The sequence below is a fragment of the Vicia villosa genome, linkage group LG6, assembly GCF_029867415.1.
Source record: "Vicia villosa cultivar HV-30 ecotype Madison, WI linkage group LG6, Vvil1.0, whole genome shotgun sequence".
Taxonomy (NCBI): Eukaryota; Viridiplantae; Streptophyta; class Magnoliopsida; order Fabales; family Fabaceae; genus Vicia; species Vicia villosa.
Genome location: NC_081185.1, coordinates 96,215,762 through 96,342,551, shown reverse-complemented (window position 1 = coordinate 96,342,551; position 126,790 = coordinate 96,215,762). Strand labels below are relative to the sequence as shown.

Genomic DNA, 126,790 nt, shown 5'->3' with positions numbered 1-126,790 from the left:
TGTTATGTGCACAAGCTTTCCTGACATTCTGTCAAGAAGAATTGCTGTTGAAGGATTCATATCTTTGTATCATAAAGAACTTGATCAAGTTGTCAAGTTTTACTTGGAAGATTGTGTGAGGAAGCAATCAGACGTTGATCCTGCTTGGATCCGTGGCAGAGTACTTCCATCCAAAGATGATATTCTGAAGAAGGATAAAAAGGAACGTCAGGCAAGGCTAAAAAGAAAGGCACAAGAAGATGAGGCTGAGAGAGCCAAGAAGTTGAGGGTCACCTATGATCCTGACAAGGTGGACTCTAAAGAACGAAGAGATAAAAGGATCAGAGATTCCTTTCGCAGAACCAGATCTTCTTCTTCTTCTGTACAAATCTCCAGAAAGGTCTTTACTCCACCTCCTTCTGTCCCTAAACCATCTTTCCAATCACCTCCATCTGAACCAAAAGTAAACTTCACCCTCCCAAATCCTTCTCCATCATCCTTCTCCTCTCCCATTCTAAACCCCACACCTTTAAGTATTCTTCCCCCAACTCCTTCTGATAAATCTCTCTCACCAATTCCCTTTATAAACACTCCATCCTCGTCTCAATCCATCATTCCTGATATTCCATCCTCATCAATCATTCTCTCAGATATCCCCTCTTCCTCATCCACCGTACCTCCAACTTTTATATCTCATCCCTTACCTATCGAAAATTCCGAACCTTACTGTCTTCTCTATCCTGACTACAAATTCACCTTCAATCCGCCTGAACCTGAACCCTATACCTACCTGGAACTTTTCAGACTTGAGGTGATTAGCAGTCTAGACCTTCTGAAGGATGCATTCCTAAATGGTCTGGATGATGTTTCTACAAGAAATCTCTGGAGAAGATTTCGCAAGGATTTTCAAGTAGAAGCAATAGCAGTACAGAAAAGACTAGTGGCTGCTGCCCCTGGTTACCCTGGTTACCTTCTGGAGGGAGATAATGGTATATACTACCATCCTCTCAGAAATTGTGTTGCTGCTGAGGAGAAGCCCTTTGTGGATGAATTGGAAGTATTAAGACTGGCTGCTGAAATGGAAGCAAATCCATGCAGGGATATGGTTATATTTATTCCTGACTATCCTGTTCTGCTAGGAGACTTCAAGACTCTCTTTGACTATCTGAGGGAAAACCCGTCTGAGAAAGATCCAAACTTGGTCATTCCAGAAGTTGTTGACCCACCAGTAGTTGAAGGTCCTTCTGCTCCAAGGAATCTAGCTGCCATTCTTCAGGCACTTGAGAATGGAGACTTGGAAATTCCTGCTGCAGAATATGGAGATGCTTCTATGCAAGAAGCAGATGCTGAAGATCATGTTGCCAAAACTGTTCCTGTTGAGGAAATCCCTGCAAATGATCTATCTATGGAAGCTGCAGATCAACATGCCATTCCTGTGGTTGAAAGCGGTGAAGCTTCTTCTGGTGAATCTTCTCGTCTTGCAAGGACTCTAGAAGAAATTCAGAAGAGACAGGATGAGCAAAGCTCACTCAATGATCAGTATAGTGCTTTCATGGTGAGGCAAGAAGGACACAATAATATGGTTCAAGAGATGCTGACCAAGATCTTGTCAAGACTAGGGCCATCTTAGATTGAGTCTGTGTTGTTTCTTTCCTTTCGTTGCATCTGTCTTTGTGCATCTGATCTTTCTTATCTTCATGTACTTCTGTACCTGCTGTCTGCACTTCAATGAAATCATCTTCTTTCTCCGTGTGTCTCATTTTATTTGTCGTTTTATGCATCTGAATCTTTTGAAATATTCTTTTTGATGTTATGACAAAAAAGGGGGAGAAGATAAATGATAAATGATTTGATTAAATCTATCAGTTGCTAGGTAAAGTTCCCACACATTCACTAACAAGAACTGCAAGTTCTATATGGTTTAAGTGTTTTGCAGGTATAAAGAAGTGAAGAAAATCTTCAAAGCAAAAAGCAAACACAGAAGCAAAACCATGGAAACTGAAGCAAGCCGAGTGCTGTCAAGCTTCAGAGATCAGAAGCAAGAAAGAAGAATGAATCAGAAGCACTATCAGAAGCACTGATGATAGAATTTGATCCATATTTGTCTATTTGATCTGACAAAATTCTATTTGCTCTGATACATATAATGTTATGGCTCTGATACATTATTTGCTCTGATACATTATTTCAGCCTATATGGCTCTGATTCATATAATGTGTTCAAACATACATTTTATGTTCTAACTCGTTCATGCTGACTTTTGTCGTTTAGTTTTTGTTCTGTAACATTTCAGGATGTAGAGATGCTCAGATGATGCTCTGGTACATTCAAAATGTTCTGATACAAATCTAGCATGAAGTGATGTTGGTAGGAATTCAAAGCTCTGAAGCTATCCGAGGGAAGCAGAAATCAGAAGCTGCGAATGTTCTAAAGATCCAGAAAATTCAAGTTCTGAAGCTGTCCTGAATGGAAGCAGAAATCAGAAGCTGTGAATGTTCAGAAGATCAAAGAAATTCAAGTTCTGAAGCTGTCCTAGATGGAAGCAGGAATCAGAAGCTGTGAGTGTTCTAAGGATCCAAGGAAATTCTAGTTCTGAAGCTGTCCTATGGAAGCAGAAGTCAGAAGCTATGAATTCTCTGAAGACAAGAAGCTTATATGATCGTCTCTACCGAAATAATCAGGGAAGTCTTTTATTAAAGTTCTTCGAGTATTTATTTCAGGGGGAGATTATTTATCTCAGGGGGAGATTGTTAATCTCAGGGGGAGACATATTCATATGCTTATGCAATAGCTGTGTAATTTGTCTTTTGCCAACTGTTCTTTCTGATCGCAAATTCATATCATTTATATATGTTTTTGTCATCATCAAAAAGGGGGAGATTGTTAGAACAAGATTTGTTCTGATCAATTATCTTAGTTTTGATGATAACAATAATATGAATTTTGCTTAAGATAATATGGTACTCTAATCCAATGCAATTTCCCTTTCAGGAAATATATATATAGAGTACGCATAATTCAGCGCTCAGAAGCTTTGTCTCAAAGGGTTCAGCATGCAACATCAGAACATGGTCTGGCAAGACATCAGAAGATGGTCGAAGCAGAATCAGAACATGGGTCTATGAAAGTATCAGAAGAACATGAGATCAGAAGCACTTCAAGGTCAGAAGATCAGAAGATGCTATGCACCAAGCTGTTTGACTCTGATGATATTCAAATGTTGTATTCACAAACATCAGATCAGAAGAAAGTACAAGTGGCAGGCTACGCTGACTGACAAAAGGAACGTTAAAGCTATTAAAGGCTACGTCAGTAGACACAGCGTGAACAAGGCTCGAGGTAGTTGACAAAAGCGTATAACATTAAATGCGACGCTGTACGGAACACGCAAAGCATTAAATGCATTCAACGGTCATCTTCTCAACGCCTATAAATATGAAGTTCTGATGAGAAGCAAGGTTAACGATCCTGAACAATATAATTCAAATTAACTTGCTGAAACTCTGTTCAAATCCAAAGCTCAGAATCTTCATCTTCATCAAAGCTCACTACATTGCTGTTGTAATATTTTAGTGAGATTAAGCTTAAAACGTTAAGAGAAATATCACAGTTGTGATTATCGCTTTTAAGAAGCATTTGTAATACTCTCAGAATTACATTAAGTTGTAAGTAACTAGAGTGATCGTGTTGATCAGAATACTCTAGGAAGTCTTAGGAGTGAACTAAGCAGATTGTAACTAGAGTGATCGTGTTGATCAGTAGACTCTAGAAAAGTCTTAGAGGGTATCTAAGCAGTTGTTCCTGGAGTGATCAGTGTGTGATCAGAAGACTCTGGAAGACTTAGTTGCGGACTAAGTGGAAAACCATTGTAATCCGTGCGATTAGTGGATTAAATCCTCAGTTGAGGTAAATCATCTCTGCGGGGGTGGACTGGAGTAGTTTAGTTAACAACGAACCAGGATAAAAATAACTCTGCAATTTATTTTTATCTGTCAAGTTTTTTAAAGCTACACTTATTCAAACCCCCCCTTTCTAAGTGTTTTTCTATCCTTCAAAAATAACCTGAAAATTCATGCAGACCAACACTCACCAGAAGCTGAAATATGACAAGAGAAATGTCGTAGTGGGCAAAGGTTTTGAGTTTGCATTTCAAACACCTGAGAGTGCATTGATATCGTCTTCTCTTCTATTATCGTCACGACATGTATTAGTACTTTTCCATTGGTGTCAACCTCACAGCTGAATTACTCTGCATTCATAAATAAATTCAATCTTTATTGGTTTAAATAAATGTGTTCTTTCCTGAAAGGAAATCTCATAACAGAAAAATGTACAAACACAAACATGAAAGAGACAATCCTAAAATTTAAGTACTCATAGCATATAAGATCAAATGAGTACCAATAAAACCAAGAAAATATTGGTAGTTTACTAATTACCAACTGCAGCCATAAATCACTCTACCTGGGATCATCATTCTTTAGCACAATATACCAGTCATGAGTGAGTTCCACCGTCCACAGCTACTAAAAATTGTTTGTTCATTTGGCTGAAATTTGAAGTACAAAATGTAAAACAAAATGCAAATATTAATTAGAGTATATATTACAAACTCAAAAGTTGCTTCAATTCCTTCTGGGCTATAACAAAATCATAAAAATATAGTGAACCTACTCAAAACAACATGCAGAAAAAATACATAAAAGATTGTAAATTAGCCACAAACTAAACTCACTGTGATCTTACACTACTAAAGAGATACAATCATACAAAAAAGAAATGTGATCACTAATAGAACCTACACTGATTTCACATAATAAATCTTGTAGCACTCTCACTAGTAAACGCAATTCAGAGAAGCGAAAATTGATCAGTTCACCAACAATGAAAAGATTGCTACTGCAATTCCAACAACAGTTCAAACACCGTCAACGTCTAATTGAGAGCATTAGACATGGAGTATGCGATGTCCAAGAAACCTATTCCTTTTAAGAGTCCCTTACCTGTTAAAAGTTCAAAATCCAACAATAGAAGGAATCCAGTAACAACCGCTTTAGCGTTTATTATTTTGTTCCTTATACTGAATCCAAATCCCAATTGAGTCTCATCAACCACCATTTTAACCTAAAAAATTGTAGAAAAGGAATCAGAGGTTTTAGAATGCAATTACAATGAGTTCGGAAATAATCGATGAGAATGATACTCTTGTTATGTTACCTCATCGGCGTTGACATCGGTTGCTGTTATACCGGATTGCGCCTTCCCACTAAAGACAATTTCAGTATAAGGATATAAATATATGTTTCATCTATTTTGGTAGGGTATACAAAGAGACTCCTCAAAGCAGGTGTTTGAACTCTCAATACAGGATTGTTTGGAAACACCAATTTATAGGCTCTATTACAAATCCGACAACATTTCAAATCCAAAGCCAAATGGTAATTCAAATGCAACTTCAATTTGTTCAGAAAATGCTCATAATCGATATAAAAAGATGTTACTAGACCTCAAATATTATATTCACAACTCAGTTTGATAACTTTTACCTTGAAATTTACGCAACAGCATCAAGAAACATCCCACAATAACTTGTATTGACATGTAAAATCTACATCATGAAACTTATTTAGAATTTCAACTACACATTTGGTTGTTTTTGACAGCATAGGCCCAACAGGAACACCTGGAGTAAAATCTCATTTCTTTGGAAGCTCTCGTACACCATGCGAACAATTTGTTTATTCATTATTTGCTCACAAGAGAGTTGGTTCTTTCAAAGTTTTTTCTACCATGGTACTCCAAACTGAAGTGATATAATACATTAGTGAAACCAAATTATAGTCATATTTGAGACATTAGAGCAAACAAAGGTATTTTGAAACATTAGACCAAATATGTAACAGCCCGATTTTATTCGCTATTATTTTAGTAATTATATTATTTGATGTTGTTAATAATAATTTATTTATTTATTATGTGATATAATAATTATTTAAGTATTTAATTATGTGTGTGTTTGTGTTATTTGACTTAATTACGTAATTAGAGAGGTTTTAATGATTTGGGCCTAAGTGGTAGAATATAACATAATAGATGGATTATGGGTTAAGCCCATTAAGATAAGAGATAGTAAGAGTAGAGATTAGGGTTGGAGAATCATAAATCATTTTGGGGAGAAAGAATAAATAGAAGAGAGAAAAACTCAAAGGGGTGAGCACTTGAGGGAAGAATAAAAATTATAGAGGAAGCCTCAATTTTCGCAGCAAGTTTCAGCATAAAACCACCTTGGCGAATCGGGCGTATCTCTCAATCCAACCGTTGGATCGTTCCGATCAAGGCTCAATTGAGTACACACTCTCCTAATCAAATGCTCCTAAAACTAGGGGTTTGAATTTCTTGGTGAAAAAGTATAAGTCAATACCTCATATAGAAACCATGGTCTCTCATATGTCTCAAAGGATCCTCATGCCAAATTTCAAGCTCTGATTCACAAGATTGATCAATCAACTCCTCAAACGATCAACAGTCGACCAATTTGACCTAAAAGTCAACTATGGTCAAAAGTTAAGTCAAAATTCCTGATTTTTGGTCAACATCAACATTTTAATGTTAGATTCATCATTTGATCAAGGGTTGATCATGATTCATCAAGAAAAGCTCCAAAATCATCAAAAATCTAAGTTTCTAAATTATAGTTTTTAAGGAGAAAGTCAACCCAACTTTGACCAGCCATATCTCTCTCATACTTTATCAGAAATTCCCGAACCAAATCTCATTCTCAAGGAAATTCAATTCTATACAACTTTGATGTTGGGTCCAAGGTCAAGAAATGCTTTCGCATAAGAGATATAAGCCAAAACATTACAGGTCCTTCTAGAAGATCGCAAAAAGCTATTTTTTGCCAGGAGCAATATCATCAAGACAAAATCTCCAAATGGAAAATATGTTCCAAAGTGGCTTGTAGAGGACACCTTGGGCTTTCCAAAAAGTCCTAGATCATCTCCATATGACAAATATTGAACGAGTTATGGCTTGCACAAGTTGGTCAATTTTGAGAAAATACACTTAGTGCAAAAGGGTGAATTTTGATTTTTTTGAACTAATGGACTTAAGATATGGATTCTCAACGTGACCATGGCCCATATGAGAGTTCTTAGACCAAATATTTTTTTTATATAATATTTATTATATTTACTTGAAGTCTTATTCATTTAAATATAAATAAATTAGGTAAAATATAAAATAATTTGTTTTAATTTAAAGATTAGTTTCCAAATCAACTATCAAGATGTCCCAAATATTTTATTCAAATCATGGCAAGGGAGATTGATACAAAAATAGCAACTTTCCATGATTTTTCCAATCTAAGATTCAATCAAATATTCACTATACCAATGATTGGATTTGTGTGCAAGCTTTCTGACCTTAATTCATCTATTATATAAGGACAACAATAGCACATGCAGAGAGGACGAAAAAGGATAGAAGGAGCAGGGTTTCAAGAAACTAAAAAACTTAAGAAAAGTGGAAGTTCGATTTTAGGGTTGGAGCCACTTTCAACCATTCTCAAGGATCAAACAAGGGTCTGGAACGTCTTAGGAAGCGCTCCCACCTTTCACCAAGCTTTGCAGCCTCGTGAACGACCATGTTCATCTCCATGGTTTGTGTTTCTTTTCCAAAATCGTATTTCTATAATTCTTGGATCTTTAATGAAATCTAACCATGTGTTCAAGCTCCTGTGACTGTTTAGAATACGTTTGAACCATTTGTTTTGAGATTGGACGTAGGAATTCGGTGTTGCCATTGCTAGGGCACCAAGATGATGTTCATTCGTTGTTGCACTTACAGGATGTTTCCGGCCAAAAAAAAAGCCATGGCCGTGATCAGGAGGTTCCATTAGGTAGATATAGGCGCCTTGGTTGTTTGGTTTTACGTGTATTTTTTAGTTTAATTTTTTGCAGAATTTGAAGGAGAAAACCGCAGATAAATTCGTAGCAGATCCCATGGCAAAATTCGCAGGTATCTTCAAGGAAGAAGATGAATAGTAGATGTTGGCCCCACGCGTGACCACACGATTGGCTGGTCAAGAGATTCCATCCTATTTTCACGCGCGTGCGTTTGCTATTGGTTGGTCAACTTGAACTGACCCTCTCTCCATTCTTCATTGGCTGACACAAAGCTTTAGGGCCCACGCGCATGTTCTTTTAAATTTCAAAGGGGGTGTTGTCATAATATATCATCCAACGGGTGCAGTCTATTGTCAACAAAATTACACAGCAGATTTGGTTGGAGACGCGTTGGCAACCAAAAGGGCTTGAGTTCGATCCTCACCCCTTGCACCTATTTTCCTCTATTTTCTTTAACAATTCTTACCTGCAGATTCAGTACAACGCTTCTCCTAAAGACCACGAAGTACTCTCAATGTCGATCGTTGGATCTCCTAGCCACACCGTCAGATCTCCATCAAATAAGATCTGAAGACCTCAACAATGCAGCTCCATGGTACACTTCCAGGAACCAGCGCATAGGATCATACACACCTAGGATTTTCCTCATATTGGGCCAGGATTTCTTGTTCTTAGCACCTACCTTTTCAGACAGCACCCCAGGTTTTGTTTAAAAATTATTTTTTCTTTTCATTCTTTTATTTCTTTTATTAACATGCTTAAATTATTAAAATCAACTATCAAAAACACAAAAAAATAGATTTAGGTATTAAATTAATAATTAGGTTATTTTATTTTTGGCTTTGATTTAACTTAATAACTTCAATTAACTTAGTAATTAGGTTTTATTTTGGTAATGACTTTGAAACTTAGATTTTTTATCTCACTTATCTTCGAACATCAATTCGTTCCCAATTCTCGCGATCTTCTTTCTCATCCCATATTCTATGATTGGCGCATGGTTGCTTATTTGATTTTTGCTATTTATCTAATTATTTAAATTCTTCTATTTAATTTCCGTCCCTATTTAATTTTTACCTTTTATTTAATTATGCTATTTATTTATTTAATTTCCGTAATTTAAATTCTAGAAGGTGTATAGGTCGCTCATTCAATTTTGATGTAATAGTAATTAGGACTTTTTACTTTCCGCAATTTATTTTCCGTCAATATATTAACTGCGTGGTTAGTAAAATAGGGAGTGATAAAACAACTAACTGGACATAGATCACTAAACTACAAGATAAAATATTCGAACTGAATCACGTGATTGCTACACACACCCACCTATAGGGTAACTCCTCTCACTGTTGCCTTTCGATCAGAATAGTCAAGTCCCTTAGAGCGTAGGGACTCCTTAGCCCGTTGCCTTCTATAAAATCATCATAGTCCCTCGATATAAAGAACATAGTCCCTTCGAGTTGCCTACGATAAATATGATCTCGTCCCTCGACGTTGCCTCGATAAATGATGATCGTCCCTTTGAATGCTAAGGAGTCCTTACATGTTGCCTAAATAACTATTATATCCTTCCTCGAGACTACCTATCCTCTTTATGGTAGGGACAGTCTTATGGCGAACGATAAATTTCGATGACCCTTAAACATCCAACTGAAAGACTTCCTGCCCTCTCATGGTATGGATAGACCCTTTCGCCCGAAAGACTTAAGGAACATGAAAGACAAAATTAGGGCAGGTGGTTCTTAATTGCTTGCTCAACACTTCAAATTACTTTTCATAATCTCTTTTCAAATCAATTCAAAAAGGCCACGCTTATTTACAAGCTAAAGTCCTTATTCAAAACATCTTTTTTTTTCAAACAGTTTCAAACAAACAAGTGAGTTAAACAATTAAGAGCCCATGGATAACCATGGATACAAAGGGTGCTTTAAACCTTCCCTTTGTATAACCTACCCCCCGAACTCAAGTCTTTTAAAAAGGTCTTTCCTGTTCTTTTTGCCTTTCTAATTAGATAAAATAAAAGTCGGGGGCGACTCTTGCTATCCGCAACATTTCAAAAAGTCAGTTCTCCCACCGTATTACACTTGGACACGGCGTTCCTGACTCGTAAAGGTAAGTTCTGACTGTAGCGATTCTCATTTTGAGGGTTTTAAGTTCGTCTGATAAGCCGATTTCCGAACTGGTTTTTAGGTGTGTCTCCAAATGATGTTAGGAAGGATTTCTTTTGGAGAAAAGCTTAGAGCTATGGTGAAAGAGTCCAAATTTACCAAGGTAGGGGTGGGGTTCTTTCATGATAAAGGGTTGTATGATAGTATGTTATGGCGGGTAGATTCTATACTTGATATTCATGTTCTTCTATGTGCAATTTTGGGTATTTGATGGTTTGTTGGAATGTGATGATATAAATGTGATAAGTTGTGTGTAATTGATAATCTATGTGCATTAAATTGTTGTACTTGTTATGGGTAAACCATTGATGGTGAAATAATGGGTTTAATTGTGGAATTGAAAATGTTAGGGTTTATGTTAAATTCTCATGAAATTGACTCTAATCATGTTTTGAATGAATTGTCGATAACATTTAATTATGTTTGTGCGAGCTATGTGATGAATTGTTGATAACATGTAATCATGTTTGTGTGTGTTATGTATTGATGAATTGTGGATAACATGTAATTATGTTTGTTGTTAGTATGTTGAATTTGTTGTTGTTGTTGTAGACCCTATGGTCAAAATTGATAGGTTGTATTGTGTGGATAAGCATGAAAGTGAATATTGTTGTATAGTTGGAAATGATTATGTTTGAAATAACATGATGTATGCTCTTTATGACAAATAGTTGTTGTTATCACGAGGATGATTATATGATGATACTTATATGATGATGATGTATTGTGAAGTTGAATATGTTGTTATTGTTGAGTTGTGGTTATTATAACGTGTTGTTGATGCATTGACGAGGCCTATGGACAATGTTGAATAAGTTGAATTGTCTCGATTTATGGACATGGTTGAGTGTAGGTCGTATGCCTAGTGTTGATCTAAGTTGATGCCATTGATGCATATTATAAGTTGTTGTTTGTTGTGTGTTGTTGTTGTCATTGCGCTGTTGTGAATTTGTTGTTGAAGTTGATAATCTCGTTGTTAAGTTGTGTTGTGAGCCATTGGCTAAAGTTGAACGGTGTGATTGTTGATATGTGACCGTTGTTCTGTTGTTGTTATGTCGTTGTTTTGTTTTCGAGTTGTGATCATTGTATGTTGTCGCATAGCATAGCATAATATTAAAGTTGGCCTGGATTGGCAATGTTCTAAGTTGGAGCTAATGCTCATTAAAATTGGCCTGGGTTGGAACGTTCTAAGTTGAAGGCTTTGCCTTATGCCTCAGAATTACTGGCAATGTTCTAAGTTGGAAGTTTACTTCGAATGGTACCACATGCATTTGCATAGTTTGAGTTGCATAATGAGTCGCATATCGAGTTGTTGTGTTGATGAAAGATTGTTATGTTAAGTTGATTATGTTGTTGTCTAAGTTGGATTAAGTTGATTATGTTGTTGTTTAAGTTGGATTAAGTTGATTATGTTGTTGTTTAAGTTGGATTTGCGATTGTGAATTCATTGTTATGTTTTGTTGATGTTTGTCATGATGATAGTTACGTTGATTCTCGTTGTGATTATGAAGGAAATGTTGTAGCTGTGGATGACTTAGTTGTGAATTTGAATATGTTATTATGATTGATTATTAACATTGTTGTTGTGATGCAAGTTACTTTGAGATGAGAAATGGTGAATAATGTATGATCTTATCTTTGCTATAAGTATTATCATACATTCTTTTATACTGTTTGATATTTTACTCCTTCTGCTGATGTTTCCCCTACCATGGGAAATGGGCAGGTACTCAAGTATAGTTGTGGAAGTTTGTAGCTTCATCGAGTCCAGTTGGTGTGTCGCTCTGATACGTAGCACTCGTGGGGATGTTTATTTTGTTGTTTCATGTAGTTAATATATGAGTTGTTGAGTTCTAAGTTGAATAATGAGAAGTATTATGATATTTTAAAGTTGTTTCTGATTCAATAAAGATGATTTGTTTATAAAGTCGCATGTTATTATTCCGCTGCATATTAAATAAAAGTTAGTTTGTTCTTAGAGCTGATATAAGTCATTTGTGATCCTCTGAGATTGAAGTGTTGCATATCTGATTATGTGTTGTTTATATGAAGTAAATGTGATATCCCAAATGCTTGTTGATAGTTTTTAAAATACTCTGATTTCTGCATTATAATTTCGGGTAGAATTTGGGGTGTTACAAAACAAAATAAACCAAATGAAATTTTGAATCTTTAGACATTGGGGATATAATGCAAAGTCGTAGTAAGATTCACGCATGGTTGGAAAAAATCCAGATGCTAAAGTAGTCGGAATTTTGCAAAAGGAATCATCCTTTGAAATACCGACCGATTCAAAACTAATAATCCTTCAATACCAGAAGGCAATTGCAATGCACCAGACTTGTCTACTACTTCCTCTGTTGTGTGCTTCTCGGGTCCAAGTTTGAAACCTTGCAAAAACAAATTCGAAGTACTTCAGGATGGAAAAGAAGCAAAAACATCAGTATATATTTAAAACTGAATAGCAACTGGAAAGCTCATACATGGTTTTTCTAACTAAATATCCTTACATTAATAATAAAACAAAAAATGGTTGTGTCATAGAAATTGGTGTATGTGCTTCAAACACTTTAGCAGCAGCTTCCAAACCCATACCACCTTTAAGTTCGTGATCCACCTTTAATAATAATAAAATGTAAACCTAAACTCAATCTTGTAACTAATTTCAAAATGAAAAAACCTAATAATGTCAGTGCCGAAAATTTGTTAAAAATACTTACATTTTTATTAAACATATTTATTTCAAAATGGAAAACCTAATCATGTCAGTGCGAAAAGTTGAAACCATGGAATTTCATGTAACTCCATATTTGTATTTCAACCAAAACCAAACTTCACCATTTCATTTTTTATTAGATCTTAATTCCTCATGTTTCCCTATAAATAGAGATCCCTCCCTCAGTTCAAAGACACCAAAAATCCCTTCCAAACTCAGAGAAAAACATAGAGAGATTTTGAGAATTCCATCAAAGTTCAAAAATCCATTTTTTTCGAATCTCCCTTTCCTTGCAAGTTTCTTGCAAACTTATGATCCAAACACCTTTCATATAACATATTGAAGCAACTGTAACTATAAAATTACTAATGTAAACACTTTATCATCATCTCAAAATCTCACTTTTTCAAGTTTGCAACTTGACTTAGTCAGAAGGATTAGGCAGTCTCAAAGCAAGACAAGCATTCCAACATACTCCTGGAGGTTCATACAAGCTAAAGAGATCATTATTTCATCTCTGTAAGCACTGAAAGAGGCATTGGACCTTGCTCCAATAGGTGAGTTTTTCTTGATTTTAGAATCTCCCATACAAGCATCATTTTAAAAATTTCTCGATTCTATTATGATTGTTGTGATGCCATGAGCTAAAACCCTATGAAAATGGCATTGATTATACTTGTATGCAATTTAATTTCATTTAGAAAATTTAGGGTTCTTGATATTTTTCTGGAAAATTCACGAGCTATAGTTAAGATAAATTTTTGATATGTACATTTTTTAAATCCTGGTAAAAATTTAAGCAAGTTTGATGTTTACACTTTTGAATTTGAATGAGAAATGAGAAAGTTCTATTTTGGAGCTTGAGGTTGAAGATGACAATGATTGTGGCACCATTTTTTCAGTTTTAAAGGTTTGTTTATCATATATTTATTTGAGTGCAAATGATAAATGGATGAGAGCGTAGCACCGCTGGTCAAAGCGTTTATTTGTGAAGCGAAGGGTCTGGGGTTCGAATTCACCTCGCCCCAAACCTTTTGTGTTATTTTACTTTATAAATCTCATACCCCAAAATTTGCCCATCACATTTTTTACTTTCAAGCTCATACAAGTATCAAAAGCTCAAGACTTGACTGAATGCACACACCCCTAATCAAAGGGTCCTCAAATTAGGGTTTTGGATTCGCTAAGGATAAAGGATGTATCAAGGCCTCAAGTAAGCTTCATATGATCTCTTAGGATTCAAATCATCTCCATGACAAGTTTCAAGCCTCAATTTACAAAGATTGCTCAGTCAAATGCTCAAATGGTCAACAATCAATCAGTTTGACCTAAAAGTCAACTATGGTCAAATCATAGTCAAAATTCCTGATTTTTGGTCAACATCAATAGTTTGAAGTAAAATTCATCACTCGATCAAGGGTTGATCATTATTCATCAAGGAAAGCTCAGAAATCAACAAAAGTCCAAGTTACTAAATTAGGGTTTCTAAGCAAAAGTCAACAGTACTTTGAATGGCCATAAGTCTCTCATGCTTTATCACAATTTCCCCAACCAAAGCTCATTCTCAAGGAAATTCAATTCTCTATAACTTTTATGTTGGGCCCAAGGTCAAGAAATGCTTTCGCATAAGAGATATAAGCCAAAACATTACAGGTCCTTCTAGAAGCTCGCAAAAAGCAGTTTTTTGTCAAAGCCCATATCATCAAGATAAAATCTTCAAATGGAAAAAAGGTTCCAAAGTGGCTTGTAGAGGACATCTTGATCTTTCCAAAAAGTCCTAGAATTCTTCCATATCTTAAAAATTGAGGGAGATATGCCTTGTCAAAGTTGACCAATTTTGGATGGAAAATGTGAAGCAAATAAGGTTCAAAATGGATTTTCTTGCAAATGGGCCTATCCTTTTATGACCCAATCTTGTTCCCCAAGTCACCAAAGATATCCAATCCAATAGCCACGAATTTTTGAAACTTATTTGATTTTATATGAATTTTTATTCATTTAAAAGTGATGTAAATCATGTAAATCAAAAGGAAAAAATCAAAGATTTGATTGGGAATACATTTGTAACCAAATCCAATCATCATTTATACCTCATAACCAACCAAATTTCGTGCAAAAGAGATTGGGTAAAGAAAGGTGAGATTTGGAGCAAATTTAGAAAGCTTTATAAATTTTTTAATCAAAATCAATCCTTCCAAATAACATGGTATCCAAGCCCATTTAAAAACCTAATAAGGTATTCTATATAACACCAACAACTTCATACAATAAGGGGACAAAAGAGGAGCGTAAAAAAATAAGGGTTCAAGAGTGCAAGAATTATCAAAAACTAGGGCAAACTCGTGTGGCTCCTTCCAGGTATTCTCAAGGCCAAAAACCCATCCTATTCTATTCCTGATACATTATAGAATAATCCCAGGTAAGTGGTAGCACTCAATCACGTGTATAATTCGTGTGCCATACTTATCACTTTTAATTCATATTTCAAGATTTCGTATTCTATATGTTACCATGTTTTAACATGTTTTGTTGGTACATATGAGTTCTGAATGACAATTTGAAGAATTTTGAAGCCCTATAGCAAAGCTTCAGTTGTTGAATCATAAGCTACCATGGTTAGGGCATAAGAGTCCATGTGATTTGTTTCGATACTTGCAGAGGGATTCACGAGAAACTAATTCCATATTTGAACTCAGGGGGTAAATTTAAGTCGATCTGGGCACTCATAGTGTTTTTCTAACGTCGTTTTGCTGAGTTTCGAATTTTTGTAGGATAGGGAGGAAAATCCGCAAGTAATTTCATAAGAAAATTCGCAGCAATTTCCGCAGGTGTGGAGGTTAGTGGTGATGAATAGTAACCTTGACTTGTTGATCACGCGTGGATCATTCCAATTGGCAGTCAACCAAACTCGTTTCCTCTCTCCAAATGCTATTCGTTGGTCAAAAAGTCAAGGGCATTCTCTCTCTTCCTCATTGGCCAGGACGCAGAGCAGGGGGCCCATCTGACTTTTCCTTTTTGATTTATTTATTTTCATTATGTTGTATTTATTTTATTAAGTTGTATATTGACAAGAAACATTGGGCAGTGTAATTGGAATGGGAAGCGTGCGTTGACTAGAAGGGAGAGGGTTCGATTCCTAGCGCCTCCCCTTTCTTTTAACTAATTTTTCTGAATTATCTAGCTTTCAGATCGCATGCGTTTCACACACAGGCAGGCACCATACGCCCTCACACTCCAGCCATCAGATCTACAATCTCCAGGATCCAACGCACAGGATTGAAGGACCATCCCATGGACCATCAGCCTTGCCACACTCAATTAAAATCCCGGTTTCTTTTATTTTATTTTTATTCTATTTGTTTATTTGTTTGTTTTATAGTTTTTTAATTAATGATTAATTTAGGTTTTAGGTTAATAATTTAATTTAGGATTAATAATTAGATAATTGATTTAATTGGACAATTAGGTTAATTAGATAATTAATTTAATTTAGGCTAATAATTAACTTAAAGTAGGATTAATTTAATTTAGCTAATTCAGGTTTATGGTCGATTTATTAATTATTTTAATCAAATCAATTGATTACGACGATTAATAATAAATGATTCAATTTTTAATTAAAACAATACATTCAAATAGGCTCATTTACTAAGGGTTTTAACTGATTCAATTGGTTACGATAATTAGTAATTATTTATTAATTTGTTAATTATGTTGATCAAATCAATTGATCAACGCGATTAACAATACTAAGGTTTAAAATACTAAACAGGGTTGTATGCCACGTAATAATTCATTAACATTTCACAAACTACGAACTACGATAATTGCATAACTGCGAATTGCAATTTAAAACACACTTCAACATACAAATTACAAAGGCGTACAACCTCTAAAAAAAACCAACATACCCCGAACTACGTAGACTATGATCCTCCATAAGGAAGTACGTAGGCACTTAGCAACAAGGCGAGTCCCCTTCCCCAAAATTTCAATAAGGTTGATATTTGCCCTATTTAACTTTCGATCACCTTTCTTTATTAGCCATAAACCTTTACCTTAACATAAAACCTTAGGAAAGGGTTAAGGGTGCCTAACACCTTCCCTTGACATGATTATAATAACTTATCCAAATCTCTAAACTGCATAGGGTTTCCTATTTGCCCTGGCAGAATAGGTGGCGACTCTAAAATCTAAATTTTTTAGGGCAGATTGCTACAGCTGGCGACTCTGCTGGGGATAAACAAAAGGCGAATTATTATGCTCCTAGGTTTGATTTAAGGTTTAGGGTACAGGGTTAATTATTAGGGTTTGGCTAAAATTTCAGAGTTAGGATTTTGGGGTTAGGTTTTAGGTTTTTTTATTAATTATTTAATTTAATTCTTTTATTTATTGGGAGGCACCCTAACGGTTGTGAATTTTGTGTTTTTTTCTGTGAATGAGATGTGTTGGTGATGAGTGGAGGTTGCACTGGGACTGCTTGTTGCTGTCTTGTTTTTTTCTGGAATTGGTATAGCGCGTTTCGCGCGCTCAGTCGCGCGCCCTGTAACTTTTGGCCAGTGAATCATTTTTAATGGTTCACTTGGCTAGCCTTTTTCCCACTTACACCAAGGCTTTATAGTATAGTATTTTATAGTTTTATTTTTAATTCTTTTGTTTGTGTTTAGACTCAAAAGTTTTCCCGATTACTTGGAGTTGCATTTGGTTATTCTATGATTTTGATAGATTCAACATGCCAATTATACGGTAATGATATTGTTCAAAGTTGTACGTAGCAAGGTACTCTTTTATCGCCTTCTATAACATAGCATGTTTAGGAGACTTTTCATTTGTACAATTTTCATATCATTAATTCTTTTTGCATAACTTGCTCATGACTTGAATCACATTAGTTCCCCCTTTTTTACCCATAAATATGAGAAAGTTTTCCATTGTGTATATATGCGAGTGACCGACATATCTTGTTTTAACTGGATATTATTATGTTTAATCTGTCGTTTGTATTGATTTTGTGGATGCACGAAAGTGATCAAAGCAGTTGTTTAATTTTGAGTACAACTACCATGGCCAAATATCAATTCACCTTGTGAGTGTGTGACCATTAGTAACCCCCTTTGAGCCTTTTTGTCAATGTCCATAATGTTTTTTCTTAATGCTTGTCTATGAGCGTTTGGTTCTCAATTGTGTATGGATGTTGATTCTTTGTTTTCTTGAACCCTCAACTATGATTTATAGTTTGGATTTTTGCCTTACCTTAGAAAGTATGGAGTATTCATATTATGATGATGGTTGTATTCAAGTTGGGGAGAGGATGTTTGCTTACCTATGTTGTGGTTGGTATGAGGTTGTAAAAAGAAAAGAAAAAAATATGTGAAAAAGAAAGAAAAAAAAGAAAGAAAAAAGAGAAAAAGTTAAAAAAATAAAATACCAAAAATAGTATGGAATACAGTGTGCTAATAAGTATTGTGTTTGGTGTGAAACATGTGGTTAAGGAAGAAAGTTTTAATCGAGATTTAGTTGCGTAAAACTTTGTGGAATGATCGCTCCCTTAGGCTTAGGCAAGTTTTTGTTTCGATTAACTTTAGAACTTATCACTTGTTTGTTATTCGAGCCGCATTACAACCTTGAAAGTCCTTGTGATTCGTGCCGTTGGATTTTCTATACTATTTTTTGAATGAACGCATAATTTTTTCTATTGTTTGCAAGATTGTTGGGTAAGTGTCAAAGTCCTCACTTTTCGGTGTTTTTCATCTACCGATGCGTTTTTGCTAGGCGTGTCGTGATTGAGCATGTTTTGTATAGAATGTTTTGTATGATTTTTGTACTTAGGATTTATTTCATTTTCATGTGTCATTGTAGGATTGTGGTAAGTTTTTACTTTGTTTGTGCGTTTTTTGTTTGAATTGTGCAATTATTTCGTTTTTCTAAACATTGTTGATTCTTGATTCTTTGAGTGTTTGACCTTGTTTGAGGACAAACAAGTTTAAGTTGGGGAGAGTTTTATAAGTACAAAAATATCGTTATTTTGTGTATATCATTTGTTGTACTTAACAATACTTTTTGTTAATACCGTTTGAATAATTACCCATTTTGTATGTAAATTCGTATACTTTGTAAATAGTTGTATTTTCATATACTTTTATACCGTTTGATAGTTTTTGTGTCTTTTTGTAGGTATTGATGCATATCTGGAGCATGAGCAATAAAGTGTCGAAAACACGACTTCAAACACGCGATTTTGAACAACTCATCAACGAATAAGGCTCAAAATAGAAGAATAAGAAATCATTAATTTGGTTGATATTTATTCATTGTTATATAGGAAATTGAATAAGTTTTCCAACACTTCGAACCGGGCGCAAATCAGAGTTACGGTTCTCAAGTTATGGCATTTTTACTAAAGCTGTTTTTTTGTTGACAGTCCAGGCCGCGCGATGCGCCCTCCCAGCGTGCGGCGCGCGTTATGCGAGTTTCAAAGTGTATAAATAGGGGAAAAACTTATTTTTTAGGTTATGTTTTGGGTATTTTTGAACTCCAACTCATCAACCTTCATTTTTTGGTAGATTTAGCTTGGAAACAACATTTAGGACTTGCTAATGGATGATTCGGAAGTTGATTTCTCATTAATTGGCGATGATAAACCGTGAGATGTTTGGTTTTCTTCTTTTCTTTTCTTTTCTTTGTATTTCTCTTTTGTTGAGTTTGTATGTAAGTTACTCTAAACACATGGATGTTTGTTACTCTTTCTACTAGTTGTATAAAGTTTGCTCTACAAATCTTAATTGGTGTTTTTCTGATCTTTTTGCTTAATCGCTCCAAATTTATGTTGTTATAGAATTATGTTTCGTGAATCTTGATTAGGAGATTACCTGTTAGCTCTAGATTCTAGACATAGGGTTTGGGGTTAACATCCAGATAATATCAGAGTTTAATGCCTCTGTGTTGTTCGATCGGTTGAGACATCGTCGAAAGAACAATATAGTTGAACATTTGTCGGTGTTGCATAAATGGACATTGATGTGAGGGATAAGTGGTGATTCTTATGAGTATTGTAGATAGAGTGCGGGGGAGTGATAAATCTAAGTTCGTGAGGAGTAGTTTAGATTCAAACCAGATAAGTTATTCTCAATCAAGAATGTATTTATTTTATGTTCATATGTTATATTTTCCATTTTTTCTTAAAGTCCATTTAATCTAAACTCATAACTAAGAATCTGTCGAACGACAATTCAGTAGCACTAATCTTTGTGGACACGATAATTTCCCAGATAAATATTTTTCAAAACTTTTGTTGCTTGCCCTCTACCGCTTCAACACTACATGAATGAGTGGATACTCCTCAAGCTTCGTGGATTGGGTTTCTTGACTTGTCTTGATAACATGTTTTGTCTTACTTGTTGGCACTTTCATGCATGTATGTCTGTTACGTGTTTGTTTACCTAATTTCTGTTTAGGTTATTACTCTTTGATTGTGATTCCTGTTCACATGCTTTATCTGTGACTCCTGTTCGCATATCTTATCATGCAGTTCAACCAATGATTTTATGGTTCGACCCCCCACCCCTTGACTCTGTACCTTGTTGAGTTGATGGCCAAACCAAATTTTAAAATATTAAAGTGTTACTCTTATTGAAATTTTTTATTCGACCCAAATTTATTTAGTTTCATCAAAACTTAAACCACATAATTAAAACAACACACTAAATTTCCTCATATTTTATTTAAGAAAATTTCTTTACCCACCTCCCTATGGGGGTCACCCCCAGCGAAAACCCCACTTTACCCCTGCTTCGGAAATGCATTTTCGAAGTATTTTTTTTTAAATTTTCTCAGACTTCGGAAGTGCATCTCCGAAAACACCAAATGGGGGGTGTTTTCGAAGGTGCACTTCCGAAAATACTTTTTTTTTCAGATTTTGGGGAGTTTCAGAAATGCTCTTCCGAATTATGCAGAAACTGAGTTTTGTTTTTATGTTTTTCGAAACAGTCTCGTATTTTTAATTAAAGGAAAACACCAAATAAAATAAGCGACATATAAACAGAAAATACTAATATGATAAATCAAATCCAAATAATATATACAAGCCGATCCAAATAGTAATAGTGTGCGAGAGATACAATCCGAAAACAAAAAAATAAACCAGGACCCCTACTGGGTATGCCTAACCCTCTGTCCCTGGGACCCCCTCTGCCGCCTGTATGCCGCCGCACGACCTGCATCAGTGACGATCCTCTCCATAACGGCGACTGCCTCTGGACCGGCCTGATCAACGATACCTCGATCTAATGCGTCCCGCCTAAGCATCTTTATCCGCTAGCAGATCGGCAGGAGATGAATGGCGTGGTCATGCTCGGCCTGCTGGTTCTCCAGGAATTCCTCGTGTGCTGGCCTAGGAGCGCCGGGAGCGTCGAGTGTCATCAGAGGATGTGACACCCGATAGAACCATGTGACATAGCCCTCCACACTGTGCCAGTCTTGGGTGACCCGAATGCGACGATACTCCTCCGGGACTACATGACGCTCCCAATCCTCAAATATGCCAGTGAGCTGCACTCGGGTCACTGTGTCGGGAGCAGCCTCAAAAGGTGACCTGAGTATCATCTGCACATATCCAAACTGTCGCATGCACCGCTCAAGAAGATACCGCACCATGGTGCTGGTCCCGCATGCCAACCAGCCAGAATATAACGATATGCCGTCAAAGGGGACAACATCAGTGTAGTCGCTGAATGGCCTCAAACAAACGTCACCGTGCATCGTGCATTCGAGGTACCCACGGTATGGTCCCAATGCATTGTTCCCCCTCTTGAGAATGTATCGAGCGGCCCTGGGCATGGCGTCCTCGTACGCGGAATCAAGGCTGAAGCCGTGGATGCGGGGGAAGTAGGAGATGATCCAGCTCTGAAACACAAACACGAAAATCAAATAAAAATAAATACGAACCATAAATAAATGTGAAACAATTAAAATGAAACGTACTGTGAGTAGTGTGCAGGATCCGGTCAACTGCCTGGTCCTCCAGTTGGAGGCCTCATTCAGCTTCTAGTATAGGTATGCCAGAACAGCTGACCCCCAGTTCCACTGGTGAACGGTAGTCAAGTCCATGAAATAGCGGAGGTAGGTCACGTCGACGTACCTTGCACTCTTGTCCACAAAGAGTGCAACGCCTACCCAAACATGTACCAGCATCGGAGAGCACAGACACGATGATACTCCACAAATAGGCCGTTATCCGCCTCCTCGGATTCGGCCGCCGCCACCAGGTGGTGCTCAAAATAAGTGCTCAGTGTGGTGAACCGGATATGAGGCCCAGATGTCGTGATGCACTCATAGTCAGCAACCTCGGGCTCCATACCCAAAAAGAGCGCCATCCACTGACTGGCTTCGATCCTCTGGATGCGGGAGTGGTCCAACAGCGCCCCCCTGACTGGCAAGTGGAGAAGACACTGCACATCATGCAAGGTGATCGTCATCTCCCCAACCGGTAAGTGGAAAGAAGACGTCTCCCTGTGCCACCGCTTCACAAAGGCCCCCTGCATGCCGTGGCTGATGGTGGTATACCCCGTCATGCAGAGCCCACTAAGCCCTGAAGCTCTCACCGCATCGTTAAACCACTCAGTAGTTGGTTTAAATAGACTGAACACCTTTTGGGAGTGGTTCACCATTTTCAAAGGCTCTCTCTCCTGTTACAAAAAAAAACAAATAAAAAAGTATGTTAAATAGACCGTTAAGAAAATATTGAATAAACGGCTAAATTATAAACGGTTAAATAATATAGTCGGGCAAATTATAAAAAATACCTCTCCTTCCCAGATACGCCGAGCGACGTGCTCGTGGTAGGTAAGCAGCACGAAAGTGTCGCTGGGCCCTCCCGGGTAGCCCTCTTTATGCTCATCCTCCTCCCCGTGTGGAGGGTCAACATCCGGTGCCTCCTCCGCCTCGTGGTATGGCACTGCCTCCCCCTCCTCCTCCTCCTCTCGCTGGTGGGAAGAAGATACCCGAGTCAGACGACTCCTCGATCCAGATGTAGAGGTACCCTCGTCCATCTCCACGGGAACTCGCACACGTCCCCGACCCTGCCCTCGTCCCTGTGTCGACACTAGTTGCGCCGCCGCCCGCTCGCGTCTAGCCGGCGCAGTCTGGGTCTCTCTACCCTGTCTGATGTGTGCTTGGTTGCCTGACATGTTCCTGAAAACAATTGAAATCGATTAATATGCGAGACAACAGAAAAAATTAAAAAAAATTGCATTTCTGATACACTTCGGAAGTTCATTTCCGAAACTGGGAATGAAGGTGTTTTCGGAAATGAACTTCCGAAACACCCTTGCGAAGAAGTTTTCTGCAACTTCCATGGCAGACCCCAAAATCCTACTTCAAAACTACTTTTATTCATTCTAAACAACCTAAATAGCAGTACCAACCTACCCCAATGTGGTTTTTGCAATTTCTAAACACCCTAATAGAGATTTTAATAATGGATCTAAAAATTGAAAAAATTGAAAAACTTACCAATTGAAGAGATTGCGATGATTTAGGTTGAGTTTGGGAAGCTTTTGGAATGTCTAACTATTTGATACACACTTGCTTTTGCAGAAATTTTTGAAGAGAGGAAGTTTGAAGTAGATTTAGGGTAAAGTGAATGGGGGAGGGGGGCTGTTTGCTAAATCTGCAAAACGCGCAGTATTTCGGAAATGAACTTCCGAAATGGTGTTTTCGAAAATACATTTTCGAAATAAGACAAATTTTGAAGAAAAAAAAAGGCGCTTTCGGAGATGCATATCCGAAAATACCTTTTTCTTGCATTTCGGAAATGCATTTTCGAAGTCAGGGATATATGTAGTTTTTCACCAGAGGTGACCTAAAAGGTTGGGAGGTGGGGAAAGAATTTTCCTCATGATTGAAATAAATCTATCAAATAATAAAAAGTAGTAACTTGATCCAAAACTTATCTCATTTGTATATCAAAGAACTATCCATTTTTAAACCTTGATTTTTTAATTATTTACCTAACAACAATTGGAATCTACTAATTAAGAATGTAATTAGAACATAATTTTTGTTATATACAAGTGTAGTAAGTAATTATAAATGAAGTGTTGATGAAGTAGACATAAAGAAAATATACAAGTTCCATTCCATAACGACCAAACCGAAAAAAGTTGTCTCATTGATTATTGTTATTGTAAACCCAAACACAAAACACACACACGCAGCATAAGAAGTATCGCCTTATCTCACACTATTCATTCATTCATATTTGGCTTTTTCTTTCAAACCCCAATCTCATTCATTCATTCCTCTTATTACTACTACCAACAATAACAACTCCCTCTTTCTTTCCCTTCATTGACGATCTCCACGAAGCTAGAAAACCCTTATAATTTCAACAACTCTCTCTCTCTTTCTATCACCCATTTTTCTTCTCTCTCTCTCTCTCTCTCTCTCTCTCTCTTTCCTCCTTGGTTTTGGATCTTCAATTTCTCATTCACTGGTAATTTTCTTATGCTTTTTTCTTCAATTGTGATGTTGTGTTTTGTTTTCATTAATCCTAGGAACATGTCTCATATGTTTCATTCATGGGTTCTTTATGAATGAATGAATCAATGACCCTTTTTTGAATTATGTGAATCTGTTATTTCTTACTCAATGTCTATATGATTTTATGGAAATTAAGCTTATTTAAGTTAATGGGCTTGTTTAAAGTTTTGATTTTGACGTTTGGATCGATGTGGGGTTTTGTTTTTTTCACTCCTTTTTGTGATTCCCTTTCTGGGTTTTGTGATTTTGTATCATTTGTTCGTTAAAGTGTAATTTTTTATGATTTATTTAATCAGATACTGTTAGTGATTTTTTGGTGTTTTTTTTTTTTGTTTTATTTTTATTTTTTTTTATAGATTTTGGTGATTTGAGGAGTTGAGATTGAAGGACTGTGTTGAGGAACTATGGCTTCCTCTTCTGCGACTCTTGCTGGTTCTACTGCTTCTGATCTTTTCAGGAGTTCGGCTTCTGGTTTCACTGGTGTCCCTTTGAGAACCTTGGGAAGGGCGGGGTTGGTTTTGAAGAGAAGGGATTTAACTGTTAGTGTTACTGCGAAGGTGAGGAAGTGGAAGAGGCGTGAATATCCATGGACTAATGCTGATCCCAATATTAAAGGTGGGACGTTGAGACTTCTCTCACCGTTCAAGCCACTCAAAGAGAAGCCAAAGCCGGTTATTTTGGAGTTTGAAAAGCCTATTCGTGATCTGGAAAAGAAGATCAATGATGTAACTTCTTATTTCCTCTTTGTGTGTTTGTGTGGATGTGTTCTTTGTTTATTTAGGTTAGAATGAATTGGGTATATAATATATGAATCTGATTCTTCAAGGTTTGATAATAGTAACAGTTTTCTTTTTATGGTTGAGAACAGGTTAAGAAGATGGCAAATGAAACTGGTTTGGATTTCACTGATCAGATTGGAGGATTGGAGGCTAAGTACCAACAGGTTTGACTGTCATAACAATAATGTGTTATTCCCAAGAAAATTGGATTACTTGAATGACAAAACTGATGATGAATACTAGATTGAATTATGTGCACAACCTTATTAGGTTTTGGATTATGCCTGTGGTTGCAATTATGTCCCAATCTTTGATATTGTAGTAAACTGTAGATGACGGTGGTTGCGATTGCAGTTATACTGTGGTTGCAAGCCTTGTTCGGCTGCAATTGCAGTTGCAGACCGCAATTTAAAACGAATCATGAGAAAGTTGTGATGCTACTGCTCTGATTGTTACTTTGAAGAATGAATCTATGTCATATTTTAGCACGTGTTGGTTCAGTTATGTCATAAACGAATTAGTTGAGCTTAACTTTTATTGATCCTTGCAATTTCCTAGTTACAAATCCTATATTCCAATTGGCTTCTTAGGTGCTTATCTTATATCCTTTGTTTCTGAAATACAAATTATCTATTTAAGCATTTGGAGATACTTTTTGCTTGTAGTTCGCCGGATAATGTTTTTCTTTACATATAAGTGGCTAAAGCTGAATAGTGATACTGTGTTTTCATATTGTGTTGGTATTTGTGAGTTTTGTTGACTCGGGCTTGTGTAAACTGTGCACATTTACTTGACCTATATTATTTGTATAAGTATGTTATGAGGTTTGTAATAGTTACTCATATTTCATTGTTTAAACATATACTCTGTTTCATTCCTTCCTAATCTCCAAAATTTCACCGGTAAAATTCTCATGCTTTCACTGGCTCCATTTCTATTTCAGGCTTTGAGGAATCTATATACAAATCTAGCTCCTATACAGCGGCTCAACATTGCACGGCATCCTCACAGGCCTACTACCCTTGATCACATCTTTAACATAACTGAAAAGGTCTACTAAATATTGTTGCTGTTTGTACTTTTTCAATTAAATATATAATTTGTTGCATTCTTATATTTTAATCGGTTGATAATTATTGAACTACTACCGTTAATAGAATTCTCATCTAAATCTTTCCTCTCTTGTTGTAGTTTATGGAACTCCATGGTGATCGTGAAGGTTATGATGATCCTTCTATTGTCACTGGTCTAGGATCTATAGATGGTAGAACCTACATGTTCATTGGCCACCAAAAGGGTAGAAATACTAAAGAACATATCAAGCGGAACTTTGGGATGCCAACTCCACACGGGTATGTTTGTTTTCATTAGAACTCTAATTTATACAGAGTAATTCACTACACACGTAATAGTGGCGCTATCCTAGTTTCACAATTTGGGCAATAATGGCCGCTATTCCAATTGCTGCTATCGGATGAGCGGCAATAGCGGAAAAAATGTTTAGGGTTTTAATTGATTTATATTTGCAATTGATTTATATAATTGATTTATTTCAACGGCTATGTAGCTTCTGCTATTTGCCTGCAATGCTATCTGCTATTTCACTTTGAGAATTTTCGGCATTGCGCTATTTTTTGTGATCTGCTATTGTTAACATTATTGGACATGAACTTGGATAATTGATTAAGTTTACATGCTGTCAAATTTCTCCATATTTGGTACTTATGGATGGTAAATTTCCAAATCAAACAGTTATAGGAAAGCTCTGCGCTTGATGCAATATGCAGATCATCACGGGTTCCCGATAGTTACTTTAATTGACACCCCTGGGGCATTTGCTGACCTCAAATGCGAGGGACAAAACCAAGTATGATGATAGTTATGCTTTGTTATACATTGCCATCCATTCTATTATTACTGTTAATCCATTTGATTGACTTTCATGCATGCAGGGTGAAGCAATTGCTCAAAATTTGAGATCCATGTTTGGTTTTAAGGTGCCAATTATTAGCATAGTTATTGGTGAAGGCGGATCTGGCGGTGCCCTTGCCATCGGATGTGGTAATAAATTACTCATGCTTCAAAATGCAGTATTCTTTGTTGCCAGGTAATTAAATTTTTATTTCCATTATTTGCAAGTTTTTTAACGTTTATATTAATTTCTTCAATTGCCAGCTCTCTTTTTTCCTTTCTTTTCAACAGTGCATTTTAGATGAATCTTCCCGAGCTTCTTTGTAATATTGCTTGCTTTCCCAATTATCTGTGACTAACTATGTTGCACCGGCACATCAGAATGGAGGCGTGTTTTGTAGCCGACACTGACACAACCCCGCTTCATTTTTCTCAAACTTTGACATGTTAACGTAAAAGTTGTGTCCAGTGTCTGTATTAGTGCTTCATAGGTGGCTAAAGTTTTCATGGTTTCATATTAACATACACCCTCTGTCCCCAACTATAACCGTCTATTGCATTTTTTTTCCGCTTTTATTAAGAAAAGTTCGTAGTGTTAGTGTAGTTAATGTGTTCATTTTATCAAACCTTAAATACCCTTTGAATATGTATATAGCAACTAAGGCAACCCAAATTCCGCAATTTTGTTAATGTTAACACTTCATACGAGATAGATAGGACTGGATACTCGAGTTATTATTTCAAATCATTTACCAATTGAAAATGTTGTGATCTGTTCTACTAGTTTAACCTTTATTTATTACATGATATAGTCCAGAGGCATGTGCTGCAATCTTGTGGAAGAGCGCTAAAGCTGCTCCAAAGGTATATATATATACAAAATCGATACTTGAATGTTTCGTTTTACAATGTATATATTCAATTATTTATTTCATCCTTGCAGGCTGCTCGGAAACTGAGGATTACAGCAACTGAATTGTGCAGATTGCAAATTGCAGATGGCATTATACCGGTAATAATCTTATTAATAATGCTTTTTTCTCTTAAATCTTATTTGTATATATCAACCATGCCGTGGTAAAGCATCTGTAACAAGTATTCAGTGCTGGGGCAAATTTTCCGAACCTTCTACTCATGCTTTGATTTGTTCTAGTTTTGTAGTTTCCTCTATACAATGTATAGATTAATAATATCATTCTCTATGAAATGGAATCTAAGTAGAGTTTCCTTTTCTTTTCAATAGGAGCCCCTCGGTGGTGCACATGTCGATCCAGAATGGACCTCTCAACAGATTAAAAGTGCAATCAATAAAGCTATGGATGTAAGTATTACTGTTATAGTGTGTTCTCCGAAATAAAAAATGTTGAAGAATATTCTGATTAGAAACCTTGGCTTGTTCATTGTGTAGGAACTCACCAAGTTGAGCACAGAAGACCTATTAAAAGATCGCATGCTTAAGTTCCGGAAACTCGGTGCAGCCGTGGATGAAACTCCGAGATATCTCAAAAAGAAAATCAACATGGGAAAGAGGAAGGGTATGCCTGTTCTGATAAAGAGGAAGGGTTTACCTGTTCCGTCAAACAGGAAGGATATACCTGTTCCTCCAAAGGGGAAGGATATACCTGTCCCTCCAAAGGGGAAGGATATACCTGTTCCGTCAAACAGGAAGGATATACCTGTTCCTCCAAAGGGGAAGGATATACCTGTTCCACCAAAGAGGAAGGATATACCTGTTTTGTCAAAGAGGAAGAATATACCTGTTCGGCCAAAGATTTCTTATTCTGAAATAGAGGTTGAAATTACGAAACTGAAGAAAAATATTTTGGAAGGTAAGGACTCCTCTTCCGCGCCTTCAAAACTCAATCTGGATAAGGCAATAAAGAAACTGGAAAGGGAAGTTGGTCATGAATTTTCTGAGGCCGTTAAAGCCCTGGGCTTAACAGAAAGGTTGTCGAAACTACGGGAAGAAACTGCAAAAGCAAGTTCAGGTAACCAACCTTTGAATCCATTGGTGAAGGAGGAGATAGAAAAATTTAATGCAAGTTTTAATCAAGGGTTATCAGCGGCTCCTAATTCCAGCAAGCTGCAGAAGAAGCGTGCCTTGTTGAGAGAATTGACTAATGTGAAGCTTTTGGTGGATAAAAACAAGGAGGCTGCAACACTAAAGCAAGAATTGAAGAAAAAATTTGATGATGTCATGAATAATCCTAGACTAAAGGAAAACTATGAGGCATTACAGTCTGAAATCCAGCGTGTTGGCGCGTCCTCAGGAAGCGATTTGGACGATGAACTGAAAAAGAAAATCATTGAGTTCAATAAGGAGGTAGACTTGGAGCTGGCTAATGCTGTGAAGTCGGTAGGGTTAGAATTAACTAATGTGAAGCTTTTGGTGGATAAAAACAAGGAGGCTGCAACACTTAAGCAAGAATTGAAGAAAAAATTTGATGATGTCATGAATAATCCTAGAATAAAGGAAAACTATGAGGCATTACAGTCTGAAATCCAGCGTGTTGGCGCGTCCTCAGGAAGCGATTTGGACGATGAACTGAAAAAGAAAATCATTGAGTTCAATAAGGAGGTAGACTTGGAGCTGGCTAATGCTGTGAAGTCGGTAGGGTTAGAAGTTGAGTTTGTGAAACCAGGTGGTGGCGTCGATAAGTCTTCAGTGCCACAGATAGAAGAACTAAGCAAAGATGTCCAAAAGGAAATTGAAACTGTGGCAAACTCGTCGACAGATATTAAGAGACTGATGGAGCAATTGAAACAGGAGGTTGCCAAGTCTGGAGGGAAACCGGATTCTGAGTCGAAGAAAATAATTAATGATTTGACGAAACAGATTAAGAATAGCCTTGCTGAGGCTGTTGACTTGTCTAGCCTGAAAGAGAAGTATGAAAATCTGACTCGTCCAGCAGGAGACAGTCTCACCGATGAAGAATTGAGACAGAAAGTTGGTGCAAATCGCAGCTTTTCTTAATGTGAGTTCAACTAATCCACACAATTAACTTCATTTGCATTAACCGCTTAAATTATTTTTGCGAAAGTTGTTTAAAATTGGTGAAAATTGACCCTTGAATAAATATTTTGTGAAATATCTCTTTTTTGTCAGAGACTGCTGCTAATGTGGAGCTGGTGCTGATAGTGGAACATGGCCAATATTTGTTAGAAACATGTTTTAAAGAATTAAAGGAGATACCGGGCGAGATGTGGCTGATATTTTTCAATCATTAGACTACAAGCGCGAATAAAACATAAAACCATTTTGTATTTGTTTGAGTTAGAATGTTGCAGTTAATTTTAGAATGACTTGCTTGTTTTCTTCCCTTTTTTAAAAATCGCAAGTGTTTTCGCCGAATAGACATAGATGAACATTGTATAAACTATTTGTGTTTGAAGGACATAATAAATAACATGATGCTGTGGTGTTTGAATGTCATATTTGCAAGAATGAATGGTCTGCTTAATTTTGATGTGTGCTGCAAGAATTTCTTGATAACAATCAACTATTTATGACTTCATTGTGACCTTTTTGCAACCTTCCCTTGAAGATATAGAAATTGAATGTAAATAATTGTTTGAAAAACTGAGTTGTACAAGACTATTCTTGGATCCAACTGGCATATTGATGAAATTCAATTAAATGGAGCGGCTTAAAGTTGTTTGTCATGAATAAATGTAGGTGATCTGTTTACCCACTTTTTTCTTCCTTTAATAGTATTAGGAATTAGGTTGTAAAATTAGTTTGAAAAATATTTCCCCATACCAATACACTTTTATTTAATTAATTTTGACCTTAGTGTTTTTATTTAAAAATAAATAGAAAACTATTTGCAAATATTTAAATAATAGAGCCAAAATTTTACATGCGCCAATAATATATTTGTATGTGTAAACCGACTTGTCGTGTACCAAAAAATTGTGTCATAAATAATTTTTTAAAAATATAAATTTTGAACTTTCCCAAAGCTTTGTTATTTGAAAAAAATTGCAAAAATAAAAATAGTGACTGAAAATGTATAGTTAACTTCTAAAATCATACTCATAACATATAATATATGTAAATGTATATAATATAGAGTAAGGGAAAATTTAATATAACTAAAAATATGTCTTTTTAAAAATGGAATCTCCATCTTTATAGGGTCAAAACATTTTTAAAAATTCTAAAATATCTTTCGAAAGTATATATTGAAACATATTTTTTTTGAAAATTTCTTTACCCACCTCCCTATGGGGGGTCACCCCCAGCGAAATTCCCAAACTACCCCTGCTTCGGAAATGAACTTCCGAAGCGCTTTTTTTTAAAAAAAATTTCCTTGATTCGGAAGTTCATCTCCGAAAACACCTCATGGGGGGTGCGTTCGGAGATGAACATCCGAAAACACCTCATGGGGGGTGAATTCGGAAGTTCATTTCTGAATTATGCAGAAACTGTGTTTTTTTTTTTATGTTTTTTCTTAAACGCAACCGCATTTTAATTAAACGTTACCGGCAAATAAAATAAACAATAGATAGACTGAAAACACTAATATGATAAATAAACAAAAAAAAAATACTAATATGAAAATATTATATACAAATCGAAATAAATAAAAATAGTGTGCTAAATATACAATCCAAAATCAAAAAATGAATAAACCCCACCACTACTGGGTGTGCCTAACCCGCTCACCCTGGGCCCTCCTCTGCCGCCTGTACCCCGCCGCACGGCCCGCATCAGTGACGATGATCTCCATCACGGCGACTGCCTCTGGTCCGCCCTGATGAATGACACCTCGATGCAACGCGTCCCGCCCAAGCATCTCTATCCGCTGGCAGATCGGAAGGAGATCAATGGCGTGGTCATCCTCCGCCTGCCGGTTCTCCAGGATCTCCTCGTGTGCTGGCCTAGGAGCGCCGGGAACGTCGGGTCTCAAGAGAGGATGGGACACCCGGTAGAACCATGTGACGTACCCCTCCACACTGTGCCAGTCCTGGGTGACCCGCATGCGACGGTACTCCTCCGGTACCACATGATGCTGCCACTCCTCCCATATGGCAGTGAGCTGCACTCTGGTCACTGTGTCAGGAGCAGCCTCGAAGGGTGACCTGGGTACGATCTGCACGAACCCAAACTGCCGCATGCACCGCTCCGGGAGATACCGGACCATGATGCCGGTCCCGCATGCCAACCAGCCTGAATATAGAGCAACCCCGTCGAAGGGGACAACCTGAGCATAGTCGGCGAACGGCCTCCAGGTGACGTCGTCGTGCATCGTGCGGTCCAGGTACAGGCGGTATGGTCCCACCGCATCGTTCCCCCTCTGGAGGGCGTATCTGGCGGCCCTGGGCATGGCGTCAACGTACGCAGGATCGATGTGGAAGCCGTGGATGCGGGAGAAGTAGGAGATGATCCAGCTCTGAAACACAAATACGATAATGTATTAAAAATAAATACGAAACATAAATAAATAAATAAATACGAGAATGTGTTAAAATCAAACGTACCGTAAGCAGAGTGCAGGATCCGACCAGCTGCCTCGTCCTCCAGTTGGAGGCCTCATTCAGCTTCGTGTAGAGATATGCCAGAGTAGCTGCCCCCCAGTTCCACTGGTGAACGGTATCCAGGTCCATGAAATAGCGGAGGTAGGCCACGTCGACGTACCTGGCGCTCTTGTCCACAAAGCATGCAGCGCCTACCACATGCATGTACCAGCACCGAAGAGTGCAGCCGCGGTGGTACTCCCTGAATAGGTCGTTACCCTCCTGCTCGGCCTCGACCGCCGCGTCCAGGTGGAACTCAAAATAGAGGCTCAGTGTGTTGAACCGGACATGAGGCCCAGAAGTCGAGACGCACTCCAGGTGAGCAACCTCGTGCGGCAGGCCCAAATAGTGCATCATCCACTCAATGGCCTCGACCCTCTGGATCCTGGAGTGGTCCAACAGCGGCCCCCTAATAGGCAGGTGGAGAAGACACTGGACGTCATGCAAGGTGATCGTCAACTCCCCCACCGGCAAGTGGAAAGAAGACGTCTCCTTGTGCCAGCGCTCCACAAATGCCCCCTGCATGCCGGTGCTGATGGTGGTGTACCCGGTCATGCAGAGCCCGCAAAGCCCTGAACCTCGCACATGGTCGTTAAACCACTGAGCTGCTGGTTTAAACAGACCAAAAATCTTCCTGGAGTGGTTCACCATTTTCAATGGCTCTCTCTCCTGTTACAAAAAAAACAAATAAGCGAGAAATAAACGGTAAAATTATAAAAAATGGTGACAAATAAACGGCTAAGTTAAAAAAAATACCTCTCCCTCCCAGATCCGCCGAGCGACGTGATCCTGGTAGTGAATCAGCAGGGAAGTGTCAAAAGGCCCTCCCGGAAAGCTATCCACCTCCTGCTCCTCCTGCTCCTCCTCCTCCCCGACTGGAGGGTCAACATCCGGTATGACCTCCTCCTCCTCCTCATCCTCATCCTCCTCCTCTCGCTGGCGGGAAGAAGATACCCGAGCCAGCCTACTCCTAGAGCCTGACGCAGATGAACTCTCCACCAAGTCCTGTGGAACGCGGACACGGCGTCCCCGTCCCTGCCCCCGTCCCTGGGTCGACGCCAGATGCGCCGCCGCCCGCTCGCGTCTAGCCGACGCAGTCTGGGACTCTCTCCCCTGTCTGATGCGTGCTGGCTGGTCTGACATGATCCTGTAAACAATCGAAATCGATTAATATGCGAGACAAATGAAAAAACAAAAAAAAATGAACTTCTGGTACAGTTCGGAAGTTCATTTCCGAAAACTGGGATGGAGGTGTTTTCGGAAATGAACTTCCGAAACACCCCCACGCAGAGCTTCTCTGCAACCTCCAATGGCAGACCCAAAAACCTAAACCAAATCCATTTTTTTGCCTACTAAACATCCTAATATCAGTACTAAGCTATCTTAATGTCATTTTTTCAGATTCTAAACACCCTAATATAGTTTAATCAAATAGATCTAAAACTTGAAAAAACAATGATAAACTTACCAATTAGTGTTTAATGATGAGTTTGGTTGAGTTTGGAAGAAGAGTTTGGCTACTTCACACTTGCTTCTGCAGAAATTTCGCCTATGGAAGTGTTTGATGATGATTAGGGTAAATGATTTGGGGGAGGGGGAGAGTTTTGCTTAATCTGCAGAACGCGTTTTATTTCGGAAGTTCATTTCCGAAATTGTAGTTTCGGAAATGAACTTCCGAAATAAGACATTTTTTTCAAAAAAAAATGCGCTTTCGGAGATGAACTTCCGAAAACACCTTTTTCATGCAATTCGGAAGTTCATTTCCGAAGTCAGGGGTATAATGGGGTTTTCACCAGAGGTGGACTAGAAGATAGGGAGGTGGCCAAAGAATTTCTTTTTTTTTTTGGTGTATTTAAAATATTTCGAATATGTACATCCAAAATCACCTTATCATAGTATTATAAAGTGTGATTTCTGTATGAGGGCATTAATGAAACATTTTGTATGCATAATTGAGAAAACCCAAATCAGGATATAATTTGAAAGTGTCGAGTGGATATACAATTTTGAATAATCTGCGCATGGATGGATTTGACATGGACGAAGGTATTTGAGAATTCGCGCGAGAGTGAAGTGAAAATGGAATGAAGTTGGCTGAATAGTAAAGCATGTTGAATGGTAGAAAAACTATCTAGCCATGTTACTTTTTTTCATTTCATACAATTTAACAATTAAGGAGGTTTATTCCCCCACAATCTTAACCGTTTGTAATGATGTTGATCAAATCTTTCACGAAGTATGATACGTCAATTTCCGTTAAAAGAAGAAGTAGATATAAAATGATCATTACTCAAAGAAATTTTTAATAATTAAAACTAAATTATGAATTATATATATTGACAAAAACATATTTAAATTTATTTTATATTTTATAATATTATATCTATACAAATACATAGTTAATTATTTATAAATTATATTCTTGCATCTCCTTGTACTATATCGTATTTCATTATTCACCCTTACAGTGAAATAATAATGGTGTAATGGTGGCCGGTAAGATTAGTTTCAGGGATCGCGTAATGGTGGCATCAGCAGGAAACAAGAGGGATCTTGTGGCAGAGGGTAACAAGGCTTTTAGGGGTTGGAACATGTCTTTTGCCGACGTTGTGAATAATAGAAGGCTGTGTTCCGAAGAGGACACAAAGGTTAAGGTGTCTTATTCTTCTTGCGTGGAGGTTAAGCAGAGGTTGTTCAATGCGTTTGTGGGCAGAGTAAATGTTCCTTGTTTCACTTATAGCTTGCAAACAAAGTTTGAGATGGAGGGGTATTACAACATCAAAGTAACACCGTTGGGTGAATTCTTATGTTTGATGGAAGAATCGGAGGCGGGCACGATTGATAACTTCATCACGGAAGGGGAATCTTGGTGGTTGAATTGTTTCGAGGAGGTTTTCAAATGGGATGAGGGGGTGCGTCCGCATTTGTGAGGAGAGGTTGTGCGGAGCCCGCGGTTTCGTCCATTGCGGAGAGTCTTTTTTCGTCTTCAGCTATGGTTGGGAGAGATGGTGCGGTTCCCAGCATTTTGGATGCTGATGTTTGTGGTAAGAATGAACTTTATTCTTCTGCCCCTGAGTTGATACAGGGACTACCAGTTAAGCAATGTTTGGCTGTTAAAGCTTGTCCTGTTCCGGTTGGGAGATGTGATGCAGGCTCCAGGGATGCTGGTGCTGCTGTCTGCAATTTTAGTGTTTCTCCTCTTTCTTTTACTGAGTCGCAAGAGGGGAGGACAGAACCGAAGCGGTGCGCTGTTTTTGTGGAGCGTCCAACATCTGGTGCGGAAAAGTCTGGGGGTGTTTTGGCTACTGGTTTGCCTTCTAAGGCTGATCCGGTAGGAGCTTTTGACGATGCCGTAAAATTGATTAATTTAAGAAAGAAGGGTCGTAGCAAGAAGGTGATTTTTAAGAATCTGTCAGACTGTGGGGGATCCCTCTATAGGAGAACCATGAGGAATTTTCCCAGGTCGAAAGGCAAGGCAGCAGCTTCGGTTTTCTCTGTTGCGAATAAACAGAGGAGAGCAACTACTTTGGGAGGCAGCAGAGGTATGACCTCTTGTAAATCTGGTTCTTCTTCTGCACTTAGGATTTCTCAGGATGACGTGGACAATATCAGGGGGGCTGTTAGTTATGGTAATATCAGTGGCAGCAGTGACATTAACAGGAACAACGGTAGGCAGTGGGGTAATTTAGACAAGGAAGCCGGTACAAAAATTTGGAAAGCTATGGAAGGATTGGGGGTGGTGTCTAAGGGGGGAGATGCCAAAGTTATTGAGAGGATTGAAGCTTTGGAGCATGAGGAGTCTTTGAGAAAAGCCGGTTCGAATGAGTATATCAAGAAGTTATCATGATTTTAGGTTCGTTAAACATTAGAGGGGGTGGCAATGCTCTTAAGAGAAGAAGAATTAGTTCTTTGGTGATTAAGAGCAAAGCGGATATTTTTTTCATTCAAGAGACTAAGTTATCTAACATGCATGACTTCGTGGCGAAGAGTTTTTGGAATGCTAAAGGCATAGGATTTTCGTATTTTAATTCTTTAGGTAGATCGGGTGGTATAATAACGTTATGGAAGGAGGAGGGGTTAGATGTTATTATGAGCTTTAAAGGGGAGGGTTATATTGGTGTGAAGGTGAATAAGAATAACAATTTCTTTTATTTGATTAATGTGTATTCTTGCGACATTGCTAAAAAAAGAATTATGTGGCGTAAGTTGTTGGATTTGAAAGAAGATTTCAACGATGGGGAATGGATTATAGGAGGTGATTTTAATGCTATAAAGGTGAGGGAAGAGAGGAAAGGTAGAGGAGTCATATCCAATGTTAATGATGTTATTGAATTTGCGGAATTTATAGAAAAAAGCTTGTTGGTGGATGTTCCTTGCAAGTGAAAAAAATTCACTTGGTATAGCGGCGATGGCAAATCGATGAGTAGATTAGATAGATTTCTCGTGTCGGAGAAAGTGTTGAATGATTGGGGGGTGATTGGGAAAATGGTGGGAGAGAGAGATATTTCCTACCATTGTCCCATATGGTTATAAGTTGACAACTATGATTGGGGGCCTAAACCATTCAAATTCAATAATGAGTGGTTTTCTCATGATTCTTTTCTTTCTTTTGTGGAGAATGTGTGGAAAAGCTTCAAAGTGGAAGGTAGAGGGGATTTCGTTTTGAAACAAAAACTTTTCCTTCTTAAAGGGCGTCTTAAATGGTGGAATAAGGAGGTTTTTGGAAGAATTGACTTGGAAATTAAAGACGAGGTGAGAGAGATTAATTGCGGGGATGTTTTGTTGGAATCGGAGGGAGATGATTTCAACTCGGACACTTTGTTTAGAAGGAAGGAAGCAACGAGCCGTTTTTGGATGAAATTGAGAATTAAAGAGAATATGTTAGTGCAAAAAGCCAATTTGAAGTGGTTAAGGGAAGGAGATTCTAATAGTGGTTACTTTCACAAAGTCATGAAGGAGAAAAGAAGACACAATCATATAGGGCCCATTAACACTTTGGATGGGAGGTTGGATAAGGTGGAGGACATTAAAGATTACATGGCTAATCATTTCTCAAAAAAAATTGAAGAGGAGGAAGGGATGGCGTCGTATTTGGAAGGAATTAATTTTGATCGTATTAGTGAGGAGGATAAGGTTTGGTTTGAAAGACCTTTTCAAGAAGAGGAGATTAATGAAGCTTTAAAGAGTTGCGGGAGTACTAAAAGTCTGGGTCCGAATAGATTTTCCTTTCTTTTTATTAAAAGATGTTGGTCTTTCTTGAAAGAAGATTTCTTGAGATATTTTGATCACTTTTTCGAAGGAATAGAATTGTCGAAGGCGGTTACTTCTTCTTTTTTGTCGTTGATACCGAAGTCCGTGAATCCGCTTTCTTTGGACAATTATAGACCGATTTGTTTGGTGGGGTGTATGTACAAATTCATGGCGAAAATGTTGGCGGGGAGATTGAAATTGGTGTTGAATTCTTTAGTTTCGCCGAACCAAAGCGCTTTTGTTCCGGGTAGGCAATTGCTCGATGGGGTTTTGGTGGCTAATGAAGTGGTGGATTTTGCTAACAAAGAAGGTAAACCTTGTCTCCTTTTTAAAGTTGATTTTGAAAAGGCTTATGACAAAGTTTCTTGGAACTTCTTGAAGCACTTATTTTTGAATATGGGCTTTGGTGGAAAATGGAGGAATTGGATGGAGTTGTTGGTTTTTAAAAGTGACATGTCGGTGGTGGTAAACGGGAGCCCCACTAGAGAGTTCATGGTGAAGAGGGGGTTGAGACAAGGTGATACTTTATCGCCTTTTCTTTTTGTCATGGTGGCGGAAGCGCTTACGAGATTGGTTCGGAAATCCATAGAGATTGGAGAGTATGAGAACTTCGTGATTAATCAGATGTGTAGTGTGGATATTCTCCAATTTGCGGATGATACCTTATTAATAGGGGAAGGATCGTGGAAACACATTAAGGCGGTTAAGATTGTGTTGAGAGCCTTTGAGCTAGTTTCGGGTCTTGGAATTAATTTTCACAAGAGTAAATTGATCGGGATCAATGTTTCGTCAAACTTTTTGGAAGCGGCTTCTTTGTATCTATCTTGAAAATTAGAAATTAGTAATTTCTATTTTCTCAGTATACCAATCGGATTCAATCCAAGGAGGGAGTGCACTTGGAATCCGCTTTTGGAAAAGATGAAGCTTCGTTTGATGGGGTGGAAAAACCGGTTTTTGAATCTTGGAGGAAGAATAACGCTTTTGAAGTCTATTTTGAGTTCTCTAGCTATATTCACCATGTCCTTTTACAAGATGCCGGCTAAAGTGGTGAGTGATTTTACAAAATTGCAAAGTAATTTCTTATGGGGAGGGGTGAACGAGAATCGAAAAATTCATTGGGTTAGTTGGAAGGGTGTGACATTGCTTTATTCTAAAGGAGGTTTAAATATTAAGGATTTCAACGATTTTAATTTTGCTCTTTTAAATAAGTGGAGATGGAGAATTGCTAATGGGGGGGGGGGGGGGCATTGTGGTTGGATGTTTTGAAGGCGCGTTATGGTGATTTAAGTATGCAACTTTTTGGTGGTGGGGTTCTTTACAATAACTCTTCCTCTTCTTTTTGGTGGCGCGACATGCTAAAGGTTGGTAATTCTTATACTTTTCTTAAAGATCCGTTTGTTGAGTGTTGTAGTTTCAAAGTGGGCAATGGATTTAACACTCCGTTTTGGGAGGTTTGTTGGCTTAATGATGTATGTTTGTCGGAGGTTTTCCCGGAACTTTTTGCTATTTCTTTGTTGAAAAAGGTTTCTGTAGCGGTTATGAGAGGGTGGAGTGATGGTATTTGGAAATGGGGGGATTTGGGTATTTCGGAGGAAGAGGCGGTTGAGGTGGGTTTATTTTCTAAGTTATTAGATTTACGGAATCTCTTGGATTCTTTTGAGGGGTGTAATATGGAGAAGGATTTCGTGAGTTGGAAAGTTGAGACGAATAAGTGTTTTACGGTATCATCTTGCTATAGTCGGTATGCTTCCCGGCGTATTCCTTTTGGTCCTAGCAATAGGAATGACGAAGTATTGGAAAAGTTATGGAAGATGGAGGTACCTTTCAAAATCAAGGCCTTTGCTTGGAGACTTTTTGTGAATAGGCTTCCAACCAAAGATCTCTTGAAAGTTAGAGGTATTGCTTTACCTGCTTCTAATTTATTATGTGTTTTTTGTGGGATACATTTGGAAGATAGAGACCATATTTTCATCAAATGTAATGTAATTAAACTTGTTTGGAAAGATATTGGTGAGTGGGTGGATTATTCGGGTTGGAAGGAGGAAGATTGCATTCCGCTTTTTATGGAATGGTTTGCCATGAGTCGTATGAAAAGAATTAAAGTAGGCAAATTGGGGGTGTTATGGTTGGCCACTTGTTGGATTATTTGGTTGACAAGAAATGGATTTTGCTTTAAAAATGAGGTGTGGAATGTTAATGATATTATGTGGAAAATCAAGACTTTGGTGTGGAGACGGTCTTCCTTAGGAGATATTACTTATTCCAATTGTAACTTTTACGATTTTTGTAAAGACCCGGTGTCTTTTTTATCGTGATTGTAATTGGTTTGTAATATTGTTTTTTGTCGGACTTGTTCCGGATTTGTGTATCAAGGTTGGAGAACCCTTAGTTCTCCCTTTAATATAATTCTTGCTTACACAAAAATAATAATAATAATAATAATAATAATAATAATAATAATAATAATAATAATAATAATAATAATAAATACTTTAAAAATAGATAATTTCTCAATCCATTTCAAGGATCTACTACGCAAAATTTTAATTTTGCACTCTGCTTCCGTAGATGCACATCCGGAAGCATCTTTATCTTACAAAAAATTTGTCTCCTTCTGTAAATGCATCTACGGAAGCGTTTAAAACATAGTATAGCACAATTAAATTCACCTTATTTTCAGTTCAACGATATTTCCGTAGATGCATCTACAAACATGGTGAAAACAGAGTCTTCCGTAGATGCACCGGCGGAACAATCTGCTATTTTTTGAAATCATGTTCATTTCACTCCAAAACTCAAATTTTATTACAAAAATGTAAAATTAAAGTAATGCATTTTAGAGACAAAAGTAGGTAGACTAATAAAAATACATCGTATAAATAATGTCGGTCATAATGTCGAATACATCATCAAAATAACATACAAAAATGAAATAGAAATAGATCATCAAAATCACTACTGTGTATGCCAGACATTATCTTGCGCATCTCCTCTGCCTCTGCGTCCACCACGCCCTCTACTGACTCTAACCCTAGCGTCAACTGCCCCACCAGTCCTGACACGATATCTACGGTACAGAAATGCATCCTCTGTCAGCCTAATCATAACATCCAGCACACGAATCTGCTCAAACCCCTCACGGAATAAACCATCTACAATGACTCCCCGGCCCGTGTCAGCTATCTCACGATACCGAGGAAGAACATCCTGAATGTGCTCCAACTCAGCCTGATGCGTCCGCATAATCTCCTCGTGGGCTAGTCTGGGCGGATCTCCATCTGCAACGGGAAGCATGTACGAGTGTGACACTCTGTAGTACCAGGTGATGTACCCCTCGGCACAGCTCTAGTCGTGCTCTGCTATCGTCGCCCGAGCCTCCTCAGGAACCATGTGATGCTCCCAGTCTACAAAGACCTTATCTAACTGCCGACGGGTCATGGTAATAGGAGCATAAACAGTAGGGTCGTGAGGTATTATCTGTGCGTAGCCAAACTGACGCATGACGCGCTCTAGAGATAACGTATAATAATGGTCGAGCAAGCGGCCAACCATCGAGAATATATTGATATCTCATCAAACAAAACCGTCTCATGATGCTCATCATAACAGTCATAACGTATGTCCTCCGCAACCATGCGATCAAGTGCGCGCCTGTAAGGATTCGACACCTGGTTCCCTCTCCAGGGGGTTGAATGCACTGGCACGCGACATGAGCTCAGCGTAGGCAGGAACCTCTCCCCGACCAATAATATCTAGAAAATGTTTTAGTATCCAACCTTGAAAAAAACTATCAGAAATATATAATAAGTAGAAGGGTATAAGATTGTTACCACTAAAAGAGTACAACTGCCTGAAACTGTCTTTTCCTTCCACAGGCATCCTTCTTCAAGTCTGTAGTAGTTGTACGCCAGTACAGCCGCTCCCCAGTTGTACTCATGGATACATGTTGTATCTGATAAGTACGTCAGGTAGACGACGTCTGTGTACGATGAGATCGTGTCCACAAAGAGCTGAGTGCCTATCAAATATAGGAATTAACATCTCAGCACCCGCTCTCTGTGTATATCCTCATCCACCTCGTCACCAGCAGCTGAATGTGCCGCAAGGAGCTCCTCATCATACCTCCGCTGCAAGAAGCTAAACCTGGCGTGGGCCCCATGGTTCCTCTCCACCTCATCAAACGCCTCATCAGGATCAGCCCCTAGCTCATTAATCAGCATCTCCTGAGCTTCCTCCTTCGTCATCCTACCGTGACCAAGGAGGGTACCCCTGATAGGTAGATGCAGGAGACATGCCACATCATCAAGAGTGATGGCAATCTCACAGTGAGGTAGATGAAATGAGGAAGTCTCTGGATGCCATCTCTCCCTAAATGCCGCCAGTATCCTGTTATGTATCGTCCCGTAGCCGAGCTGACAGAGGTCCCTCAAGCCAGATGCTGATAGTACCTCATGGAACCACGACTCGTCAGGCTACGCGAGATCCCTAATTTTTCGTGCATGGTTGTAGATTCTCTAGGGATCCCTCTCCTGAAATTTTTAAAAAATAAAAAACGGTTATTAATAAGCAAGGTCAGGAATTGAAGAAAATAACTTAATAAGTAATTACCAAAGAAAACTTATATCTCCCTCCCAAATACGCCTGACTGCATGATCTGTATACCTAGTCAAAGAGATGCATCTACATGGCCCCCGAGTACCAAATAGGCTCCGGCACCAGCTGGTCCTTGTGCAGCTCCAGAGGTGGCACCGAAGATCCTGCAGCATCCTTCAGTGGCACAGGCACAGACGTAGAAGAGGTTCCCCGATGACGTCTGCGGGGGTGGCATCTGAGAGGAACCCTCAACATCAACATCATCTCGAGTCCTCCGTAGTGTAATAGTATATGGAGAAGGCCCGACTGTAGCGTGTGTAATGGATGGGGAAGGCCCGACTGGAGCGGGTGTATTAGATGGAGAAGGCCCGACTGGAGCGGGTGCATCAGGTGCATTTGCTGCAACGACAGCTCCATCAGTGACCTGGGATACTACACGCATTCATTCACGCCGCACAAATGCGTGCAGTGCAGTTCTTCCATGTATATCCCTATTTGAGCCGTGGGCCATAATGTATGTATGCATTGTGATACAAATAACTTCGATATAGAAACTGTGTATTTATAAATAAACAAGAAAAGAAAAACAAAAATTTACTCTTCCGTAGATGCATCTACGGAAGTACCTTTGTTTAAAAAAAAACTATAAATCTTCCGTAGATGCATCTACGGAATGCCATAACGTTCATCTCTTTCGTAGATGCATCTACAGAAGGCACTGAAGCTCTGAAACGCAACAATGACATAATTCCACTGTTCCAGCCACTAAAAAACTCCATTTTTGTGGCTTAATCATACGTTTTAAACATCAAAAATATCTATAAACTATATTTCTAAGTCTATCCAATCATTTCTACACCTAAATATTAAATTCTAATTCGATTTTACATATACTCTAAAATAACTCAAAAATTAAAAAATTTACCGATTAAATAGAGCTTTGAACTTGATGGAATGTGTTGATACTTGATGTTGACAATGTCGACCAAATCCGGGAGAAAGAAATTAGAAGTTTGATATTTGGGGTTGAGAGAGTTTGAGTGTTTGAAATGTGAAGAATGAGGGAGTGGAAAGGTCTGGCGCGAGTTATAACGTCAAATGCTTCCGTAGATGCATCCACGGATTCTTCAGTATTTACATCTACGAAATAAAACAACATTAAGTAAAAAAAGGATTGCTTCCGAAGATGCATCTATGAAAGCTGGAGGGCATTTTTGTCAATTCGGTGATGCGTGAGAGATGCATGAGGTGAGATGAGAAGTTGTCTAAAAATATATGTATAAACTTTTTTTATTTTTTACTTTAATTAAGGGGTACCAATATAAAATTGTGTGTTAACCAACTTCATAACTTTATTAACCAAATTTATTTTACTACTAAAAATTATTTTTAGGGTTAATCACCATTTTGTCTCCTGTTATATAGGGTGAATTCCAAAAACAACCCTGTAAAAAAACACAGATACCATCTCTGCCATTTATAAATTATTGTGTTTTTCCCTGCTGGATTTGGTCAACAAAAATAATGATGTAGCGCTGTTATGTTATGTTAGCTTTTTTATTTTTATTTTTTATTTTTTTTATGACATGGATTATCTACGTTGATTTTTAAATTTAATTGTTAATTCTTTTACCATAATGACACATGTTGCATTTTTATTTGATAACAATTCATACTTTAAAAAAGTTCAATAATCTGAAATTTGGTATGCCAACCAAGTTCCCTTTCACTAGGCCAATTGTTCCTTTTATTTTTTACACTAGGATAAACTTAACATAAACATCTTACTAAACTGGATTATTATAAACTTAATATATCTTACTTAATTTATTTCCACTAGGATAAACTTACTTAATTTATTTACATTAACTAACATATTTATTTATTTATTTATTAAGTATTATATTAATAATTATATTAACTAATATTAAAAGTATTAAAAAATAACACTAACTAACAAATTTATTTATTTATTAAATATTATATTAATAATTATATTAACTAATATTAAAAGTTTTAAAAAAATTATAATATTGTAAAAAACATTAATCTTAAAAAAAAGAGTAAAGGAATTAACGTCTTATTACTGAATACATAAAAAATATTATTTTAAAATAAATATTAAAATATATAAATGGTATAATATATTTCAGTTTAATATAATAAATATTAAATAACCAATCGTTAGTTGGTCCAGTGGTGATTAACGCTGGACTTGGTAGGGAGAACCATGGTTCGATCCCCTGCAACTGCGATCGGGAGGGGGATGGAATCACTTGATGCCAGAACTCGCCCCTGAATCAGACTAAACCGGTGGTATAAAGCCAAAAAAAATTTACTTTCAATTTATTCAATATAATAAATTATTCAGTTTTTTATATCATATATTTATTCAAATATTTAAATATTTACTTTTAGTTTATTAAATATTATATATATTAAATACTTTAATATTTCAGTTTATTAAAATATATACTTATGTTCAATATTTTATTAAATAATAGTATATTAAAATATTATATTTACATTCAATATTAAATATAATATTTATGTTCAATATTTAAATACAATATTTTATGCTTTAAAATATATATTAACATGAATTAATAGTATATTAAAATATTATATTATTTAATATATTTTTAGTAATATATTTCAGTTTAAATAATAAATTAATTTTAAAAATTAAAATAAATATATGAAATGTGGTTGAATAATACTCATGTAAAATTAAAACTAAATAGTAGTTATGTAATACTATATAGATTTTGATGTAAACTAATAAACAAAGAAAATAATCTATGGTAAACTTATGGGAAAAGAGGAAAACAATCTACAGCACATTGACATTGAAGCCATGAGAAAAGGCCCCCAATTAAATATGCTACAAAGAGAATCCTTGATTAAACATGCTACTGAGTAGGAAATTAAAAAGGCCATGGATGACATTAGTGATCTCAAATCTCCAGGTATAGATGGATTTGGTCCTAAAGCTTGCTGGCACATTATCAAGAATGATGTTATTGCTGCAGTTAGGGAATTTTTTGATACAGGGCATATTTACAAGGCTTTCAATAGTACAATGGTGACCCCATCCCAAAGAGTGATAGCCCTAAAGGTGTTAAGGATTTTAGACCCATAGCTGGCTGCACCATTTTTTATAAGATTGTTTCCAGAATTATGACTAATAGGCTTGGTAGGATCTTACCTAGCATTGTGAATAACTGCCAGGCAGCCTTCATTCCCGGGTAGAACATTCACAATCATATTCTCTTGGCTTATGAATTGTTGAAAGGTTATGGTAGGAAAGGAGTGGCTCCAAGGGTGATGATGCAACTAGATTTACAAAAGGCCCATGACATGGTAAATTGGAGGGCCATGGAGATTATTCTGCAGGAGGTGGGGATTCCTAGGAAGTTCATAGATTGGATCATGGCTAGTGTGACTACAGTATCATACAAGTTTAATGTGAATGACAATTGACTGACTTTATGCAAGCAAAGAGAGGTATCAGACAGAGAGATCTATTATCACCCCTGCTATTTGTGATCATTATGGAGTATATGCATAGAACAATGCAAAAGATGCAGCTTGATACTAATTTCAAACACCATGCCCAATATGATAAGCTAAAGTTGATTAATTTGATTTTTGATGATGATGTGCTCCTTTTCTGTAGAGGGGATCCCATCTCTGTGGAGAAGATGCATAATGCTTTCAAAGCTTTCACTGATTCCACTAGTCTGGTTACCAATCCCACCAAAAGCACAATTAATGTTTTGTGGAGGAGTTGATATGCATATGCAGCAGAGACTTCACACCATTACTAGTTTCAAGGAAGGTGTTTTCCCTGTGAAATACCTTGGAGTGCCTCTTACCCACAAGAGGCTAAATATTCAGCACTACCTTCCATTAATTGTTAAAATTGTGGCTCGTATACATCACTGTACTAGTAAATTGCTGACATATGCAGGTAGAGTCCAGCTTGTGAAAAGTATTATAGCTGCCATTGCTCAGTATTGGATCGGCTTTTTCCTCTTCCAAAATTTATTCTTAAGAAGACTAATAGTATATGTATGAGCTTTATTTGGACAGGGACTGATCATAGCAGGAAAAGTCTCGTGGCTTGGGATACTGTGTGCAGGCGCTATGCTCATGGGGGATTACAGGTTATCAATCTTCAGGTGTAGAACAAAGTGTTGATGCTTAAGTGTTTATGGAATTTATGTAGATTGACTGAGAATCTTTGGGTCCAATGGATGCACAATTACTACTTTAACAAATCTGATGTCATGAATTATGAGATAAAGAATAGCAACAGTTGGATATCCAAGAATATTTTGAGTCAAAGAGGTCTTATTCCCGAGCTGCAACAAAAATGGGTTGAATCCATTCAAAAGCAGAACTTTAAGGTGAGTACTTTCTACAATTGCTTGATTGATGATGGGAATCGAGTAACCTGGAGAAACATCATAAGGAATAATAAAGCTAGGCCTCGTGCTATAATATGTCTTGGGCTGGCTTGTCACAAACGGCTGGCAACAAAGGTTAGAATGGCCAGATTAGGTTTTCTTCAAACTCAAGAGAGAAGTGTCATACCCCAAATTTGTCCTACCCCTAACTTATTTTAGCTGGCTTAGACTTCTCATTTCATAATCTCATGTACATACCTCCCATTAGGTCATATAACACATCATGCATCATTAACGAATAAGGCACTTGGGGCATTGGATCAATGGCCATAGAAAGATCTAGGGTTTCACAGTGATTAAGGTTTCTACACTATGCAAATTTGTTCAACTGAGGTCTTTCTGGTCTACTCTGTGTGCTTGGGATTATCAGATGGATCTAGGAGCAGGGTCTTAAGATCATCAGGGTTTTTTGCTCAGCATTTGGGTTATGTTCATCAATTAAGGAGTGGACCAAGTTATCACTTGGGCTGCAAGTCACTTACTTGGACTTATATGCAAGAATTGGATTTTCTATGTTATTTGGGCGGATCGTTTCAACTTTGAAAGCTAGATGATAAAGCATTGATTTTTGTAAAAGTCAACTAGGAACAGTTGACTTTTTGACCAAAATCCAAATTAAACCTTGAAGGTTTTCATCTTATTTCATAATTCATTCAAAATTTAGCATGGAGCTCAAATGAGTGAAGAGTCGGAATTCAAGTCCTACAAATGAAGAAGATTCTTTTCATACACAAAATCATTGAACTACATGAATGGTGTTCAAGAAAAGTCATTACAAGTTACATTCAGAATCCAAGGCGTTTGAAATACTTTACATGTGAAAATTACAACAAAAAAGAGAACATAATCAAAGCCTATAGTTATTTCTCTTGAGATGCCCCATGCGATCAATGTCCACTCAGCATGCTGCCTTGTTAAAAACTGAACCAAAAACCAACCTGCAAAATCACCACATTCAGAAAACCTTCCAGTCAAACAAATCACCACACCACAATGCAAATTCCAAATATATACAAACTGTTCCAAAACTACTTCATACCAAATCTGACAAAACATACCCTGCAATCGTTAACAAATAGCCTGCATATCATACAAAACACCATCAAATCCTGCATGACAGTAAACTCACTCAACCATAACTTTTCCTAACTTCTAACTAAGCCTTTTCATAACAAAATCCAAGTAGGAGAAGCTGCATCAGTGGGTTGAGAGAAGAAAGCAAAACAGTATGCAACAACTAACAATTTACCTTCACCTACTTCAACATCAACCTTCAAGTTCAATTCAGTTCTCAATTTTAATTACCCTGCATTTTCACCATACAATTCAAACATATCAAGAAACCTCACCAAAAATCCACACAAGCTATACAAAATTCAGAACCTCACACTTCAAACTCAGCCCATTTAGTGTAACAGAAAAACAGTTTTTTGTGTAACTAACTTCACACCACTTCCTAACCATTTTGTAACAGAATTGAACATCCCTAACTAACTAGCCAACTAATAACTATCTTCCATCTAACAGTTTTAACAACCTTATAACCTATAACAACTAACTTTCAGCAGACTTTTGTTTTAACCTCTACACTACTAACAGAAACAAAACTAACCAAAACAGAAATAACAACCTTCTAACTGAATTGAACTCCCTATAACAGAATCCGAACCTAAGTAACTACCTCCCAAACCTCACTCCAAACCTAACTCACCCGAGCCTACACTCTATATAATCACCCAGTCCCTCCATAATTCAAACTTCACGCATTAATCTCCTCCACTGAAACACACAATCTTCTTCACTTCACTCATCTCCACACTTTCACTCTCCCATCTTCATCTTCATCTCTTCACTCTCCACCATCATCGATCCATCACCATAGCAAATCATAACCGAATTCTCATCTTCATCGACCCTTCAATCTTCAATCCCTTCATCGATACATCTTCGACTCACCTTCAAGAATTATCTGCATCCAACGTTCTTCATCATCATCACTGCTCAGCATATCATCACCTTCACAACGCTACAACAAACGACAACAACGGCATCATACCGAGTTCACGATTCACGTAAAATTAAACAGAAGAAGAAGAAGGAATCGAAAGAAGAAAAGAAGAGAGTAAAACACGAACAAGGACTCGAAGTTACCTGAATCAACATCTCCTTTCAACTGCGTTTATTTCGCGATTCAAGCACTTACAAAGAACACGGAGCTGGTTCTTCTGCGATTGGTCTCCAATTCAGGTTCCTTTTGATTGCTTTCCTAACAAATCCGGGTATATGCCTGAATATTGAGGATTGCGACGTGATTTATGCCTCAAATCGCTTAATATTCGTTCGAATACTCGACCGTTAGAAGTTAGGGTTCATCTTCCCCCTTTTCGGATCCGGACATATGAGACTCCCGTTCAAGAAATTATGGGAGATTCAGGTTCAGGGCGCAATTTCAGGTTGAGTTTATGTTTAGGTGTTGTTGATTGAAAGGGTGGAGACGGTGGCTCACGGCGGGGAAGGCCATCGGCGCCGTTTCTTTGAGAAGATGAGAAAGAGAGAGTCTGAGGGAATGAGAAAGATGAATGGTCACATAAACTTCAACCCTAATTTCCCCTTTCTTTTCATTTAATTAGCTTAGTATTAATTAGAGTTGATTAGGATTAATTAGGTTTAACTAGACTAATTCTGAAAATAAAATCTGGATCAACAAAACGCACTGGGCCGAATTTCTATCTCACCCCCCCTTTGGCCCATGTTGTTCTCTTCTCTTTATCTGAAAACATAATTGGACCAAGGCATAATTGTCATGGGCCACGAATTGCTAATGCATACCCCCCTGAGGCCCACGTACGTTCCCTATCTTTTTTTTCCTGGCTCACAAAAACAACTTTGGGCTAACTGTATGTGGGCCCGCGCCCTAATTCTCAGCACACACCTGAATCCAATTTGCACCTCCCTAATCACATGTTTTTACTATTGTTAGAATTTAGTTTTTGATATAGTTTTTTTTTTCTTTTTTCTTAGTAATAAAGATAAAACATAGTAGATTTTAGAATTAATTTTAGTCTTAGAATTTTCTCATAAAAACCTCATTAAAAAAATACTAGTTTAGGCTTAGTAGCATTTAGGTTTTTACTACAATTTAGGCTTGAATTAGAATTCCCTTAACATTAAAAAACTCATAAAAATAGTAATATTTTTAGGTTAATTTTGTATTAATGCTTCATCTTCTCTTTTATTCTTTTGTGTCATTTCCAAGTTTTTGGTATAATTGTTGTGTGATTTGTTGCTAGCTTTTAGCCACATTTTAGGCCTTCTTTGTTAATATCATTAGTATGCTCCTTTTAGGATTCCATTACCATGTTAACTTTAGATTAGACTACCTTGTACATAAAACATTAGAATTTAGACTAGAATAACTCTAGGCTTAGAAATTAGGCTAGTCCCCCTCTTTCATTCTTTTTCTTTTTCAACATTAAAACACTTAATAACTATCAAAATAAAATCCCTCTAAAAAATACAAAGAAAATACTTAAAAAAACTTTAATAAAAAAGTGAAAATCATTAAAAAGGGAATGGAAGCTTGAATCTCCCTTGCTTAAGGGAATCATTCGAGTGCTTGGATCTCCCTTGCTTAAGGGAACCATTCGAGCGTAAGTTCCCAACTTCTAAAAAACACAAACCAAAGAGTAACTCGAGTTTCCCTTGCTTAAGGGATTTCCTCAAAACACTCAAAGTCTCTCTCATCTCTCCTTTCTTAAGGGCATTGTTATCTCCACTCTATTGCATCCTAGGTCGATCCCTTATGCAAGAGCGCGAGCGTTAACTCCGCCCAACTAAAAAACACAAAAACAAACAAAAACTATGGAGCCGAACTACGGCGCTCTGATTCTTGAAAAGGATACGTAGGCATCAAGTCGCGGGGCTTGAACGAGCACACTTGTAAATATTTCCTTCTTTTCCCCGTATTTCTTTTGCATGCATTCACATATAGGTAGACATAGTACACACCCTTTAGATAGAAACAAACATAGGTGGATACCATCGAGTACGATGGGCGCGAGGGGTGCTAATACATTCCCCTTGCGTAACCGACTCCCGTATCTTGATTCTCTGGTCGTAAGACCCTGTTCCTTCCTTTGTTAGGTTTTCTGATATTCCTTTCCCTTATGGGATAAATATATTAGTGGCGACTCTGTTCTTTTTTCGCGAGCGTGCGACAAGAAGGTGTAGTATGTGTAAGATAGATGAAGAAGACATTGAACATCTTTTTTCAGTGCCCTATTACAAGAACCATTTGGACCAGCATTCTAGCTTGGCTTGAGATAAAGCACCAACCTCAGAATCGGGATACTGAGTTGCTTTGGTTAACGACAGCCACTAATAAGAAAGGGTGGAGAATTGATTTGCTTAAAATGGTAATAGCAGAAACAATATATGGTATATGGATTATGAAAAACCAAATATGTTTTGATGGTATAGGTAGCACATATTGTATAAGGAATAGCATAAAAGACATTATAGTGTATAGGGGTTGGCAGTATAATAAGATTCGCAAACATCTTGCCAAGTTAATGTTATAGGTTTTGCTAGCTTTGGATGGTTTGGTTGGATCTTCTTAGATCACCCTATTTTGTAATGGTTTTTTGAATTAATATATTCTTTTCTTTGATTCATAAAAATAAACAAAGAAAACAAATAGCCTAATGGTAAGGGTTTTTATTATTAAGGAAATGGTCATGGGTTGAACACCCATTGTTGGCAAAATTTTAAAATTTTTAAACTTTCACAATTTCCAAATTTAAGAAAATAAAAAAGAAAGCCACGATTAAATAAATAAAGAAAGAAAAAAAAGTCCACATGACATGTGCATTCTCATGTAACCTTTATTTTTAATATCTAAACATTTATTAACTAACTTCCTATATAACTTTATTAACCAATATTTTTCTTTATATTAAACAACTTTGTTTTACTACTAAAAATTATTTTGGCTTAATAGCAACTTTGGTCCCCCTATTTTACCTTTTTTTGAATTTTGATCCCCCCATTTTAAAAAACTGGATTTTAGTCCCTTTTTTATGTTTTGTTTTGGATTTTAGTCCTCCATCAAATTTGGGACCATTTTTTAGTGAGGTGGCACTGTCTTTGATGACGTGTCAGCTATTATTCATACATAAATTTTACTAGGTCATTATTACTGTTATTTTTTTATGTTTAACTTAAATTAAATATATTTTATTATATATAATAAAATAATAACTTTAAAACTATAACCTAACGTTTATTTTGCAGAGAAGTGTTCTTCCCCAAATATAATCTAGAGATGTGTTCTTCCCCAAATGTGACCTAATTCGATTCCATTATTCTTCTACACATATTCATCTCTTTTCTCCAATAATGTCAGAGTCACGATTCTCTTATGCTTCAACAACTTTGTCCAGTTCAAGAAGAAGAGTGAATAGGTGTTGGTGTGACCTTGAGTCACCATTGATGACTTCTTGGAGTTATGCGAATCCGGGAAGGAGGTTTTATGGCTGTGGAAATTTCAGGGTGATGAGGAAAAAAGGATGTAATCATTTTGAATGGTTTGATGAAGAAATGAGCAATCGTGCAAAGGATGTGATTAGATCTTTGAAAGATAAGAATGATGAACTTGTGAATTTAATGAGTGACACAAGGAAAAATGATGAGCTTTTGAAGATGAAGACAAAAAATGAAGAGTTGTTGAAGAAGATGAAATTCATGGGTTATTTTCTGGGTTTGGTACTTGTGTTTGTAATGTTAGTTGTCTTTGCACTAGTTGTATTAAACTGATGAGTGTACTTGTGTTTGTATTATTAGTTGTGTTAGTGATGAATGTAATTGTGCTCTGTAATCTTTTTTCCAGATTAATGAAAGTTGGATTAAGTTATTAATTAAGTTATTAATTTGGCTGAACTTATTTGTTGCAGTACCTCTTGTTATTTGTTGCAGTACCTTGAAATTATAGCCTTTAGTTATTTAGTTCCATAGCAGTATATAGAAAATGAAATATATTTGTTCTCTGTGAATCTAACAAGCCAAGGCTATTGGAAGTATACCTGTGAAATATATCCGTAACCTTTTATCTTTCCTATGCAGATCCGTAACCTTCTAAAGAATAAGGAAAAAAACTAAGAAATGCTATTGCAAGTATTTATATAGAATAGCTATTATGAATCTTTAACAGTATTTGTATAGAATAAATATTGCAAGTTTAAGGAAAAAAGCTAAGAAATGCTTGGTGTCTATCATGGATCTTTAACTTGGGCAAAGATAAATTTCATGTTACAGTATATAGAAACTTGGCCAAATCATAATGCTACCTTAATATTACTTTGCAAATTCATTAAGTAGCAAATTCATTAAGTGGCCAAATCAGTCGTGTCTTAGAGAGAAACTTGGCACATACCAGTATATAGAAAATAACCATTACAGAATGGTACAAAACATGACCATTAAACATGACCACTACATAACAGTGTGCCAGTCACAAAAGCATAACTTGTCGCAAAACAGGCCACACCAGAATAATACAGACCCAAAATATAACAGTGTGCCAAAACAAAACCTAAACTAAATAGCATAACTTAAAATCTATTCTTGGGTTGGATTTGGCGCTTGCGATCCTCCGTCTATAACTGTTTGTGCAGCCCCTTTGTTTCCATTTTTTGTCTTTTTGTTTCCACCCTTAGGAATTGCTCTCTCTGCAACTCTCTTACCTTTACACGTTCGCTTGTTATGTCCAAAACTCCCACATTTCTTGCACTTGACAGTTTGATGACTTCTAGGTAATATGTTTCTATTTCTCGACTCATCATTTGACTTGTTACGATTCTTCTTTGGCCTACCAATAGATCTTCTCATGACGGGAGGGTTGATTGGTTGAGTAACATTTGTCGGCCATAGTTGTGGACCATTGGTTGGTATAATGATATGGCTATAAGTAGCCATCACCGTAGACCTCCTATACACAAACAAAACGATGAATTCGTAAGTTAACATAATATGTCGATAACATGACAACATTGTGTTCCGGTTAAAATGAGAAGGTGATACCTGTAGAATGATGAAACATAATCTTTGGGGTCCTTTTTGTTAAACCAAATGCACGCGATAGCATGACAACACGGTATTCCGGTTAAATCCCACCTCCTACAAGCACATGTCTTCTGCAGCAAGTTTACTATATATGTCTCAACACTGTTTGAAACCCCAAATATAGCAAAGTCATCACCCGAATGCCAAGTTGCACTCCACCGTTCTGCTTCCCGCTTTGTTTTTTCTAGTACTTTTTGAATATTAGGACTTATAGCACTTGTGTACCTGGATAACTTCTCCTTTTGAGTAGAAATTCTCATTGTTATGTAATGTTTAATTCCTTCAAGCAATGTGATTATTGGCTTGTCTCTATATTCCAATATTGCTCGGTTAAAAGCCTCGCACATATTATTGACTTGTAAATCGCACAGTGAGTCTGTCTTGAAATGCGATCTACTCCAACATGCAGGAGGTACATCCATCATGTCTTTCGAAGCCTTGGCATTAAGATCTTTCATTTGATTCATTACTCTTTCCCATGCCGGTCTTGTTGTGGCTCTAGCCGCCCTCCATAACACTTCTTTCATATGAATTCCAGGATACTTCTTCCTCCAATTGCCATATAAGTGTTTAACACATACTCTATGCTCAACATGTTGGCTTGTTTCCAGAATTGCTGGGACCAGACCCTGGAATAACATAACAAAGACATATTAATAACATACATATTGCAACTATACATAGTGCAGAATTGAACATAAGCATTGTAACTATATTGCAACTATACATAATGTAGAATTGAACATAAGCATTGTATTTATATACTGCAGAATTGTATGTATTTATCTTTCTCTAATATACTGCAAAATTGTAAATATGCAGAATTGAACATAAGCATTGTAACTATATTGCAACTATACATAGTGCAGAATTGTAAATATGCAGAATTGCAGAATTATACCTTTTGTTGGTCTGATATGAACCCATAAGCATTTTGTTGAATGGATTGTAAGTCTTCGAGTAATAACTTAAGAAACCATTGCCATGAATCCTTTGTTTCAGCTTCCACAACTGCATAAGCTATTGGTATCATCTTGTTATTTCCATCCTTACCAACGGCACTTACCAACTGACCTCTGAAGTCCCCTTTCAGAAAGCATGCATCCAAACCAATTAGAGGCATGCAAGTGGTTGCAAAAGCTGACTTGCATGCTTCTAAGCATACATATATTCTTTCAAACACGGGACCGCTAGTTGAATCATCGCAATGAATTATAACTGTGGAGTTTGGATTTGACTTCAACAATTCCTCAGCATAACTTATAAGATGGATAAATTGTTCACGACCAGCTCCTTGAATTAACTCTATTGCTTTTTTCTTGGCTCTATATGCTTGATCTACTGACAACTTCACCCCCCACTTTTCCATTGCTTCTGCAATCAGCCCTTTAGTCTTCATTTCAGGAGTGTGTCTTAATGTATTCACAAATTTTTGAGCTAACCAAACGGTCGTCACTTGTCTATTCCTTGGTGTCCGATGACAACTATGTCGATTAGTGAAGCTAACAAGTTGCCAAAATTGGTTGGTTGTCCTAAGGCTAAACCTAATATAAAAGGGACAACCTTCCATACATTTTACAACCACTCTCTTCTTGTCATTTTTCTTGATCACAACATTCTTATTGCACTCCATTGCTTACTCTTTTACGGCATCTTTAATTTGCATCTTATCCTTGAACATCATCCCAATTTCAAACTTTGTACTTTGTTTAAAAGCTGGAAACCTTTCCATTCCATCTTCAACATCACTTCCAAGTGGTGTATGAAGGTCATCTGAATCACCACATTCAGTATCAGAATTAACTTCCAAGGGTTTCTCTGTTGAAGTGTTGGGGAGAACTATGGTCCAATCAACACCAACATCATGACCTAAGTTCAACTCATCATCCTCACTTCCCTCATCATCCTCATCATCCTCATCACCCTCGTGCTCCTCATTACTCATGTTATAATCAGGATCTGTTTCACTATCTTCACTATTGACACCTTCAACATTTTCATCTTCACCATTTGCTTCTTCAACATTTTCATCTTCACCATTTGCATCTTCAACATTTTCATCTTCACCATTTTCTTCTTCAAGATTTTCATCTTCACCATTTGCATCATCAAACCTAACATCCTCAATATTAACTTTTTCGACTTTGTGTTCAACATAAATGTCAATCAATTTATATCCTCTAATATCTTCCATGAACCTTAATACATCTTTGTCATCATTCAAAGGCCGAAGTCCTCGAGAAAAAGCAAACTTAGGATTCCAGTACCACAAACACCGTATATTACAATATCCTTCATTTTTTATCATCTTTTCAATCTCCATATACGACATTAAGTCCACGTCCCAGTCCCAATTCATTTCACTTGCAATCCCTCCAACATACAACTTCATTGGATGTTGCACCAAACGTCCCCTATGATGTATTCTAAGTCTTACAGTTTGTGTTTCACTTGGCCAACACAAAAATAAATACACACCACTATAAACAACAAGAAAGTAACAACAAGAATAACTGTGTTGTGTTGGGACTGAATATTGGGAGCAAAACAAGCAACAACAAGAAGTGTATACCAAATGTAATTCCCAAAAATAAATCTCAAATGTAAATCCCAGTCTTAAATCTAAACATAAATACCAAATGTAATTCCCAAACATAAATCTCAAATGTAAATCCCAAACATAAACCTAAACGTAAATCCCAAATGTAATTCCCAAACGTAAATCTCAAACGTAAACCTAAATGTATACGCAATATCGGTACGAGAAGTGTGCATACCTCAAAACATAGGTTGGGTTTGCCATGGTGATGACGATGAACAAAGATTGTTAATAAATTTGGGTTGGGATGGCGATGACGACGACTTAGGTTCCGTCTTCCTGGGTTTGCATCTTCGTGTGTATCAAAAGGGTGGAACTGTGTGTCTCTTGATGTTCTTATAAGTGTTATGATATTTTAATAATGTAAATGAAATAATAATAAATATAATGAAATAATAATAATTTTAATAACACAACTAAATTTTATCTAATTTAAAATGAGTTTTCTGACGTGGAAATCAATATTTATGACTAATAACTGACACGTCATCAAAGACAGCGCCACCTCACTAAAAAATGGTCCCAAATTTGATGGAGGACTAAAATCCAAAACAAAACATAAAAAAGGGACTAAAATCCAGGTTTTTAAAATGGGGGGATCAAAATTCAAAAAAAGGTAAAATAGGGGGACCAAAGTTGCTAAGCCAATTATTTTTTAATATTTAGATGTTTATTAACTAACTTCATCAATTTAATAACTAATTTTTAAGTTTTCATTAATTAACCAACTTTGTTTTACTACTAAATTATTTTTTAATATTTGAGCGTTTATTAACCAACTTCATCACTTCATTAACTATTTTTTTATAATTTATTAATCAACTTTATTTTCCCACTAAAAGTTAATGTTCACGTGCACGTCACTATTCACGGTCACTATTCAAATCACTGTTAATAATTTTTTTTTATTAAAAAATATTATTCATGTTATAAATTTAGTAAACAATACAAGTATTTGGTCTAAAGAATGTTACATAGAAAAAGATAGTCATACGCAGCAACAGATTTGCCTTTTTTATTTTTAGTTAAAATTTAGGGTGTACTACATTTTATATTCTCATTAACTCACAAATTAAAATAATATTAAGAGTCATTATATAGTCATTTAAATAATTTGATATACGAACAGTAAAAAAAAGGCAGATTCTTTTTTTGAGAATTTTACTTTCCTTGTCATTGAAGTAAAGTGCTTATGCATAGTCTAGATATGAGATTTAAACTTTAGTTGCGAAGAAGGTACGGATAAATCTCAATTAAAGTGGAGGCGTATAACTTTTTTTGAAGAATATTTACTTATCGTGTTCATAAGGTAAAGGTATGAATGAACATATGAATAAAATAAGGTAAAGATAAGCGAATCGTTCATTATTTATATACTCACTTTGCAAGACCATATTTCATATTTCATTGGGCCACATCGGAGAAGAAGACTTGGAGATTTCAAGACAATCTTCTAAAGACAGTAATAGAACATATAGTGGATTTACCAGAAAGACCAACTCATCTTCTTGATCTTCAGCGTAAAATCATCCTCGCCGGTAATGAAGTTAACGAGAAACAAAGTACAGAATTTTCAGAAATAAATCTTAGATCAAGCGGGACACGACAGCCAACAGACGTAGATTATTCGGAGGGTTGGTTTGCTGCGGAACTGACTCTTCCTCAGATTGTTGTGGACAATGATACGGCTTCTTATTTCCTGAATCTCATAGCCTATGAGATGTGTCCAGATTTTAAGAATATGTTCATTCCTGAATTTCATGCACTCGCTCATTGACCATGCTGAAGATGTGAAGAAATTGAGATCAGAAGGTATTTTGGTGAGTTCACTTGGGAGTGACGAGGAAGTTGCTGATCTTTTCAACATCATAAGTACTGACTTGGTATATAACCCAAAAAGATGTAAGATTTTGGTTAGTGCAGGGTTATCAGTATTATTTCAGCAATCCTTGGGCAATCACTGGTTTCCTTGCTGCGTTCACTGCACTTGCTCTCACTTGCGTTCAAACATGGTTTTCCATTTTTCCACGCTAGCTACCTCATAAACATTGTTAAGAGTCCCACATCGGATAATATATGGCCTAAACATGTCGTGATAAGTGGGAGCAATCCTCACCCTACAAGTCAGTTTTGTAGGATTCAGTTAGGCCCAATCACATTTGGCCCAACCACATTTCTTAATATGGTATCCGCTCCAGTTGTCTAGTCCTGGAGTCCGGAACATGTCCGATTTTGTATATTGTGGTTATTGAACCAACTATTCACATATACATTTAACTAACTATAGCTTTTGACTGTTAGTTGCAATATTTTGGGCATACGGAACACAATACCTTATACTGTGATAATTTTAAGGATTAAGGTGATTTTACTAATTACCATACAACTTTTACAAATTTCCTTTATTAAATAATAATTTTTGGGACCTCAATCTTATAGTTTCATTAGGATCAATGTAAGGACAAACAACTAAACATGAGATGTTCATAGAGCTCAATAGGTTTAATGCACTTTTTCTTAGCACCTCAGTAAACATGAATTATAAAACAAATGCAAAACATTTTACTTTCTATTCGGCAAAACCAAACTTTCAACATAACTAGCGGGATACCCGTGCGTTCGCACGGGTACTGATGTGATTCTCCCGCTTTTATTCTCAAAATATAAATAAGAAAAATGAAAATTATTTTATCAAAGTAGTTTGTTATTTTTAGAAAAAAGACATATTTTTAAAATAAAAATAAAATTATTTTACATCAATAATTTTGCATATATTGACTTAATAAAAATTATTGCATTTTAAATTAAAAAGAATTTTATAATAAAAATATTAAATATATAAATAATTAAAAAATAAAACATTTTTCTCGTGTTTGGATTCATACAATATTTTAAGTATATTTATTTTTATTTTCTTTATTTGTACAAAAAATATAATAATTCATGCTTTTACACGGATTTTGGTTTGGTTACCCGTGCGTTTACATGGTACAGGTGTGTTACCCGTGCGTTCACTCGATTTTGGCTTGATTACCGTTCACGTGAAATTTGGCCTGACTACCTGTGCATTCACATGGTACTGGTGTGTTACACGTGCGTTCGCACGGATACTGGTGTGGTACACACACTTTTGTTTTCAAAATGTAATTAAATAATAAGAAAAATAAAATGGAAAAAACAAAAAATTGTCTAACCAAAATAGTTTATTATTTTTAAAAGAGATAACAATTTGGCTTCAATACTTTCTTCGTTATATAAAAAAAATTAATCAACAATATAAGAATTTTAAAATGTAATAAAAATGTAAATAAAAATAAAAATTGTTTTACCAAAAAAATTAATTATTACACACTTTTGTTTTCAAAATGTAATAAAATAATAAAAAAATAAAATGAAAGAAAGACAAGATTGTCTACCGAAAATAGTTTATTATTTTTAAAAGAAATAATAAATTAGTTTCAATATTTTCTTCCGTATATAAAAAAATTTTAGAATTTTAAAAATAAAGACATTTTTTTAAAAGAAAAAAAAGCTTGTTTTTATATCAATAATATGTATTTTAACTTTTCATATATTATCTTAAAAAAAATTTGTATCTTAACTTAAAAATAATTTCAAATAAAAATATTAGATACATAAATAATTAAAAAACAACACATTTTTTTGTGTTTCGATTAATACATTAGTTTTATTTTTATTTTCTTTAGTTGTATAAAAAATATAATAACTCGTGCGTTTGCACAAATTTTTATATAGTTTTTCGTGTTTCGATTAATACATTAGTTTTATTTTTATTTTTTTTAGTTGTATAAAAAATATAATAACTCGTGCGTTTGCACAAATTTTTATATAGTTATTAGTTGCGTTCACACGGTACTGGTGTGTTATCCATGCGTTCGTACGGGCACACTTTTTTAAATAAATTAATTTAATTACAATAGCAATTTGAACAAAATCAATTTATTTATAAGTAAATTATTTGTGGACTGTATTTCTATTATTTAATACAGGACACTACAATATCCTAAAGTTTAATTGGATGTGTACTTATTAGTAGAACTTTGCAACTTTTCTAGCCATACTTTGCAAATTAGTAGTTCTAGCCAAATACTTGAAAATAATAATTAGAGAGCTTTTGACGTGATTTTGTCAAGCGTGATGATAATCCAAACATATACTAAAGATTCAATTCACATGCGTTGTCAACAATATTGGCTAGTGTCTAATTAACAAATTGTCTCTTACAACCAAGATTTTCAAGATATGACTAAAAAAAAAATACTTTAATAGGAAAATTAACCAAACATGCAATTGAAATACAGATTTTATAGCAAAACAATTGACTGACATAATAAATAATATTTGAATATACATTAAGACAATTGTAAAAAAAAAAATATGTATGACTATATTTGGTTAAATATTATTATATCATTGCTGGCTATAAAAAGGCCCCTGCTGAAATAACAATTCAAGAGTTTTTTCTGTCTTGACAGTCTTGTGGCATGGATGGATCAAGAGAATTGCTCCATTTCATGGCAATAATTATCTTCCCACATAATGCGACCAAACTCAGTCATCAAATTATAAATTATACCTTTCATTAAAATAAAAGAACTGCATAGATTTAAAATAATAGCGACAATGAATAAGCTTAACTAATGTCAAGCCAGCCAATACCTTGTGAATTACACGAGATTGGCATTACATTGAAAGTTACTAAACATATCTATAAAATACAAACAATATTGTTGTTCAAATATATAACTTTGAAGAAAGAGAAAGAAGTGAAATCTTGAATGCCAGCTTCAGTTGGCTCGACCACTTCAGCTTCTACTGTTTATAGACCAAACTAAGTTCAACATGACCATTTACTTGACTCAAACTAAGTTCAAGATGACCATTTATCCATCATCTCGTATATCTTCCCTCCAAGTTGTGCTGGATTATCAGGCTGCACACCAACAAACCATATTGAGTGTCATTATATACAATATTTATTAGGCGCCTATTGATTTGAAAAACTGCTAAAAACTAATAGCATATTTTCCAATTTTGCACCACTTTTTTCTCTGATAGAATATTTAGCATCACATGTGAGGTGCAACTTATCTTAACATAACCATGATTCAATGTACGCTGACAATGTAGTTTATAAGAATAATTACATTTAGTCATTTTTTAAAGATTATTAACTGTGTGAATGTCATATCTGTCTGAGTCAGTGCTTAATATGATCCATTTTACAATGGAACTTAAATCTGATATTAACAAAGAGATTACCCTTAATCCACTCCAAACCAAAGTTGAATCATACAAAAGATTAATAGCTTTGGGGGCCTCTTGATCATCAGGAAAAGATTTACAAGCAGCCTGAAATTTATCGATTTAATTACATCACTATTATTTTAGTTTGCAGTTAATTATAACATTAGACTTAGGACATATGAGAAAAATAGATTCATACATTTAGAGTTCTTGATAATAGGATGTTCATGGTTGATCTCAAACTCGCTTCTACTTCTCATGAATTCAAAGCTAGTGGCATCACCCATAGTTTGTGACTTCATTAGCCTAGAGCAGCAGGTTTTCACCACAGTACTACTTACATATTCAAAACCATTATAATGCAACATGTACGATAAACTCAAACACACCTTTCCATGTTTGTAGACCTACCAAATTTTTCTGACACCAAGACACACGGGCGAAGAGCTCAATCGGTTTCAATTACTAAAATACTGAAATGGATGATGTGCAAACTACTAATCCATAAGGTGTTTTTGGGAACAACTCTAAAATTAACTCATGTGCTATAATCTACAATTGTAACATCTAGATCCTAATAATTGTATTAATTCAAGAATATTCTTGGGCTACCCGTGAGGTCGATAAATTATTATCAATCATAAACAATTGAATAGACAAAAATATTTCTATCACAAGATTAAATTTGATTCTTATTTATCATTCCATCCAACAAACTGACATACATTTTTTCCTACCGTAAGGGTTGTGTATATACCTTTGCAAATTCTTTCGGAGGAACCTTATCTCCGTTGCTAAGCCAACCATCCTGCAACTTCTTGTAGGCTTCATTAATCTTACCTTGTTTCTCACATAAGACATGCCTTGATGTGTTAAGGAAAAATCCAAAAATAAATATCATTTCAAGTCAATTACAAAGAAAGAAACTGATCATATATGGTCACAATGGTGCTTGAAAATAGGGAAACTTTTCTACCTTTGACATAGGTACAAGTACCAAGCCCATCTGCAGCTTTCCCACATTCTCCTTTTCCCTTAGAAGCATTCTCATCACTTCCACTTGCAGCCTGCTTTCCCTTACCCTTCCCTCTCGCCTTTGTGTCTTTTCCCATCGTTCCAACAACTCTTTCATCATTTCAACCAAAAAAGTCAACAACTATTATTAAAACGATATGGCTATCCAAACTCAATGAAGCCATCGGTTATCAAACACACCCAACTCCTAGAAATTCTCATGGGTCGAACATATTGTCAAACACTTGGAATACATATACAAATACACACATAAACATTACATATCTATTGAATCACCTTACTGATCTTAGCTATAATTAATCGACAAGATGTGATTCAGAAACGGAAAATGATCAAATCAAATCATCAACATATCAACACAGAAGTTACAACCAGAAATATGTTTTCATCCATTGATATAAAGTAAAGTTAAGAATGAGCAGTTACCAGCCATGTAAGATTCCCTTCATCATGTGCCTGGAATTGATTCAAATAATTTGTACAGAAAATTCATCAAACCACTTGAAAATTGAAACATGCAAAGGAAATATTGAATTATCTAACACACGTGAATTAAAAACCGAGAGTAAGAAAAAGAAACAAACCCCAAGCAAGTTCCTTAACACCTTCATATGTTGCAAAATGAAAAACTCGAAAACAGGCCCAACTGTTTTGCCTACAAATCAGAGAACCTTCTCGCCGTCAAAGCCAACTCCATCGCGTAGCCGGAACCAACAATACTTGAGACGAAAGATTTCTTGGGTGTATTTATAGCGTCTAAGTATTGGAAGTTGTAATATCTTAAAATATGCATGTTAGAACATGGATGGGATGAATCTGGGAACTGATAAGCAGTGAAGATCATGGTGGTCATGGGTGAGAGACAGTTTTTTTGGATGGAAGACAAACTGTTTTAAATCTTAGGTTGAATGAGGAATGCGTTGAAAGAGGAGCAGACCAATTTTATATTAATTAAGTTTTTAAATAATTACAATTTATTATTATTTGGAAATAATTGAAATTATTAGTTTTAAAACAATTAGATGAAATGCTAAATGGTAAACCTGCCACGTGGGTTATTAACAAAAAAAAGATCTCCCATGTTCCTTTGGTAATTCTTCTTGACTCCACTATATCGTATCTGCAATTATAGGGAATTATTTGTCCTTCTAAACAGTTTGCCAAGATCAATTCATCACCATTATCAGAAAGGCACAATGGCACCAAGTTTTTACCAAAGAAAGGAAAATTGAGATAACTAAATCTAAGAAATTGAGTCCAAGACTCTTCAACCCCAAATTCCATCATCTTCCATATCACAAAATAGAACTCATTGTTACCATAAGATAAACAAAGACAATCCATAAACATACAAATAGTTGGCTCAACTATCAACACTTCTCCCAAACCTTGAGGGGGCATCAATTGTGTGCATGTCTCTGTTAATAAATCAAGTGAGATGATCACAAAATTGTTAACTACATGATTCTCCGGCCAATCATATGCAATATCATTCTCGACCAACCAATTAAGAGTTCCACTTAAACTCACACCGCTATGGCAAAAATTAGAGAAACTACAAAACTCTGGAAAACTTTGAATATTTCTCCAACTATTATCACCCAAACTAAAAACTGTGGCACATTTAGCCATTTGACAAAAGGTCACTACCTTATAAGTGTTGGTTGAATTTTCAAAACCATAGAAAATTTAAATTTCTTAGATATTGTCTTTGTAGCTGGGTTCCAGAAATAAAGCCAATCTTCAATGGTATTACAAGAATAACCAAACAAGCTGAACAAACCATTGCAGTAACCGATGGCTAGAATCCTATCCTTTTTCTTCAATCTGCTGTCAGAATCATCCGAAAAAGGAATCAGCGGATTCTCGAGAGAAAAATCGGCTCCTACGTATATGGATCCACTTGAGTCATTAGAGATTAGCACTATGTGTTTGTTTTGTTCAGATATTTTTTGGTGGAGTTTTATAAATGTAGGGTTAGAGATTATAGCATTCCAGGACATGCAAACAAGTTTGAGTCGCATAAGAGATTTCACTGGAAGTAATGATAAAACTTCAAAGATGAGATAGTTGGGAAGAATTACCGGCAGTGATGACGGCTGCGTGCTGGGCTGACGCCATGATTTAGATGGAGGGATATTCATCAGAGGTTAGAAATACCAGTGCTGTTTTTGAAATCAAGAATGAGTTAAAAGGTTGTATTGTAAGTTTTACACTGTCATCAATCTACTTTGTTATTAAACTTTTTTTAAAATAACAAAATGATTTAATTGGATAATAATGGTGAATATTTTACACGGTTAATGTATGATCCATTTTCTCATCTTTTTATATTAAAATATTCTTTTATTGTTTTTTTATCGAAAAGTTGTTAGGATGGATTTGAAACCGATAAAATAGGAGTAGAGGATTATTTTAATGTTTGACAAATGAATAAAATTTTCAAAATTATTTTTTTGATTTTATTTTAATTAAAATTTAAAAATTAGAAGTTTAAAAATAAATGTGTTTAAATAATATGGGAGTGGGAAGTTATGGTGATTATTTTATATTATCATATGAATGTAAGACTCTCATCCTTGGAAAAAAAATTGAAGAAATTCATGAACAAAACATATTTATGAGAATAAAAAGTATTTGGATATAATTTATCAAAACTTAAAACAAATAATGAAATATGTGAATTCCAATGTCACATTTCTGAAAATAATATGGAAATTTCTTTGGCCACCTCCCAACCTTCTAGTCCATCTCTGGTGAAAAACCTAAACTACCCTTGATTTCGGAAATGCATTTCCGAAATGCAAGAAAAAGGTGTTTTCGGAGATGCATCTCCGAAAGCGCCTTTTTTTTGAAAAATTTGACTTATTTCGGAAATGCATTTCCGAAAACACCATTTCGGAAGTTCATTTCCGAAATATTGCGCGTTTTGCAGATTAAGCAAAACAGCCCCCCTCCCCCCAAATCATTTACCCTAAACCAATATCAAACTCAACTCCTCTGAGATTTTCTGCAAACCCACTTCCAAGGCTGCATCAAAGGCTCCAATCACCTTGCTATACTACATTCAAAAGCTCTCCAATCACTCAATTTGTAAGTTTTATATTTGTTAGATCCATATTTCAAATGCATGTTAGGGTTGTTTTCAATTGCATAAATGATATAGGGGTAGGTTGTTAGTAGTATTTAGGTTGTTTAGAAGCATTATGGGTTGTTTTGAAGTTTGATTTTGGGGTCTGCCATTGGAGGTTGCAGAGAAGTTCTGCGCAGGGGTGTTTCGGAAGTTCATTTCCGAAAACACCTTCATTCCCAGTTTCGGAAATGAACTTCCGAAGTGTATCAGAATTTCAATTTTTTTTAGTTTTTTCTGTTGTCTCGCATATTAATCGATTTCAATTGTTTTCAGGAACATGTCAGGCAACCAAGTACGCATCAGACAGGGTAGAGAGACCTAGACTGCGTCGGCTAGACGCGAGCGGACGACGGCGTGTCATACCCCAAATTTGACCGCCTCATTTCTAACATTCAGAATATTTTTTTTAGTTTTATAAATATTTTTGCTCAAATTTTACTAACATTTTTAACATTAATTAAATTTTGATTATTGAAAAAAAATACACAATTTCAATTGACTTTTTATTTTGAATGAACAACATAGCACAATTGGCAAAACACATGTGAGGAATTGTTAGAGTATAGAAACCTGAGTTCAATTACCACTTTTTGTCTTTATGTTTCTTTTTAACTTTTGGTCTTTATGTTTCTTTTTAACTGTTAATATAAATTATTTATTTTTTCATTTCTTGCATTAATAACATAGCTAGGTAGAATTTATTCTATATTATTTTTATATATTTTTAGTATAAAATTATATTTTATTGGCTGTTACTAGATTTTTAGAATTATATTAATTTTACTAGTTTATTACTCACACGATTTACACCCAGTTAAGTTTTAAATCTATATTGGTATATTATTATTATTATTATTTATTATTTTATTTTTATCTCTTAATTCATTTTAGGTAAAATAATGAGAAAAAAATAAATAAAATTTAGATGTCGTGTTTATAAGTATTTAGAGTTTTTTATAGTTTCTCTTACTATTATTATTAATTAGTTTTTTTATTTTATTTTATTATTATAATTATTATTATCATTACTATTATATTAGTATTTAAATCCAGGTTTCTCATCCTTGTCAACAGTACACAAAATCTCAAATTGGTAAACAATCAGACCACTTCATTACTTTTAAAAATTTGTCCGACAAAATCATCCATAATCATAAAAAAAATTGAAGGAAATTAATCATGGGACAAGGCTCTTAATATCAATAAATTGAGGGGAATTAATCGTGGGACAAGGGCTCTTAATATCAATAAATTAGTTTGTCCAATTTCATGTTGGAGATATTTCTTTCACTATAAAAACACAGAAGAATAAACTGTAAGGGGGGAGGAAAATGGAGGCCGAAGCAAAAATGGGAACCGCTTCACGACGAGACCGCATACGCGTCCGTTTCGCTGATCCGCAACCCGTGCACCCTAGGACCTATGGCGAAGCCACGCACGAATCCACCACGCAGCAACCACCGGTGGTCCTCCACTCCACAAAGGCAGTCTCCGATCCGGAGCCGCCGTCCACCGCGAGCGCATGCCGACATCCGCCAGGTTCCTCCATATTTGTCTATTCATATTTTTCATTTCTTTTTTATTTCAATTTGTATGTCTTATTTGGTGTTGATTTGAAAGAATCATGATTGTGGTTATTGGTTGAGAATGAAGAAGATGAGAAGATAAAGGTTCAATTTTTTTGTATTGTATGAAAGATTTTGTTGTCTATAATGGTTCTTTATTTTTTTATTTTTTATTTACTCTACTTGCCATGTGTCACGTGTCTATCTGCTAGTGGATGTTCATTTTATTTGAAAAGTCAAAATTACAAATTTTAATATTTGGATGAATCATGGATATTGGCAATAACACTAGAAGTTGCCCCCTTTCCCTGTAACTTCCGTTATCCTCTCTTTAAACTATTTTATTTTTATTTTTTTTAATTAGTTAAGATTTCTTGGAATGAACTTTGGGCCTATGTTCTACACTCCATCTTTCATCTGCACCATTTTGTTTTACTTAGTTTATTTTACTTTTTAGTTTAATATTAGTCAGTTAGTTGAATTAATTTATTAGGTTATTACTAAAAAATACAATAAAAATTTAACTCATTTTGTTTAAGTCAGATAATTAGATTTAACTAACTTAATTTCTTAAGATTTTTTAAGATATTCAAAAACACAAAAATATGCATCTAATTCAAAAAATATAAAAATACTTCTTTCTCTTGATTATGAAGAATATTAAAATATAAAACAAAATATAATTATTTATTTCTTTTAATAACTTAAATCTTTTTTTCATACTTACATAATTTCAAACTCAACATTATTTCATAAAAAGAACTGTGTATTTATTTTATAAGTCGACTATGAACTGCGTCTACGCCTACGCTACTTCCAAATTCAGACAAGTTTTAAAGGAGATTTCTAAAACATTTACACAGTCCGTAAAAAATAACTAACCAAACAAAAACTTGAACTACGATTACTCTGACTTCCTCATTGCACTAGAGGATACGTAGGCATAGGGTTTCAAAACCCCAGCGAGTATAACTACAAAAAACACTAACATTCAATATAATTCCCTTGAAATATCGATAAAACCATTTTTTAGGATATGGGTGAACGTACGTTTACCGTATCTCAAATTTAAACTTATTAAACCTAAACCTAAAAGGGGTCCCCTTGAATACAAGGGAGACGAAGGGTGCCTAACACCTTCCCTCCGTCTAACCGACTCACGAACATAGAATCTCTGATCATAGGGTAATCCGTTTAATTCCCTTCCTTTAGGATAAAAATAAATGGTGGCGACTCTTTACCTTAAAATTTTAAGCAGGTTGCTACACGGCGCAGCTGGCGTCGACACAGGGACGAGGGCAGGGTCGGGGACGACGTATGCGAGTTCCCGTGGACGTGGGAGATGGTATCTCTTCATCTAGATCTAGGAGTCGGCTGGCTCGGGTATCTTCTTCCCGCCACCGAGAGGAGGAGGAGGAGGAGCAGGAGGAGGAGGTGCCAGTGCCATACCACGAGCCGGAGGGGGTACCGGATGTTGACCCTCCATCCGGGGAGGAGGATGAGCAGGAGGACAGCTACCCGGGAGGGCCCTTTGACACTTCCGTGCTGATATCCTACCGCGATCACGTCGCTCGCGTATCTGGGAGGGAGAGGTATTTTTTTTAATTTAACCGTTTATAATTTAGACGTTTATTCGATATTTTCTTAACGGTCTATTTAACATATGCTTTTATTTGTTTTTTTTGTAACAGGAGAGAGATCCTTTGAAAATGTTGAACCACGCCCAGAAGATTTTCAGTCTGTTTAAACCAGCAGCTGAGTAGTTTAACGACGCGGTGCGAGGTTCAGGGCTTAGCGGGCTCTGCATGACGGGGTACACCACCATCAGCCACGGCATGTAGGGGGCATTTGTGGAGCGCTGGCACAAGGAGACGTATTCTTTCCACTTGCCGGTTGGGGAGATGACGATCACCTTGCAAGATGTGCAGTGTCTTCTCCACCTGCCCATCAGGGGGTCGCTGTTGACCCACTCTCGGATCCAGAGGGTCGAGGCCAGTCAGTGGATGGCGCTCTATTTGGGCATGGAGCCCGAAGTTGCTGACTTCGAGTGCATCACGACAAATGGGCCTCATATCCGGTTCACCACACTGAGCGCTTATTTCGAGCACCACCTGGATGCGGCGGCCGATGCCGAGGAGGCGGGTGACGATCTATTCACATAGTATCACCGCGGCTGCGCTCTCCGGTGCTGGTACATGTTTGTGGTAGGCGCTGCATGCTTTATGGACAAGAGTGCAAGGTACGTTGACGTGACATACCTCCGCTACTTCATGGACCTGGATACCGTTCACCAGTGGAACTGGGGGGCAGCTACTCTGGCATACCTCTACCAGAAGCTGAATGAGGCCTCCAACTGGAGGACGAGGCAGTTGGTCGGATCCTGCACACTACTTACGGTACGTTTCATTTTAATTGTTTCGTATTTATTTATGTTTCGTATTTATTTATAATACATTATCGTGTTTCTGTTTCAGAGTTGGATCATCTCCTACTTCTCCCGCATCCACGGCTTCCACATCGATCCTGCGTACGTTGACGCCATGCCCAGGGCAGCCAGATACGTTCTCCAGAGGGGGAACAATGCGGTGGGACCATACCGTGGGTACCTGGACCGCACGATGCACGACGACGTCACATGGAGGCTGTTCAGCGACTACACTCAGATTGTCCCCTTTGACGGCATATCTCTATATTCTGGCTGGTTGGCATGCTGGACTACCATCATGGTCCGGTATCTCCCCGAGTGGTGCATGCGGCAGTTCGGATTCGTGCAAATGATACCCAGGTCACCCTTCGAGGCTGCTCCCGACACAGTGACCAGAGTGCAGCTCACTGCCATGTTTGAGGATTGGGAGCATCATGTGGTACCGGAGGAGTATCGTCGCCGGCGGGTCACCCAGGACTGGCACAGTGTGGAGGGGTACGTCACATGGTTCTATCGGGTTTCACATCCTCTGCTGACACCCGACGCTCCCGGCGCTCCTAGGCCAGCACACAAGGAGATCCTTGAGAACCAGCAGGCCGAGGATGACCACGCCATTGATCTCCTACCGATCTGCCAGCGGATAGAGATGCTTGGGCGGGACGCGTTGGATTGAGGTGTCGTTCATCAGGGCAGTCCAGAGGCAGTCGCCGTGATGGAGATGATCGTCACTGATGCGGGCCGTGCGGCGGCATACAGGCGGCAGAGGAGGGCCCAGGGTGAGAGGGTTAGGCACACCAGTAGTGGTTGGGTTTATTTATTTTTTGTTTTCGGATTGTATCTTTAGCACACTATTTTTTTTTTTGGATTTGGATCGGCTTGTATATATTACTTTTTTTATCATATTAGTTTTTTATATGTCATTTATTTTATTTCCCGGTTTCCTTTAATTAAAAATACGAGATAGTTAAGAAAAACATTAAAAAAAACACAGTTTCTGCATAATTCGGAAGTTCATTTCCGAAACCCCCCAAAATCTGAACAAAGGTGTTTTCGGAAGTTCATTTCCGAAAATACCCCCCATGAGGTGTTTTCGGAGATGCACTTCCGAATTGTGGAAATTTTTTTAAAAAAAAAAAGCTTCGGAAGTTCATTTCTGAAGCAGGGGTAATTTGGGTTTTTCGCTGGGGGTGACCCCCATAGGGAGGTGGCTAAAGAAAAAACCAATAATATTTGTATCCATTAAACAAACACCCGTAAGAGTTAAATAAATTTGTGTTTCTCTTAAATAAAAATTAAAATAAAATAGAGATTTTTCTTTTCGGTGTTTAAATCTACTAAGATAATAGATTACTTATTTTTAAAAAAATGAGGAATGAAAAAAAAAGAATGTAACATGTATTGTTTTCTTTTTCAATTTTTTATCATTTATTGATTTCTTTGTGTGTCGCAATATTCAAACAAAGAACTATATTGAGAACAAATTTTACAAGATATTGTTTTGTAAAATAACAATATTTCTTGCAATATATTATCAGTATGATCAGAGTCGTCTCAAGTTTTTGGAGGCCTTGTGTATGCTAAGTTAGTCATAATTTAATCATGAAAAAATAAATAGAGGCCCTACTTAATCACGATTTAATCCGACAAATATTTTATGAGGCCCTATTTAACTATATTTTAGCCTTAAGAAACTCGAGGCTCTGTGCGGTAGGCCGCCTTGCACATCCTCAAAGACGGCCTGAGTATGATAATGAATAAATTTATCAATATTGTCAGCTGAGGAAAATAATAAATTATAGAATTTTTTTTGACAGACAACATTGAGAAGTTATTTCCAAATATAACAATAGTCTTGCAAGGGTGGAAGCAGCAACAACATTTTGTGAGATAGATTGCAAGAATAGAATAAATATTTTGTTCAAGATTGATAAAATTAGTTTCTTCATTGTGTATATGCAAGAACAACAACACACAATCTAAAAAAATTTCTTAACTAATTAAGAAAATTGGAAGATTTTTCTGTCTTATAATTCATCTCAAAGAATGATGTTTACGAGTTTGGAGCGACTATATATGATATGTTTAAGAATAAATTTAATGAGCGGAAGCTTTTATAGTTAAACATGGGTATCAAACCCCTCGGTTAATAGTCTAACAGAAGGAATTGATTATTTAATTTTTTAAATAAAAAATAAAAGGGTTAAATAAGTTTTTGGTCCCTATAAATATTATAATTTTCATTTTTAGTCCCTCCCTGCCTTTAGGTAACGGCTTTTACAAAAAAAAAACCGTTGCCAAAACCAGCTAAAACCGTTGTCAAAACCCATGAGGGACTACAAATGAAACTACAATATTTATAGGGACCAAAAACTTATTTAACCCAAAATAAAATAAAAAAGATGCAAAATTTATAGAAATAAAAACATAAATGGCAGTTGTTGGGAATCGAATCATGTCTCCTGAATTAGTTTTCCCCTCAGTCACCTATGCCAATTAAAGGAATAGATGATATTTTTTAAAATTAAAAAAATAAAAATAAAGGGTAAAACTTAATGAAGAATGCTTTTATAGTTAAATCTGAGTATCAAACTCGTTAGTTAGTATTGTAATAGAAGAATAGATAATTTAATTTTTAAATAAATAAAAAATTAAAAGTAAGACGCCACTTTGAAAGAAATATAAACATAAACTGTAGTTGTTAGGATTCGAAACATGTCTCCTAAATTAGTTTTTTTGTCGTTTTTTATTCCAATCTAGAGAATAAATGGTGGGTTTTTTTTTTTAATTAAGATGTGGTGCTTCCAAGAATTATACCTCAATTATTTATTGGTTGAGGTGAAAAGTTTGTCATAAAATATATTACTTAGAGTAGTTATCAATATTTTCATAAGCTTTTCATCGTTAGAATTTGAACCACCATCACCTTTATCATGTACTTTTTTTATCATATTCATGAACTAATTTTGCCTCATTTACCACCTTAAAATATCAATGCAATGCTCCACATACACATTTATCAACTCATATCCATTAACATGTTTAACAAATTTATGCACATCAACATCACAGTTAATGGGTCTAAGGCTACGAGAAAAGCTAAACCTATGGTTCTAATACCACATACACTGACATTATTATATCCCTAATTTTTAATCAACCATTCCAACTGCATATATGACATTTAGTCAACGTCTCACTTCTAACTCATTTCTAGAGACTTCCCCATTAATAATCCATTTAACATGGTTGTATACTAGTTTACCCATATGATATATTTTTAACCTAATGGTTTGAGTATGAATTGTCCTAATTAACATATTAAACGACACAATTCAGAATAAACAATTGGGATTAAACATTACAATTGAATTAAAAAAGGCTTAATGCCCTTTTTAGTCCCGTACCTATGCCTCGGGGTCCATTTTGGTCATCTACCTTTTAAAAGTTCTAAGTTGATCCCTTACATTGTCTAACAAAATCAAAGTGGTCATTTCTGTCAAAAACTGACTAACGACGTTACTTTAGATAATGTGGAAGCTAAGGTGGATTGATGGAATTTCTATTCATCACCTTTTTCTTCCTTGTTACTTAAACACTTTTCTGTTTTCCCCCAAATTCAAACCTAATGCAAAATGCTTCTCAAAACCCCCTAATTGAAACCATCACCGATGCCCATTTTCATCCTTCAAATCCAACGAGGAGTTTCCCAAAATCTTTAAGAACTGGATATCCATCGCTCTGGAACTCGAAGCAGATTCATGAGTGAAACATGAAGGCCAGACTTTAAGAACTATAGGACCCCACAAATCACCTATAGTTGTTAACTGAACGATGCAAGTCTATAATATCTCTGATGAAAATGCACGAATCATCCATAGTTTCATTCTACCTCTTCCTGAACCCGAACCTAAACTAGAACAGACTCTCTCCTTTTGAACCTTCAAATTCAAACCCATCCAACCTAAATCTTGCTACTTGTTGTTATTACTCTCTGGCTTACACATCGTATTCCTACTCCAATTTCTTCATACAGAAAAACTACACAATAAACCCTAATTCCAGATTCAATCGATGAAATTAATAAACCCTTATTCTCCTCCACCGGAAATCTTCAAGATCGAGTTTCACAAAAATAACACCGAAACAAACTTATGAACTACTCGCACTATTTCCACCAATGTAGACACATAACACACAGTGAAATTGAGTTCAAGAAGAAACGACGCCGTTTGTTTTCCTAGCACAATGATTTTCTGAAAACAATAGAAGAAAATGGTTACCACGACGGCAGCGTGAGGCGAGATCTGTGGTGGTTTTGTGTTTTCAAGCGGTTTACTTTTTTTGTTCCCTGATAAAAACCCTCAAATTAGTTAGCAAAATGTTTGGATTTGGATTGAGAAGTGTATGGGTTGAAAGCGTGAAGAATGTTGTTTACAGATTCTGGAATATCATTTGAAAATATTTGGTTGATTTAGTTTTTGATTCTTAGATTTTGAAAATATTCCTGATTTGGTTGAAATGGATGTAAATCAGTAAAAAAATATTTGGTTATTTCCAGATTTATTGTTTATTCCTAATTTCCAGATCTGTAGAGAGACTATGATAAAAGTATATAAATTTGATTCTTGATTTATTTTATGTATTTTTTCTCAATAAAAAATTGAGTTTAATTTTAATAAATCTAAACCATTGAAATTATCACTTACCATGTGTCACACATATATTAAAAGAACTTGATTAAATGGAAGTATTTTATTGTCAAGTGTACATGATGTGGCATATGTATTTGACTTTGACTAACAGAGTTAATAGAAAGGACAAACGTGACACTGTTTGAAGAAATAAAGGAACAATTTGACCATTTTAAGAGAAAAGGGACTAAAATGGACCCAGATATATAGGTAATAGACCAAAAAGAGTATTAAGCCATTAAAAAAACATGATTATGGGACCATATACTGAATAGATTAAGCAATATACCACATGAGACCATAAACTTTACATATTAAGCATAAAACATTTTTGTTTCTAAAAGGGGGGATCACAAGAAAGGCAAAATATCATATGGGACCATAAACTATATTGTAGGTTTGAGAAATAGGAACCGCATAAGACACACTTGAGACAAAATTTACTTTTTCATTGCTTTTCCATGATACATGAAGATTATTCATCATAGTTAAACTTTCTGGTTCATTCGATAATGAATATCATAAATAATGGGCTACCCGGCCCTAAACGGGTCGGCCCTAGCAGGCTCTGGGCTTTTTAGGGTTGGGCCAAAAAGGCCTTATATAATATGGGCTCGAGATTTACTATCCGAGTCCGGCCCTAAATGGGCTTCGGGCTACTCGGCCCTAAATGGGCTTTTTTATTTAAAAAAATTAAAATAAAAATTCCATAATATTTATTATAAATAAAATTAAAAGTTATGTTATTTTAAACATAATTCATTTTTAAGTACTATATTATCTCGCATAAATATTATAATGTGTTTCTAAATACAATATATGTCTAAATTGTATAAAAAATTACTTGGATATTTATTATAAGAGAAAAACTAATATAATATGATGAAAAAATGTTGATTATATTAATGTATAATATTTAAAAGAGAAATATCGAATAAAATAGAGATAAAATTTAGTGAAGTGAGAAAAATCAATATGCTATTTTGGAGTAAGATAATATAAATATTAATATATATATTTTAAAATTAATAATTATGCCGGCCTGATGGGCTACCCACGGCCCATATGGGTTAGCCCTAATGGGTAGCGGGCTTTTCAGGGTTGGGCTAAAAAGGCCTTGAAAAATATGGGCTCTAATTTTAAGGCCCAAGCCTTGTGATTTTTTGGGTCTGGTGGGCCGGCCCATATGGGCTAGCCCATTTTGACAGCTCTAGTTGACAGGACGAAGAAGAAGAATGATGGTTTATTTCATGAAGAATAATGGTGGTCTATTTTATGTAGAAGAAGAATGAAGAAAAGAAAAGTTGATGAACAACGTGAATATGTTTTTCTGCCTTTAACGTGAAAAAGGAAACAATACATGTTATGTACAATTTTTTTCATTCACCATTTTTTTTGCAATAGAAGTAATCTATTACCTCGGTGGATTTTGACCCCAAAAGAAAAAGTCTCTATTTTAATTTAAAAAAAAAATCTTTTACCTCGGTTTTACTTAAGAATCGAGGAGAAAAGTAATCTAGATTTGTCTATAATGAATATTTGATATCCACTCATAAAGTAACAACGCTTACGATTTTTTCAACACATCCAATACTACAAAATACACCTATCGTAACATGTTATTACCTCGACTATTGAATCAATTGAAATGATAGCTCTTATTTAGGCGCTTGTATTTTTTTATTTTATTAAAAAAATTCATTACGGTCCATACAAATAATCGTGGTGATATGTTAAGGCCTTATATTTTTCCATTTTTCTATAAAAAAAGGGTGTGTCCCTTAATTTCTATAGTTAATTAAAAATTAAAATACTTTTAACCACGGTTATTTCTAGTAACCATAGTGAAAAGTGCGTTCCCAAACTCAAAGAGAGTTTATTTTTCACTCTAGTTAAGTTTTTTTAAGAAAGTCATAGTTTTTACAACCTGAGATACACTTTATGTGCAATTTATTCATTCATTTATCTTATAGCTTGAAATTTTTGGCATTAAGATCAATGTTTAGATTCAAACTTATCATTTATTTGATAAAGTGAATCTTAACATTAATCTTTAAACCAAGTTTTTTTAATATACAATATTAACTTTTGAAGAATGGAATATTCATGTTGAAAGTGGAATGACTTAGGTTTAAGAAGTTGGTGAATGACTCTCCTATAAAGTTTTATAGCAAAATTTGTAAATTGTTTCCCCACTGTTGTAATTTTCAACCGCTGTAATATGTTTCTCTAAAACTAATATGTTTCACTACGGTTGGTTTTCTCAATCATGGTGAAATGTATTTCTTTAAAATTAAAACATAGCAGATTTAGTTTATTCCTTCTTAACACAAGTTCCCTAGAGAATGAACAAACGAAAGCCATAGTGAATAAACAGACAAAAGCGAGTCCATACTCCAAACTTCATCACCATTCTTGGAATAAAAGAGTGAAACGTCCGATCTTCAGGAAGGGTTTTAGGTTCTCTATTTCTTTGCCTCTTTCTCTTCTTCCAGTTATGGTACGTTCTCTATTTCATCACATTCATCGTCATTCATGTTGAGTTTTAGGTTTCGATGTTGTTAAATGTTATACGTTGTCGTGATTGAGTGATATTGATATTGTTTTTATGTTGCTGAGAATGTTATATATTATTGTGATAGAATGATATTGAGATCGTTTCATTCTCATTGTGTTGTTGTATTGTTAAATGTTCTATTGTTAAATGTTGTATTGTTAAATGATTCTACAAGATTTTGATATAAATTCCAGAACTTATTATTGACTGTAATTGGATGAAAGATGATAGATTAGGTCCAGTGTAAGAGAAAAGAGTTCTTGAATTCCTTGAATGCGTGGAACAAAATATTCCCAAAAAAAAGGGACTCTTTTGTTGTCTTTGTGTTATGTGCAAGAATATCAAAAAGGGATTTGTAACAACATATGGATCTTGACAACTATAATGCCAAGAAGGCAATGTGTTCAGCATCTGAAACATTGTCATCTCTTGTCTCGTGATGATCAGTGATATAATGGTTAAAATTGGCACGATCAGTACTAAAGCTTATAGTATCTTCGGTAAGCTCATTAGGATTGAAGGCATGAGTTTCACCAAAAATATAAAAGGGAATTAATACCTGAGATCGGTAAATATATGCTTTCTCTTCTTGATGAGGATGTTTTGGTACATACTTTTGATTATCAGAATGAGTGGACCAGTTATTTTACTTTCCATAGGGAGTGATTCCTTGGAAGTAGAAGAACCTTTAGAAGCCTTGGACTTTGAAGCTACCATGGTAGAAATGGTGAGGAAGTCTGAGGAAGATTGAATTTAACTTGTGATTTTTTGCAGAAAAAATGTAGCAGTGTTATTTCTAGAGAAGAGGAAATGTTGAGAAGAGGAAATGTTGAGAAGAGTGGATAAAATAAGTATTTATAGTGGAAGAGAAAAAATTTCACTTTCGCATTGACAATTGGCAGCTGATCGTGAAACACGTGTACGATTCTAAGAAGATAGTCAGACGGTTTAAGGTGAACATGGCCCACGTACTCCTTGAAAAAAGGAGTCATGATTATTTTTTAGAACTTCACACGTCTCTATGAGAAAAGAGTATTGAGAAAAGAGTGTCGAGTGCAATGTACATATGAATCACCAAGTTTATTTTCAATATCAAGTCTTTTACATTCATATTATCTTTCAGTTTAATTTCATGTCTAAAGCATTTTACATTTCTTTACTTTTTATAAATGTTTCTTGCATTATCATAGAAATTAAGGTCGAAACCTTGTCATTAGAAACAACATAAAGAAAACCTTGTATATATATTCTAGGATCAATCTTGCCGATCATGCAAGTAACCAAACTTTATCTTTTGGAAGACTAGCGGTTGTTTACCGAAATTCAGGATAAACAATGATACAGATAGATAAGTTCTGGTTTTGTGTAGACTTTGTAATAATGGATGTCAAGGCAGACCCATAAATACCTCTCATCTTATGAAGACCTTTCTTGAAGACTGCGAGTATGCTCATGGATATTGAAAAGGATAAATAAAGGTTAAAACCAAATATCGTGAGGTAAGTTATATGGTAATTGGTGTTACGTAACACTGAGCATTGTCAAGATAGTGACGTTAAACAAATGGTTGTTGGAAGGTAACTCAACTATCTTTTACAATTTTCTTTAAATTAGTATTTAGTTTGGTCTTTTATTTCAATTAACACTTTAGCTATTGTTGTGATGCTCTTTAAATGTTTAAGTTTTTTTTTTTTTTTGCTGAAATAGAAAATAAATTTATTTGAGAAATTAAGAGATTTCGTAGTGATAGAGACACAAAGTATAAATCCAACTTTTTTTAATAAACTTTATAAATTGCCCGAGAGTATACATGAATTGAAAGCACCCTGTTCTCTTGAAATGAATGGTAAAGTTGATAGAAATAATATAACATTAACTCAATATATTGTTGTTACTATGTTAAATTCTAACGTTGTTTTTCAATGATATGGAAATATTAGTAATTGCCTGTTATTGGTGAATAGAGTTTTTAAGTCTAAGAGTAATGTATCTCTTTATAAAATTCTAATTTGTCATATCTTAGAACAAGGAGTTGTCTGACTCGTCTTAAAATCTCTTACCCAAAGTGAGTTAAACTCATAAATAGAGTGTGTGAATGTGTATTCATTAGGTATACAATTAATTTTAAAAAAAAAAATACATGTTTTATGACTAGAATGCTAAGGTTATTATAGAATCAAATTCCATTTTAAATCAAAAATAGTATGGGCTCTGAATTGAGTCACATTCTTGTGAGAAATTCTTGCGACAATGAATAATGGAAGCAATGAATTGAGGCACATTCTTGATATGTTATTCATTAGGCATTGACTGGGCAAGTTGAGACATGGTTTAGGGTTTAGGGGAACTATACCACCTCTTCCCGAATTTTCTTCTCATTATTCCTCCTTCTCTTTGAATTTTTGGAATATCTTCTTCCCCTTTCTATTTGTTGAATTTTTTTAGTGCTTCTTTAAGTTCTCTTCTTTCAAGAAAATTTCTCTTCGTCATAGAAATTATTACAACAGGTCTTATGATCTTTATTGGATGGTGTATTCCAGAATGGTGCCTTCAATGCAGTAGGAGGCCGTGCAGTTTGACTTTGCACAACTTTGGACAATTTTAGGCGTTCTATTTCTGTTTCAAATTAGTGGAACTACCTTTGCCACTTTTTATTAGCATAAAGAGAATCTTTCAGCAATCATCTTAGAGTTCTTGATTCCAAGAAGATTCATATTGAACAACAAATCCCTAGTGGTGGTGCTGCAATGAACCTTAGAATTCAGTATTTACTACAAAGTTTTCTCTCTTCCACTTGATGTTTTCTGCATTTGCTTCTCTCAAGAACAGCACAATTTTTCAATATGCAGCTGAATTGCATGCTTGCTCTCAATTTTTTAAAGGGTTAATTAGTAGCAACACTTAGTCTTTTCTAAAACCAAATTTTGTTTCATTGCTAGGTAGATAACATTTGCTGGAAAATGTTAGATTTGAAAACATGACAGATTTGTATATAATATCTTTCTATTATCATGACAGACAAAAGAAAAATTCATGTTATAGATGCTATGACAAACTATATATCAATTCATTAGTTATGAGATATTGATGGAAATACTAACCATTCACATTTACCAGTTATCACTCACTAATGAGGTAATTGTTCTCCATTCCTTGATGCATCTAAATTCAATATGAATGAACACATAAAGATATAGATTTTTTATCCAAAAAAAATGCCGGATAATCGAGCCGCAACATCACGTGATTTGATCTTGTCGAAACCATAATGTGATTGTGTGTTTTGATGTTGTCGAAATCATAAAGTGATTGCGAGCAATGTAGTTAAACCTTTAAGCGAAATCATTCAGCTTGTGAAAGATGATAAAACTTAGATCATTAACACGGCACGTAAGACTCTACCGAAAGAAAAAATTGTAATTTCTTACTTATTTATACACACACATACCCAACATGTTTATTTTTTACAATCTTGCTTCAAAAAGCTCGATCTTTACCACACACGCGACAAAAACAATCTTTCTCTGATTGTAGCACTCTAGGCATCATTTGCATGTAAAATCCTACGATCTTACAATCCATCACTTGATCTTAACTACACTGTGGTTGAAACTGCGTCAGGCAATATGATGCGACTACACTAGTTACTCCTCGGCCGCACCATGATGTGACTACACCTATTACCGCAACTGCATCATGATGCAACTACACCAGTCACCGCGACCGATATTCAAAACCATCAAAATATACAAAAATAGGAGTGTTTTGAAAAATGGTGTCCTAAAATAAAGGGCACTAAGTAACTATGTTGAATAATATTATAAAAACAAACACATCTAAAAAAGACGATCCATTAGAACAACAATACCAGTACAAGAGAAACAAACTTCCCCTGCTTTAACTCAGCAACATTTTCTCATTATTTTCTCCTCTTCAACATCTATACAATACAACACACTCCAAATTACAACAACTCAGAAAACTCAATACAAGTAAGGAATAACAGCTTTCCTCTTCTTAGGATAATCCTCTCCAAATTTCTCCAAATACCACTCATGATTAGCCCTAGCTCTAGGCCCCAAATTAGCAAAAGTGTAAACAAAAAAGCCCAGGCCAGCCCAAGACCAAGTCATCAAAGCCCAACCAAACCACTCCACAATCTCCCCAAAGTAATTAGGACAACTCACAACCTCAAAAAACCCTCCTTTAGGAACCACATACCCTCTCCCTTCACTCTTAAGCCTCAACAGTTCCTTATCAGACAAAACATTAATCCCCATCCCAACAAAAAACACCAAAACCCCACCACAAAACACAACCCAGAAAAACAACCCATCATCAAAATTCTTGTAGTGAGACACCCATCTAGCTTGAACATAGGAATTCAACAAATTGAAGATAAAAGCCATAAGGGCTATACTAAAAGGAAACCCTGATGGGGTTTTCGATAAAGATGAATTCTTTTTCGTTTTCATTGTGGTTAACAAACGAATTGGGTAGATGATTGTGCGGTTGAAGTAATGAATGAGAAAAGGGGCGATGAGGATAATTGATTTAGGGTTTGAAGAGTTGTTACCGAAGGGGAAAAGATAGAGAGTGAACCAAAGTGTGGGACTTTCCATGAGGAACCATGCGAGAGGTGGAGAGAGATTCGGACCCCAACCTGGTCTGTGGTGTTTGCCGTATGGGGCTTGGAGGAATGCGAGAGAGATGAAGGTTGGTGGTGCTATGAGGAAGAGAGTGAGGAGTGCGTAGTTGAAGAGGGAATCGTCTTGTAAGAACATTTTTTGATCGGACATTGTTGTTGCTGTTGGTGTTTGGTACTACATGTTTAATGCACGATACTATATACCACCTGTAATTTAAATAGCGATAGAAATAGACTGAGCTAAATTTTAGAAGGTCTAAGTCTCGTCACCATAAAATTAAAAGTCTATGACCTATCATATGCTCAGTTTTTTGGTCTAGTTTGGTTTTTTTAAAAGTCTAACCTCACCTGAAAGCCTATTTAAAAGTCTCTATTTCATATCTCTAATATATATGAAAATATAGGTCGGCCTATAAGGTTTCATAGGTTTTTTTAACAGCCTAAAATGACCTATTTAATAAAATAGACTTTTAAAAAAGTTTAAGTCCGGCCTCTTTATTAAATAGATATGATTTGGTCTTGTCTTAAGTAGGCTGGGCTATAGACCCCTGTAGGCCGGCCTACCCTATTCACACCCCCTAAGTATAAAGCAATTTTACATTGTTAGCTAATAAATATCGTGTATTCTGCTAAATCATTTTTATATTTTAAATTATTTAAATAGCATAGTAGATTGTTGGTTTATTATTGACAACAATGTAAAGTGTAAAGTTATTTTACACTATCAGTACATGTCTATTAATCTCAATAACAATATAAAATGGTTTTAAACCATCACATAATAGGATTTTGACATTCCACCATGTCATATTTAAAATTAAAGCGTGATTTGACAAAATATATAATAGTATTGATTGATAGTATAAAAATATTATAAATAGTGTCATCGAAGAAATAAATATAAGTTTCTATCAAAAACGAAATTCCAATAAAAAAAACTATTTTATAAGCAAAATTTGGTGGAGTAATTAATGAATGCATTTTATAAATAAAGCCTTGAAATTAACTACAACATAGATTAACTATGTGTTTGTTTCAAGATTAGAAAATAATATTTTTAGGAATATGATAGACAATTTCTCAATCCACCCTATATATCTCTTACACATCGAACGAAATTCCACTTTTGCCCCCAGCTTCCGTAGATGCATCTCCGGAAGCACCCCATTTATCCATTCATCTTCAACACGTTTCGTAGATACATATACGAAAGTATAATAAACTACTATCTATGGGGAAAAATACAAATAAATTCAATTGAGGGATAGTTCCGTAGGTACATCTACGAAATGACTTAGCGCCACACTATTTCGTAGATGCATCTACGAAAGTGTCTGATATAATTTGAACTAGCATGATCACTCACTCCATTGTTTCATTTCTTCTCCAACACTCACACTACCACCCTAAAAAACCATACTTCATCAATATCATTTACTACACCAAAGTTCTAACTTTTTGGTGCAACATATCAAAGGGAGCAAGAGAAGACTCAATTTCAGGTAAATATTCATCTTCAACCACTACATTGTTCACATTATGCAACTAATTTTCTGCAAAAAAGTTACACTGCTTCCGTAGATGCATCTATGAAACGTGTTGAAGATGAACACTTCTGTAGGTGCATCTACGGAATAATCATTGAGTTGTTTTTTTCAGCAGTTATGTAATTCTGTGTTATTTTGGTAATTGTTTGCAAATAGGTATGGTGTATTCCGATAATATTCCAAGAGAATTAGCTCCTTTAGTCGATGTTTGTATAAGTTTTGATGGGGTAGTCGCAAAGTCAGTAGATGTCGGAGGTGACTTTTGTAGCAAGAAAGACTTTGATGATCGTGGAAGCATGATAACATGGATACGTAGGAATGCAATTAACCTTGGTTTTGGTGTGGTAATATGAAGATCGGATAATGGTACGGCAAGAAGAAACCCGTTTGTAACAATGATGTGCGAAAGAAGTGGAAAATATCATCCTCCTCTAAGGAATTTCAAAATAGACGACACGGGTACTAGAAAATGCGAGTGTCAATTTAAGATCCGTTGTTACATGTTGGCTAGCAAGAATTCAAGATGCTCTATTATTTGTGGTTTGCATAACCATGATTTGTGTGCAAAATTACAAGGTCATCCTAGTGTTTGTCAGCTCAATCCGGAAGAGAAGACATGTATTAAAGACATGTCCTTGAATCTTGTCCAACCGAAAAATATACTTGCCACATTGAAAAGGAAGGAACCCGACAACGTATCGAACATAAGGCAAGTGTATAATCAACGGTACCGTAATAATAAGGCGAGTAGGGGAGATAGGAGTGAGATGCAACAATTGTTGAAAATGTTGGATGCTAACAAATACGTGTCGCGGTATAGAACTTGCGATGACAAGGTTATGGCCCGAGATATTTTTTGGACTCATCCAGATTTGATAAAGTTGTTCAACACTTTCCCGACAGTGTCCATCCTTGATTCTAACTACAAGACCAACAAGTATCGACTCCCATTATTCGAGATGGTCGGTGTTACATCCACCGAGAAGATATTTGCCGTTGGTTTTGCCTTTTTGGAGTGTGAAAAAGAGGATAATTTTAGGTGGGCATTGGAGGTGTGTCGCTCACTTTTGAAAAAACAAGTCGAAATGCTTAAGGTGATTGTTACGGACTGTGACCCCGCTTTGATGAATGCGGTTGCAAAGGTATTTTCTTCTTCTGATGCATTACTTTGTTGATAACACATATCATGTAATGTGAGAAGTAAGGTTAAACCCGCTGTGGGGACGAAACAAGTAGCGACCGAAGGTGGGAAAACGGTGAAGCCCGGAGTGATTGTTGACCAAATAATGGATGCATGGGCTCGTATTGCAAGTTCGTCGACAAAAGAATTATATGTCGGTGTCGTATTGCAATTTCGGAAAATATGTGAAAAATATCTCGATTTATTGAAATACCTTAAGAATACAACCACCAATAGAGTTGAGTCGGCACATACTACTTTGAAAAATTGGTTGTGTAATAGCAAGGGTGATTTTCGTCGAGGTTGGGACACCATAAATCTCATGATTTCAAAGCAACATAACGAGATACAAACCTCATTCGGTCGGAGCATTACAGTGTTGGAGCATCGATTTAAGGATAACATCCTTTACTCTCAATTGATCGGCAATATGTCTCGGGCCGAATTGAATTATATCTTTCACGAGGCCAAACGCGGTGAAACCTTTGGTGGCGATAGCTAGTTGCATTATTACTAGCACGTATGGTCTCCTGTGTGCTTGTGTTATTACTAAAAAGGTGAAATTAGGTGAGCCAATAAGAATGGATGAAGTCATTCCTTATTGGAAGAAACTTAATTTTGATGATGATGGTTGCATCGAAGAAGAATCAAATATCTCTATTACTTTCGAATTGGAGGCGATACAAGAGAGGTTTTCGAAGGTCGATGACAACATGAAACTATACATCAAAGAACAATTGCGGAAGATTGGATTTCCAAAAACAACTGACATGAAACCGCTGTCTCAACCGGTTAAGACAAAGGGTGCTCCGAAGAAAGTGAAGCCTACGCCGAATGACAACTCGACTACACGGGATCCTTCATATTATGAGCACGTCGACAAACTCTTTCCCGACTCACCTACTCCTGAATCTAAAAAAAGTTCAAACAAAGGAGCTCGCATTAGCAAACCGCCTCCTACACCTATTGCTCCAAAAGTTTCAACTCCCACACCTATTGACCTAAAAATTCCATCAATCGAAGAGGTGCATATTGCTTCAAATATTCCATTCATTAACGAGATGCCGGTTTTTATGCACAAATACATCGACCGGGTCATCAATGTAGTTGGGGACAGTAATTGCGGATTCTGGGTCGTATCAACTTTGCTTGGTAAGGGATAGAATAACCATAAGCTTGTCCGTCTTGAACTTATAGAAGAGTTGATGAACCATAAAGACTCGTACACGTGGGTATTTGGGGACGAAACCAAATTTGAATCAGTCAACGAAGCTCTTGTTCCTTGGTTGGGCGCTTACGCACCGATTTCAAAATGGATGAGATTCCCGAAAATGAGACATTTTATTGCATGCGCATATGACATGGTATGCATTGACTTAACACGATATGGTTTTTCGGGAACCTTTTTTCCGCTCCGTACCGCACCTCCTACAAATTTTGATGATCGTATTATGTGTGTTGGATGGCTTGCAAAATCAAAACATTTTGTGCAAGTTTACTTGAAACTGAGATGCCCCATACCACCTACGTCACCGGAATGGGCACTTCATCATACCGAAGTTACCGATACGTGGCCGAACCGTTTTGTTGATAGGATGCACGATTTCAAAAGGTTGAACAACATCGAAAAGGGATCAAATGCCGAAAAGTCAAGATTAGAACCTCCAATAGATTTAACCGACGACAGTTCTTTTGATGTATTTATCTAGTTTCAAAGTGTAAATATGCACTCTATAACATTGCAGTATAATCCTTTTTTGTGTTTGTGTCTATGTGTTTCAAATTGTTTATGTTTTGTGTTTTATATGCACTTTATAACACTGATGCTACTGCCTTCTATTCTGTTAAAAAACTAACAGGGAAACTTTCGTAGATGTACCTACGGAAGTGTATGATATTGAAAATTATGGGTGTTTACCGTAGATGCATCTACGGAACGGGCAAATCTATGACCCTTCCGTGGATATATCTACGGAACTTTATGTGACATAAATTATGTGGTTTATATTCACCAAAGGCTTTTATAAATTTGGGGTATCTAGGGTTGCATTACACACTGTAACGCCCGGAAAAATAAGTATATGCTTAATTTGGACGTTTGTGACGTTTATTGGAATTTTATCGTTTTTGGAGTCGTTTCAGTTGGTATTAGTTCGGGATGACGGACTAATATTTAATTGAAGGTTTTCATATTTTTGGTACTAGAAATATTATTAAGGTAATATTCTGCGTTTTGGGGTTTTTCTGAGCAATTGAGTTTGGACCGGAAAGTGAAATATTTTGTGTGTGAATAGTAAGTAGTGGGGGGAGATAGAAAAGAGACAAGAGGAAGAAAACGTGAAAAGAAAAAAAGAAAGGAAGAGAGGAAGAAGAAGAGCAAAGAGGAAAAACAAGAGAAAGTGTAGGATTCTCAACCGAATCGATTGCCGATCGTCACAATAGCAAGGTAAGGGGGAGTATGTCGTTTATTATGAATTTGTATGGTTTATATGGTTGTGTTCTTGTTCTTGTTCTTCTTGTTCCAATTTCTATAACTTCCTTGTGTGGTCTTTGTTTGATCTAAGTTTGTTTGAGAATGATTGTATGATGATTAAATGATATTCTTGTTGTGTTATGACGATTGATCATGCTTTCTTTTCCATTTCCATGGCTTGATTAAGTTTGAAGAAAATGTTAGGTTTTGAGAAAGATTGATGAATCAACCATGAAAAGTTTGATGCTAGGTTGTTTCTATGGTATGTATGTGTTGTATTGGTGTTATAATGATGTTTTAGAGTGGTTTTGGTGGGTATAAGGGGATTAGGACAGTTCTGGTTCGTGCTGGTTTTTTCTGGGTTTTCGCAGGTCCGCTGAGCGGAGGGGGGTCCGCTGAGCGGAGTTTTTGTTGGCTCGCTTCTTGCAGGGTCCGCTAAGTGGAGCTCAAGCGGCCAACAACATTTTCTGTTTTTCCGAAACTTTGAAACTTCGTATCTTCTGAACCGTAACCCCGATTTTGTCGCCGTTCGAAGCGTTGGAAAGCTAACGCAATGAAATATACTATGATCTAATAAAATGATTCATAGGATGTAGTTTCCTATTATTTGTATTAGGATCAAGTGATGAACTGTGTAGTATGTTCAATTGTCCAAACTTTGAAACCTTGTAACTTTTGATCCGTAACTCCGTTTTATACGCCGTTCGAAGCGTTAGGAAGCTATCTCCATGTTCTATATAATGGTATAGGTTTGGTTAGCTTGTGATTAATTGGTTATGGGGTGTTTTTGATAAAAACACATAATTGTTTATATGCACGATATGATTGGTAAATAATCGTAGTGCTTGGTTGCAATTGTTGTTGGGGTGTGGATTAACATGAAATCGTGTTCATATGTGTTATGTATTAATGAATGTTCATTCTTGATATGTGACGATGTTTGGTCGTTTGTTGTTAACATGATGTGTGGCCTTACGGCAAGTAGTTGTTGTTATGAGAATGATGTATTATCATTGTTGAATTGTTGTTATTATAACTTGTTGATGATGTATTGATGAAGTTGTGGGCCGATGGCCAATATTAATTTGATGTGATGCAATCATGCGATCATTTATGCCAATGTGGCAAGTATGTTTTGACGGTGAATGTGTGTTGTATGCTTAATAATGCCTGTATGGTAATTATGGTGTGATATAATTGATAACAATGTTATTAATTGGTGATGTATCCTTTTGGATAGAATATAAACGGTGTAACGTGAGTATGTGACCGTGTTATATTTTTGATGATGTTATTGTCATGTAATAGAGTCATATATTTGTACAGCATAACATTTCAATACGTTAATGGTGGAATGCTGTTAACAGGTGGCCCGTGTGGCATTGGTTACCAGTGGGAGCTTAATGATTAGTAACGGTACATTAGCTTGAGTGACAAGAGATCATCAGTGGGGGCTAAATACTCGATGACGGTTTGTCGTAGCTTACTGCTCGACAACGATGTACTTTCCTGAGTGGAATGAAGTCCCAGCACAATGCTCGGCAAGGTGTATTTGTCATAATGACAAGGAGGAGTTTACTCCGGATTTGGGTACCACATGCATATGCATAGTCGAGTCTCATTCATCATTGTCTGTCTTTATAATTTATGTTATAATTCATGTGTCGCATTACTTATATATCGATTGTGGTTGAATGAGTGGATTGCCGTGACTTTTATTCTTGAGTTATTATGTTGATCCGTGTGTTGTATTTTGATTAATTGTGTTTTAGTCGCTATATATATTATACTTATTCGTAATGAATTATATACTCACTCTTCTGCTGATTTGATGCTTGAGTGGCATCCTGCAGATTAGCCGCTTTGGGAGTCTTTGGAAGAGGTAGTTCTCCAGTTGGTCTTGTCCGTTGCTCTGATATGTAACACCGGGTAGTCGGGAGTCTGTTCTTATTTATTTGTATATGACTCTTTTGAACATGTATATGTGATGACGTGCTGGTGTGTATTGTAAACACTTTATTTTGGAAAACTCCTCTTTGAGAGTGAGAGCTATACGTATATATATATATATATATACATATATATATATATATATATATATATATATGTTCACATCTTTCGTGTGTTATGTATCGTTTTATAGGCAGGTGTTGTATGCTTTTGGCATCGCTGATGGCCGTTTGTTTTCTAGGTGTTTGTTTGGTTACTTAGTGTAACATCCTAATTGTGTTGTATGAAATTTTAAAACTCTGATATTTTCTCGCCTAAATGCTTGGGTAGAATTGGGGTGTTACACACACAAACACAAACACAAACCCTAAACACAAACACAAAAATGGCTCACATAAGGCCTTGTACATGGCAGCGAAAGTCATCCAAGTGTCTCGATCCTGAACCAGAATATCGCATAAGGGAAGGGCATGTCATTTTCTCTCCCGTCAAACCCCCCATGCCGGTTAAGTTTTGGAATATCCATTTCTTCGACCAACTCAAGAGGACTCTGATGTCTTTTTTAGAGGGGGAGTACAAACCCGACGAAGTCATCAAAAGGATCCAGAGACTTAGAACAAGGACCTCTGTTTACGGTGATTTCTAGTAAACAACCGCTAGTCTTCCAAACTATAAAATATACTTTGGTTACTCGCAGGATCGACTAGATTGATCCTAGGACATAGTCAAAAAGTTGTCTTTTATGATAACTTGGTTCATACTTGTTGGTTCATTTGACTTCGAAATATGTTTAAGAAAATAAACAAATGAAATGTAAAAACTAACAATCACCTTGTTATACACGTAAATATAACTTTGGCGAAAGGCAAAGTAAATATAAATTGCAAGAAACTTTAAAGTGCAGGAACGTAAATTGCAGAAAGTAAATTGTTTCGAAGTAAATTTGAACGAAAGATAAAAATGCAAGAATGTAAATGACTGAAATATAACAAAAGATAGAAATACTGAAAAGATACTTGCATAAAGATGAATACAAATGTATTTAAAATGGTGTTGGTGTCATACGTACATTTCTCAGCGAACTCGTTCTCTTAACACTTGATACTTGAGTGATTTGTGAGTGATTTGTACAAAATGAACACCCTGGATCCTGATATTAAGACCCTTATTTATACTAATTTTGACCCTAACGGTCCTACACTAACGAAATGCCACGTTGCTCACATGCATATGTCTCGAATCCCTGGGGTGCCATCTGTCCTTGTTCGGTTACACAAAATGTTTCGAAATTCAAATCCTCCCGCCCAAGTTCTCTTTCGATACGTGGCAACGTGATCTAAAATGAGAATGCCACGAAATACGCAAAGCTTCGGTACCCTTTGTATTTCGCAAAAATCGCTTAAGTCCCAAAGACAACTTGTTTCGAATCAGCTTCGATTTCCATCATCTTTACTTCAACTTAAATAGCATCCTCGAATCATGGCCATCAGGAGCCATTTATTTTCGGCAATGGCCATCAAAAGCCATTCTTCCTCTAATTCTAATTCTTCAAAGAACTTTTTCTTCAATCGAAATCTCCAGCTAACAAATTGCCCCCAATAAATGCCTGTTTCGAAAATAAGAGAAATAGGCGTTTCTTGTCATGATGAGATTTCGCTTTACTCATTTTTTAGAGTTCCAAGACACTTAATTACCGTCATAATCATTTATGACTCATCTTTCAAAACGTCTTGTCATTTTCAAAACGTCTCTTCAAGACGTGCATTCCCACGTTTTGCCATTACTTGTGATCATTGCTCCTATATACTAGGAGTAAGGCTAATAATTGTTCGACCGCCGTTAGATTAAATCATCTCTTGCCGCGTGTCCTTTCTACCTTTACTCAAAGATTTGAAAAGGTTCCTACTAAACCTTTAAATACTTAACCCTTTGCCTTCACACAACTTCATCTTTCATCCTTCTGCGACCATCACAGAAAAAGAAATCCTCTTTGGTTTTTTAACCTAATTCTTGAAACAAACACATCCATGGCGTCTTCTTCAAATGCTCTCCAACCCATTCAAATGCTTCAACATCCCACACAGATACGGAACCAACAACATATTCCAGACCCAAACGTAGCAGAAACTCCGCTATCTACGCTTCTCAGGTAATCATTCCTTTTGAACTTTCTGGAAAAACTCATGCCTTCATGGGTCCTTTACCTGGAGGAAATAACTCTTCTCTGGGTAAATTTTTCCCTGCTTATTATAAGACTAGGCCCTTGGTTAGTAAGAACAAAATAGATGAAGATGGCAACCCAATCTTAGCTGAAACTGCCAATATAGATGATGCTTCGACTGAAACCACTGTAGCCTTAGAGAAAATTTGGTTGAACTATGTGACTAATTTCCTAAAAGTCTTTAGATCAATTCCTTTAGCAAAAGATCCCGACCTATATTATGCTTGGCTGACTAAGGTAGAAAGCAAAAAGGCTTCGTTTTGGAAGGAATTAGGGATTTATGATCTGATTCAATTATCCAAAACAGGTTTAGAATACAACCAAACCATGTTAGTAGCATCAGTATATTTCTTGGATGCTTCTCACAATACTTTCCACCTTCCTTGTGGAATGATTACCCTTACTCTCTTCGATATAGCCGCTATCACAGGGCTTCGACCAACTGGGGAAATCTTCGATCCCAACTTCATGGATACTGACAGCATCTAGTTCAACGAAGTAAAAGTCACCTACACTGCTTTTATCCAGAGATACCATGTCCAAACGACTACTGAAGTCACATATGAAGAACATATTGCATTTCTAACACTCTGGCTTTCGAGATGCATTTTTTGTTCTAGGTCCATCCAAGTGGCAAAGAGGTATCTTTGTATGGCTAACCAGATAAATGCTGGGAAAAGGTTAAACTTAAGCCAGTTAATTCTAGGATTCCTTTACGAGAATCTTGGCGAAGCAACAAATCTCGTCAAGAATTACAAGACAGGATCTCTCCTTTTTGCTGGTCCTTTCTGATTATTGCAGTTATGGTTCAATGCTACTTTCGAGGCTCATCTCCCATATAAAGGTATCGTGGATGAAGAAAATACAGCAATCAAAAATCGAACAGTCGAAGGAACTAGATTGGCTTACCTAACTCCAAAAGAAGAACCAGGAAAGCTTCGCGAGACTTTTCTAGCATACATGATGATGTTCGCTAAACGTTATCAGTTTAGTCCCTCCATGGCCCCATTTGTTAAAAGAGAAGTAGGTCCTGAATGGTTCACTCGAGAATTTCCTGCAACTTCTCCTGATCAGCAAGTTGAATCCCTGGTTATCTGGGAGGCTTTTCTAACTCCTAAACTGTTATACCATCGATTACGATCTCCCAAGAGTCATTGTTGTCTCCTTTGCTACCAACCGAATCTTGTGTCGAGGCAATTTGGATTGGTTCAGCTTAAACCAAAATGCATGTACGACAAGAGGAATCACATGTGCTTGCACACTATGCATTTATCTGAAGAGGAATATGAATCCAAAATCTCCAAATATGTTGGCATCACGACCCTCTCTCCCATCTCCTTCGAGCCTGCTTTCTATTCTACCATAGATTTCCATCAATGGTGGACAGAGTATTATACTAAACAAATCTTCGATGCTGAAAGCCTTTCTCAAGAACTAACTGAAGCTTTTGCTGATGTGCAGGCGAACTTCACAAAAGGTACTTCGACTCATATTAAAGAAATCCAAGCCTTCCAAAAATTCTTTGAAACTATCTACAGGCCTGATGATCTTAGTCGGACCGTTCGTGAAGCTGAGGTCACTTTACGTGAAAAATTTTCTACTAAACTGGATAAGCTGAAATTGCCCACGTATGTTCGACCTGAACTACGTTATGAAGTGGCTTTCAAACTTAATCCTCCAAAATTCCCTCCACTACCTAGCGCTGACTTTGGTGTGGCTTTAAGTCCTCCTTTTCCAGACTGGTTTGTGTGTGGGAATATCCCAAAAATCCTTTACGAACAATCCAAAAAACACGCTGAACGAGTGGTTCCGACTAAGTACACATTGGATAATTTCAAGGGACATCTTCGTATAAGTCCTGAGCACGTTCGTGTCTTGACTCATATACCTGAAGGTTGGAGTCTGGACTATCCTTCGACTAACCTTCTTTCTTTACTTATATACTGACTTTTGTTTCGTTCACAGCTGTAGGTCGAAAGTGAGTTATCAAGGAAGCAGCTGCACAAAAGGGCGCTGGAGCTTCAAAAAGCAACAAAGTAAGTGGGAGTGATTATGTCACTACTGGCAAGAAACCAACGGTACATATATATTTCGTACTTTAACTTGCGCATTTATTCTGAGTATTATTCACTTTGTTCAATATGCATATTCTCAGAGTTTGAGGCCTCCGACACCTTCGAAACGGAAAGTTTCCAACACTAGTGCTTCAGATGATGAAGACAAATCTCCTCCTCGTACCAGACAAGCTACGAAGAAAAGACAAAAGACTACCATTTCTTTAACCAAAGAAAAGGGATCTGGGACTTCAAAGCTTACTTCATCGAGTGATAAGGTATCTTCTGATGAATCACCTTTAAAGATTGTTGGTAATATCCCAATTGTCGAAAGTCATAACTCTAGCCCAGACAATGTCCCGACCAAGGTATTTGATATTTTATACCATAACAATTCTTAACACCTAAATTCAATTGCTAAGTATACATTTTACCTTGTATATGCAGGACGATGTAGGCACAGCTACTTCTGATCTCAACACTTCAAATCTCAACATTGATCTTGACAATCTTCATGGTATACATTTGCCCTTAAATTAACAAACAAGCTTTTCGCAACTTCTCGTCTTAACAAATTTTGATTTATGTAACAGGTATTCCTCGACGCAAGTCTCCTGTTCTTTCTCGCGACTATCATTTCACCTGTACACGTTGAGGAAAGTCATTCAGATGACGCTTCTCCACCTACCCATCAAGACGAAGATATGGAGGAAAACCCTCAACATTCTAATAGCGGCAATATAGTTGGGCAGTCAACTGGGAGTGAAGATACCATCTTTGAACATGAGAATATGGATGAAGCTTCTAGTTTGCCTCCACCAGGCCACAATGAAACTTCGACCTTTGGGGCCATAGTTACCCCTGCGGCTACCTCGAAACAGACCCCCACAGTGCTCACTTCTACTGAACTGGAACAACTTAAGAATACTGATCCTGTAAGCTTCCTCAAGGCTATGATGAATGCCGAAAATGTTTCTCCCATCAGGGTTGATCCTTCTTCGAACATTTTGGTGGAAAGCGCTAAGGGGAATGATATTCCAAACCTCCTTCGTCATATAAAGAAGAAGTTTTTTGAAACCGACCTTATCAAAGTTCTGAGCAAAGATTCCACCATCTGCTTTGGTTTGAACAATCTTTTAAAGAAGGTGGATCTACTCCTGGTTTCAGAGGAAGTCTCACAAGTGATTGTCTCGCTAAGTTCTCTGGTTGATCAGCTTCAAGCTGATACTCTTTGAAAGCGAGATGTTGATGAACAGCTCAACACAAAAGTAACTTCTCATAGTTCTTCGTGGAAAGCTGCTGGTGACGCAACTATTAAAGCTGGTGCCCTCGAGCTTGAGCGTGCACAACATCAAAAGGAATATGAAACTTGTGGAGCGGACATCAAATCTTGGGAACAAGAAATAAAACGTCTCGAAGCGAAGATAAAAACTGCCAAATCCCATCAAGAGGAAATCAAACAAACCCAGCAGAACGAGTTGAATGAAGTGGTGCAATCAGGGATTCGACATCTCGAAACGTCGCAGAAATTAGTACCAGAAATCGAAGAGCTGAAAAAACAGCAAGCACTAATCGAACGCCGTCTGTCACTAGGGGTGGAAAAATGGGCCGGGGCCCGCCGGGCCGCCCGCGCACCCGCCAAAAATTGGCGGGTTGGGTTGGAATTTTAGGCTCGCTGCTCGCCAAAACCCGCCGCTCGCCATACCCGCCCCGCCAAAGCCCACCGCTCGCCAAAACCCGCTCCTCCTCCAAAACTCACTCTTTTTTTAGTTAATTCTAGTAATTGCAATTATTGATGGTTTATTTTATACATTTACTAATAAATATATGTAATATCTTTTAGAGTAAATTTGTTAAAAAATTACTTTTATAAAAAATTGTTTTAAAAAATAAGTGAAAAGTTTAATTAAAAGGTAAAAAAAGCATATTAATCTATCAAAAAAATATAAATAAAAATAGACGGGTAAGCCCGCCGCCCGCCAACCCGCCATATTAGCGGGGCGGGCATGATTTTGATGCCCATTTTACTTGGCGGGCATGTCCGCCCCGCTCGTTTTTTGGCGGGCATAAGGCGGGGCGGGCATAGGGGAATCGCCACACCCTAGCCTATGAACCCAAGTCCACATGTGAAGAAATCATGCGAAATGTCTCAATAATGAGACTATTATTTAATGCACATGTTCCCCGGATCTCTTCCACTTCTTCACATAAAAGATATCAATGTAGAGGACTTGGCCCAGTTTCTGAAAGGCTTTTTGTACGCTACACCATGACAAGCCTTGGGGAAAACTATTTTGGGGCGGCCACAAACCAAATAATCATAAGCCCAATTACTACCTATTGTATATAAATGCCCACATATGCAAGAAAATGTATGATTATGATCATAATTCACTCTATCCCCATTTGTTCACTCAATGACTTGAGGTTTAAGTGCTAACCTTGCAGGTTCACTCCTGCGCTTCCGCATCAAATATCTGCACCACCACATCAAGAATTCATCTTATTAATTCATCGATAATCATGGTTACATAATGGAACCATACCAAATCCACATTCTAAGACCCCTCTTCATAACTTGTCTTACAGTCTTAACAGACCTTTAAAGAGGGTGATTTAAGGTCAAGTTTAATCACCATCTTGATCTTGATTGCTTTATTTTTATTTGAATAAGTGATTTTCACATATATTTAAATTATTTGTTAGTGTTTTTTGTGATTCCGTTGCTTTATTCCTGAGTCTATGCGGAGTTCTCTTCTATTCTGTCTCATTGCGGTGTTCATCTGGTTTAGATTAAAAATGTCATCTTCAATCCATATCCGGTGCATATTTGGTTAATAATGTTAATATGTTAAACGTTGCAAATCTAGAAGCATGAATATTTCAAAAACTTCAATTTTGTCATATTTGTACATATTATCATGCGTGTACGTAACTGACCGTATTATACTACTCCTTACTGTTTTATTTTTTATTTTTTATATTTATTGAATAATTAATGTATTTGGTTTATATAATAGACAAATGCAGATGAATCTAAAAAGTAATTTTTTATTAATAAAATAAAAAGAGTAATATTAGTAAAACATTTTACTTTTTAAATTTATTGAATGATCAATGTATTTATCTATTATATAGACTAGATACATTGATTATTCAATTATTTTAAAAAGTCATTTGTTTTTAATAAATAAAAGCTTGTTTGTAATTTCACTCTTTTTTTTTTGTTTTTAGCATAATTTATAATTTAAACGAATATAGTTTTATTTTCAATAAAAAAAACTTAAACGTTAAGTAATGACTAGTGATGATCGAACAAATTAATTACAATTTTAAAAAAAAGTAAAATTTAATTTTTTTAGTAAAAACAGTTAAATAAAGACATATAATGTATACAAATTAGAATAATAATCAATTTCAAAGAATTTAACAAAATTTATACACATTAAATATTTAAAAAAGTGATTTACATATTCATACTCATCAACCAATAAATATTTTTTTTCTAATTAAACTTGAACAATAAATTTTATGAGTTTAATGGTTATGCATTTACTGTGTAAAATAGTTTTACACTGTCAATAAATAAGAATTAATTATTCTGCCAAGTCATACCAGTAACATAAAATTTAGAGTATTACTTACTATGAATTCCGAGCATAATCCAAATCACATTCTCACAGTAAATTGATGGGCAACATCCAACCAGCTATGCGTGCCATCGTGTACCGATTTAGGGATCATTCGGTTCTAATTACACTTTTACACGTAATCTCAATGATTTTTTTCTTGTCACCGTGACTCTATAAAACGCTTTTTCTTTTTATTTTTTTCAAACTCAGAAACTTCGAATCACTTTTTGTTTTGTTTCAAACTCTGTTTCGTGTCTCTTTCTCACTCAAAGCTGCAAAACAAACAAACACCTCCTTTCTCTCTCACTCGTTCTTTCTCTCTTAAACGTTTTGGAGTTCCAACCCCATCACGAAGTGTTCAAAGCGGAAATTCTAGTAGGTAGGTTTGGTACGTACACTTACACACTCTTTAACTTGTTTAATTTTGATGTTTCTTGAATCTTAGCATGTGAATGTTGACGTGAATTTTGTGAAATTTTTGATGATAATGAGTTGTTTTAGTAGTTTCAAGGATTCAAGAGGGGGAAAATGATGAACATGTGATCTTGTTGTAGGATCGGTAAAATTGGGTGTTTGTTATGTTAATTGCTCTATTGTGATGTGTGAAGTTTGAACAATTAGAGAATAGAATTTGTTTTGTTTTTGTTTTTTGTTTTGAAGGAAATGTTGTGATGGCACAACCTTGATTATGAATAATCATGGTGGTAAAAAAATAAAATAAAAAGGAATTATAAGAGAAATCAAAAGAAATTAAAATGGTAAAGAAAATGGTAAGAAAACAAGTGACTAAAATTTATTTATGGCCAATCAGTGTTGAAATCAAGACACAAGGGTTACCATGTTAAAATTATACCACTGGGCCAGGGTGTTATTGGTGATATTCATGTGCATTCAGTTCATCATATTTGAAAACAAGTGATAAATGCCAAAAAGGAAAAAGAACACAAAATTCTGGGGCGAGGGGGATTCGAGACCCAGACTTAAAGGTGATAGGCGCGCGCTCTTAACCATTAGGGTAGTGATACATCTGTTAGTTAAAACACAACCAACATATTATATTTAAAACAAGCTTCATGATTCAAATTTTAGCGGAAACCTAACTTCATCTTCAACCTTAGTTCATTCAATTTTTTCAGAAATCGTGTTTGTGATTTAAGCATCCACTCACAAAGATGTAAAGACCAAACTTGCTCAAAATTTCATCAGGAGTTCAAAAATGTAGATACCATAAATTTATTTTAACTATAGCTCTCTAATTTCTCAGAAAACCTTAAGAATCCTAAAACTTTAAATCAAAATTAAATGGCATACAACAACACTCAGTGGAAGATAGGTTAGGGGTTTTAATCTTGACATCCCAACAAACATAATAGAATCGAGAACTGTTTAAAATGATGCTCCTAACATGAAGTTCAAAGTCCATAAAACTTACCTCTGAAGTGAGAAATGGATATGGAGTTAGAGCACTTATGGAGATGACTTGATGATCCTTACAACTTCAGTGAGGTCCTAGGAACGTGTAACAATGCTTACTTTAAACTGAAAGTGCCTCAATCCTTCTGATCAGCTCAAATTGCAAACTTGAAAAATGAGATTATGAGATATTGATAAAGGTGTTACAGTTGGTGTTTAACGATTATAGTTTATTTTATATAGTATATGGAATGTGTTTGGATGATAAATTGGCAAGAAACTTGCAAGGGTAATGAATTTTGAAGAATTGGATTTTTAACTTTAATGGAGTTTCAAAAACCAAATTCTGATTTGTAGAGTGTTTGGAGGGATTTTAGGTGTGTTGAGGTGTGTTTTGAAATGTTGTGGAGGTCTCTATTTATAGGGGAAAACGGGAGGATGAAAGCTAATCAATTTGAAACTTAGATTTCCATGGATGTGGAGTTACATGGATTTCCATGGTTCCAATGTTATAGCTAGGGTGGTTGGAAGCTTTGGAGGTGTTGCTTCTGGTGCAAATAAAATGTATGATTAGAAGGAACAAGGCATGAGCTCAATGCAAAGTGGTTTGTGATTAAAGGTGCTTTCCTAAAATGAAAGTCATTCCTTTAAGCTTGAAATGGAATGAAACTTTGGATATTGATCAAAACACTTGAATAATGCACTAAATATTTGTGTAAACTTTTGATTAAGTGGTGATTTAGAAGCAATAGGATCTGTAACATAAAGATCTTGCAGGTTTGGATAGGTTTGTAACTTGGTTGATCATGAAAATGGCCCTTAAGAACAGCTTCATGGTGCCATCTTCCCAAATTCGATTCTCTTAGCTCAAGCATGATAAATTCATGCTCTTGGACTTTTTGGAAAGATGAGGTTTACATACTTCAACTTTCATGTTGGTTGCTTGGAGAATTTCAACTTGGATCATGGAGATCATTGGCTACCAACTTTGAAAAAAAATATGTTCTAACACTTAGAAAAATTTCTAAGTGTTGGAACATTTTGACAACCTTGAAACTCCATTTTGATCAATTTATAACTCTCAATCCCTATGATATCTTTGATTGATTCTTTGGACAATATTGAAGTATGAAGCATCATCTTTGAGTAGAAACTTTGGGCATAAAATGTAAATACAAGGTCACATTCACAAAGAAGTTTTTGATCCATGGCAAACTCCACAAGCAAACAAACAACAAGGCTTAAGCAAAAGAACTCAAGGAAATGCTAGGTTGGCTATTCAAGACAAATCAGGTCGACCTGCTATGTATCTAGGTCGACTCAAAACTAAGAAAACAAGAAAGATTCAGAAATACCACAAGTAGGTCGACCTAACCACACTCCCAGGTCGACCTAAACTGAAGAGTTTTTCTCATATCACTGTTAGGTCGACCCACTCACATCCACAGGTCGACCTAATCTAAAGAAATCTCCAAAAAGCTGAATTAACTGATTCTAGGTCGACCTAACCTACCAATGGGTCGACCCAACTGGCAACAAATTCATTTTGACTCATTTTACCTCTGTTAGGTCGACCTAAGCACTAAGGTAGGTCGACCTATCTGCTGAAAACTTCCCAAATCATGTGTTCACTCTGCTCCAACATACCAGCAACTATATATGTCATTCCATGTTAATTATTCATGAACACCAACAACTGAAAGATACACAAAGGCTTCTCATCTTCGTTCTTCATCATCTCCAACACAATTACACATAATCATTCTTGTGTTGAGGGTTAGTGATCGAGTTCGATAACGTCCATGGAACGGAATTGAAGATTCCTAGTGGGTGAAGATTTGTGGGGTTTTTGGTGAATAAAATCTGAGGGTTTTGTCCTCCAAGATAGGTGAATTTTGGGGGTTTTTATCAAGAAGCTTCATCAAGAATCCAACTGAGTGTGAAGATTGAAGAACAAGTTTTCGAGCAATTCAAGACACTGCAGAAAGGGATCGAAGTGAAGCTCTTGGAAGACCTTAATCTGACTCAAGATTAAGGGGGAAGAAGATTCAAAGGATCGACAAATTTGGTTTATTGTTTATCGCTTTGTTATCTTCTTTGTATAAACTGCTTTCAACATTAATGGAAGATTTCCCAATTTCAGTTTGGAATTGGGGGCAGACGTAGTCGTAGCGAGGACGATCGACGAACTGCCTAAACAAATATCATGTTCTTGTCGCTTTTATCTTTTCATTTACGTTCTGTTCATATTTGGTTATAATTGCAAATTGATCAACGATTCAAGTGTTAAAATTGTGAATTAAGAACTTGTATAAACATCACAATTCATCACACATTGATTTACTATCAATTTGATCATTATCACCAAGTGTTTGTGTTTTTGCTTCTTTCACTATTACTGCATTGCAAACATCGTTCATCATATAAGAAGTTAATCGATTTTCATTAGAGCGACATATTGATTCTATAGGGTATTCTCTTATCGTTTATCTCAAGCTATTTAGTGGTTTTAACACATATACAATCGTTTCAATAGTGGTTCGGAATAGACGCGAGTCGATTCAGAACCGCTTTCGCTTAAAGTTCAATTAACTCCGAAAAACTCTGTGAGATCTATTCACCCCCCCTCTAGATCCTTAGGCCAGCGTCTAACAAGTGGCATCAAGAGCTCTGGTTTATTCCGTGCTACGTGAAACACTTATTGGAAAGATGGCTTCTAGACCTAAAGGGGCTCACAATAGAGCTCCAGTTTTCAACGGTGAAAACTATGGCTATTGGAAGGATTGTATGTGTGTTCACATCAATGCAATTGATAGGAACATCTGGACAACTATTGTCAATGGTCCCTTTCAGATCACCATGACAAATGCAGCTGGTGCAGTTGTTCCAAAACCAGAAAATACTTGGGATGCTGAAGATGAAAAGAGATATGGATACGATTGGAAAGCGAGAAACATTCTAATATCAGCTCTAGGAGTTGATGAATACTATCGCGTTTCCCATTGTAGATCCGCTAAAGCTATGTGGGACACATTGCAAGTTGCCCGCGAGGGAACGGATGACGTCAAACTAGCTAGAATCAATACGTTAACTCAAGAATTCGAACTCTTCCACATGGAAGATGGTGAATCCATCGAAAACATGCAGAAGAGATTCGTTCACTTGAAAAATCGTTTAAATTCTCTTGATAGACCTGTTTCCAATGCAGTTGCTACTAACAAAATCTTAAGATGTTTGAACAGGGAATGGCAACCCAAGGTTACAGCAATAAAGGAGGCAAATGATCTAAACACCTTAGACATTACCACTCTCTTTGGTAAACTAGAGGAACATGAACAACACCTTAAATGCCTTGACATGCATGAGAAAAGGGCAAAGAAAGAGAAGAACATGGAGAAAGAGGTAGAGAAGAAGTCAATAGCTCTAAAAGCTTCAAGCTCCAAGACCTCAAGACAAGAGCTAGAGGATAGTGATACTAGTGATGAGGAAGACTCCGATGATGAGGAAATGAGACTATTTGTGCGAAGATACAACAAGTACATAAAGAAAAATAGAGCAAAACTCTCCGGAAAAAGCTTGATTAATCATAGGAAGCAATTAGACAAGTCCAAACAAGATGATAACAATAAAAGAAAATCCAAAGGCCCTTGTTTCAATTGCGGCAAAGATGGTCATTACAAACCGGATTGTCCATATCTCAAGAAGGAGAAAGAAAAGAATCAAAGCAAAAGTCACAACAAGTCTAGAAGAGCCTACATAGCATGGGAAAGTGATTCCTCAAGTGAAGACGCATCAAGCGATGAAGAAGAATCGGCAAACCTATGTCTTACGGCTCATCAACACAAGAAAAAGAAACGTGTAAGTCATCTTAAACCTGAACTTGTAGATAAGGTATCTCATGCTCAATTAAAATTAGCCTTTGAAGAACTACATAGAGATGCAATTGAAGCTTTCAAACTTTTGGCCTCAAATAAGAAAATTTTTTCGTATCTTGAATCAAAAGTTGAGAAGACCGAAAAGGACATGGAAGCTTTGAAACAATCTATGCTAGATATTCAAAAGGATAAAATTGAGGAAGATCCTACATCATGGTTTGGTTGTGAGACATGTCATATTTGGCAAAAAGAAGTAAGAGATCTAAAGGCCAAATTAGATAAGGCTCTACAACCAAAAGTGACTTTTGCGGTTGATCCAAATAAGTTCAAAAGATCGTATACTCCTTTATATAGTAAATACACTTTTGTACCAAAAGTATCAACTAGGAAAATAGCATACTCTCATCATATTACTTGTCACTATTGTTGCAAAAAGGGACATACCATTGAAAAATGCAAATTTAGGAGGATTTTAGTTCCTAAAGGAGTATTTCAATGGTTGCCTAAGTGCAACAATTTCTGTACTCACCACCTAGGACCCAATGAAGATTGGGGACCTTCCATTCTAAATTAATTTTGCAGGAAAAGTGTCTTGACATCGCCGAAAGGTGGTGGTCCCTTGATACCTGATGCTCAAGACACATAAAGGGAGACATATCACTTTTGGTATGTCATCTATGAAGAACTATACTTGGCAAAGGAAATGTAGGTGACCTGGCCACCACTAATGTATATGATACATCACAAATACAAGTTAACCCGAAAAACACAAAGGACGCATTACTTAATGAGCAATTGGCAAATTGCATTGCAAGGAAATTTAAACCTATTCTAAGCAGAATAATGTTTGGGACCCTGTCCCGCATCCGGGAGAACATCAAGTAATCGATACTAGATGAGTTTTTCGCAAAAATCAAGCAACCAAGTCATGAAACATTCTATCAAGACAATTCATAATCAAATCTAGGAGTGTGGCACACTGACAAGAGGATTCCACACAATGATGACAAAACACCTACACATTGAGAAAGAGGTAACATGTTTATTGTTCACTTCCAAAAATTTTATTGATACTATAATATGCTATCAATTAACATGCTTATAGTGACTCCATGTATGATTATTCGCATTTCTCACTTACATATGTATGTTCTTCATCATCAATCATAACATATCATGTTTTTGGGAATACAAGCTAGTAACTAAGCATAAATCCATCACATATGCACATTACCATGGCACATCAAACAATTGATGCAAGCTAGGTCGACCTACTATGCATCTGAGTCGACCTACAGAAGTTAATTTTTCACAGAAAACAAAAACGCTCAGTTACGTCGACCTAACCCTCTTTTAGGTCGACCTAATTTGAAAATTTTTCTTGGTTCTTCTGCTAGGTCGACCCAGCCTTCATTTAGGTCGACCCACTGCTGTAACAATTCCCAAAATTGGGTCTGTTGGTCGACCCGACCCATCCCCATACATAACTAGTCTTTCCTCTTTCCATTCCCACTCATTCTCATATCATTGTGGACAGGCCAAATGAAACAATCACAGCAGGGCACTTGAAGAGAGATCCTAGGCTCCTAAATTGGGTCATATCAAGAGTCATTAGACCACGAGCAGGAGGTTTCTCAAGAATTGAGCGAAATGAAATTGTGTTAATGTATCTGCTTCAAAACAGGACGCGTATACACTGGCCAAATTTCCTCGCAGCTAAGTTCCATGAAATTCAACAGAAAACTACTTCTCTATGCTATGGCTCAATCATTCAAACGATTGTGAATCATTTCGGCATGAAACTTGATGGATTAAACTACATTCACATGAAGCAGCATCAGGACTTCTCCCAAACAACCTTAACCCTCATGGGATATCATTGGGATCCAGATAAGAAAACTTACTATCTCATTCAGAAAGGAACCGGAAAAGTCATATACAACTATGACGATCCCACAGAATTTGGGCACATTACAGGAAATGAAGAAGAAGGAAATGACCAAGACATACCGAATGATGATGATCATACAATGGAAGATGTTACTCATGATGCGGATCAGAATTGGCAATATGTTCCACCTCAAGAAGAGGAAATTCCTTGGAATCATCCTGCTCCAACTCAGCCGAATCAGTCCAACATCATCTCCATGCTTGAAAATATGCAAATCCTACAGCAACAACACTTCGACACACAGCACCTTTAGTTCCAGAACATGCAACAACTTCAACAAGATCGATATGACGAACAACAACATCAATATCAATCACTATACAGCCTGGTTCAAGACCACAAAAATGACTTTGAGACGTTTGCATCAAACTCTACTCTAAGACAGAATCAGCTTGAGGAGACTGCATTGAATCGTCATGCAAATATAAGTCAAAGCTTCAATACTCTAAACCACTTCGTGCTTGATCTGTTGGAACAAGTTGAAGAAGATCGTCCTCAAACATTTCAAAGAGGAAGAGGAAGACGGGGAAGGCGTTAGGATGCATCTCTTTTCATTCCATCATATTATCACATCTCATTCCATCATTGTCATGAATATTTGTTAAAGCTTTCTAAGTACTTAGTTTAGTTTTCCTTTTAAATTTGTCTGAATATTATGTGTGCTTAGTTGTAACATTAAAAGTTTTTTTTTGGGATATTATGTCACCTCTACTTGCTTATGTTAACTATTATGTGTGCTACGTTCCTGCCTTATCTATTTTTATGCTGTCTCTTGCCTTTATTACTCGTGTATTCCTTTTTTTTGATGTTGTCAAAGGGGGAGATAGATGCTGAGAGTACGGGGGAGAGCAATAGATGCTGAGAGTACAGGGGAGCTCAGTTATGGATGCTGAGAGTAAGGGGGAGCTGAGTTATGGGTGCTGAGAGTATGGGGGAGCAATCACTACTTGTCTGCTGGAGATGTCACTGAGTGTTTGCCATCATCAAAAAGGGGGAGAATGTAAATACAAGGTCACATTCACAAAGAAGTTTTTGATCCATGGCAAACTCCACAAGCAAACAAACAACAAGGCTTAAGCAAAAGAACTCAAGGAAATGCTAGGTTGGCTATTCAAGACAAATCAGGTCGACCTGCTATGTATCTAGGTCGACTCAAAACTAAGAAAACAAGAAAGATTCAGAAATACCACAAGTAGGTCGACCTAACCACACTCCCAGGTCGACCTAAACTGAAGAATTTTTCTCATATCACTGTTAGGTCGACCCACTCACATCCACAGGTCGACCTAATCTGAAGAAATCTCCAAAAAGCTGAATTAACTGATTCTAGGTCGACCTAACCTACCAATGGGTCGACCCAACTGGCAACAAATTCATTTTGACTCATTTTACCTCTGTTAGGTCGACCTAAGCACTAAGGTAGGTCGACCTATCTGCTGAAAACTTCCCAAATCATGTGTTCACTCTGCTCCAACATACCAGCAACTATATATGTCATTCCATGTTAATTATTCATGAACACCAACAACTGAAAGATACACAAAGGCTTCTCATCTTCATTCTTCATCATCTCCAACACAATTACACATAATCATTCTTGTGTTGAGGGTTAGTGATCGAGTTCGATAACGTCCATGGAACGGAATTGAAGATTCCTAGTGGGTGAAGATTTGTGGGGTTTTTGGTGAATAAAATCTGAGGGTTTTGTCCTCCAAGATAGGTGAATTTTGGGGGTTTTTATCAAGAAGCTTCATCAAGAATCCAACTGAGTGTGAAGATTGAAGAACAAGTTTTCGAGCAATTCAAGACACTGCAGAAAGGGATCGAAGTGAAGCTCTTGGAAGACCTTAATCTGACTCAAGATTAAGGGGGAAGAAGATTCAAAGGATCGACAAATTTGGTTTATTGTTTATCGCTTTGTTATCTTCTTTGTATAAACTGCTTTCAACATTAATGGAAGATTTCCCAATTTCAGTTTGGAATTGGGGGCAGACGTAGTCGTAGCGAGGACGATCGACGAACTGCCTAAACAAATATCATGTTCTTGTCGCTTTTATCTTTTCATTTACGTTCTGTTCATATTTGGTTATAATTGCAAATTGATCAACGATTCAAGTGTTAAAATTGTGAATTAAGAACTTGTATAAACATCACAATTCATCACACATTGAATTACTATCAATTTGATCATTATCACCAAGTGTTTGTGTTTTTGCTTCTTTCACTATTACTGCATTGCAAACATCGTTCATCATATAAGAAGTTAATCGATTTTCATTAGAGCGACATATTGATTCTATAGGGTATTCTCTTATCGTTTATCTCAAGCTATTTAGTGGTTTTAACACATATACAATCGTTTCAATAGTGGTTCGGAATAGATGCGAGTCGATTCAGAACCGCTTTCGCTTAAAGTTCAATTAACTCCGAAAAACTCTGTGAAATCTATTCACCCCCCCTCTAGATCCTTAGGCCAGCGTCTAGCATAAAAAATAGTGACTTGTGGAAGAAGTTATAAACTTGCAAAGTAGGTCACTTGAACATGGAATTTACCATAACTTAGAAAAATTTCTAAAACCCTAATTCTATCTTTTGAATTTTTTTGTTGATTTTCTTGATTAAACTGGATCATATAGTTCCATTAATCATATTTTCATGATCCTTGACCTTGAAAGTTCATGTTTGACCGAAAATCCCAAAAGTTAATTCTTGCACAATTGACTTTTAACCTGTTGAATTACAATATTTCCAATATTAACTGGTCAGAGACCCGTGCTGTCGCCCGGGTGCAATATTTCTGGTGTAATGTTTTTTGAACGATACGAAAAAATATGAAGTTAAAAAGTTTGACCAAATTGCATATATAAAATGGAAATTAACCATTTTTAAAAAATTACTAATAAGATATTAGTAATATGAAAATTAGGTTCTAAGTTAAAATAATGATCCCAAAAAAAGTTTAAGATAGGTCAAGAACACAATCGCAAAATAGAGCCAAGTATTGAGGACGAGTAAACCTCAGCAAGTTTAACAACTATTTCATAGTCAATTTCACCATGCTTTGCAATTCCAACAGCGTGCATTTTGAGGATGGGTAATTTAACTATGATATTGTATAAATAACTAAAAAAATATATAGTAATTTAGAATCTTCAAATATTAATCATGAAATAAAAAAAATAACAATAAAATATTTGTTAATGTGATAACACATGAATGAGTTTTAATGTCATAACACTTATATAGTATCAAATACAAATGTAAAAGTTGAAATGATTTACTTTTTTAAAAATGAACAGATTTAATTATATTAAATAATCATACACAAAGAAGAAGAAAAATGTAATTATGAGATGGAGAAAAAATTAAAATTTAAAAATAAAGATTTTGTCTCTTGAATTAAAATAATGATTGATTAAACTAAAATAAATATTGTCTTGTTAGTGACCCGTGAGACAACTACATTTTTAATGTTATTAAAATTAAAAAATACATTATACTATCATGCAATTGATATGGTATAAAATTATTTAAATACAAATAAATTTAAAATGAATTACTTAATTATTAAATAATTATACAAATAAAAAAATGGATCCATGAGACGAAAAGAGAATAAAAAGAATTTTAACATTTGAAAAAATAAATAAAATATGTATTATGTTGATAGTGACCTGTAAAATACAGCCTAATAACATATAAATTTATTTAATATTGTATAAAATATATTTAGAAACATGTAAATTTAAAATTAATGATTTAATTATAAATGAATAATAATCATAAAAATTCAACTATATTAAATAACCATATAAAAAAAGAACATGTGAGTTGGAAAAAATAAAATTTATTAAATACAAATGTAAGATTTTAGATATAAATGCAAAATTTGAAATGAGAAATATCTAAGGATGTTATGGAGTGAAAGAGGTAAAAATTAAATTGGACCAATGAGGATTCAATCAAAGCAAAGCATTCTGAGCTATTTTTGAGGACTTTTTGCTAGTTTTGAGGATATCAACTATGAAGGGATTGAATTTGTTTTGAGAATAATGCTAAGATTATTAGGGTATGTTGATAAATTAGAGAGAGTCATTACTGCATCAGCTTTCGCCTATGGACTCCCGTATTTAAGAATCTCCACAAGAAGGGGAATAGCGCCACAAGCACTAATTTTGATTTTATTCCTGCAAGATAAAACCAGTTATGAATACAACTGAATCATAACAAAAATTTATTTGGCAAAAAGTTAATCACTATTATGGAATATGAAATAACTCCTCTAGGAGCTAATAAATGTGTGAGAGAGAGAGAGTAGGGGTGTGAATAGGTCAGACCGACTAACAAGGGCCTACGGTCCAGCCTACATAGGCCTAGGTCAGGCCAGACTTTTTATATAAATAGAAAAGGCCTAGGCTTTTTTATAAGCATATTTAGCTAAAAGGCTAGGCCATGGGCCAATAAAAAGCCTATTAGGTCGGCCTATTTAAATAAATATGAATAATTTTATTACTATTATATTATATTTTGTACTTTAAATTAAAATATAAAAATAAATATTAGTTATTTTAAAGAAATTATGAAAATAAGATGAAAAAAATCTTATGAACAATGTCATAAGTTGCTTCCATAAGTTCTTTCAAACAAATAGTATCACAAAATTTATGCTACTAGTTAAATTCAAATAAGTAAAAGCAAACAAATATTTAATCTCACTGATCTCTTAATTTGTTAGTCTATATAAAGTTGAGTTAAATGACTTATTTACAAATGTTCAAATGAAATAGGCTTGTTAGTAGGCTAATAGACCAATCAGGCCTTCAAAAAGGTTAGAGTCAGACTAATGCCAAAACAATAAGCCTACGATAGGCTCCAGGCTTAGGCTTTGAATTTTTTAACAGGCCAGACTCAGGTTTGACAAAGCCTAGCACGATCCAGCCTATTCCCACCCCTAAGTGTGAGATAGAAATGTAAAAGTATCCTTTCTTCTCAAAAAGCATCTAGAATGACAATAATTATGTATTGAAGACAGGGCCGACCAAACACAATTTGAGGCCTAAGGCAAATTTTAAAATAAAGTTTTTATAATAATATTTTCAATTAAAATTATACTTTATAAAGAAAAATGATTTATTAAATTATTATAATCAATTTTGTTTAATATATTTCTTCAATTAATAATAAAACTAATTCATATAATTTTCGTGACATTGTTCATATTAAAATAAAATTTTATTAATTTCAATTAAAAAAAGTTAGCAAATACAATATTTATAAAAAAATATTAACTTTATAAATAATATAAAAATTTAGAATAATCAAATCTCTTATAATTAAAAATATTAATTGTTGCATTATTTTTTATAAAATTAGTAAACAAAATTTACAAAATAAAAGCAAAAACCAAATGTCACCGATTTTTGTTTTTCTAGGTTTTAATTTTTTTTATTCATTCTATTTTTTTGTTAGAAAATATAGTTTAAGTTACAATAAAATATTAATTGAGTACAAAAAGTAATATATATATTAATAGTCGCATAAATATTAATAGTAATAGTTAATATGTAATATATTTCTCATATATATTGCTACTGTATTAGAAAGGAACAAATATACTTCTCTCAGATAGATGAAACATTTATGCTACACATGGTATGATTAGTAAATATAAACATGAGGCTCTAGGCAATTGCCTTTGTTGCCTATAGCTTGGGTCGGGATTGATTGAAGAGATGAGAGAGAGAGAGAGAGAGAGAGAGAGAGAGAGAGAGAGAGAGAGAGAGAGAGAGAGAATGAGGCAGTGTATTGTGTTGTAGAAAGTGTGTGGACCAATGAAAATGGAACACTTGGTGCAAGAAATCAGAAAAGATAAAAAGGTGAAGGGTTATTTTGTTAGTTACTAAAATTCCTAATTTGTAGTGTAAATTATTTTTGAGGGAAGGGAAATTTAGGGAGTTTGGCCAATCTCTTAGTAAATGTTAGATAGTAGATGAATCAATCTCCTATAGCCAAATGAATGATATGAGTGGGCTATAATGAAGCACTAAGATCATGCATTGACCAAAAGTTAACTCTTCAAATGAATTAGGTCAAAAACCCTAATTTGTGTACCACATGAATTTGAAAGTTGATGATCTTGAATTGAGGCACAATTGAGCTTGGATATTGATGAGAGAAATTGCGTAATCATATGAGAAGCTCGAGTCCTTTTGAGAGTCACAAATCCGTGATTGCTTGAGCTCCTTGATCCAACATACCCTACCTTGTGAAAGAAGTAAATAAGCAAACACATCTCTTGTATCTTGAGGCTAGTGATGATGCATGCATGATCATTTTATGATATGAATGATGACGATAATGATGATCAAACTCTTTTAGATTCAATGCAAATGAAGTGGGGTCTTAGGGTCAAAAATTGGAGTATGATAGGTTGGAGTCATCATCCCACAGAAAAGGTGGAAGGTATTAGTGGTGTTGTCCCACAAGTATAAGGAGATGACCAATATATTTTGACAATATGATGGTCCCACTTTCGACAACTGGATCATGTCTTAAATCCCTATGTCTTTCTTGGTTTGAGACTTTTTCTTTTCGACTTTCGCAATCCAAGAAAGATAAGCCTCAAAATCTTTGAATAAAGGGCAAGAGAGAAATACTCTAAGAGTATTGCCCATATAATCTAAGTTAATTAAGCTTTGGGGTTCAACAATAATATTATCCTCATTCCATACAACACTAGTCGAAGAGTTCTTAGGGTCACCTACAATTGAAGATACAAAATTTGTTTAGCATCTTTTAGCTTCTTTAAGCTAATTATTGGCTTAGCATGATGATAAACGGGGAAGTATTCTTTAAGTTTCTCAGTGTTTACCTTAGGGTCAGGCAGATGACCCATAAGTGCGTGAGTTTCCCCAAAAATAGAAAAAGGGATCAATACTTGAGATTGATAAATTTTGAGGAGGCTCATGATGTATTCTCGGTTCCCCATCAACACTGATTTTGGGATTTGAGTAGCTAGTGGTAAAGATTCCTCAAAACTCTTGTTTCACTTGGTGTTCTTTGATTTAGAAAGAGCCATTGATGAGTTGATTCAATAATTTGAAGGTTGAAGAAGTTTTTGTGTGTTGACTGAGAAGGAAATAGTTCACACGCAAAGAGTTTGAGCAAGAAATTGTATAAAAGATAAATGAGAATGGGAAATTCTATTTTTAAAAGGGGAGAGAAAACATTTCAGTTGTGAAAAAACGGACAAGTGGAAAGGATCACAAGACACACATTAGTACTAAAAAGGGCTGATGGAACAGTTACATTTTTAATTTCCATGATATCCCTAGAATATAGGTACCATGATGGAACTCTAGACAATGCACGTCTCGATGATACGTTTGAGAAAAGTGGTCATAATGACCATGACGTCATAGCAGTAAGAAACTGTAACGTCAAGTGATAAAAAAAGTCCCTTTCTCCATGTTTGTCGAAAAGAACATTTTTTTTCGGGGGGGGGGGGGGGGGGGGGGGGGGCAATTTGTTAGCTGAAAAAATCTAGGTTAATATAAAATTGGTAGAGCAAGAAGAGTTGAAAAGATTCTTAAAGCAATAAGGTGAAATTGGCAAGTTTTCGACTAGAAAATTTGAGGAGAAGAGCTCGACATGAAGATTGATGTAGAGATGGTTGTATCTTCAAGACAATGTAAAGACTTAGAATATTTTGGAAGAAATCTGTCTCTTTTCGAGAAGAAGTTTTGAAACGAGGCTGGGTAACTATTTTTCCGCCTTATCTATTCCTTAAAAGACGCGTGGAAGCCAAATGTTGGGCGAAATGCATACAGATGAGAAAAGTGTCACTCTTTGTAGAAAAGACTGTTCGTTACAATTATTTTTATTCTAGCATAAATAGGAGTTTTTATAGTAGGATTTGGTGTGTTGCAATTACTACAAAAATACTCAAACACTCAAAGTATCTGAGAGAAGTGAGAAACGAGTAACAGAGTGAAATATATATATATATATATATATATATATATATATATATTCACATTCAAATCTTTAGTTATCATAGGAATTTTGACCTAGTCGGAATTGTTGTCATTTGCATATAAAATTACATAATAATTCAACAAACTCTTAGCACATGTATTCTAGGATCAATCTAGTCAATACTGCAAGTAACCTATTTGGAAGACTAGCGCTTGTTTACCAAATTTCACGGTAAACAGGTGCTTTTTCCTTTTTTGTTAGAAGGTTCATTGATGTTGGAATCTCTCAGAGGAGGGTTTCTCATCCCGCGGATTCTTCGAGGTCTTTCACGTAATATAACATCTTGCCCCACTGAATGAGTGACTCGATTTCATTTTTAAATTGGTGGCATATTTAGTATGGTGATCCTTCATTCGGTGGTAAGTGCACCAGGAGCCTTCATCTTTTCCCATTACCGCTCCGACAAGTCTCGACCGGGGAGGTATTGGCAGCAGACCAAGTTACGACACTTCACGTAATATATCCTCCCGTTTTGCATTGAGCACCATGTATACATCGAGAGCGTTGTCATATGGCCTCTGGTTGGGTCTAGCGACTGGTCGATCTCGTGCGGAGTATCTATCATGCTCTTTTTGGGGTCTCAACCCTTCTTGTCGGCCTGCAGGTCTTTCCTTGGCATCCCGAGATCACTTCTCTATGTTACTTTCCTCACCCTTAATGTAACATTCATCCCGATTCATTACCTCATCCATGTTTGCAGCTAGCTTTTGTGCCAGAGATTCATTAAACTGGCCAGCCCTTAAGCCATTTTGGAATGCTCCCACGAACATCTCCTAGTTTAGGTGTGAAACTTTTATGGTTTCCTCGTTAAAGCATACCATGTATTCCTAGAGAGACTAATACAAGCCTTGTTGTACATTGAACATGCTGGTGGTGGACACCTTTCGGTGCTTGCTGGCTACAAAGTAATGCACATCTTCTTGGTTAAGTCTTGATAATGAGTAATCGAACACCTTGGTAAACTCATGTACCAGTGCAAGGCAACATCTTTAAATGTCTCGACCATAAGCTTACATTTTAAGGAGTTGGAGGCGCCAACCACTGCCATTTGATTGTTAATAGAGATGATGTGCTCCTGAGGATCGCTCTTGCCGTCGAAGCCTCGAAGGACACCAAAGGCTGTGGTTTGAATTTCTCTGGTACCACGTCGTCCTAAATGGCTTCAGCCAATGATTAGGGATCCAGAAGCTTCTTCTCTGTGTCCACATCCAGCTGGCTTAGAGCTTGCAGGGTCTAGGTATTGTCTTGTAGAGTCTCATTCTATTGACGTAGAGCTTCCATGACGAACAACAAGTGTGCCATGTCTAGCAGAGGATATTGCTCGCTCTGAATGGGTGATGATCTAGACATTGTTGAGAAAATAGTATGTGAGGTCTAAGAAAGTTATACCCAGGCCCCACGGTGGGTGTAACACCCCAAATCTACCCAATCGTTGATAAAGGAAATCAGAGTGCAAAAATCTCAAAACAACATACTTGAGGCGTCACATTATCAACTTAAAAACAATTTATATAAAATCTCATTAAACAGATACATAACATAGATCAATAGGGAGAATTCATAATCAATGGATCTTCAAAACCAAATCAACTTTAAAACAATGTAGCGGAATTCATAAACTCATAAACTTCAAACAATAGCATCTTGGTCCAACATTAAAATACAAGACACAACTTTTTCATAAGACAACATCATAATCCAACATAAACATAGTATAAGGAAACAAGCGTCAATCCCCCCGAGTGCTACGTATCAGAGCAACGGACACCAACTCGAACTACTAACTGTAATGGCTACTCCACATTGTTACCTACACGTTACCAACAAAGGGTAACATTCAAACAGATGCGATATCAAACAATATAAAGGAACGCATGATAATACTTATAGCAAGGATAAGATCATACAATATTCACCACTTCTCATCTCAAAGCAACTTGCATCACAACAATGTTAATAATCAATCATAATAACATATTCAAATTCACAACTAAGTCATCCACAATTTCAACATTCACTTTATAATCACAACGACAATCAAATGCAACTCAATATGCGACTCAACATTATGCATATATGCATGTGGTACCAATTGGAGTAAAAATCCCATCTCAAACATTTGCCATTTGGGCCATCGTCACTTTGCCATTTTCAGGCCATCGTCGTGGTTACCATTTTCATGCCGTCTCAAACTGTGCAATGGATGCGACTCAATGATGCACATCCACAAAACACAACATTCATAATACACGACAACATCGTCTCAACAATGTCGACTCAATGCCAAAATTTCAATGGCAACAACAATATCATTACTATTAGAGTAATTCATCACTTCTCAATCACGTCTTTATGACATACAAACATACACAATTATTCAACTTCACAATACATCACCAAATGGGGAAAATACAATTCAGGAAAAGTTTTCAAAATTCATTCCAATCATTCTCATTAGATAGACATTGATTTCAGCTTTACGGAGGTTCAAACGGTGAGTAAAAAGGAGTTACAAATCAAAAGATACAACAATTAGAAGTTTCAAAAAGTTTCTGACAGCAAAGTTCGCTTAGCGGGCTTCAAGCGCGCTTTGCAAAACTAAAAATAGAAGCGAACCACTTTCCCAGCTCCACTTAGCGGACCGATCTCGCTTAGCGGACTCGCGAATTTCAAAATTTATTCCCAGACTTCGCTTAGCGGACCAGGGTCGCTTAGCGGACGTGCGATTTTGCAGAAAAATGACAGCAAAGTTCTGCGAAAAAGCTAACCCACCATTCAAAATCACTTTCAAACATCAATTAAAACCACATATAACCAGTATTGAACATCCATTAACAATCATTATCAAAAACATGTTTAGAACACAAATTCATAGAAATCTAGTATGAACCCTAACAATTTCAATTTCACAAACATGGTTACTAAGCATATAATCAAAACCCCACCATAATCTATCATCATACAATCTCTTATCATGAAAGAATCCCATCCTTACCTTGGGTTTTGGATTGAAGATAACTCTAGCTTCAATTTTGGGATTTGACCTAACTTTCTCTCCTCTTCCCTTCTTTCTCTTCTTTTCTCCTCTTTCACCAAATGATTTTTCTAATTTCCCATTTTCTCAATTTTACTTGTTTTGTTAAACTTACTAACTTATTATTACTAATGGGCTCTAATTAGCACCTCTCACTTACTAACACTAACACTAAGTTAGGCCCAATAACTAATAGTTTAACCTTGTCATTACTACTAATTCCCCAATAAAATAATATAATACCAATTAATCACATAATTAACACATAAATCACACAACACACAATAAAATAGATAATTGAAATAAAAACGAGAGTTACAGTGGGCGCCAAATGTTCTTGATAAATACCTTTGGATAGTCCTTCCGAAGCGAATCAGGAAGGACTGCAACTACTTTGTATGTTTGAGAATATTGAATATTTTATGGTTAAAGAATTTCTTGTCCCTTTGTCCATGAGAGGCTTTCCTTTTTATAGTTTAGCCGTTAGCTCTCCATATTAATGAAGAGATCTCCTCTCATCTATCGCTTTTAAGGTTTCTATAACATTTGTCGTCACTATTAATGAGAGTGTTACACTCAATCTCCATTTTTGTAACTCCCATGCAACCCCTTAAGATATTGTAATCGTCGCTCCGGTCTCATACCTCGAGCACCCGACAAGACGTGCAACCCATCTTGCTGACCTTGTTCATCGACTTCGGGTTGGGGAAACCCCCTTTCACCCGACCTCATAGCCCGATCCAGAATAAGAGTTAGATTCGACCTCCTACATGTACACATCATCCTCTTGTTTCTATGGATATTCTTTACACGAGTATCAAGTCGGCTAAATTCACACCTCATTACAAAATCTTAAAATGCAACCATTGTAATAAAGAATTTCATATTGCTATATATTGTTTCATTAAGAATGGTCATGAGAGCAAAGAAGGACATCCCATTTTATACTTTTGTGAAAAATATTGTGAGCTCAAAATGAAAAATTCATCTACTTCATCAAATGCTTGTGTCCCTGATATAAAGTGTAATAATAAGAATATTTATGAAACTAACAATAGAGGATCTAAGATGATATGAAAACCTAAAGTTAAGATCTGAGTTTTTATTGCAGGAGTGCTTTACAATCTTAAACACTAAATAGTATCTTGATAGAGGTTGTTTAAACCATATCACCGATGATAAAACCTTATTCTTCTCCTTTTTTCCCTTGAAGGGAGATTTTGTCTCTTGTGTTGATAATAATAAGGAAAAAATATTAGGTTTTGGTATAGTCGGTAAGTCCCTCATTCCTACAATTGGGAAAGTTCTTTTGGTTAAAGGCCTAAAATATAATTTGCCTACAATCCTAACAGACCCTTAGGGTCTGCTTGTTTTAATAGAAGTTAAGAAGAGAGAATTTGTGAAGAAAAAAGTTGTAAAGATATAAGCAACTTCTCCTGCTCGGAATGAGATGAAATAGGGGAGAGAGAGTAAAAAGTAGTGGGGTCCACTCAAATATTCTTTCACTTCAATATTGCAAAGAAGTTCCAGTAAAAAGGCACATGAAGCTGTAATATTTCGCTTTTTACTAGTTTAGCCTTGTGAAATCAAATATAATATAACTAGTTACCTTATTAAAGTGTCAAATAACATTATAGAGATAAAAGTTCAACGAAAACTTTGTAAGACTTTTGTAAAGTTATTTAAAATATTGTTGAGAATGTTTTTTCTATGAGTTAATTAAATTATAATAATTTTGTGAAATAAATTAAAAGTTAAATAATTTAAATTAATAATTTTTAATTAAGGGTATTTTGGTACTTTTAAAAAGTATCCATGCTTCTTTCTTCTCTATTTTTTTATCTTTCTATTATACCAAACAACACATCAAATCATCTCTATTTCTCATTTATTTCTCTCTTTTCAAACTCTTTCTCACTTATTTCTCTCTTCACACTTTCTTCTCACAACCAAACACACCCTTAGAGAGGGTGATTTAGGGTTAATTTTGATCTAGAATCATCCATCTTAATCTTAATTGCTTTATTTTTTATTTGAATACGTGATTTTCACACGCATTTAAATTAATTGTTTGTGTTTTTTATGATTTCATTGCTTTTTCTTGTGTGTGTGTGCAAAGTTGTCTTCTTCCTTGTCTCGCTGCGGTGTTAAATTGGTTTAGATTAAAAATGTCATCTTCGACCTATATCTGTTGCATATTCGATTAATAGCTTTAATGTGTTCAACGTTGCAACGTTGAAAGCATGAATATTTCAAACACTTCAATTTTATCATATTTATAGACATTGGTATATGTGTATGCAATTGACCGTATTATACTACTCTCTATTATTTTATTTTTTTATATTTATTAAATAATTAATATTTGGTCTATATAATAGAAAAATGTAGATAGATTTTAAAAAAAAATTATAAAAAAAATCATAGAAAATAATATTTATAAAACATTTACTTTTTAAATTTATTGAATAATTAATGTATTTGTCTATTATCTAGACCCCATACATGAATTATTTAATTAATCTAAAAGTATTTTTTTTACAAATTGGAATTTCTTTGAAATTTCACTCTTTTTGTTTTAGTAGAAGAGAAAAGAGGTGATGCACATTTTTACACTGTCAACCAATCACCACCCATGTATCCAATTAAATCATTTTTTTATTTAAAAAAAACTTAATGACATGACACCTTTATGATTTTCTATTGGATGACAAGTTATTTTACACTCTCAGTGCACTATCTTTTAACTCTTAGTAGAATCTATCATTTAAATGAATATTATTTTATTTTAGAAAAATAAAAACTTAGACATTAAGTAATGACTAAAAAAAGTACTAACATTTACTTTTTTTAATAAAAAAATTAAATAAAGAAACATAATGTATACAAATTAGAATAACAATCAATAAATATTATTTTTCTAATTAAACTTGAATAACATAATTTATTAATTTACTTACATTGTACTACTCCATTTACTTACTATGAATTCAGAGCATAATCCAAGTCACATTCTCACAGTAAACTTATGCGCAACATCCAACCAACTATGCGTGCCACCGTGTACCGATTTAGGGATCATTCGGTTCTAATTACACTTTTACACGTAATCTCAATGATTTTTTTTTCTCTTGTCACCGTGACCCTATAAAACGCTTTTTCTTTTTATTTTTTTCAAACTCAGAAACTTCGAATCACTTTTCGTTTTGTTTCAAACTCTGTTTCGTGTCTCTTTCTCACTCAAAGCTGCAAAACAAACAAACACCTCCTTACTCCTTTCTCTCTCACTCGTTCTTTCTCTCTCTAGGGTTTTGGAGTTCCAACTCCATCACGGAGTGTTCGAAGCGGAAATTCTAGTAGGTAGGTTTGGTACGTACACTTGCATACTCTTTAACTTGTTTAATTTTGATGTTTCTTGAATCTTGGCATGTGAATGTTGACGTCAATTTTGTGAAATTTTTTATGATAATGAGTTGTTTTAGTAGTTTGAAGGATTCAAGAGAGGGAAAATGATAATCATGTGATTTTGTTGTAGGATCGGTGAATTTGGGTGTTTGTTAGGTTAATTGCTCTATTGTGATGTTTGAAGTTTGAAGTTTGAACAATTAGAGAGTAGAATTTGTTTTGTTTTTAATGAAATGTTGCATTGCTGTGGCACGCTGCGTTGATAATAAGATTGTTATATGAATGGTGTGGTGCAGGTGAAAGATTACAGGTATTAGCATATGTAGGTAGTTGTGGGTTGTTTAAATTGCTGTGGTGGGTGTGAATGTTGCTTGGTGGTGTATGATGACGATTTCTCTGGACTTGAATGCGTCTCCTGTTCCGGAGGAGGAAGATGAAGATCCTTTTGAAAGGCAGGTGGAAGAGTATGATGTGCCAGAAGAAAAGTATAACGCGGTAGAAGAGCGCATAGAAAGTGGAGCTGATATAGCACGGCGGGTACACTTTTCTCTCTATTATTATGTTTTTTCTTCTGTTTGATGTTGTTGTGTTTGGTGGTTTAAGTTGGATTTGATTCATTCTGCCTTGGAATACTGCGACGGTAGTTTCTTGTTTAACGGTATTCGATTTGTCAATTGTGGATCACGGAAAATAGCGGTTAATTCGAATTCTGGTACTCAACAGTGCCATAGCGACACTATAGCGGCTATTTTACAATAATTTTGTGCTAAACAGCGTATTGCAAAACAATAGTGATTTGTTCAAATTCTGCTATGTAATAGTGCTATAACCTTTACTTTACAACTGTGATTGGCATGGTTCATAATATATAGTTATTTTCACATAGGATTTTCATTACGTTTGGTTGGGAATCCATTTTCATTTTGATGGGTTATTTTTTTTTGTCAGCTTGACTGTGTTTTGTGGTGCAATGACATATATTTTTCTCAAAAGTTCTATACAATTTTTAATACTGAGAATACTGCATAAAATTTTCAAATTTGGATGCACCATCCTGTGGTATAGGAAAAAATCAATTTAAATGATAGATCATTTTTAAAAAGAGTTGTTGGAAACATGTCAGGAATTAAATCATCTGCCTAAGAAGGAATCAAGCTGATTCTACACCAGCATTAATAAATATGTCTAAACCTTTCTTTTTCAGAAAGTATACCCATGCAAATCCATGCACTTATACATTGGTGCAATCCGTTTTGGTAAAGTCCCATGCCAGCATCAAAACTTGATGATGTATTTCATTTTTTTGAATTAGTAGACAACTGAAATTGCTTAAAATGTTTGTGACTGTTTGGCTTGTCTTATAAAAGTAGGTTTAGAGAAATTTAAATATAATTCAGTCCAAGTATACATTATATCTAAGCCAAGAAATTTTTGAATTGAGATTTTTGAAGATGCTTAAATAGTTTTTTTTTTTTTTTTAATCCAATTGGTCTAGGAATTTGTAGAAGTTCAACAGTTTTGAATATCAAGAATATTTTGTTGTTGTCTCTCTCCCACTCCCTCTCTTTGTCTTCTCCTTTCCACTTCCACCTACAACGAAATTAATTGATAAATAGAGAACATGGAGATATAGAGAAAAATCACAATCCTTAAATTGGGTCTTTGCTATGTTAATTCTTGATAAAAACTGGATGGAGTCTCTGACAAGATTTCTTTTTGGCCTTCCAGTTATATATATGCCACATATTCTGCCTATTCTTTTGTCTCCATAAGTAATCAAAATGTATTTTACGTTTTAAGGTCTCTTTATTAACCCAAATGCTAAACTCCTGCTTTCTTTTAGGAACGTGAAGAAAGAAAAAAACGGTTGAAAAGAGAACGTTCAGATGACAAGCCTGTGCAAGCATCACAGCCACCTGGATATGATAACTTTTTCCATAATAAGATCCTTAAATCATATGATAGAAGTAAGCTTCCACCAGGTAAGGATTTCTTCCCTGGACAACTCGCTGGCTTGCTGGTGGCATGATGTAATTTCATTCATATCTTGTCTCAACGATTTATTATTTTCAAATAACTAGTCTTTCTAGAAATGGTAAACTAGATTTCATGTTTTACAATCCCATTTATATACTTATTTTGGATGATTCTTTGGGATAATTATTAGATGTCACCGATGCTATTTGCTCAATTTATTCTAAAATTAGTTTTGGGTGAATAAATTTGGCTTATGTCTTTCCAAAGTTGCAAGGATTTTGAGTTCTTATGGGACTATGAGTGGAGATTAATGATCCTATCAAATACATGATGCAAAGGACTTTTTGTTTATAAAATGCTGATGAATAGCTACTTTATAATCTTCTTAAGGATTTTCTGATTGATTTTATATAACAGATTAAGATTATTGTCAATGTTAGTAAAATGTAAAAAAATTTATTACTATCATTATATTATTTACACGCAGGTTGGTTGGATTGCCCTTCATCTGGTCAGGAAATTTTTGGCATGATACCTTCAAAGGTTCCATTGGGTGAATCCTTCAATGACTATATTTTTCCTGGTAAAAGATACTCATTTAAACAAGTGATACATCAACAGAGAGTTTTAGGGAGAAAAGTAAGTAGAATGTGTTTTCTCTTCTTTTTTATATTGGTTTTAGTACAGAAGTGATCAATGAATCATGCAAGTACCTGGGTTGGCTTGCTTCATTTGACTGCCCTTTTTAACAGTTTGTTGTGTTGGCTTGCAGCTTGGTCTGGTCATTGATTTGACAAATACTTCTCGATACTATCCAGTATCAGACCTAAAGAAAGAGGCTATCAGGCATGTTAAGGTTTGTTGAGGGCATCCTTCTCCCCAGCCATATGTGTTTTTAGTATATATATTAGATCTTTAAAACAGTGGCTCCTTTTTCTTGTCCTTACATTTGAAGACCATGGTTGTGGTTTAGATTCAATGCAAGGGCCGCGGTGCAGTACCTGATAATTCATCTGTTAATCATTTTGTCTACGAGGTTTGTTTGTTATTTTTTAATAGTATTGTTGTAGTCTTTCTAAGTTATTTTGAATAATATGGCACCTATTTCTCTTTTTAGGATAGGCTTAGGCTACCATGCTGTTATTAACTTAAATAAACATATACATTACCTTAGAGACATGCTCCAATAATAGGAATTTCTTATATTTTCAAAACTATTTCTTACACGAATTTCATTTTTATAGGCTAGTATGTATTGAACGCTTCCAAGTTTCATTGCCATTATGCATCTCGATTTCATTTTTACTGTTAAATAATATTATGGTCTATATAATTAATAATTAATTGGTTTTATATCTTAATATTATGTAGTTCTTTATTCTTACTATTTTATACCTTCATGCTCACATCTAATGTGATTTTTGGTGAAACATTTTGATCAGAATTATATAACCATATAGTTATTTTCAATTTCAGGTTATACAATTTCTATCTCATCAAAAACACTCAAAGAGGTATATACTTGTTCATTGTACACATGGTCATAATCGTACAGGATATATGATAATCCATTATCTAATGCGCACAATGTCAATGTCTATTACTCAGGTCAGCATTGGAGTCACTATATGATTTCATATCTCCATATGACATTTCACAAGTTCAGTATTTATACTTGTTTGTTTTCCTTTTTCACAGGCGATAAAAATGTTTTCTGATGCGCGCCCTCCAGGAATATATAAACCTGAATATATTGATTCATTATATAAATTCTATCATGAAAAAAAACCTGAAATGATAGTTTGTCCTCCTACTCCTGAGTGGAAGAGGACTCCCGAACTCGTTGATCTCAATGGTGAAGCAGCTCCAGATGACGATGATGATGATGATGGAGTACCAGATCCTCAGTTGCATGTATGGATAAAGTGAATTCGATTTTATCATATGATATCACATAATATGTATAGGTTGTCGATCTTCTGGTGTGTTTTCATGCAAGTCTTATTTCCATTTTCCTATTAGTTCTAACGCATCGTTTGGGTTTAGGGGACCAGCTCAAATATTCCCTTATCTTTGCAGTAAAACTCGTAAAATATAACATTCTAAAAACCTTTTTTTTGAGAAAGGTGGGCGTACCCGCTGTATATTTGGCCCTTCGGCTGTCTATCTATTATCATTGATATGTACCTCGAGCAGCTTGCATTCAGAAACAGTAGTCTTATTTTTTCTACCTTGTAGGGTGGCTGTGTTCTTTTGGAATAATTTTTTAATGTTCTGGATTTTTGTTGGCTGTACCCCCTTTTCTTGAATACTCTAGAGTTCTACTGTGTATGGTACTGGTCTCTCATACTTTACTTCTTTTCTTTCTATTTTTAAAGTTAAAGATGTCCAGAAAAATTCATGGGATTCCTGAGCTAGTCATTTGACTGTGTTTCCTCCTTTTGATCTTTTCCTGGTGTCCATTTTCACTCCTATAAGTATACCAATACCATTACTGTAATAGGTTCATACTTCATATGTCATTCATTGAAGATAACATTGCATTTATTGTGGTGTCTGTGAATGACACTTGCTGTTAAGCTTGTTTATTTTGAATTTGGTCTGTCTTAAATACCGTGAATGGTACCTTAGTACATTCTTGAACCTAGTTGTTTATAAGTTTGTACTTTGGGTCTAACAGTGTTTGATAAACTGATAGAAAAGAGAAAGAAAATTTGAATCATCGCTGAATATTGAAACTGAATATGAACTCTTATATTGGGTTCTGAGGTAACCCATATTTATAGAACATGAGTCATAGTGACTAAATTAGTCTAAGACTCTGAAACAGACTCTAACCTACTGTAACTGCCTCTGACAGCTGACCACTGACAGCTAAACACAACAGAATAGAGAAATAGTCCGGTACAGTGGAGACTGTGTAAGGCCTTGAAAGAAACTAAACCAATACATGCCTATACTCTTTTAAGATCCTTTTTTTCTAATGGTAATTAACTCTTGATGTCTTTTCTATGTTCGTAGGAGAACCCTGAGATCAACACAATAATGACAAATGATGATGTTTTAGGAGATGAGATATCTAATGATCAGCAAGATGCATTTCGACAGTTCTGCTTTCAAATACTCAAATTAGGGGTTGGGGTAAGCCTTTTAAATATCTATCTTGTATGAGTGTCAGTTTAGTATTTGAGATGTGATATCTAATTTCTGAAATTGCAGGCCAGAGGACGCATGCAATTTCCAGGGTCACACCCAGTTTCTTTAAACAGGTTCAACTTATCTGAGCCACTAACATACTATATTGTGATATGTTATATTAATTAAGTGGCAAACCTTAGGTTATAAGCTCTAGGGCTACTGTACTTTGTCATATCATCCTTCTGTGCCTTAACAAATCTTATGATTATGTCGGTGCTTAAAGTTGGTTTTTTATATGCACTTCTGTCCCTTTCATTCCTTGTTTGAAAATGAGTCATGTTTGTAAATTGTCAGAGGTTACTGTGTAGAATTAATTCTACCTCTAGATTCACCCGGCATTAAATTTTGCAAGTTTTCTTTCTTTTTCTCATTGATAGAAGAATTTCATTAACATCTATGAGATAGAATCTAGAGGTAGAACTAATTTTACACAACAATGATTTTCATCAACAAAAAACTCCACAAAAATTGACAAAATCAATAAAACAAAACTTTCCATTCCCACAACATCTGTTATCAAACTCGATTAAAAAGGCAGTGTGCTTTATGTAAAAAAGAAGCAAACACCAGTATATTCAAAAATGAAGTGATGTGCCTAAGAAACTTTTTTAAAATTAGATTTATATCTATGAAGACTGGAACCAATCAAATTATGCTTAGGAGGGGGTGTGGGGGAGTTTATACAAATATAGTGTTAGTGCCAAACATTTGTTTGCTGTAATCTAATTAATGAAAATTTTCTTTACTATATTGATATTTAAGTCTCTTTTCTAAACTTTTCATTTGTTTTTATGCTTCCATAGTTTTATAAATGTAGCAATAAGATTTCCCTGTTGATTTTGCTTTTTTTTATTTTATTTTATTTTATCCGTATCATGCTAAATTTGGTTGCTTTGTAAGCAGGGATAATTTACAGCTGTTACGACAGCGTTACTACTATGCAACATGGAAAGCTGATGGAACAAGATATATGATGCTAATAACTATGGATGGATGCTACTTGATTGATAGAAACTTCAATTTTAGAAGGGTTCAAATGAGGTTTCCTTGCAGGGTTACAAATGATGTATGTGTGGCGTATACTACTATTACTGTTAATTACTTAATTTAAGTGGAAGTTTCTATATGTTTCTGTTTGAACTTAATGGTGCAAAAGCTAATACACTTATATCTCTGACTTCCAAGGGCTTGGCTGAGAAGACTCACCACTTCACATTACTTGATGGGGAGATGATTATTGATACATTGCCAGATTCAAAAAAGCAGGAAAGAAGATACCTAATATATGACCTGATGGCAGTCAACTTTGTTTCAGTGATAGAGGTTTGATTTATCTGTAATTTCACGATGTAATACTGGTTGTTCTCATTTTAATTTTGTATGATATTGTTCCATAATCGTGCCCTTAGGTGTAATTTTATTTACACAGTGGAAAAATACTAAAATTAATGCAACATTTTTATTTTGACTTCGGTTTCTTGTGGTTAACAAAGCAAATGCAACCCTATTTTTCTAGAGAGTATACAACTTGTTTCTTCTGTGACCTTATGTAGTAGTTTTTTTCTTTTCTTTTTTTAATTTGGTTTATTTTCTATAGAAGCAGTATATCTATTGTTTCTATTCATCTTCTCTTTATTTTTTTATTCTTTTATTTTTCTTTCTATTTGTATGATTCTTTGTTGATCATCCAAAGTTCTTCTCAATGTAGCTGGATTGTGTGATCCTGGTTGCCATATATTATGATATGTGAAAGAAGTGTCTTTTAGTTGAAATATTTTATCAATTGTGTTGGCGGCTAGGTTGCCAAGATCGGTAGAGGGTAAAAAGATCGCAACTTGGATTGAAAGATCCTACCTAAGTAATTACCAAGGATCAGCAAAAGGGTAGCAAGATTGCATAATGTCTAATCGTAACACAGTTCGTAAGATCCTTTATAAGTACGAGTTAAAGAATAGAACATCCAATGGAATCACCAATTCACCAGAGAAGAAACAAAGCAATATTTATTCAAAAACAAAGCCAAAACACAAAAACAGAAGCAACACAGAGGCTTACTGTGCGCAAATAAGTATGTGAAAGTAAGAGGCCGAACTGTTGCTTTGGAAGGTCAAACGACTAACAAAGAGGGAGTGATAGGCAGATATGATTGTGACTTGTGATAGAGGATGAAGGGTACAGCCGCATGACTCTGCATAGACAAGGAAGATTGTACAAAACAGAACGAGAGGCATAGATGGTCGTGAAAGGCAGGGAGACAATGCAGTTAGAATGAGAGGTTACTAAAAAAATACGAAGATGGAAAATGCTGGCATGGCTTACATTTTGCGGTTCTGGATTTGTGTATTTTAAATAGATCATTCTGTGGTGTGCTTTAGTTATATTTTCTTTAAAGATGAAATATCCTGAAATCAATTTAACATTTGGTCATCAGATTAATCTTTATATAAAATGTTTGTATAAATTTTCATCTAATTTGTCCTCTATAATCTGTGTTTTCTTTTTCTTATTAACAAGTATATGGTTTAAGTGGCTTAAACTTGGTGCAGCGACCCTTCTGTGAACGATGGAAGATGCTTGAGAAAGAAGTGATTGAACCCAGGAATCAGGAACGGTATCAGGGAAAAAATCCTTACTATAGATATGACATGGAGCCTTTCAGGGTATGCATTTCTGACCTGAAATTGGGCATAAAGCTCGAGCTTTATTTTTCTCCTGGTAGTTGGTTGTTGATATATCTGAATGATTAGGTGAGGAGGAAAGATTTTTGGTTGCTGTCTACTGTTACAAAACTTTTGATCGAATTCATTCCAAAACTCTCGCATGATGCAGATGGTCTCATATTTCAGGTAGGTAATGGGTGTAGATCATTTTCTTTTGTCCTGAATATTATTATTGATATTGATCATATCTCTCTGACCTGTGAGTGACATGCTTCTGGTTCAAGGCCGAGCTGGCAAGTAACCAATATT

At 35.7% G+C, this 126,790-nt stretch overlaps 9 protein-coding genes across 18 annotated transcripts in view; 4 read left to right on the top strand and 5 right to left on the bottom strand.

The window, feature by feature from the left end:
- The first annotated feature begins 23,964 nt into the window (after positions 1 to 23,964).
- Positions 23,965 to 30,432, top strand: LOC131609367 (acetyl-coenzyme A carboxylase carboxyl transferase subunit alpha, chloroplastic-like). The gene is made up of 12 exons (XM_058881055.1): positions 23,965 to 24,262; positions 24,666 to 25,034; positions 25,178 to 25,252; positions 26,032 to 26,139; positions 26,280 to 26,440; positions 26,841 to 26,955; positions 27,041 to 27,195; positions 27,812 to 27,863; positions 27,943 to 28,011; positions 28,243 to 28,320; positions 28,408 to 29,974; positions 30,106 to 30,432. The coding sequence occupies exons 2-11, from the start codon at positions 24,714 to 24,716 to the stop codon at positions 29,971 to 29,973; spliced, it is 2,700 nt and encodes an 899-aa protein (XP_058737038.1). The 5' UTR covers positions 23,965 to 24,262; positions 24,666 to 24,713; the 3' UTR covers position 29,974; positions 30,106 to 30,432.
- A 1,152-nt stretch (positions 30,433 to 31,584) lies between these two features.
- Positions 31,585 to 32,538, bottom strand: LOC131611920 (uncharacterized). The gene is made up of 2 exons (XM_058883750.1): positions 32,484 to 32,538; positions 31,585 to 32,395 (listed from the first exon to the last, which is right to left on the bottom strand). Exon 2 carries the CDS (start codon positions 32,327 to 32,329, stop codon positions 31,643 to 31,645), a length of 687 nt encoding a protein of 228 aa, XP_058739733.1. The 5' UTR covers positions 32,330 to 32,395; positions 32,484 to 32,538; the 3' UTR covers positions 31,585 to 31,642.
- Positions 32,539 to 39,058: 6,520 nt separating this feature from the next.
- On the top strand, positions 39,059 to 40,084 carry LOC131614179 (uncharacterized). Its single transcript, XM_058885802.1, has one exon. The coding sequence runs from the start codon at positions 39,059 to 39,061 to the stop codon at positions 40,082 to 40,084; it is 1,026 nt and encodes a 341-aa protein (XP_058741785.1).
- A 13,365-nt stretch (positions 40,085 to 53,449) lies between these two features.
- LOC131614177 (uncharacterized) lies at positions 53,450 to 55,586 on the bottom strand. The gene is made up of 3 exons (XM_058885801.1): positions 54,855 to 55,586; positions 53,912 to 54,582; positions 53,450 to 53,819 (listed from the first exon to the last, which is right to left on the bottom strand). Exons 1-3 carry the CDS (start codon positions 55,584 to 55,586, stop codon positions 53,450 to 53,452), a joined length of 1,773 nt encoding a protein of 590 aa, XP_058741784.1.
- A 3-nt stretch (positions 55,587 to 55,589) lies between these two features.
- LOC131614176 (protein bfr2-like) lies at positions 55,590 to 56,345 on the bottom strand. Its single transcript, XM_058885800.1, has one exon. It carries the CDS (start codon positions 56,343 to 56,345, stop codon positions 55,590 to 55,592), a length of 756 nt encoding a protein of 251 aa, XP_058741783.1.
- A 4,833-nt stretch (positions 56,346 to 61,178) lies between these two features.
- Positions 61,179 to 63,812, bottom strand: LOC131609366 (uncharacterized). 8 transcript variants are annotated; one of them, XR_009286119.1, is made up of 7 exons: positions 63,440 to 63,794; positions 63,282 to 63,311; positions 62,797 to 62,945; positions 62,578 to 62,683; positions 62,020 to 62,126; positions 61,836 to 61,925; positions 61,179 to 61,506 (listed from the first exon to the last, which is right to left on the bottom strand). XR_009286119.1 is itself a non-coding variant. In XM_058881052.1 (6 exons), exons 3-6 carry the CDS (start codon positions 62,841 to 62,843, stop codon positions 61,444 to 61,446), a joined length of 306 nt encoding a protein of 101 aa, XP_058737035.1. In that variant the 5' UTR covers positions 62,844 to 62,945; positions 63,282 to 63,311; positions 63,440 to 63,794; the 3' UTR covers positions 61,179 to 61,443. The 8 variants fall into 8 exon arrangements, 5 of the variants coding, with proteins under 5 accessions (XP_058737035.1, XP_058737037.1, XP_058737034.1 ...); XR_009286118.1 differs by having other exon boundaries at positions 62,020 to 62,683; XM_058881052.1 differs by lacking the exon at positions 62,020 to 62,126.
- Positions 63,813 to 67,098: 3,286 nt separating this feature from the next.
- On the top strand, positions 67,099 to 70,893 carry LOC131611919 (protein MAINTENANCE OF MERISTEMS-like). 2 transcript variants are annotated; one of them, XM_058883748.1, is made up of 4 exons: positions 67,099 to 67,527; positions 68,812 to 69,145; positions 69,245 to 69,949; positions 70,028 to 70,893. In XM_058883748.1, the coding sequence occupies exons 3-4, from the start codon at positions 69,749 to 69,751 to the stop codon at positions 70,649 to 70,651; spliced, it is 825 nt and encodes a 274-aa protein (XP_058739731.1). In that variant the 5' UTR covers positions 67,099 to 67,527; positions 68,812 to 69,145; positions 69,245 to 69,748; the 3' UTR covers positions 70,652 to 70,893. Both variants share the same exon structure in this region, with proteins under 2 accessions (XP_058739731.1, XP_058739732.1).
- Positions 70,894 to 81,063: 10,170 nt separating this feature from the next.
- On the bottom strand, positions 81,064 to 82,076 carry LOC131611918 (steroid 5-alpha-reductase DET2-like). The gene has a single exon (XM_058883747.1). The coding sequence runs from the start codon at positions 82,023 to 82,025 to the stop codon at positions 81,210 to 81,212; it is 816 nt and encodes a 271-aa protein (XP_058739730.1). The 5' UTR covers positions 82,026 to 82,076; the 3' UTR covers positions 81,064 to 81,209.
- A 36,334-nt stretch (positions 82,077 to 118,410) lies between these two features.
- The window catches only part of LOC131609363 (uncharacterized), a 10,576-nt gene continuing 2,196 nt past the window's right edge, over positions 118,411 to 126,790 (top strand). Inside the window, exons 1-14 of one of the 2 annotated variants that reach the window (XM_058881046.1) lie at positions 118,411 to 118,601; positions 118,943 to 119,183; positions 120,490 to 120,628; positions 121,111 to 121,262; positions 121,396 to 121,479; positions 121,597 to 121,659; positions 122,100 to 122,231; positions 122,322 to 122,537; positions 123,645 to 123,764; positions 123,843 to 123,892; positions 124,725 to 124,887; positions 125,007 to 125,144; positions 126,368 to 126,481; positions 126,569 to 126,667. In XM_058881046.1, the coding sequence (XP_058737029.1) occupies positions 119,028 to 119,183; positions 120,490 to 120,628; positions 121,111 to 121,262; positions 121,396 to 121,479; positions 121,597 to 121,659; positions 122,100 to 122,231; positions 122,322 to 122,537; positions 123,645 to 123,764; positions 123,843 to 123,892; positions 124,725 to 124,887; positions 125,007 to 125,144; positions 126,368 to 126,481; positions 126,569 to 126,667 (1,626 nt within the window). In that variant the 5' untranslated portion in view covers positions 118,411 to 118,601; positions 118,943 to 119,027. Of the gene's footprint in view, positions 118,611 to 118,942; positions 119,184 to 120,489; positions 120,629 to 121,110; positions 121,263 to 121,395; positions 121,480 to 121,596; positions 121,660 to 122,099; positions 122,232 to 122,321; positions 122,538 to 123,644; positions 123,765 to 123,842; positions 123,893 to 124,724; positions 124,888 to 125,006; positions 125,145 to 126,367; positions 126,482 to 126,568; positions 126,668 to 126,790 lie in introns of both variants that reach the window. The other variant, XM_058881045.1, reaches the window with a different exon arrangement.

Coding starts and splice junctions, on each gene's coding strand:
- LOC131609367 (XM_058881055.1), top strand. CDS start 24,714: ATGGCTTCCTCTTCTGCGACTCTTGCTGGTTCTACTGCTTCTGATCTT. Junction 26,956..27,040: donor AATGCGAGGGACAAAACCAA/GTATGATGATAG, acceptor TCATGCATGCAG/GGTGAAGCAATTGCTCAAAA. Junction 27,864..27,942: donor GCGCTAAAGCTGCTCCAAAG/GTATATATATAT, acceptor TCATCCTTGCAG/GCTGCTCGGAAACTGAGGAT.
- LOC131611920 (XM_058883750.1), bottom strand. CDS start 32,329: ATGCCCAGGGCCGCCAGATACGCCCTCCAGAGGGGGAACGATGCGGTG.
- LOC131614179 (XM_058885802.1), top strand. CDS start 39,059: ATGCAACTTTTTGGTGGTGGGGTTCTTTACAATAACTCTTCCTCTTCT.
- LOC131614177 (XM_058885801.1), bottom strand. CDS start 55,586: ATGGAGTGCAATAAGAATGTTGTGATCAAGAAAAATGACAAGAAGAGA. Junction 54,583..54,854: donor TCATATCAGACCAACAAAAG/GTATAATTCTGC, acceptor ATGTTATTCCAG/GGTCTGGTCCCAGCAATTCT. Junction 53,820..53,911: donor TATGTTTCATCATTCTACAG/GTATCACCTTCT, acceptor GTTTGTGTATAG/GAGGTCTACGGTGATGGCTA.
- LOC131614176 (XM_058885800.1), bottom strand. CDS start 56,345: ATGAAGTTGTATGTTGGAGGGATTGCAAGTGAAATGAATTGGGACTGG.
- LOC131609366 (XM_058881049.1), bottom strand. CDS start 62,932: ATGGGAAAAGACACAAAGGCGAGAGGGAAGGGTAAGGGAAAGCAGGCT. Junction 62,684..62,796: donor TACTTGTACCTATGTCAAAG/GTAGAAAAGTTT, acceptor TAACACATCAAG/GCATGTCTTATGTGAGAAAC. Junction 62,154..62,577: donor CTCCGAAAGAATTTGCAAAG/GTATATACACAA, acceptor ATATGTAAGTAG/TACTGTGGTGAAAACCTGCT.
- LOC131611919 (XM_058883748.1), top strand. CDS start 69,749: ATGTTTGTGGTAGGCGCTGCATGCTTTATGGACAAGAGTGCAAGGTAC. Junction 69,950..70,027: donor GATCCTGCACACTACTTACG/GTACGTTTCATT, acceptor TTTCTGTTTCAG/AGTTGGATCATCTCCTACTT.
- LOC131611918 (XM_058883747.1), bottom strand. CDS start 82,025: ATGTCCGATCAAAAAATGTTCTTACAAGACGATTCCCTCTTCAACTAC.